This window comes from Lactuca serriola, chromosome 3 (genome assembly GCF_051521515.1).
Source record: "Lactuca serriola cultivar US96UC23 chromosome 3, Lser_US96UC23_V15, whole genome shotgun sequence".
NCBI classification, from domain to species: Eukaryota; Viridiplantae; Streptophyta; class Magnoliopsida; order Asterales; family Asteraceae; genus Lactuca; species Lactuca serriola.
In genome coordinates, this window is record NC_136410.1 from 170,850,519 (window position 1) to 170,994,697 (window position 144,179).

The following is a 144,179-nucleotide window of genomic DNA, read 5'->3' on the forward strand; positions in this document are numbered from 1 at the left end:
AGTACATAGCACATATAACACATAACATACAATTGTTCCTATATATTGAACTCACCTTAAAATAATCGGGGGTTAAAATAGTAATTTGAGCAGCATATCGGCTCCAAATATGGCTTTATTTGTTGAAAACCGGGAGAATTAGCTAAAAACCGGACTCTAAAAAGGTAGAGCTTCAAAATCGAAAAGATAAATTTTTCGGGCTTCACGACACTTCGGGGCGTGTTTCGGGTGTTAAAATTGACACCAGGGCTTCGGGGGATGTCAAAATAGTCAAAATATGGAAAAAGGGGCCAAAAATGGCAATTTTCTAAAATTCCTCGGCAAGGCTCGCAGGCCTTGTATTTATAGGGAGGAGATGCGAGGGTTCGGCCGAGAAGGGGTAAGTCAGTGAGGGCAGGTGGCAGCAGGGGGCGAAGGCACGCGGCTCGCATGCGAGGGCTCCAGGTGGCTCGGTTCGAACTCAACAGGCGTTTTCGGATGCGAGGAGTCACCGGGTGACTAAGCTGCTTCGGACGACTCATCGCGACACGCGTCGAATCTGGGCAAGGGCGAGTCACGACATCGGAAACGAGGCGAACACGGCATCGGACCAATCAGAGGGTGCCAGGCGAGGCTGCGGTCCAATCAGAAGATGCCACGTGGATTATCACTCTTCATGCGAAAATTAAATAAAAAATGTGCAAAGTCTTGTAAAATCCATAACTTTTGCATACGAGCTCCGTTTTTGACGTTCTTTATATGCACGCGTATCTAAAATTATGCTCTACAACTTTCGTTTAGACTTCGTCAGCTAATTTTGACTTTAATTTTTATATTATTATTTTTAACAGACTAGGACAGGATAATCCGTTAAAAATTCATAACTGCTTCATCCGATATTTGTTTTCGTCAGACTTTTTACCGTTGTACTACAAATGAGGAGATCTTCAATTCTCGTTTAGGTTGTGTCGGCTAAAAATCATTCGATCTAAAATTCGAGTTTTTAGCTGTCTACTTCTAAGCTGAAACTTCGAAAAATCATAACTTCGTCATACGAAGTCAGATTTTGGCGTGCTTTATATGAAAGTTGATTATTTTCACGAGTTCTACAACTTTCATTTACATCATTAAGGCTAAAAATTAGTTTATCAAAAACTAAATTTTTACGCGACAAAGTATTTTCCGGATTTATCACGGATCTTCGTTTGGTTATAACTTCTTTGTTATAACTCAGATTTCGACTAGGTTTTCACCTAAATGTTTCTAATGATATTTTCTACAACTTTCAATAATAAAATTTTACTTATTTCAAATTTTATATTTTCCTTATATTTCACTATTTGGCTTTTAGTTGGAATCTCATAAGACTTCCAATATTTTATGAGTGATTCTAAACATAGTTTTACTTCATTTCTAGTAAAACTATCCGTTAGAACTCAACACTCAATTTAACATAATATAAATCTCTTTTATAATTTACAATACACGATTTCAAAACGTGTATGTTACACGCAGTCAAGCTCCACACTGCAATCAAGAATTGCATCCGCAGTTGAAGTCATCAACCTTAGTTTTAGTTTTATCTGTTTTATGTCTTTATGCTTCTTTGACAAGTGTGCCTTGCATAGCAACCTTTAGACAAATTTAACTTTGTAATATTCGAGTCTCTATAAATAGAGCTCTTTTATTCTGAATGAACACACCTCTCAATTGATCAGTCTATCTCTATCTTGAAATATCACATTCTCTCTCATTCTCTCATCTTAAAAGATCTTCAGATTCTAATATTAAGATCGTTATCCGTTTTGAGCAAGTTAGCTTGACTTAATCACTAAGCTTGATCTCATTTACTAAATTGGATTGTCTGCAATCCTTTTTAAGAATTAGCTTATAGTGTCTTCTTGATATAGTATTTGTTGTCATTTACATTTCCTTATATTTCCGCACCTATTTATCTAACTATCTAACTCTAACTTATTATTATAGTTGAGCTTTATGATCTACTGAGTTAAACTTCATTCCGCATTATTACTTGTTCTAACGTTTGTTTAAGTGTGTTACTCAAGTTTTTCTCTCAACAACACGAAAGAAGGTTTAAAGCGGCATAAGCATCTGGTTCCTATACATATTTGGTGGTACCTTTGAAGCTCAGGTCGGTGCAGCCGACAGATCAAATTACTATCCCAAACAGAAGATTGTTCACATTTTTTTCCGATTTAGCGGCTTCCATCTTTGATCTTCATGCCTAAATCATTCTGGTTTCTTACAACAAGTATTTTCATATGTTTAATCATCGCTATTATATTGCACAAAACAATGAAGAAATATGTTTTCTTCTCGAGTGTATTTACCTTCAGCATGAAGAAGTATATCTTTGTGTAAATTGGTAATTTGTAAAAAAAAAAACATGTGATTTATTTAGTGATTTGTTCCGCCACCCTAAAGTATCTACCTTCAAGTATTAGAAATGTTTTTTCCTTTACTTTTGTCAGTAACGTGTAATTTAGTAATGTATATTGTTTACTTCTTTCTTGGTATTTTGTCTTTTGTGTTCTTCCTCAGGTTTTGTGTTTCGAGTATGTAGTACAGTGGTTTGTGTTATTGATGTTGTTAACTAGTTATAGAAATGATTTCGGATATCCAAAAATTCGGATATGGATGCGGATATCAAAAATCCACTATCAGATTTTTTGGATATCCGCAATCTTTGAACACAGTTTAAGGCTATAGTTAACCATAAAAATAGTTGGATAATTTGTACAAAAGTCATTATGCTTTTATGAAAATTCGATTTTGACATTGTATTATTTTTTGTTACAATATGGTCATTAAGTTTTTTAACTTTTTTTTTTTTTTTTTTCTATTTTAACCATTTAACCCAAATCCGGTTACTCATTGAGGTGACATGCTAACATGTCATTCTTTGGCTACTTGGAATGTTGATTTGTTGGTATTTGGCGACTTGGCATGCTGGTGTAGCACTATTTGGCTATGTTGGCTATGACATGTCACTACCACAACCAAATAATGTCATATCGGCATGCCATATCACAGAAGAATGACACAGCATCAAGGTAACTGAGTTGACCGGTCAACTCAGGAAAATTAAAAAAACTAAAAATTTAATGACTAAATTATAACAAAAAAATTACACAATTTAAAAACCAGCCATTTCAAATCGGTTGAAACTGGTGTTGTAAACGATGATAAAATTGTGTCCATAGTTTTAAATAATCTTATGATAAAAAAATTATATTCTTGAAGTAATATAAATGATATCCAAATTCAAAATCGAATATTCATTTTAGATTCTCGTTTTCTGTTAAAAATAGTCTCATTTTTAGAAACATCACAAAATTTATTTTGTTGCATTTATAATTTCTTTATGATATTATTAAATATCACAATTTTATAATGCTTATTAAGGGAGTGTTTGGAATTGGTTTGTTTAATTTCATATATGTCTTTGGATAAAAGTGTTTAATGACTTATAATGATAGCATAATAAGCTTTTAAAAAAAGTGTTTGAATTAATTTTTAGACAAAACTATAAAAATGGTTACTGTGGTATGCATTTCTTTTTGGATTTTGGTCTTCTGACTTTTTTAGAATGATGGTTTTTGAGTTAGTTTTATTACATATTTGCTCTCTCTTAATATTGAAATGCGTGTAATACCCTTGTGATATTTATTTTCCAGTTTTCTCTTATTTTTTTGAAGCATAATTTTATTTATTTTACTAATTCAAAAGTAATAGGGTCTCTCTCTCTCTCTCTCTCACTCTCTCTCTCTCTCTCTCATTTTGATCTTGGTCGACCAAACAAATAAACAAACACACACATTCACATGCAATTGAAGCTCTTCAACAACAAATTTTACAAATAGTTACGAGAATGTATGGGTGAAAGTTCGGATTTGGAAGAGTTTGATGTGTCCAATAACCAACTTTAAGGTCCATTTCCGTTAAATATCGACTCCAACTTAAGATTTGATGCAATAAACTGAAGCCTCTGGGTTTATATTTGGTGTGTAATTAAAATGCATAGATGGAGGAAGACATAGAAACTGATCTGTTCCTCTATGTATTGTGTGTATCTGCCATCGATTAAGATAGAAAAAGAAATCGAAAGATTGAAGCTGCAAAAAAAGATGCCCTCTATTCTTCACCATTTTCTTTTTAGCCGAACATTCTTTGTATGTTGGGTTTCCTGCACACACATGTGGGAAGAAGCACGAGATAATTTTGCATTTATGATTTTTTTGGAGGGCTGCAATTTCAAAAGAAAGGGAACTATCCATCTCATGTTCTTCAATATCCTGTAGGGTAAAACACACAACATCATACACACATTTCTTTGTGGAGTTTTTGATTAAAAATAAAAAACAAGCCCCAAAATGTTTCAGGTGAAACCCTAACCCATAGTAAGATCAATCATTCCTGGAAAACCATCCCGTCGTTAAGTGATGTGAGTCGACCATAACATCTATAGCTAGTAAAAGATTTGTTGGTAGAAAGAGAAGAACACTAAGGTTGTCTTATTTTTGGTTGCATTTGGTTGTGAGCGAGAGAGAAACAAAGGAACGGCGGAACCAAAGAACCTTAATGTTTGAACCGCTGGAATCGAGCTCACACTCTCCACCCCTAATGTCGTATTTACATCGTGAATACCCCACTGAATCGAAAAAATATGATGTTCGAACCCTTTAAAATCGAAGAACCCTAATGTTCTCTTGTCAAGAACTTCAAAAAACAAAGAAACCGTTTGATTTCCCTTAAATAAGTCGTTGCCGTTGTCTGGGTCATCTGTTGCCGTTGTTGGGTTATTAGTGAATAGATTATATATTGGTTTTTTGTGGCAACAATTCTATATGTATTAGATGATTATTTCTCTGATGATTCGTTTGTATAAGGTGTGCGTGTTTAAATGGTGGAAAGAACAAATCAAAAAAATATGGAGAGTATGTGCATGAGTGGTCTATGTGTGCTCTTGAGTTTTGAAGAAATAATGTGTGTATGAGAGAGAGAGAGAGAGAGAGAGAGAGAGAGAGAGAGAGAGAGAGAGAGAGAGAGAGAGAGAGAGAGAGAGAGAGAGAGAGAGAGAGAGGCCCCTTCTTACTATTTAATTATTAAAATAAATAAGTATTAGGTTTTAAAAAAACAAAAAAATATGGAAAATAAATACCACAAACGTATTACAGTCATTTAAATATTCAAATGACCAAATACGCAACAAAACTATTTTAAAAAGACCATAAATCAAAAATAATTAGAATTTGGATCAAACCGAAAAAAAATGCATACCACAATGATATTTTTGCAGTTTTGTCTAATTTTTGTGATGAAAAAAAGCTTTATACATGAGAAATTACTAAAAAAACATGAAAAGTAATGAGTGAAGAAAATGAGAATGAGAGACTTCATTAAGGGTGGTATAGTCAATTCCTGCTTAAAAATTCAAAAACTCTTAAAATATCATTGATTCTTTTAATTACTTTTAGAAAATTTCTTTTTAAATAATGCCAAAAAAATACATTTGAAACATTTTTGAAAATCGTATAAATCAAAAAACTATTTTGATAAGAAATCACAAACACCCTCTTAAACACCTTAAATGGTTTTTTTTATCATGCAACTTTCTATTGAACTTATGGAATGGGTTGACAATTATCTTAGCATTTTATCAATTTCGTAATATATTTTCTACGATGAAATAAACTTACCATATTTTACATTTTTATATAAATATCACATAATATTGTATATTTTAATATCTAAATTCATATGAAATATTACAAAATATAGTTTGCTACAACTTACGTTCAATGTTGTAAATATATGTTGCATGGATTAATAGAATGGTGCAAGTATCCCATGTACTGCAATTAATCCTCTAATTTTTAGGCATTTTTTTTTTGTATGTTTTTAATATCATATGAACTTTCGACATTCATAATGGAATACAATAGGTATCACATTACAACACTATCTACTTTTTTCACGTTCCTTTTACGACCTCTCATGTTCATCGTTGCAAATCATGAATATGGGAGTAGGTACATAAATGAGGCTCCCACATATTTTGGCACCCGATGCTTGTATTGTATTTAAGGTGTTTTTTAGGCATTAACTTTATCCTAATGGCCTCCTTTGAGGTCAAAAAGTTATCACAATTTTAGATAGTCGGGTACAACGGTTATATTCAATATTTATCATTTATTCAAGAAAAACAAAGACATGTTAGGTTGGTCAAAATAGCAACGATATTAGATAATAGAATCTTCTTCATGCATAATATAGGGTGGTGTTTGATTGTGAAAGCACATGAACCAATTTTTCTAAGCTTAGGACCGCTACGTATGGATCATTGACATATGGTGTTACTGTTGATGGAAAACGTAGGTTACAACAACAATGCAGTAAACGGAAAAAACATTTAACAGTTAAATGATTAGGGCACATGCAACCTAAAATGATCCATGTCTTTCACATAAAAGCAACATACTATGAACTATCAAACTACAAAAAAAACTAATGAAATCAGAATTCATAAAAGAAGATTACATACCTCTTGATTTGTTATAGAAAACAAATCTAAATCCTTCCTCAAAGCTATTGGAAGCGAGCATCATAAATCTCGTGCCTCTGATGGTTCAGACCCAACCTTAGCAACTAGAAGACTTGAAGAGAGAGAAGAAGGAAGATCAAATTTTCATCCCTTATAATGAGAATGGAGTGGTCGAAAATTGTAGCACATAGGGTTTATTTATAACTGAATTAGGAAAACCTAGATAACTCTAATATGAATAAAATAATATTAATTCAAATTAGTAACTATGTAGTTTTCTATTTATCTGCAAAGAATATTCCAGATGCCGTGAAATATCCTTAGAAACCGTGCACTCATTCTAAGAAAGGTTCTAGAACCTCTTGCTCAACTATTGAACAATTACAATTAGACCATTGCACTTGTAGTTAATCCATTTAATCCAAAAATTAATTATAATTAATTTTTGATTAATTCTTAATTAAATGTTACTATTTCTATATAATATATTATTTTCATAATGTATTAATGAATTCATTTATTGCTATTTATTAATTATATAATAAATCAATAAATAAGTCTCTCTCTCTCTCTCTAAAAGTCATCATATTCAATTACTAGATTTGAGGGCAACCTAAAAGGACTTTGCTAATAATTCAAGTATATAATAATTCAGTTATTGGCTTAGACAGCTAATTCAACAGTCTCCCACTTGGATATGTCTATAACTGCAATTACCAGTAAAACTTCTAAATTAGACAGCAAAGAGTACTTCCATAGCAACTGTAACTCTGAACTAAACATATATTGGTCCTAAGATATGTGATCAAATATTCCTCCATTCTACAAGATATCATACGGACATGACACATGGATTATAATCAATCCCATTGTCCATGTTTTGTTTTCAGATTTCTGATTTGGGATTACAACATAAGACTTCAAATTGAACACATCATTTGAGTCATGGTTGGGGCCCAACACTATAAGTCAACAACAAATCATCGAGGGTCCCAAAGATATCGCTTTTCTTGTTAGAAAAAAATGAATGAATAAACTTTGACTCATATGCTTATATCCTTTACTCATCAAATCATACATGATACTGCATTTTATAACATCATATTACTAATGCGTTTTCGCAATTCCAATGCACAACCAACTTGTAACTTACTATTTATATATCTCTGTTTCAAGAATATAAGATATTACCATCTCAAAATTACTCATGATATGATCCATGAAGTAATTATCTGATCATGGATTTATCCAATACTTAAATCTCAATTTATAAGTACTCATGAATGTTGTAGCAATACAATTGCTATGTCTAACATCCTTAGACAATCTACAATGCAATTCATGACAGTCTTAATTCACTACTTACTTCCCAAAGTATGAGTGACTGTGGAATTTGAATAATTAAATTATTTAAGAAGTAAAACATGCAAAATGAAACACAAGAATAACGAATTGACAAAGGCAGTAAAAAACTCATAAATAATCTCTATTATTTAATCACCAAAAATCAATTACATTTATTTTGTTACATGTATAAAACTAATCATCTAACTACTAAAACTAATATCATCTCTCAATCCAATGCTCCTAGTATACTGATTATGCTTAACCCTACTCAGAGCCTTCGTCAAAGGATCTACAAGATTCTCTTCTGATGATACCCTCTACACAATGATGTGATCTTCTTCTAATCTATGTCTAATGTAATGATACTTTCTGTCGATATGTATTGACTTGCCATGGTCTCTCGGTTCTTTAGTCAAAGCAACAACACCTTCATTATCACAAAAAAGTTCCATTGGTTCCTAAATGGTTGGAACTACTGCATAATCTTCGATGAAGTTCCTCAACCAAGCTGCTTCCTTTCATGCTTCACTTGTCGTTATGTACTCTGATTCGCATGTGGAATCAACCACCATGTCTTGCTTGGAACTTTTCCAAGTAACTGCTTCGCCACTTAAAGTGAACACCCATCTAGACTGAGAGCAAAAGTTGTCTCTGTTTGTCTGAAAGTTGGCGTCAGTATATCCAGTAACTCTCAACATATTACTGCCTCCAAAGACTAGAACCATGTCCTTTATCCTTTGTAGATACTTGAGAGTGTTCTTCACTACTGTCCAATGAGCTCTGCCAAAATTTCCCTAATAGTGACTGACCATGCTTAAGTCAAAGGACACATCAGGGCGAGTACATGCCATAGCGTACATGATCGATCCGACAGCCGAAACATAAGGGACTCAACTCATATCAGCTATCTCCTCATCCTTACTGGGGCTTTGGTTCTTACTCAACTTGGCATTTCTTTGAATAAATAGCTCTCCTTTCTTGGAATTATCCATACTAAATTGTTTTAGTACTCTGTCCAAGTATGTACTTTGACTAAGTCCAATTTGTCTTCTCTTTCAATCTCTCAAAATAATTATCCCAAGAACATAGGCTGAATCTCTTAGATCCTTCATAGCAAAACACTTTCCTAGCCAAGATTTCACTTCTTGTAAGGTTGGAATGTCAAATCCTATAAGTAGTATGTCATCAACATGCAATACTAAAATAGATATTATACTCCCACTATCTTTGACATACACATAGGACTTATCCTCACTTCTAAAAAAACCAAATTCTACGACTTTTTCATGAAAGCAAAGATTCTAGCTGCGAGACGCTTGTTTCAGTCCATAAATAGATTTCTCAAACTTACACACTCTATTGGGAAACTTTGAATCAACAAAACCCTCTGGCCGACTCATGTTAACATCCTCAACCAACTTTCCATCAAAGAAAGCAGTTTTGACATCCATCTGTTAGATTTCATAATCATGAAAGACAGTTATGGCAAACATTATCCTAATATATTTTATCTTAGCCACTGGTGAGAAGGTCTCATCATAGTCAATCCCTCGGGTTTGAGTAAAGTTCTTCACAACCAATCGTGCCTTGAATGTGTGCACATTACTATCCATGTCGATCTTCTTCTTGAAAATCCATTTGCAACCAATTGTATTTCGACCGGTTCTTTATCAACCAAATTCTATACTCAGTTGTCTTACATGGACTTGATCTCGCTATCCATTGTATCTTTCCACTTTGAAGCATTTGGGCCCGCCATTACTTCCTTGTAGTTAATTGGTTCTTCCAAATTCACTAGCATACAATCACTAATAAATGTATCACCATATATAATTATATGGATATCATAGAACTCAGGTGACATGCTAACTCTACTAGAACGACGAAGAGGTAACAAAATGTCAACTGGCTCAACTGGAATTTCTTCCTCTGGTTGAGTGTTAGTTTCTAAGGTTCCTTCATTGGTTGACTCTTGAATCTCTTCGAGGTCAATTGTGCTCCCATTTTCCTCTTTGCATATGAGCTCTCTCTCGCAAAAGACTCTTCTTCGTGTTACAAAGACCATGTTCTCACTAGGCTTGTAGAACAAATATCCAAAAGTCTTTTTAGGGTAGCCAATGAAAATATACTTCTCACTTCTGGCTTCTAGCTTGTCATGAGTCTCTAGTCTAACGAACGCTTCACAATCCCAAACTTTGATATGTTCTAACGAGAGAATCTTCGCCGTCCACATCTCGTGATGTGTTTTGGCAACCTGTTCAGTAGGTAGAAGATTGAGAATATGGATGGCTGTCTTTAAGGCATACCCTCAGAAGGAAATGAAAAGAATGGTGTGACTCATCCTGGAACGAACCATGTCCAAAAAGCTCAATTTTCACCTCTCAGCTACACTATTAAGTTGTGGTATCCTAGAAGGAGTCAATTGTGAACTATTCCACATTCCTTGAGGTAGTCGTGGAACCCGATACTAAGATACTCTCTTGTTCTATCAGATCGAAACATCTTTATCTTGCTGCCTAATTATGTATCACGTTGAATTCAGAAGGCAGGAATAGAGAAGAAAACCTGAAATGAGGAAGTGACTCGTCGAATAGATGGGTGACTCAAAGAGTAGGAGCGCGATTTGGTCGCGGGTTTAGTGACCAACTCGACGAGTTAGAAGACTGACTCGGCTAGTTGGCCACGTTTGGGGAAAACCCTAAATGCGGGCCTTATACCCTATTTAAGGAACATTATAGCCTTCATCAGCCCCCTTGATACTCTCTCAAGTCCCGAACGAAAACCCTAGAGCCTCCCTTGAGTTGTGAGTCATTTTGAGAGTTTTGGAGCATTCTTGAAGCTTGGAGGAACAAGAAGAAGGGTAGAGGTTCAAGGAGGAAGGAGTAGATCCAGAAGATTCACTCCAATTGCTGCTCATTTTGGTAATCAAGTTCCTTCCTTGACTTCTAGTTTGTTAGATCTCTTTATGTCCCTTTTTATGAAGTTTATGGACTAAGGGTGATTTCTTGTGGGATTTGGACGTCCCCAAGCCAGATCCTTCCAGATCTAGGAGTGTCTTGAGTAGTAAATGAATAAAAGTGGAAGCTTTATTCCATTAGAACTCCCCATGCCAAGTTTAAGGAGTTGTTTCGGCCTTTTGAGCAAAAAGGGCCATGTATGGGTGCAAAGGTAGTGGCTTTGTGTGATATCCTGACCCTAGGAGGCTAGATCTGGGTCTTGGATGCCTTGAGCTTGTCTGAAATCGTCTGAATAGAGTTGGACATAGAGAGACTCGGTGAGTCACTTGTGGGAATCGGCGAGTCAGGCCAGTTATTACTCCAAAACCCTTCTGTTAAAGGGTATGAGTTGAGGGGTTAGGGACTCAGCCAGTTTGAGTCCATAGTGGTCATGAATTTCATCGTAGTCAATGAGTTCAAGGAAGAACTTAGCGAGTCTAAGGCAATCTCCTTAGTTTATGAAGATGGACTCGACGAGTTGTTCATACAACTCGGCGAGTAACAGTCTAGATATTCTTATGTGGATGATGAACTCGGCGAGTTGGATAAAGATGGTCCCGATTGTTTGGTTGAAGGAGAACCCGTCGAATTCTTGCTAGAATTGACGAGTGGAGTCGGGGTTGTATGGGGTTGGAGGAGTATGGACTCGACGAGTTGTTAGATCAACTCGGCGAGTAAGTCAACTGGAGGTTGACTTTGACTGTTGACTTTGACCAAGTTTGACTGGGTTGACTTTTGGGAATACTGTGGTCTAAATGTTATTTTGGGTATTGGTAGTTCGGGAAGCCGAAGGGTCAGTGGTTCAGAAGTTGCCGGTTAGCAGTCAGAAGTGTTCAGCGAGTTTTCAGCAGTGCGAGGTGAGTCTCCTCACTGTGTGCATGGGTCTACGGCCACAATGCCACCCCATTATGATTATGTTCATGGTTATGTTTATGTATAAAATGAAGATCTGGGGGTTAGTCCCATACACTTATTGTTATATGTTCTGGGTTACGACCCGATGCCGAGCGAGGCCCGAGGAATGTTAGAAAGCTGGAGGTATTTGTGATTCTTTCATGTGTCGGTACGATAGGCTCTGGCCCGAGGGTCCGATGCCAGGGTAAGCCCGAGGTATGATAGATAATAGAAAGTCTCCGGAATAGGGGTCCAATGACGGGGCAATCTCGAGGAAGATTCTTATGTTGTATGTTTGATTATACTTATGTCTCTATGATACTAGTATGTGCCTGGTAGGGAGGTGAGTGTGGGCGAGGTCCTGTATCTCATCACTAGCTGAGTATGGATGGGGTTCCATGTCTCGATATTAGTAGAGTAGGGGCGAGGCCCGTGATAGGAAGGATGTGAGTGTGGGCGGGGGGCCGTATCTCACTACTAGTAGGAGTATGGACGAGGTTCCACTACTTCAGTATCAGACCAGGGGAGGGACCCAAGTTAGGTGAGAGCTTAGATCAGGGTACAGTTAGAGTATGTTTATGTATGTTCTAGTATGCTATTCGATTGTATGTATGCATGTAGCGGGCGAGGCCCAGAGACAGGCGAGGACTAAAGGAGACAGATCTGTATACTGAGCGGGGCTCGATGCCAGGCGGGGCTCGATGCCAGGTGGTACCTGATGCCATGTGGGGCCCGATGTTGGGCAAGGCCCAATGCAGAGGGCGGGGGCCCAGTATGTGGCTATGTGTTTCTGGTTATGTGTATATGGTATGTGGTAGGTTGGGGAACTCACTAAGCTTCATGCTTACAGTTTTTAGTTTTGGTTTCAGGTACTTCCGCTAGTGGAGGGAAGGGCTCGAGATGATCGCATGACACACACCAAGGAGTTTAGCTTGGGATGTTTATTCTAATAAAATGGACAAGTGTTTTGGAAAGATACTATGATTTATGATAAAACCCTTTTAGTATGATTGAAATGTTTTAATATTTATGGGTTAGTAATGTTTTTAAAAGAAATTTTTGGTCTTGATTTTTGGGATGTTACAAGTTGGTATCAGAGCCTTGGTTTGAGGGATTCGGGCACACTCTCAGGTGTGACTGAACTCAAACTGAGGGCTTGGTAAGGAAATTTTCAAAAGAAAATCATTTTTATAAAAAGAACTTTGAAAACAAAAAGGATTTCGAAAAAATAATAAGAACTTTGAAAAGAGAAACGGGTGTGGTGCATGCAATCAGCCGAGCCCACGTAAGTTCTCCCAAATTACCCATACAAGTTTATGTTATGATATGATTATGTGATTAGCATGCTAGATTTAGGGCTAAGGATCTAGGAGGAAGCCTTATATGCCTGCTATATGTGTTTGTGAATTGCATGCTAATATCGGTTAGACATCGGTAGGATAGCCTATTTAGGTTATGCCTAATTATATGAGCTTATATCGCACACTAGTGAAAATTCTTGTTGTGTGGATATAATTGCTTGAATATGTTTTGGTTAGATTTCCCTTTTTGTCTGAATGCTACTTGCTTTTGTGCATTGTGGGACTCTGAGTGATGAAAGTTAGCCATTAGGTGAATGCGTCAAGTCACATGTGACCAGAGTTGAATAATCTTAAAGTGCTGGATTTGGCCCTATTGCGTAGCTCTTATTTGAGTCCAACCGTTGTAGGGAAGAGTCCTTTACTCAAAGGATTATTTGAGCCTTCTCACATGTAATGGTATTCAGGTAGTGGTTAACTGGCATTGTGACGATGCCTTCAGTAGCTGAGGACTAGGTTCAGGTTGGAGGTTACCCTAGGGCAAGCCTAGGATGAGAGTAGTGCCGGGAGTAGTAGTAGTAGTAAGGGGGCTTGGTGGAGTCGAGGAAACTCTCGAGGAAAGTACGGATAGATGTGGAAGGTAGTATGGGCCCATACTACTAAAAGCAGAGGATTTGTATTCAATTCAAGAGGGGCCGAGATAAAACCCAGGAACTTGTAGTGTGTGTGTGTGTGATCCCTTAGTAGTGTTGTGTATTTTGATGATTGTTATGGCATGTTTTTAGCATGGTGACGTTGCATGAGAGATCAGTGGATGGATCAGGTGTCGGAGAGGGATCAGGCTCGGGTTCAAGAACCGAGCAGCCCGAGGAGCGGATGAGGGAGCTTGTATCAGCTGAGATTACGCACATTATTTTAGACCAGACTCCTATGATCTTTGGCACGGTCAAGGAGGACATACTGGAGATTTTGGATGAGAGGCTTGGAGCCTTCCGTACTGAGATGATGGCCATGATGGGAGCGCATACATTGACATTTTGGAACTTCAGAGCTTGTGGGGTTCTAGATTACCATGGGGCTAGGGACCCCATTGCTAGCGGCAGATGGTTGGCTGATGTCGCTAACGCTTTTCGTTCTAGTCGGTGTCCCGAGGGGGACACGGTTTGCCTCGCCTCTTGTCTTCTGAAGGAAAGAGCTCGGGATTGGTGGGAGGAGGTTGGTCATGCTATCGAGGATGATTCCGCGTTGGACTTGATGACATGGAGCGATTTCTCGGCCAGGTTCAAGGCCGAGTTTGCACCGACAATTGAGGTACAACAGTTAGCCTGAGATTTTCAGGATTTGCGGTAGACTATAGAGACAGTGTCAGAGATCACCGCCAAGTTCAGGGAGAGAGCCCTTATGGTTCCCTAGTATGTGGCAGACGAGGACATGAAGAAGGCTCAGTACCACGAGATAATGAGGAGCGATGTCAGTCAGTTTGTGAGTCGGTCCAGTTGCAAGACGCTGGAAGACATGATCACTCATGCCAGAGAAAGAGAGATTGATCTTGAGACAGAGAAGAATAGGAAGTTGGTCGAGGTTCAGATATCTATGGGATTAGGCAAGAGGCCCAAGACATTAGATTCTAGCTTGAGAGGTCCTCAGGAACGGAGCCGTTATAGCAAGTGCGGAAGGACGCACGAGGGTGTGTGTAGGAGTGGCAGCGTTGGTGACTCTGGCTGCTTTAGGTGCGGCTGGATTGGTCATTTTAGCAGGGATTGTACTACTAGCACCACCCAGGGATTAGACCTGATATGTTTCCATTGCAGTCATAGGGGCCACAAGAATGCCCAATATCCGAATTTGCATTCAACAGGACAGGTGATAGCACCTGCCCTTGCAACCTTGCAGATCACCAACGACCGTTAGGGCCAGGCAGAGGCGCCTTCAGCGAGGAGTAGGGCGTATTAGTTGGTTTTAGAGGAGGCGTGAGCAGCCCGATGTGTCAGGTGCATATCATTCATTCTCTCTATCAGCTTATGTTATGATTTTATTGTTATGTTTCTGCATCGGTAATGATAATGATATGTCAGAATATTGTGGCCTGCTTGTGATTGAGTTATTTGCCATCTGCATACCCTGGATTTTTAAAATGATAGTTAGAGGTCATTCCTTTTGGAGCAGGTTACTCAGGATGCAAAAAGCGTAGCATCCAAGTATGGCACTCGGTAGTGTCTCACTAGTTTTCGGGAAATGTATCGTTGGGAATTGACCGGTTAGGTCACCATCTGTAGTAAGCATGGGTGTTTAGCAGAGTGGTCAGGGGATGGTAGGGAGAATTAGGAATTCTTCCAAGCTGTGAGCTGTGAGGAGCTAGTCATGTTGAAGTGAGGGAGAGCCACCCGAGTGGCTAAGGGCAGTAGTAAGTGCAAGACTAGGATGGTTTCGCAGTCTTGGTGATGAAGAAGGCAGCTTAAGTGGCTGTTTGGATTGAGGAGCATGTAAGTTAGGAGTTGGGGAAACTTTCCAACCTTGAGTTCGTGTATTCGCGCTTAGTTGATGACTGGTTCAGGGAAACCAGGTCGGAGAGCTTCCGACAAGATGCGAGTTTAGTTAGGATATAAGACTGCGGGATAGCTGCAACATTCCCTAGTAGCGATTCAGTGAGAGAAGTGTTTTAAGACTGCGGGTAAGCTGTAGCATTCATTAGCAGCCTAGTTAGAGGAGTGTGGGCAGGGGCCCGTATCTCCTTGTTAGAGGAGTGTGGGTGGGGGCCCGTATCTCCTAGTTAGCAGAGTGTAGGCGGGGTCCCATATCTATTGATTAGCATGATAAGAATCAGGAGGGATAGCTAGATGAGATTAGAGGAGAAGTGGGGCTCCATAGCCCTGGATAGGTGAGATCGGTAGGAGAGGCCGCTCCGAAGTATAGTTTGGGTGCAACCCGTGGGCGAGGCCTGTGTTCTTATGGAAGTATGTGGGACCTAGTAGAGACCTTAAAGCAAGGTAAGGGATCGAGGATCCCAGATCTTCTAGAGCCAGAGTGGCTAGGTTGGAAGAGAAGTTCAGGTAGTCGCAGTATCCTCATAAGTCGCTGAGAGCGGCTGAGTGTTGTTCTTGCTTGCGGTGACCAGTGGGGGACCAGTATTCAGGGTAATGGTAGGTCAGTTGGGACCAGGGTGGCCTCGGTTCCTCCTGAATGCGGATGGGAGTCGGCAGGACTTCAGACAGGAATGATAATAAGGTATTTGGTGCAGAAAGCAGTGAGCTGATCGGGTGATGCTAATTTGCTGACCGTGGAATCAAATAATCTCAGAGTGAATGATTTGGCTCAGTGATGAAACTCTCGTCTGAGCCTCAACCGTAGCCGAGAGGGACTTGCTACTTGAAGGATGGTCTGAATTCACAAGCTGGGTGGAGTTTTCAGTACTGGAGCATCGTATGAGGGTGATATTTTGTGAGTGCTGGTGTGATGGCCGACACTGGTAGTGGCCAGGATTGCAATTTCAGCAGAAGATTTGTTCTTAATGGAGATCAGAAAGACTGTTGCTTATAGGAAGTTGCCATGGAAGCGCCATTCGCAGTGCAAAGAAAAGGGATGAAGCCCTTGTGTATCAGTGTAAGTGTGCTGGGAGTACCGTTAGGCCTACCGGTTAGGTAAAAGTGTGTACTCAAAGGTAGTAGTGATCGGATTATTCTAAGGGTCACGTTTTCAAGGATTGGATCGGATAGACGAAGTGTGTACCTAGTGGTAAAGTGGTAAGTGGATTGTAAGGTAGTGGACTGTGGCGGACTTTGAGGACGAAGTCTAGATTAAGTAGGGGAGAGTTGTAACACCCTGAATTCAAAAGGCCAAAATAGAGAAGAAAACCTCAAATGAGGAAGTGACTCGTCGAATAGATGGGTGACTCGACGAGTAAGAGCACGATTTGGTCGCAGGTTTAGTGACCTACTCGACGAGTCAGAAGACTGACTCGACTAGTTGGCCACGTTTGCGAAAAACCCTAAATGTGGGCCTTATACCCTATTTAAGGAACGTTATAGCCTTCATCAGCCCCTTGATACTCTCTCAAGTCCCAAACGAAAATCCTAGATCCTCCCTTGAGCTGTGAGTTATTTTGAGAGTTTTGGAGCATTCTTGAAGGTTGGAGGAACAAGAAGAAGGTTGGAGGTTCAAGGAGGAAGGAGTAGATCCAGAAGATTCACTCCAATTGCTGCTCATTTTGGTAATCAAGTTCCTTCCTTGACTTCTAGTTTGTTAGATATGTTTATGTCCCTTTTTATGAAGTTTATGGACCAAGGGTGATTTCTTGTGGGATTTGAGCGTCCCCAAGCACGATCCTTCCAGATATAGGAGTGTCTTGAGTAGTAAAAGCATAAAGGTGGAAGCTTTATGCCATTAGAACTCCCCATGCCAAGTTTAAGGAGTTGTTTCGGCTTTTTGAGCAAAAAGGGCCATGTATGGGTGCAAAGGTAGTGGCATTGTGTGATATCCTGACCCTAGGAGGCTAGATCTGGGTCTTGGATGCCTTGAGCTTGTCTGAAGTCGCCTGAATAGAGTTGGACATAGAGAGACTCGGTGAGTAACTTGTGGGACTCGGCGAGTCAGGCCAGTTATTGCCCCCAAACCCTTCTGTTAAAGGGTATGAGTGTTGGATAAGGTGTCTAAGTCCATAACTATATTTGGTATGTACTTGACCCAACCCGACATGGTCCATTTGGGTTGCATGGCATCATGCATTTGGATAAACTAAAATGAGAGAAATAACACTTATGGTTTATTAATATATTATAAGTTCTAATATATTAATAACATTATTTAATTATTATTGATCAAGAATTAATCTAGAATTAATTAAGTGATCAAAAGGAGACTAATTAAATATATGGGTTGACTGTGTAAATCATCCATACTTGTATAGTAGACTAGATGCTCGATGGATTATCAAGTTGGGCTAAGGTCCAAAGGATGCTCCATGGGAATTACAAACCCATGGGTCATGGAAATAAAGATTCATGTCACATTAGGGTTTACATGGTGTAAACCTAGATGTAACACACTATATAAAGGATATGAAGCTTACCGAAATCGGTTACTAGAAGCAACATAGAGGGCAAGCTGATTTCTAAGTGTGAAATTCTCTCTCAAAGTTGATTCCAAGAGCAATTGGTGTTGTGTGAAACATTTGAGGCATCACACTTGGGGTGCTAGGCTCTCAAGGTTTTCAAGGAATCAAATCAACTACAAGGTATGTAATTCTAGCCATCTTTTATGTTAAAAGTTCCCCATGTATGCTAGATAGGATTATAAGCCTTGGAAATCATATTGTGCATGTATTTTAGACAAACATAGATCCAAGGTTTTCTAGGGTTGCATGTACACTTAGGGGTGTTAGAATGCTCATAACCCATCAGTGGTATCAGAGCCTAGGCTTGTTTGTTGATACTTGATGCAAAATAGTGTAAAAGTCGAATTTTTTAAGCTATATGCACAGGGGACTCGCTGACGAATTTTGATTTTCAGTTAATATTCAATCAAATAAGAATCAAATACATCAAACAAACAACCATGTCTCTGATACCACTGATGGGTTTTGAGCAAAACGTCATTCCTATGGTGTACATGCAAATCGTAATAGCTTTTGGATCTAGTTTGTCTAATGAACATGCAATTGAATATCCAAAGCTACAAACCCTAGATCTAGCATACAATTAATCATATTAACATATGAATAGGGTTTAGATCTTACCTTGATTGTTATGTAGCAATAACAATCTCAAATCCTCCTTTGAATTGGCTTTAGAAAGCATAGAGTCACAAGTGCCACTCCTCTAATGGCTCACAAACACCAAGAGCAAAAGGATGAAGAATGATAAGAGAGGAGGCACCCAAAAAACGTGTAGAAACCCTAAGGAAACTCTTCACCACGTTTTTGGTGCTCTAGGGATCCTTAAATAGTGAGGCAACTAGGGTTATCTAATAAGGAAACCCTAATTTGACTGCTTAGGCCCTAAGCAACCCATGGACTCCCTCCTTAGAGGCCTTCGACGATTTCTAATGGGTTTCCCCATAGAATTCGTCCACTCCATCCTCTATGGAGTCCATTAGCCCAATATTCAACTATCACACAATTGACAGTTCTAGTCCCTTTTATTTAATTAATGTCTTTTAGCCATAAAATTAATTCTTATTAATTATTGACTAATATTAATTAAACAATATGATTTCTCCTTTAATATATTATTCTCATAATCTATTAATAAATCATAATTAATCATCTCTCTCCATAATTCATCCTATCAAGTTGCTTTGGTGAAGGCAACCCAAAAGGACCATGCACCATCAGGTCAAGTACATACCAAAAATAGTTATGGACTTAGACACTAGTCCAACAGTCTCCTACTTGGATAAGTCTAATAACTATTTTGCGTATGACTTCAGATCCTGATCTGCAATCTTCGTAGCTTTCAAAAACCGCTGTCAACTTTGATCTTATCAGATACACGTCCTTTACATAAGGGAGCATATATTCCTCCAGTCTAGATATCGTATAGACTGAGACATGGATTTAAATCATTCTCTATGTCTATGTGTTGTTTCCCGATTTCCGATTTATGACGACTGACAACAGACTACAATTGAACACATCAAATTAGTCCTGTCTTGGCCAAGCGCTTATGTGTCATCACTAAATCATCGAGGGGACCACATATAACGTTTTTCATCCCACTTTGGATAAAAGGAACGGATAAACTTTGATTTAATGCTTGCTTGCACTCACTCACCGAATCACACACAACAATATTTTTTATGACACCAAGTTACTGGTGCGTTTACATATAATCAATGTGTAACCGACTCACAAGATACAACACACATATCTTGGTTTCAAGAATATAAGATATTATCATCTCACTAATCACTCATGATAAAATCCATGAAGTGATCCAAGTGAGCGTGGGTTTAATCCAATGCTCAAATCATAATCATAAGCACTCATGAACGTTGCAGCAAACATTTGCTTATGTCTAATACACTTTAGACAATCCACACACCAATTCACGACAGTCTTAATTCATACCTACTTCCAACATATGAACGACTGTGGTCCGTTCGAATAATTTGAATGTTCTGAACCAATTTAATTATTCAGGAAGTCAAAACATGCAAAGTGAAACACAAGAATAATACTAATCCCATATGGCCCCGAACTCTGGGTATAAATCAAACATTTTATTTAATCACCATATTGATTACTCATTTGTTGTTTCGGGTAATCAACTTCTTACTTGAATTATTACTACACTTGTCCCATGCTCTCAGCATGCACACAATGTTTACCTACGGTCCCTACTTTGTGAAATAGATCAAATGAACACATTTCCAATCATACTCATTTCGCAACTCCCAATCCTTATCATAAGTATAAGAATATCAAATTCTTGTTACTTATGCTAGATTCTAACATTTTATGCAATGATTCTTTCATAATGTCATAGCGCAAAATCATCAAGACTTGGCTAATCTCTATCAGAAACAATTCTATAGATATGATGTCTCTCACTCAAACTACATTCCTTTGAACATCCTTCTTGCATAAAAGTTTCTAATCTAGATATAGATTCTCAATATCCAACTCCCAATATGGAAATATTTTCATATTTGCCATATGACAACTCATTCTTAATAGAATCTTATCTATTCATAAATAATGTCCATATGGTCCAACCAATACCATACTTCCAACTACTCACAAGCAACCAATTTTCAGCAAACTTTGGATCGTCCTTTGATAGTTTTTTAATTATTTTAGTCAAAACCAATTCTAGTCCTTTTTCCCTCTTAATGTGCTAGACATTTGTAAAATTTTAGAGTGGTCAAATATAATAGCACTAGCAATCAATCCTATACCCGAAGCGTATGGGATACGATGCATAATGTCTTACATGAAGATCTTATACTTTATCGATCTTGATGCCATAATCATAATCGAAATTTGAGAATACACTATGTATCCTTGACTAAATTTATTAACATTCCACAACCTAAGCCTTTAGATTTGAAATGAAGCATAATATTCTTTTCCTTAATTATAGCAAAACAGCTATTCAACCCTTACGACTTTGCAAAGTATAACTCTTGTTTTCTATAATTAATATTGCTAACTTGAAATACTTGCCTTAATAATCATACAAGCACAACACTTATGCTCCCACAATCATGATGATTATTATCATATAAGCATAACACTTATGCTCCCACTAGCATTGACATGTATTCAGAAAACAACTTAACTTCCAGAAAACAATACATATTGAATTTCTTAAGTTCATATTTCTAATACTTAATGCTTTGATAATCCTTTATCTAAGCTTCTCAAACTTATACACCTTTGCCTTATATAGCTCATATGTGTGCCTTAAACAATTCAGACTAATTGCCAAATCTCACAATTCGAATTATGGAAAGGGATACCGTAACCATAATCAAATTCGAGAATACGATTTTCACAATCACTATCTTCTTAAAATCTCTTTTAGTGAAAGCATTTCCTCACAATCAATTTCATGAAGGAGGGAATCTTATGACACTTAGATTTTAATGGTGTATGTGTTCCTATCCATGCGAATTTGTCAAAACCAAACTTTGCGACAAATCCAAACTCATATGGACAAAACTTGTTCATTCTTAATTACTTGCCATCAAGGGTCCCACCATTGCTTCCAAGTTATCTAGCACCTCACCTATGCCGGTCAATGTACTTTCATTGAACAAGGTGTTTTGCTTATGCAGTTTATTGAGAACTCGTAGAACTCATATGCATAATCACTCAACTAGATTGGCATAGAAATAGAATTTTGTCAACACGATAGGTTACAAACCTCAACTCGTGCGCTAGTGTTTACTCTTGATTAATTCTTGAATCCTTTCAAGATCTTCATACTCCCACTAACCTCTGGACATATTAGATTCTCTTATCAAGAACATTTCTTGATAAACAAATATCCAAGAGTTAGTGTGTGTCTATATCAAGGCAAAACATTACACACATTTGGTCTTAGTTGGTCTTTGGCTTCTTCAAGACATTATTCAAATGTGTAAGAGTAGGAAAACAATTTTCTACTTCACATTTGATGAATGTGTGTCACTCAATTCACAATCTTGGTGTATGATTCTAAGACTTGATTTTGGAACGAAGTATGATTGACTTCTTGATTTAACCATTTCTTCAATTATTGATTCCTCTTCTCAGACATACAATTGCACCAAGACTCACTTAGAGGCTGAATTGAGATATGGTTCTTAATCATTAAGACCTATCAAAAAACATAATAAAAGTACTCTCCCTTCTTCTTAGAATAGATAAACTTTTATCTTTCTGCCTACCTGATTCTTCTTATTCGTTCTGCTATTGATTTAAACTCTTTCAATCAACTCGGGATTACATTTAATCTTATAAGTATAATCATATTTACTAAACCTTTAGTGAATCATGACGAATATCTATGTCACTCTTGTGGTGGACTTGATCAATACACAACCTTGTGTACTTGATCTCCTAGTCCTTCAATTGACACTTTGTTAACGAGTTAGTCTAATTTTCAAATATGAAATTTTTCATTCATCATGCAACCAAGTTGTATGATTCCAAGTTTCTGTCCAATTGAAACTTGGGCAATGAGAAACTTTCCCTATTTGGTAAATTCTTGACCTTTCCACAAATAACATAATTAAGAATCAAATCCATTATTGCTAATAATAGAAACTTACAAACATCAATTTTTCATACACGCCATTGCAAGGATAAATAAATAATATAAAATCAAAATTTATTTTATTGCGGAAAAATTTGTCCTTACAATGTAATTCAATTCATGTTAATACATATTTCTTAGCAATCTTATTCTAACTCCAAGTAGTAGCTCAAGATTTTAATCTTCAAATAATGCGATCGAAATCCATTTCTTCACGATTAGATTTCGCTCACTTCTTCCCTTAAGCTTCCTCTCTTTTCTTTGATCCTACAAAACATAGGAATGTAATCTTATCACATCATGTATTAAGAATCTAGACTAGGAACTTAAAAGAGTTAGTTAATGGATTTTACCTAAAGTAGAGTCATACGTTTGGACTCTCCCATCTCTTAGATCTCTTAGGTAAATAGGGCACCTTCGTCTCCAATGCCCCTTCTCTTGGCAAAAGAAGCAAATGGACTCTTTTGGAATGGCACAAGGAACTATCTCAGAATCTACCTTTTCTGGATCTCCAATGTCACCATTTTCAATATCCATTGAAGTTTGGGAGTTTGATTTACCAGACAAATTTGCTCGACTAGCTTGCCAAATCATTGTTGATTCAGCAGCTATAAGCAAACAAGTCAAATCAATGAGGGTCACGTCATGATCCATCTGTTGGATTAATGTCTAAGTCCATAACTCAAATTGGTAAGACTTGACCCGACACGGCATGGTCCATTTGGGTTGCATGGCATCATGCACTTGGATAGACTATAATGAGAGAAATAAGACTGATAAGTTAAAAACTAACTTGAAGATCGATTAGATCTATAAAACAGGTAAAGAAATAAACAATCAAACAACAAGAAAACAAGAATGGATCAAAGATGTCTAATGATTAATAAACATTCCTCAGAAGAGCTCGATAAAGAACTACTACTGTAGAGGATTAAGTGGTTTACAAGAACGATAAAGAAATCTGTAAACTATTGTAATTGCTATCGTCTTCTAGATCGTTAACATAACATGCATGCAAGCACATTATTATATAGTAAACCCTACAAGCTCACGGTTGGACAGGCCCAAACCGGAGTGCAAAACTTGGACTATAAACCGAGCCCAATGACGCAATACAAAATAAATCTGCTACCCAACAATCTCCCCCTTTGCGTCAAGTGGAGCGAGATCATTACTTCTTGCTTGGGCCAGCAGAGGCAGGAACCTTCTTCTTTACAGTCTGAAACAGACGCGAGATAAGGGCAAGGATCGTTTGTCTGAATCGGATGTACCACTAAATCATGTCGTCAAAGTATTTGATATCATCCGTTGCATTTTCTTTACAGCTGTGGATGATCCCCAGCACATGCTCAAGAAAAGCAGTGGTATAAAGATGTTTATCCGCTAAGGCAAAGAGACATTTCTATCCTTCAGCCCTAGTGAACATGACCGAATTTCGCCTTGGGTCAATCTTTCCCATCTTCATCTGGTTCAGATCACTGGCTGAGCCAACAGGAGATATCTTCGGTTTCTTCTTGAAGACATTGGCAATCTCCTGATCCATCAAGGTGACCTCCATGATATAACATACCAACATTCTCTTGAGATGGTCAATGATCGGAACATATTCAGCTTCATTCGTCAAAAGGATGTTGTGCAGAACAATCCAGTCATGGGGGTTGAGGTTCGGTAGATCTGCTAAAGATATGAGATGTTCGGTTTTTGCAAACCCTCTGATCACCCTGAACCGAACATTGATGAATCTCCCTTCAGAATAAGGCTTCAGAACCCGAACGTTGACTATCTTCTGAGCGCTCTAGGTTTGATACTGTGGTTGAGCAGCTTTCAGATAGAACTCGATTAATTCCCGATCAACCTCCAGATGAGGATGAGGGACTTCGGCAACACAGGCGATGGCGAGAAAGATGAACGCCTTTCGGGTTAATGGCATGTCGAACTGCGAGTCGACAGAGTTGTAGTAGTCGAAGGAGATCACCGGTTCGAGCCATAGGATGCTCGGAGTATCGATAGCCTCCTTAATCATTCTCTCTCGAGTCCAAGCAGGGAAAAGAGTCTTCCTGCTCTCGAGGAGATCGTGGGCTTCTTTTTGTCTGCGTTCAGCTTCTTCAGCTTCTCGCGCCACACGAATATTATCATCATCAACATTGCGGCGACTTTTGCGTTTAAGCAAGTCGGCAATGGTTTCTTGATGATCTTCCTCTTCATCCTCAGCTATCTTCTTTCCTTTATCCTTCACACCCGAACTAGAAGTTTGACCTATAAGAGGAGGTTCGGTTGTGTGAGCAGCTTTTGAGGAAGGAGGTGGTTTCGATCCGAACTTCATTTCTCCCCCTTGTTTCGGAGTGGACACGAAACTAGGTAGCCCTTCAATTTTACTGAGCAGGTCCAGGGCAGGAGCGAGTTTTTCAGCAAGGGTTCGCCTCACCGAATGGTTCAGGATCGGATCGTGCGCTTCCAGGATGTTGGATATGGCTGAGTGTACATCCGAAACACACGTCTTGATGACCTCCCGTTCGGATCGAAGAGCGTCAAGTTGTTGCTGAGAGTTGGAAAGTTGAGCACTCTTGACCTTGAGGGCGGTGGTTTTGCTTGCAAGAACGTCCATCAACGAGTTTTCTGCGGCCAGATCCTCTTGGAGTTTAGAGAGGCGCTCGTCGATGGAGGCGCGAAGGGCCGAGTTGTCGTCATTGATTGATTGGCGAAGGGTGGCAAATGACTTTAACTCCGTGGAGACGAACGTGGCTAACTGTTGAACAATTGGTTCCAACGTTGTCTTTGTAGCATCGGCACTCTCCTATAAGGACTTTAACAGGGTAGAGGCGTCTGAGAATAGTTTATCGACTTTTTCGGTCGCAGCCTCACAAGCTTTCGTCGAGGCATCTATGGCGGCAGTGGCAGAAGCGACTGAATCTTGTTGAGCCCTGGAGAAGGCATCAACAATCTTCTGAAGAGCAGCTTCAGAGAGAGATGACTGAGAATTGGAGGAGGAAGCAATGAGCAAATCGACCTTCTCATGCAACTCCTTAAGGTGCTTCTTTGTTACTGGAGCATCCTCATCATCGTCGCTTTGCACCTGAAACGGACTGAAATAGACCGAATCGAATTGCATGTTCTCCCCGCCAAGGAAAGGGTTACCTCCGTCAGAGGCATGACCTGGAGATGGTGGTGGTGGTGAAGCTGGTGGTGTTGTGGTGTGGGTGGGTTCAGGTTGAGTTTGAGGAGGGGTAGGTTCGGTTGGTGTTTGAGTGGGAGTAGGTTCGGGTGGTTGTTGGGTTTCGGTTGTGTGTATGGGTTCGGTTACTGGTGGTGGTTCGGTTGCATCGGTATGAACCCCCATATCAGATACGTTGGTTGTAACCTTTGCAGTAGTAGTTGTGGTTGTATCAGTGAAAATGGGTGGTGGTATAGGGAAAGAGGTTTTAGGAATGTTGGTAGTGGGGGTTATGGTGGGAATGGAAGTGGGAACTGTTTGAGTGGGAGAGGGAATTGGTGAGTTATGGATTTCCATGTCAGGGGTAGGTGATCTGGGTGGGGTGTTGCCTCTTGGAGGGGTGTTGCCTCTTTGAGAGCCGTCCGAATCCGAACTCTCACCCTCCGACTCTTCGGAAGAGGAAGCGATAATGAGCTTTCGCTTTGGTTGAGTCTTTCGCCTCTTCGGCTGTGGGGATTGAACAGCTTTAGGAGCCTTCCTCTTTTTAGGAGAAGGGCCTTTAGCCCCTTTCGCCACTTGCTTCCCTTTTTCTGCCTTTTTGCCTCTATGAACAGGCTTATCAGCATCGTGAATTGACTTGAGCATCTCCGGTGTGAGATCCCTCGGACCAGACCGTTTGAACTCCTTGTAGGTCCGGATGATCCTGTTGTCACTTGGAACATCACCGTACATGGTCTCCGGGATGGAACCAATGAAAGGGAACTTCGATGCATCTGAGACAATGATCTTCGTGGTATGGAATGTACCAATCGAAGACATCGATGCACCGGCAACAGTGGAGACATCGTTCTTATCCATCGCCCACTTAGTAATGATCGTCCAAAACCTGGCATACAACACCTCAGAATGTCGTGAAGAGGAAGATAAACTCTGGATGAGTTGTTGCCAGAGAACCAACCCATAGTCGACGTTGACGCCGTTGTAAACCCCATACAGAATGGACAGGAAGAGTCGACTGGAGCCGTCTGAACCGGAGCTCCGTTCTGAAAGACCCTTGAAGAGGACAGTGAACATGCCATTCCACTGTGGCGGCAAACACGATTTTTTAAACTTTGCGACGGAGGTAAGCACCTCCGTGTACCCTATATTATAGAACATACTGTAGAGATGACCCAACGGAATTGTCTCCGGATTAACCCTTGAGGGGTCAGCTGCAAACCCTAGCAGTGAGCCAAATCGTTGCTTGGAAATTGAGGCTTTGTTATCAGAAACCTCGAAGAAGATTCTATCGGCTGCTTTGTCATAATGTGCAGTCGCATAGATCTGCAATAAAAGCTCCATGGGCACTGATTCCACCCGTGAAAGTGCAGGTGCTATTGGGGAATACTTCAGGCACTTGATGATTGGGAACATGTAGGAGTCGTACGCCTGAGGAGTTAAATCGATCACCAAACACTGTTGAGGTCGAATGGGAAGGATGTGGGAAGTAGCGTGAACGGAGGATGAATCTGCCATTGTTGAAGTTGGGAAGAAGATGATGAACAGTAAGGAGTTCAGGGAATTTTTGCTCTCTGGAGAATTTTGATGCAGTAAAGAGGTAAAAGGGAGATGATGTCGCCTTTTATACTGGGGTTTAAGGAGAGAGAAATATCTTCCCAAATCTTCTTTCGAAATACGAAAGGTTTTCCCCGGAATTTGACTGATTCGTGACAGTTAAGGAAAGCGATGATCACGCATGAGAGAGAGTGTCAGATTCCTTGGAATACGCCACCCAACAAGCGCCGTTTCAGAAGAAACCATTTCAAATTCACACGCGCCTTGCGGTGCCAGAGAGGAACCGTTTCAAAATCGCACACGCATCCACGACGTCAGTTAAAGAGTGGACGTTTCAAATTCGCATGCATTCCCTTTTTACCGCCGGTTGAAATTCAATCCATAAGACTCCCGCCTGAGTCAGAAACTCTTCATCTTATCCTTGTAACGGCATCTATTGAATGATACGCCCACGTGGATTTATTTTGACCACATCTTTATAATTACTCTCCGATCCAATGAAAAAGCCTGTAATTATTAGAACCAGAATTTTGGAAAATCCAAGATTTTCATGCTAAGGGTGTAAAAAGAAAAGAAATAAAGCAAATCTTTTTAGGAATAAATGTGATGTCAATAATGACACGAAACAAATGATCCCGGGCACGAATCTCTTCCTTCAAAGTCAAGAGAGACCTTAAAGTGTTAATGTAGTTTCCCGTTGAATAACGATCAAACACTTATGAAGAAGTGTTGAAAGGCTTGTTTTAATTAGGCTCCTTAGGGTGGCTTTAGCTTTGATTCAACAATCCTAATCTTGAAATAAGATAGAAAGTGAATAAAGTACTTGTGAGACCGGTGTAGTTTGTTGAACAAGTAGGCATGAGATAATTTTAAAGTGGCTTGGAAAATATAAAATCTCAAAAAAAAAATTAAAACTGGATCCCAAGGGAAGAAATGTTATGGTGTTTAACAATTTCATAGGAATCACACAAAAGAAAAACTTGAGATTTCATGAAGATACGTCCATTAATTCATTAGTGAAAGCTTGAGCAAATTAATTGTTCACCGTCAATTCAGATTTGGTGTTGAATGTTGGGTTTCAGTTAGCTCGTAGTGGCACGAAACTAAGATCATAAACACAGTTTTTGAGTAACCATAAACCTCAGTGGTAATTTCTGAGAGTCTCAAGGGTTACATTGATGAAACGAATTTAATGGAGAAATATAATGGAGATGGGGTAAGAAAGAAAAGTACCTCTGCTATAAAAGTAGGACCAAGCAGAAAACTCTTATCTCATGTGAGAAGAGAGTTAGGTAGCTCTTGATTAGAATAAATGTGATAGCCTAATTGGGAAGACAAGGTTTGTGTATACCAAGTCATTAAGGCTGTTATTCAGAATCTGATGAGGCTTTGGGCACATACAGCAGCATGCTTCTAGGGACACTTAACTAATCCATCAAACATATCCCCATAAACGAACGAACACACATATAAAAATTAAAGACAAAAAGCAAGTGAAGAACAAAATATTTTTGGAGTTTTGATATATAAAAAAATGAGAAAAATAAGACTAAGAAAGAAAATAAAGTAAAAAAAAATAAACTTTGGAAAAGAAAAGAAAAACAAAAGAAACTTTGGAAACGAACCCGAGCGTTCGGTTGGTTTCGGTTGAGAAAAATTTTGAAGAACCGAACCCGAGCGTTCGGTTGGTTTTGGTTTTGAAAAATTTTGAAAAACTGAACCCGACCGTTCGGTTGGTTTCGGTTTTGAAAAATTTTGAAAAACCGAACCCGAGCGTTCGGTTGGTTTCGGTTTTGAAAAATTTTGAAAAACCAAACCCGAACCTTCGGTTGGTTTCGGTTTTGGAAAATTTTGAAAAACCAAGGAATTTAGACTTTCAAAAAGGAAATACTTTTGACAAAAAGATAAACAACTTTGTACATGAAATTTACAACCAAGACAACTACCTTTGGAGTGATGGGTGAGAACAGATGATTCAACCGAACTCGAACGTTCGGTTTATTTCGCTTCTTACGTTTGAGATCGAGAGGTAGTTTGTGGTATTGATTCTGATTCCATCATACCTAGCCCTTGTAGAATTTTGTTGAATGTGGCTTCAGGAAGAGCTTTGGTAAAGACATCAGCCAGTTGATCAGTGGTTCTAACAAAGTGTAGTTCAACATTTCCATCTTCTACATGATCTTTGATGAAGTGATACCTCAGTGCTATGTGCTTCGTCTTGGAGTGTTGCTCTGGGTTATGACAGATCCTAATTGCACTTTCAGAGTCGCAATATAGTGGGATCTTTTTCATATTGAGTCCATAGTCTCGGAGTTGACTCTGGATCCAAATCACTTGAGAGGTACAGGATGCCGCTGCAATGTATTCTGCTTCAGCTGTGGACAAAGACACACACGTTTGTTTCTTGGATTGCCAGCTAACCAACTTCCCTTCAAGGAATTGGCAGCCTCCAGTGGTGCTTTTCCTGTCGAGTCCACAACCTCTAAGGTCTGCATCTGAGTAGGCTTGAACGAAGAAGCCTGAATTGGATGGATACCATAGACCTAAGGAGGTAGTTCGCTTGAGATATTGTAGAATATTCTTCACTGCAAGCATGTGGGGTTCGCGTGGGTTTGCCTGAAATCTAGCACAGTAACAAACATAAAACATTATGTCAGGCCTGCTAGCAGTGAGATACATCAGTGAGCCTATCATCTGACGATAAAGCGTAATGTCAACAGCCGGTTTGTCCAGGGATGGGGTGAGCTTGGTGCCGAACGCCATTGGAACTTTAACTTTGGAATCTCCCATCATGCCAAATTTTGCAAGGAGAGTCTTCGTGTAAGCTTCCTGATTAATAAAGATGCCTTCCGGTCCGTGTCTAATATTTAAACCAAGGAAAAAGTTAATAGGACCCATTGAGCTCATTTCAAATTTAGTCTCCATCAGCTTTCTGAATTCAGCTGTTAGGCTAGGATTCGTTGAGCCAAAGATGATATCATCGACATAAATTTGAACGATCATAAGGTGGTTACCTTCCTTCTTGCGAAAGAAGGTTGGGTCAACCGAACCTTGTTTGAATTTGGACATCTTTAAGAATTTAGTCAGCGTTTCATACCAGGCTCTCGGAGCTTGTTTCAGTCCATACACGGTTTTATCCAAAATATAACAATGATTAGGATACCTTTCATTTACAAAGCCAGGAGGTTGCTCCACATACACAGTTTCTTCGAGTTCACCATTGAGGAATGCACACTTGACGTCCATTTGGTAAACCTCAAAGTTTTTGTGGGCAACATAGGCTAGAAATATTCTTACAGATTCCAGCCTAGCTGCAGGAGCGAAAGTCTCTTCATAATCAATCCCTTCCTCCTGACAGTATCCTTTTACGACCAGACGAGCTTTGTTTCGAATTACGTTTCCTTCCTTGTCCATTTTGTTCCTAAAAACCCATTTAAGACCAACAACCGAGGCATCTCGAGGAGTTGGAATAAGACGCCAGACTTTGTTCCTTTCGAATTCATTCAGTTCGTCTTGCATAGCTGGAACCCAATCGGAGTGATCAAGAGCAGTGTTAACTGTGTTTGGTTCAACTTTTGATAAGAATGAGTTAAACATGCAGAATTCGACTTTTGAAAACAAGGAAGTCTGTTTTGCCTTGAGTTGTGATCGAGTCAGAACCTTTTCAGATACATCACCAACAACTTGAGAGATAGGATGATCCCTGGTCCATTTGGTAAGAGGAGGGTAGTTTGAATCAAAGGTTGGATCTAATTCAGCGTTTATCATTTCTTCTGGTTCGGACTGGCTTTCATAGTCGTAAGACATATCAACATGCTCCCCCTCGATGGATGAACTTACAGGAATGTCTTGAGAATCTTGAGCTTCAGGGGTTTCTTGTGGTGCTAAGCTTTCGGGCGTTGATGCACCTTCGGATGGTGAGGCACTTTCGGTTGGTGTGGTACTTTCGGTTGGCAAAGTGCTTGGCTCCCCCTCAACTTGTGAGCTTGGATGGGATGATGATGGTAGATTCTCCCCCTCGACTGAAGCATTGGGTAATGGAGGCTCATCAGAACTTGATCCTCCTTCATTCATTCTTCTTGCAGCGTCTTCAACAATTTGCTTCATATGATCTACCTTGTTGTCTGCTGCACTGGCTTCAGAGAGAGTAGCCTTCTCTGGTTCGTCGAATAGCTCCATGAACTGATCGAATAGATTAGCGATCGAGGCTGTGACTTGGCCAGTTTGAGGAAAGATTTCCCCAACTGTGTCTTCGTTGGCCTTTAGCTTTTTGACATAGCTATCATCAAAAGTCACGTAGTAAGTTTCTTCTATTCTCCTCGAACGCTTGTTTAATACCCTGTACGCTTTAGAAGTGAGAGAATAGCCCAGAAATATTCCTTCGTCGGCTTTGACATCGAACTTGTTGCGGTGTTCTTTGGAATTGAAAATGAAACACCTTGAACCGAACACATGGAAGAACTTCACATTTGAGTGTGAATCGCTTGTTGAGATATGACCTGTTCTGTGTAAAACAAGCAGCAGAAATAGCATCAGCCCAAAAATAAAGAGGTAAGGAAGCAAAACTTAGCATGGTTCGGGCTGTTTCACACAGAGATCGGTTTCGTCTTTCGACAATCCCGTTTTGTTGAGGTGTGTAGGGAGCTGAAAAGTTGTGACTAATTCCCTTTTCTGCCAGGAATTCTTCGAATTCTCTATTTTCGAACTCCAGACCATTGTCGCTCCTGATGTTGCGAACGACCTTCTTCAGCTGTACTTCAATCTGCTTGATGAACACTTTAAGCTTGTGAGTCGCTTCAGATTTAAGCTTCAGAAAGAACACCCATGTAAAACGTGAAAAGTCATCAACAATAACAAGAATATACTTGCTACCACCGATGCTTTCGATAGATGATGGACCACACAAATCAACATGAAGTAATTCTAGTGGTTCAACAACTTTAGTGTTTATTATAGATGGATGACTTTGACGACTCTGCTTCCCCATTTCACATGCAGCACACAGATGGTCTCTATCGAATTTGAGTAGGGGAAGTCCTCGAACATGACCTCCAGTGACAAGTTTGTTGATGTCCTTAAAGTTAAGATGAGAGAGCCTTCGGTGCCACAGCCAGCTTTCGTCAGATTGCGCTTTTGATAACAAGCAGATAGCTGGGTTTCCTTTGATGGGTTTGAGGTTTAGAGGAAACATTTCACCTTTACGCTCCGATTTGAGAATAACTCTTTTCGTCTTCTTCTCAATTATTTCAGAACCCTCATCGTCGAATGAGACTTTGAGACCGGTACCTCCAACAAGTTGAGATACACTAATGAGGTTGTGTTGTAGCCCTTCCACGTATGCAACCTTCCTTATCGTGAAATCACCGTTTGTAATCATTCCATATCCTTTTATGGTGCCGAAGGAGTTGTTCCCGAATTTGACGTTTCCACCATTTGAAAGAGACCTGTATTCCCTTAGCTCTTCCTTTCTTCCTGTCATGTGACGCGAGCAGCCACTATCAATGTACCATTCTTCGTCAAACTGCTCGTCACTGATAACCTGCAAAAATTAAGCAGATTTAGGAACCCAAAGTTTCTTGGGTCCTCGTGAGCCTTTCATAGGAACAGGAATAGTAAGAGAGATGTCAACTAAATATGTTCTTTTTATTAGAGTTGTTTCATCTTTCTTTTTGATGGTAAAAACTTTAATTTTATTGGGATTCGATGCTTTTGGTTCAAATTCAGGTTTAACTGATGAAACTTTTTGTTTTCCTTTTTGTTCAGCTGATGATTGAGAATTTTGAGAGGAAACAGAATGGGATTTAGAACGAGGTGGAGAGGAATTAGAAGAGTTTGAAGAATTTGGGGAGTTAGAATGAGAGAGCTTAGATTGAGATGACTTTTTGACTGGAGACTCTAGGTGACCCTTTTGCTTTTGATCATTAGTGGGACTGACACTAGAGTTTTGATCTCTTTTGATTTCAGAACCGAACCTTTGCTTTCGGTTGATGTAGTTCTCTGAACCGAACTTCTGCTTTCGGTTGGAATCATTTTCTGAACCGAACCTTTGCTTTCGGTTGATATTTTTCTCCGAACCGAACCTCTGCTTTCGATTGTTGTTGCTCTATTGAGATTCAACAGGACTCTTCTCTGACTTTAAGTTCTTGTCTTGATGCGAGAAATAGGCATTCTGAGATTGCCAAACTGTTTTCTTTCAGAGAGATTCTTCCTGTATCTCTGATTCCTTTGACGTTTTTGATTTCTCATCTGCTTCGGTTGATGATGGATGTTAGCTTTCGGTTTCGGTTTTTCTTTGGTTCGTTCACTCCGAACTTATGAGGTTTCACTTGGGAATTTGACTTCTTTTGCAGGAATTTCTTTTTCTTGAGGAATATCTTTCGTACCACTAGTACTTGGCACATCGAAGTTATCAGGTTTATTCAAAGGTTCTAGCACATATCTGCCTTTGCTTTTCCATGAAGTTCTTTCAGAGAAACCTACAGTTTCATCAGCATTGTCAATGGGAGCTGACCAGAAGAATTCGTCACAAACATCAGCATTGTCTTCGTTTACAATAGCTGTGAGTTCAGCAGTCTGATGTTCGGTTACGCCTGTGACCTTGTATACCTGATTTGGAGTGGTTCTAACCTTTTGATATACTACGACCTTCTCTGCAAGAATCGGGGACTTTTGTTGGGACAAACGAGCGAACTCCACTGAATTTTCTGAAATTAGATTCTTGTGGTTTTCAGGTTCGCTTTTTACAAATTCTGAACAGTCAACCGTGTCCTCTACAGAAATTTCACTCATATTGTCGTCTTCATTAAGCTCAGATGCATTTTCAACATAAATTTTATTTTCTGAGCTCAAGTTGGCGTTTAAAGAGTCAAATTTTTGTATGGTTTTGGTTCTTAGTTTCAGTTTATCATTTTTGTCCAAAAGGTTTTTAAGCATGTCCTTATGGTCCTTGCACTTAATAAAATATTCAATTTTGTCCATTCCATACATGTACGTCGGATTAACATCCTCAAATGAAATAACACTCTCACAATTATACGCTTCAGCATCAATTTCATCCTCCTTAAACTCAAGGAAGGTTAAAATCATACGATGAATCTTTTGTCCTATTTCACAATCCAAATGAAGCTGAGTAATATTAGTGTAAAGACGTTTGGCAATCAAACAAAAAACATTTCGCTGTTTCAAAAGCATTAAATTGTCTCTTTGCAAATAAATGTTTTCGTCTTTTATTTTGATTAATTCCGACTCCTTCAGTTCGATCCACATGCGCCGTTCCTCACTCTTCGAAGTCACCCTACTTAATTGGTCAGTTAGGTTAGAATTGGTGACTCGAGTTTGAGTTAGACTACTATCTAAATGAGATATTCTTGAATTGACACTTTTTAATTTTTTTTCATAAGAGCATTGTGGGACTTTAAAAGAGACAAAGACTGATTGTACCTTCTTGATCAGTTCATCAAGCTCGTTGAACTGCACGCTGAGCGGTTTAGCTGTAAAGCACAAATCCTGTTGCTCCTTTGGTTCATCATTCCCACCATCAGTGTTGTATCCCCTCATCTGAGATACGTCAGACACCATTAAGCATCTTCCTCCACTACTCTCTTCTTTCGCCACATAAGCCTTTCCATGAGTAGGCTGCTCACTTCATCATCTTCAGAGTCGGTTGACCAGACCTCCACGCCACCGAACTCATCATCAGCAACCGAACCCTGCACAATTAGAGCATTCATAGAAGGCTTAGCGGTGGATTTCTTCTTCCTAATTTCATCCAGCTTTTTCTGTAACAAAGCTTCTTCATCCTTTTCCTCATCATTTTTTGCCATCTTTTTGAGGACACAATCCTTTGCATAGTGGTTCTTTCCTCCACAATAGTAGCAGCTTACTCCAGAATCACCTTCAGCCTTCGGTTCCTTCTTTGACTCTTCAGCCTTCGGTTCATCTTTAACCCTTTCAGAACTGTAACTTCCCTGCCAATTTCGGTTTTTGTTGGTGGGAAATCTCTTCTTGATGAACCTTTTGGGGTTTGACACCATCATAGCATAATCCTCAGAAGTGAGGTCATAATCCTCCAAGTTGAGGTCTTCGTCATCCATCACAACTTTACTTTTGGACAGGAGAGCCAACGAACCAAGGCTTGAAACCACATTCTTCTCCTGCAACATGATCTTCTCCTGAGATTTCAAGATGCCCACCAGTTTCGCCAAGGAGTAGGATTTAAATTGCTCGTGCGCTTTAACTGTAGACACAACTGCTCTCCACTCGGATCTGAGATCGTTCAAAAATGTAACCTTCTGCTCAATAAGCTTCCTTTCGATGTCATGTTTGATCATCTTGCTAAGAAGATGATTGAAACGATCGAACGTTTGGGTCACAGTTTCTTCGGCTCCTTGTTTGAATTCTCCAAACTCTGACAAGAGTAAGGTTTGAATGGAGTGTTCAAGATCGTCGTCTGTCGAGTACAGTTCACGTAACCTGTCCCATATCTCTTTTGCCGTCGTGCATGAACTCACCAGCCTGAAAGTATCGGACTGAAGGGCGAATGTGATCAATCTTAACGCTTTGATATTGCACTGAAATTTATCTTTTTCATCTTGCGCAATATCTTTAACATCTTTCAGAAGATCATTATACTCCTTTTGAGTTTTAATAATCCTTGAAGTTGCTGAATGAGAAAATGGTCCAGAGATGATTGCTTCCCAGATGAGGTATCCATTATCCTCAGATCCTATAACGTAATCTTCAAAGTGATGCGCCCAGACTTCATAATCATGGGTGTACAGGATGGGAATCTTCGTTGTTGATCCAATGTTGTTCGAAATATTGATGGGATTCGATTGCGACTCGTCCATAATGATCGAATAACCTGTTCAAAGATCAGACTTGTAATAAATCAAATTAGGGCAAAACAATAAATATCGAGATACGTCAATAATGAGATGACGGCTTCAATAAATATCAGTAATTGTGGAATAACCCTAATCGAAAACCTTTTTCATAGAAAAGAAGTGTATCGATTACACAACCTCCTGCTCTGATACCAATTGATAAGTTAAAAACTAACTTGAAGATCGATTAGATCTATAAAACAGGTAAAGAAATAAAGAATCAAACAGCAAGAAAACAAGAATGGATCAAAGATGTCGAATGATTAATAAACAATCCTCAGAAGAGCTCGATAAAGAACTACTACTGTAGAGGATTAAAGGGTTTACAAGAACGATAAAGAAATCTGTAAACTATTGTAATTGCTATCATCTTCTAGATCGTTAACCTAACATGCATGCAAGCACATTATTATATAGTAAACCCTACAAGCTCACGGTTGGACAGGCCCAAACCGGAGTGCAAAACTTGGACTATAAACCGAGCCCAATGACGCAATACAAAATAAATCTGCTACCCAACAAAGACACTTATGGTTATTAATATACTATAAGTTCAAGTATATTAATAATAAGAATAATAAGATTATTTAATTAGTATTGATCAAGAATTAATCTAGGATTAATTTAGTGATCAAAAGAAGACTAATTAAATATATGGGTTGATTGTGTAAATCATCCATACTTGTATAGTGGGCTAATGCTCCATGGATAATCAAGTTGGGCTAAAGCCCACAGGATGGTCCATGGATGCTCCATGGTGTATTTGAACCCATGGATCCAAGGAAATGGAAAGTCATGACAATTAGGGTTTACCCTAATTGTAACACTATATAAAGATCTTATTCTTGACAAAATCGGCGACTAGTGTGTGAAAATGAAGGGCTAGCCGATTTTTATGAAGTGTAGAATTCTCTCAAGTTATTCCAAGTGTATTTGGTGTTGTGTGAACCATTTGAGGTGTCACACTTAGGGCACTTGGCACTCAAGCTTCATGAAGACTTTCTACATTAAAGAGGTATGTATTATATCTTGTTATATTCATTATTTTATATGCTAGATTAGGATAATACCTTGGATGTTCATATTTGTATGTATAATAGAGAAAACATAGATCCACGGTATTTAGGGTTGCATGTACACTTAGGAGTGTTAGAATGCTCAAAACCCAACAGTGGTATCAGAGACTTGGCTTGTTTTCTTGTTATACTTGCAAAACTGCTTAAAAAATCAAAATTGTTGCTGTCTGATCATCAGACTCGACAAGTCCATCAGGAGACTTGGCGAGTCCATGCCTAAAAAGTGATTAAATCAATCCAACTTGCCGAGTTGGTTCATGCACTCGACGAGTTGAACCCCCAGACAGCATAAATTCGACTTTTTTGGCTGGAATTGGACTAGGAACATTACCCTAAGATGTTTTTGAACTTATAAACTTGTTTTTGATGTGGTAATGTTCATGCTAATCCAATTTCAAAGATAATTTTCAATAGATTCATGTTTTGAATTAGTTTAGTGATTAGGCTAATTACATGAAAAAGTTTGATTTGAATTATCTTGTTCTTATGAGTTGCTTAGATTAATAGAAAAAGTTGAGTGAAATAGTTGTTTTCAATCCAAATTAATCTAAGAGTTGATTCTAAAATGTGTTTTTGTAAATTGTCCTCAAGTTATATGAAAAGTCACATTTAAGTTTCATAAAACTCATAAAAGTTGGCAAAGGTTACAAAAATGAAAAGTCTAGTTCTAATTAATTGGGTTTATGACTTCATAACTTGTCCTCAAGTTATGGAGGACCAAGAGTCTCTTCATTAAATAATAAATTAAAAAAAAAGGTGTAACCTTAATTAATTCCATAAGTTATAAAATAAAGAAAAGTTAATTCTTTTATTAGTTTAAAGTCTTCCATAACTTGTCCTCAAGTTATGGAACTTGAAGAGTTTTTGGATTAAAACTACTTTAAACACATAAGTTATGGAATTAATTAGTTTTGAATAGTTTCAAAAACTTGCCCTCAAGTTTTGGAATTTGTAAAGTTTTCTCTTATGAATACTTTAATTCCATGTGAGCCCTTAGAATTTTAAAGAGTTAAAATTCAACCCTTATACTTTATAATATTATAAGTTAATAATATATATATATATATATATATATATATATATATATATATATATATATATATATATATATATGTATAAGAGTAAAGTCAGTCTTACCGCTAGTACGCCTCATTCACGAAGCCGGTCTATAAGGTGGGTATAAGGTTGTTGCCTACAAAATGGCAACTTAATGGGTGTCCACTCTCACCCACCGCTTGCTTGACTGGTGGAGGGTCATTAGCTGAACGGGTTTGACAGGACTATAATTCTCCCTTCATTAAAAGTATTAATGATAAATACTAAGTAACTAAACTCTTAATAATACCCAATCTTAGTTACTTAGGAAAATGTGAATAAGGTGCTAATCCATGAAATTACACTTTGCACTTTGTTTCAGTCGGTTAGTGGAGCGTGTGTGGTTAACCTGAACACTAACTCGTATTTAACAAGGTAGGCAAAGGGTAACTTAATGTTTATCATAGTATCTATGGAGCGTGTTGTTGGAATAGTGTCTAAGGCTGCAACTATATTAGGCAAGTATTTGACCCGGTTGTGCATGGTCCTTTTGGGTTGCCTTCACCATAGCAACTTGATAGGATGATTTATTAAGAGAGAATAAATATTATTAATATATTATGGGAATATATATAAAGAATAATAATATTGTTATTTCATTAATATAAGTCATAGAATTAATTAGAATGAATATGGTGACTTAAAGAGATTAATTAAATAAGAGGGTATAAACTGTCAATTGTTTGATAGTTAAACTTTAGACTGTAAATCCATATTGGATAGATAGTGGACGGATTCTAGAAGCTAAAGGATAGCTTAAAATCGTCCAAGGCTATCTAAGGAATGGATTTGGATAGCTTTAAGAGAAGATTATCCAATTAGGGTTTAAGCTGTAACCCTTAAGGAGTCTACAAGTATAAATAGACCCTATGGCAAAGGGAAATCGGCACTTGATCTAAAGTAGAGAAACCCTGGGCGAATTCCCTCCCCTCTCCTCTCTCTCAAATCATCCTCCTTTCTATTTGGTGTTTGTAAGCCATTAGAGGAGTGACAATTGTGACTCTAGAGCTCCAAGACAACAAGATCAAACAAGAGATTCAAAGGTATGATTCTAGATCTGATTTAGTGTTGTTCTTATTCCTAATTAGTCATTAGAATGTTTGGATTCAAAGCATGTTTAATTAGAAAGACTAGATCCAAGCATTAGGGTTTTGCATGCGCACATAGGAAAGTTCTTATGGATAAAACCCATCAGTGGTATCAGAGCCGAGCTTGGTTTTCATTTAATTGTTGCTTATTTGTTTGAAACTTAACTGCAAAATCCGATTTTGTGTTTCTGAGTCATGGACTCGGCGAGTTCCATAGTGGACTCGGCGAGTTGGCCTGACTCGGCGAGTCCCTTGGTGCACTCGGCGAGTCCAAGCGTCAGGAATGGCCAGATTCGGGATTTCTTCATAATTATCTTATGAAAACTTACCTTAATCATATTAGATCAACCCTAATTTAATTTTTATATGTATATTGTTGAGCATCAACGCTACCTGTTGATCTAAAACCAATTGGTGTTAGAAAGGGCGCAACCTTACCCATATAGCGCATTCAGCCCTCCAGGACCAGGCATTCTATTGCGGCACTCCAGGCCATCGTGCGAGGACTTGGTCGATGCCATTTCTGACCCCCAACAATATTAGGTTAACGATCTAGGATACGATTTACAGAATTACGATAGCTTTGCAGATTTCTTTATCGTTCTTGTAAACCTTTAATCCTCTACAGTTGCAGTTCTTTATCGAGCTCTTCTGAGGATTGTTTATAATCATTCAACATTGTTCGATCCATTCTTGAGTTGTTTACTGTTTTCGTGTTCTTGCTGTTTGCTCTTTATTTTACCTGTTTAAGATCTAATCGATCTTCAAGTTAACTTTTTAACTTATCAATTGGTATCAGAGCGGGAGGCTGTGTAATCGATACACTTCTTTTCTGTGAAAAAGGTTTCGATTAGGGTTATTCCGCAATTACTGATATTTATTGAGCCGTCATCTCCTTATTGACGTATCTCGATATTTATTGTTTTGCCCTAATTTGATTTATTACAAGTCTGATCTTTGAACAGGTTATTCGATCATTATGGACGAGTCGCAATCGAATCCCATCAATATTTCAAACAACATTGGATCAACAACGAAGATTCCCATTCTGTACACCCATGATTATGAAGTCTGGGCGCATCACTTTGAAGATTATGTTATAGGATCTGAGGATAATGGATACCTCATCTGGGAAGCAATCATTAATGGACCGTTTTCTCATTCTGCAACTTCAAGGATTATTAAAACTCAAAAGGAGTATAATGATCTTCTGAAAGATGTTAAAGATATTGCGCAAGATGAAAAGGATAAATTTCAGTGCAATATCAAGGCGTTAAGATTGATCAGATTCGCCCTTCAGTCCGACACTTTCAGGCTGGTAAGTTCATGCACGACGGCAAAAGAAATATGGGACAGGTTATGTGAACTGTACTCTACAGATGAAGATCTAGAACATTCCATTCAAACATTACTCTTGTCTGAGTTTGGTGAATTGAGGCAAGGAACTGAAGAAACCGTGACCCAAACGTTCGATCGCTTCAATCATCTTCTTAGCAAGATGATCAAACATGACATCGAAAGAAAGCTTATTGAGTAGAAGGTTACATTCTTAAATGGTCTAAGATCAGAGTGGAGGGCAGTCGTGTCCACAGTTAAAGCCCACGAGCAATTTTAATCATATTCCTTTGCGAAACTGGTGGGCATTCTCAAATCTCAGGAGAAGATTGTGTTGCAGGAGAAGAATGTGGTTTCAAGCCTAGGTTCGTTAGCCCTCCTATCCAAAAGTAAAGCTGTGATGGAAGACGAAGACCTCAACTTGGAAGATTATGACCTCACGTCTAAGGATTATGCTATGATGGTGTCTAACCCCAAGAGGTTCATCAAGAATAGATTTCCCTCCAACAAAAACCGAAACTGGCAGGGGAGTTATAGTTCTGAGAAGGTTAAAGATGAACCGAAGGTTGAAGAGTCTAAGAAGGAACCGAAGGCAGAAGGTGATTCTGGAGTAAGCTGTTACTATTGTGGTGGAAAGAACCACTATGCAAAGGATTGTGTCCTTAAAAAGATGGATGAAAAGGATGAGGAAGCTTTGCTACAGAAAAAGCTTGATGAGATAAGGAAGAAGAAATCTACCGCTAACCCTTCTATGAACGCTCTAATTGTGCAGGGTTCGGTTGCTGATGACGAGTTCGGTGGCGTGGAGGTTTGGTCAACCGACTCTGAAGATGATGAAGTGAGGAAGCCTTCTCATGGAAAGGCTTGTGTGGCTAAAGAAGAAAGCAGTGGAGGGAGGTGCTTGGTGGTGTCCGACGTATCTCAGATGAGGGGATACAACACTGATGGTGGGAGTAATGAACCGAAGGAGCAACAGGATATGTGCTTTACAGCTAAGCCACTCAGCGTGCAGTTCAACGAACTTGACAAACTGATCAAGAAGGTACAATCCATCTTTGTCTCATTTAAAGTCCCACAAAGCTCATATGAAAAAGAACTAAAAAGTGTTAATTCAAGGATCTCTCATCTAGATAGTAGTTTAACTCAAACTCGAGTCACCAATTCTAACCTAACTGACCAATTAAGCAGGGTGCCTTCGAAGAGTGAGGAACGGCGCATGTGGATCGAACTAAAGGAGTCGGAATTAATCAAAACAAAAGATGAAAATATTTATTTACAGAGAGACAATTTAAAGTTGTTGAAACAGCGAAATGTTTTTTGTTTAATTGCCTAACGTCTTTACACTAATATTACTCAGCTTCATTTGGATTGTGAAATAGGACAAAAGATTCATCGCATGATTTTACCCTTCCTTGAATTTAAGGAGGATGAAATTGATGCTGAAGCGTATAATTGTGAGAGTGTTATTTCATCTGAGGATGTTAATCCGACGTACATTCATGGATTGGACAAAATAGAATCTTTCATTAAATCCAAGGACCATAAGGACATGCTTAAAAACCTTTTGGATGAAAATGATAAACTGAAACTGAGAACCGAAACTATACAAAAATTTGATTCTTTAAACGCCAACTTGAGCTCAGAAAATAAAATTGATGTTGAAAATGCATTTGAGCTTAATGAGGACGATAATATGAGTGAACCCGAAAACCACAAGAATGCATCTGAGCTTAAAGAGGACACGATTGACTGCTCAGAATTTGTAAAAAGCGAACCCGAAAACCACAAGAATCTAATTTCAGAAAATTCAGTAGAGTTCGCTCGTTTGTCCCAACAAAAGTCCCCGATTCTTGCAGAGAAGGCCGTAGTATATCAAAAGGTTAGAACCACTCCAAATCAGGTATACAAGGTCACAGGCATAACCGAACATCAGACTGCTGAACTCACAGCTATTGTAAACGAAGACAATGCTGATGGTTGCGATGAGTTCTTCTGGTCAGCTCCAATCGATAATGCTGATGAAACAATAGGTTTGTCTGAAAGGACCTCATGGAAAAGCAAAGGGAGATACGTACCAGAACCCTTGAATAAACCTGATAACTTCGATGTGCCAAGCACAAGCGGTACGAAAGACATTCCTCAAGAAAAAGGAATTCCAGCAAAAGAAGTCACAACTTCAAGTGAAACTTCCTCAGTTCAGAGTGAACCAGCCATAGAAAAACCGAAACCGAAAGCTAATATCCATCATCAACCGAAGCAGATGAGAAATCAGAAACATCAAAGGAATCAGAGATACAGGAAGAATCTCTCTGAAAGAAAACAATTCTGGCAATCCCAGAATGCTTATTTCTCTCATCAAGACAAGAACCTAAAGTCTGAGAAAAATCCTATCGAATCGCAAGAGAGACACAACAACCGAAAGCAGAGGTTCGGTTCGGAGAAAAACATCAACCGAAAGCAGAGGTTCGGTTCAGAAAATGATTTCAACCGAAAGCAGAAGTTCGGTTCAGAGAACTACACCAACCGAAAGCAAAGGTTCGGTTCAGAAATCAAAAGAGATCAAAGCTCTAAGGTCAGTCCCACCAATGATCAAAAGCAAAAGGGTCACCTAGAGTCTCCAGCCAAGAAGTCATCTCAATCTAAGCTCTATCATTCTATCTCATCTAATTATGCTAGTTCTTCCAACTCTTCTTCACCTCGTTCTAAATCCCATTCTGCTCTTTCTCAAAAATCTCAATCATCAGCAGAACAAAAGGGAAAACAGAAGGTTTCAACGTCTGAACCAGAGTCAAAACCGAAAGAACCAAATCCTAATAAAATTAAAGTTTTTACCATAAAAAAGAAAGATGAAACAACTGTAATTAAACGAACATATCTTGTTGACATCTCTCTTACTATTCCTGTTCCTGTGAAAGGCTCACGAGGACCCAAGAAACTTTGGGTTCCTAAATCTGCTTAATTTTTGCAGGTTATCAGTGACGAGCAGTTTGACGAAGAATGGTACATTGATAGTGGCTGCTCACGTCATATGACAGGAAGGAAGGAAGAGCTAAGGGAATACATGTCTCTTTCAAATGTTGGAAACGTCAAATTTGGAAACAACTCCTTCGGCACCATAAAAGGATATGGAATGATTACTAACGGTGATTTCACGATAAGAAAGGTTGCATACGTGGAAGGGCTACAACACAACCTTATCAGTGTATCTCAGCTTGTTGGAGGTACCAGTCTCAAAGTCTCATTCGATGATGAGGGTTCTGAAATAATTGAGAAGAAGACGAAAAGAGTTATTCTCAAATCCGAACGTAAAGGTGAAATGTTTCCTCTAAACCTCAAACCCATCAAAGGAAACCCAGCTATCTGCTTGTTATCAAAAGCGCAATCTGACGAAAGCTGGTTGTGGCACCGAAGGCTCTCTCATCTTAACTTTAAGGACATCAACAAACTTGTCACTGGAGGTCACGTTCGAGGTCTTCCACTACTCAAGTTCGATAGAGACCATCTGTGTGCTGCATGTGAAATGGGGAAGCAGAGTCGTCAAAGTCACCCATCTATAATAAACACTAAAGTTGTTGAACCATTTGAATTACTTCATATTGATTTGTGTGGTCCTTCATCTATCGAAAGCATCGGTGGTAGCAATTATATTCTTGTTATTGTTGATAACTTTTCGCGTTTTACATGGGTGTTCTTTCTGAAGCTTAAATCTGAAGCGACTCCTAAGCTAAAGGTGTTCATCAAGCAGATTGAAGTACAGCTGAAAAAGGTCGTTCGCAACATCAGGAGCGACAATGGTCTGGAATTCAAAAATAGAGAATTCGAAGAATTCCTGGCGGAAAAGGGAATTAGTCACAACTTCTGAGCTCCCTACACTCCTCAACAAAACGGGATTGTCGAAAGACGAAACCGATATTTGTGTGAAGCTGCCCGAACCATGCTAAGTTTCGCTTCCTTACCTCTTTATTTCTGGGCTGATGCTATTTCTGCTGCTTGTTTTACACAGAACAGGTCATATCTCGACAAGCGATTCTCGCTCACTCCTTATGAGATTCTCAACAACAGGAAGCCCAATGTGAAGTTTTTCCATGTGTTCGGTTCTAGGTGTTTCATTTTCAATTCCAAAGAACATCGAAACAAGTTCGATGTCAAAGCCGACGAAGGGATATTTCTGGGATATTCTCTCACTTCTAAGGCGTATAGGGTATTAAACAAGCGTTCGAGGAAAATCGAAGAGACTTACTACGTGTCTTTTGATGATAGCTATGTCAAAAAGCTAAAGGCCAATGAAGACACAGCTGGGGAAATCTTTCCTCAAACTGGCCAAGTCACAGTCTCGATCGCTAATCTATTCGAGGAACCAGAGAAAGCCACTCTATCAGAAGCAGGCGCAGCAGACAACAAGGTAGATCACATGAAGCAAGTTATTGAAGACGCTGCAAGAAGAATGAATGAAGGAGAATCAAGTTCTGACGAACCTCCACCACATAATACTTCAGTCGAGGGGGAGGATCAACCATCGTCAACTCAGCCGACCTCACAAGTTGAGGGGGAGCCAAGCACTTTGACAACCGAAAGCACTTCACCAACCGAAAGTGCCACACCATCCGAAGGTGCATCAACGCCTGAAAGCTCCACACCTCAAGAAACCTCTGAAGATCAAAACATTCCTGAAAGCTCATCTATCGAGGGGGAGCATGCTGATATGTCTTACGACTATGAAAGCCAGTCCGAACCAGAAGAAATGATTAACGCTGAATTAGATCCAACCTTTGATCCAAACTATCCTCCTCTCACCAAATGGACCAGAGATCATCCTATCTCTCAAGTTGTTGGTGATGTATCTGAAAAGGTTCTGACTCGATCACAACTCAAGGCAAAACAGACTTCCTTGTTTTCTAAAGTCGAATTCTGCATGTTTAACTCATTCGTATCAAAAGTTGAACCAAAGACAGTTAATACTGCTCTTGATCACTCCGATTGGGTTCAAGCTATGCAAGATGAACTGAACGAATTCGAGAGGATCAAAGTCTGGCGTCTTATTCCAACTCCTCCAGATGCCTCGGTTGTTGGTCTTAAATGGGTCATTAGGAACAAAATGGACAAGGAAGGAAACGTAATTCGTAACAAAGCTCGTCTGGTGGTGAAAGGCTACTGTCAGGAGGAAGGGATTGATTATGAAGAAACGTTCGCTCCCGTAGCTAGGCTGGAATCTGTAAGAATATTTCTAGCCTATGCTGACCACAAAAACTTTGAGGTTTACCAAATGGACGTCAAGTGTGCATTCCTCAATGGTGAACTCGAAGAAACTGTGTATGTGGAGCAACCTCCTGGCTTTGTAAATGAAAGGTATCCTAATCATTGTTATATTTTGGATAAAACCGTGTATGGACTGAAACAAGCTCCGAGAGCCTGGTATGAAACGCTGACTAAATTCTTAAAGATGTCCAAATTCAAACAAGGTTCGATTGACCCAACCTTCTTTCGCTAGAAGGAAGGTAACCACCTTATGATCGTTCAAATTTATGTCGATGATATCATCTTTTGGCTCCACGAATCCTAGCCTAACAGCTGAATTCAGAAAGCTGATGGAGACAAAATTTGAAATGAGCTCAATGGGTCCTATTAATTTTTTCCTTGGTTTAAATATTAGACGGGGACCCAAAGGCATCTTTATCAATCAGGAAGCTTACACGAAAACTCTCCTAGCAAAGTTTGGCATGATGGGAGATTCCAAAGTCAAAGTTCCAATGGTGTTCGGCACCAAGCTCACCCCATCCCTGGACAAACCGGCTGTTGATATTATGCTTTATCGACAGATGATAGGCTCACTAATGTATCTCACTGGTAGCAGGCCTGACATAATGTTTTCTGTTTGTTACTATGCTCGATTTCAGGCAAATCCACGCGAACCTCACATGCTTGCAGTGAAGAACATTCTACGCTATCTCAAGCGAACCACCTCTCTAGGTCTATGGTATTCTTCCAACTCAGGCTTCTTCGTTCAAGCCTATTCAGATGCGGACCTTGGAGGTTGTGGACTCGACAGAAAAAGCACAACTGGTGGCTGCCAATTCCTTGACGGGAAGTTGGTTAGCTGGCAGTCAAAAAAACAAACGTGTGTGTCTTTGTCCACTGCAGAAGTTGAATACATTGCACCTCTCAAGTGATTTGGATCCAGAGTCAACTCAGAGACTATGGACTCAATATGAAAAAGATTCCACTATATTGAGACTCTGAAAGTGCAATTAGGATCTGTCATAACCCAGTGCAACACTCCAAAACCAAACCAATAGCACTGAGGTATCACTTCATCAAAGATCATGTGGAAGATGGAAACGTTGAAGAACACTTTGTTAGAACCACTGATCAACTGGCTGATGTCTTTACCAAGCTCTTCCTGAAGCCTCATTCAACAAAATTCTACAAGGGCTAGGTATGATGGAATCAGAATCAGTACCACAAACTACCTCTCGATCTCAAACGTAAGAAGCGAAATTGACCGAACGTTCGGGTTCGGTTGCATCATCTGCACTCGCTCATCATTTCAAAGGTAGTTTTCTTGGTTGTAAATTTCTTGTACAAAGTTGTTTATCTATTCGTCTAAAGTATTACCTACTTGAATGTCAAAATTCCTTGGTTTCTAAAAATTTTTCAAAACCGAAACCTACCGAAGGTTCGGGTTCGGTTTTTCAAAATTTTTCAAAACCGAAACCTACCGAAGGTTCGGGTTCGGTTTTCCAAAATTTTTCTAAACCGAAACCAACCGAACGCTCGGGTTCGGTTTTCCAAAATTTTTCAAAACCGAAACCAACCGAACGCTCGGGTTCGGTTTTCCAAAATTTTTCTAAACCGAAACCAACCGAACGCTCGGGTTCGGTTTTCCAAATTTTTACAAAGTTTTTTTTAATTCTTTTTACTTTCTTTCTGAGTCTTATTTTTTTACTTTGTTATTTTTAATTTTTTTTTATATATATTCAAAAACTCCAAAAATATTTTTTTTACTTTTTGGTCTTTAATTTTTATATGTGTGTTCGTTCGTTTATGGGGAATGTGTTCGAATAGTTAAGTGTCCCTAGAAGCATGCTGCTGTATGTGACCAAAGTCTCATCAGATTCTGAATAAAAGCCTTAATGACTTGGTATACACAAACCTTGTCTTCCCAATTAGGCTATCACATTTATTCTAATCAAGAGCTACCTAACTCTCTTCTCACATGAGATAAGAGTTTTTTGCTTGGTCCTTCGTTTATAGGAGAGGTAATTTGATTTCTCACACCATCTCCATTACTCTCTCCATTACATTCGTTTCATCAATGTAACCCTTGAGACTCTCAGAAATTCCCACTGAGGTTTATGGTTACTCAAAATCTGTGTTTATGATCTTAGTTTCGTGCCACTACGAGCTGAGTGAAACCCAAAATTCAATACCAAATCTGAATTGACGGTGAACAATTAATTTGATCAAGTTTTCACTAATGAATTGACGGTCGTATCCTCATGAAATCTCAAGTTTTTCTTTTGTGTGATTCCTATGAAATTGTTACACACCATAACATTTCTTCCCTTGGGATCCAGTTTTAATTTTTTTTGTTGAGATTTCTATTTACCAGTCACTTTAACATTATTTCATGCCTACTTGTTCAATACACTACACCGGTCTCACAAGTACTTTGTTCACTTTCTATCTTATTTCAAGATTAGAACTGTTGAATCAAAGCTAAAGCCACCCTAAGGAGCCTAATTAAAAGAAGCCTTTCAACACTTCTTAATAAGTGTTTGATCGTTATTCAACGGGAAATCACACTAACAGTTTAAGGTCTCTCTTGACTTTGAAGGAAGAGATTCGTGCCCGGGATCATTTGTTTCGTGTCATTATTGACATCACATTTATTCCTAAAAAGATTTGCTTTATTTCTTTTCTTTTTACACCCTTAGCACGAAAATCTATGATTTTCCAAATTCTAATACTAATAATTACAGGCTGTTTTACTAAATTGGTGGTTAATTAAAAGACGCGGTCAAAATTAATCCACGTGGGCGTATCATGCAAAAGATGCCGTTACAAGGATAAGATGAAGGGTTGCTAACTCAGGCAGGAGTCTAATGGATTGAATTTCAAACGGCGGTAAATCGGGGACGCATGCGAAATTGAAACGTCCATTCTTTAACTGACACTGTGGACGCGTGTGCGAATTTGAAGCGATTCCTCTCTGGCACATAAAGGCGCGTGTGGATTTGAAACGGTTTCTTCAGAAACGGCGCTTGTTGGGCGGCGTGTTACAAGGAATCTGACATTCTCTCTCATGCATGATCATCGCATTCCTTAACTGTCACGCATCAGTCAAATTTCGGAGAAAACCTTTCGTATTTCGATAGAAGATTTGAACAGATTTTTCTCTCTCCTGCAAACCACTATAAAAGGCGACCTCATCTCCCTTTTACCTCTTTACCGCATCCAAATTTCCAAGAGAGCAATAATTCCCTGAAAACCTAACTGTTCATCATCTTTTTCCCCACTTCAACATTGGCAGAATCATCGTCAGTTCACGCTACTTCCCACATCCTTCCCATTCGCCCTCAACAGTGTTTGGTGATTGACTTAACCCCTCAGGCGTACGATTCCTACATGTTCCCGATTATCGAGTGCCTGTAGTATTCTCCTATCGCTCCTGCACTTTCACGGGTGGAAACAGTGCCCATGGAGATATTATCGCAGATCTATGCGACTGCACATTATGACAAAGCAGTCGATAGAATCTTCTTCGAGGTTGCTGATCACAAAGCCTCGATTTCCAGGCAACGATTTGGCTGATTGCTTGGGTTTGCTGCTGACCCTTCTAGTGTTAATCCGGAGACGATTCTGATTGGGCACCTCTACAATATGTTCTACAATATGGGGTACACGGAGGTGCTCACCTCCGTCGCGAAGTTTAAAAAGTCATGTTTGCCGCCACAGTGGAACGGCATGTTCACTGTCCTCTTCAAGGGTCTCTCAGAACGGAGCTCAGGTTCAGACGGCTCCAGTCGGCTCTTTCTCTCGATCATGTACGGGGTTTACAACGGAGTCAATCTTGATTATGGGTTGGTTCTCTGGCAACAACTCATCCAGAGTTTATCCTCCTCTTCACGACATTCTGAGGTGTCGTATGCCAGGTTTTGGACCATCGTTACTAAATGGGCGATGGATAAGCACGATGTTCCCACTGCTGCCGGTGCATCGATGTCTTCGATTGGTACATTCCATACCACAAAGATTGTCGTCTCAGATGCATCGAGGTTTTCTTTCATTGGCTCCATCTCGGAGACCATGTACGGCGATGTTCCATCTGACAGCAGGATCATCCGGACTATCAAGGAGTTCAAGCAGTCTGGACCGAGGGAGCTCACACAGGAGATGCTCAAGTCTATACATGATGCCGATAAGCCTGTTTCAAGAGGCAAAAAGGTAGAAAAAGGAAAGCAAGTGGCGAAAGGGGCTAAAGGCCCTTCTCCCAAAAAGAGGAAGGCTACTAAACCTGCTCAGTCCCCCCAGCAGAAGAGGCGCAAAACTCAACCAAAGCGAAAGCTGATAATCGCCTCCTCTTCCAGTGAGTCGGAAGGTGAGAGTTCGGATTCGGACGGCTCTCAAAGAGGCGAAACCCCTCCAAGAGGCAATACCCCACCCAGATCACCTACCCCTGACATGGAAATCCATAACTCACCAATTCCCTCTCCCACTCAAACAATTCCCACTTCCATTCCCACCATAACCCCCACTACCACCATTCCTCCAACCTCTTTCCCTATACCACCACCCATTTTCACTAATACAACAACAACAACCACTGCAAAGGTTACAACCAACGTATCTGATACGGGGGTTCATACCGATGCAACCGAACCACCACCAATAACCGAAACCAGAAACACAACCGAAACTCAACAACCACCTGAAACTACCCACACTAAAACTCAACCTGAACCTACCCATACCACAACACCACCAGCTTCACCACCACCCCCATCTCCTGGTCACGCCTCTGATGGAGATAACCCTTTTCTGGGAGGGGAAAATATGACCTTCGATTCGGTCTACAACAGTCCGTTTCAGGTCCAAAGTGACGATGATGAGGAAGCTCCAGTAACGAAGAAACATCTTAAGGAGCTGCATGAGAAGGTTGACCTGCTTATTGCTTCATCCTCCAATTCTCAATCCTCTCTCTCTCTGAAGCTGTTCTTCAGAAGATTGTTGATGCCTTCTCCAGGGCTCAGCAAGATTCAGTCGCTTCAGCCACTGCCGCCATTGACGCCTCGACAAAAGCTTGTGAGGCTGCGACCGAAAAAGTCGATAAACTATTCTCTGACGCCTCTTCCCTGTTAAAGTCCATACAGGAGAGCGCCGATGCCACAAAGACAACGTTGGAACCAATCGTTCAACAATTGGCCACGTTCATCTCCACGGAGTTGAAGTCGTTCGCTACCCTTCGCCAATCAATCAGTGACGACAACTCGGCCCTTCGTGCCTCCATTGACGAGTGCCTCTCTAAACTCCAAGAGGATCTCGCTGCAGAAAACTCATTGATGAACGTCCTTGCAAGCAAAACCACCGCCCTCAAGGTCAAGAGCGCTCAGCTTTCCAACTCTCAGCAACAAATTGACGCTCTTCGATCCGAACGGAAGGTTATCAAAACATGTGTTTCGGATGTACACTCTGCCCTATCCAACATCCTGGAAGCACACGATCCGATTCTCAATCATTCGGTGAGGCGAACACTTGCTGGAAAACTTGCTCCTGCCCTGGACCTCCTCAGTAAAATAGAAGGGCTACCTAGTTTCGTGTCCACTCCGAAACAAGGGGGAGAAGTGAAGTCCGGATCGAAACCACCTCCTTCCTCAAAAGCTGCTCACACAACCGAACCTCCTCCTACTGGTCAGACTTCAGGTTCGGGTGTGAAGATGATCAAGAAACCATTGCTGACTTGCTGAAACACAAAAATAGTCGTAATGTTGATAATGACAACATTCGTGTGGCGCGAGAAGCTGAAGAAGCTGAACGTAAGAAGAAAGAAGCCCATGATCTCCTCGAGAGCAGGAAGACTCTTTTCCCTGCTTGGACTCGAGAGAGAATGATTAAGGAGGCTATCGATACTCCGAGCATCCTATGGCTCAAACCGGTGATCTCCTTCGACTGCTACAATTCTGTCGACTCGCAGTTCGACATGCCCTTAACCCAAAAGGCGTTTATCTTCCACGCCTTTGCCAACGTTTTTGAAGTCCCTCATCCTCATCCGGAGGTTGATCGAGAATTAATCGAGTTCTATCTGAAGGCCGCTCAACCACAGTATCAAACATGGAGCGCTCAGAAGATCGTTAACGTTCGGGTTTTGAAGCCATATACCGAAGGTAGATTCATCAACGTTCGGTTCAGGGTGATCCTAGGGTCTGCAAGAACCGAACATCTCATATCTTTAGCAGATCTACTGAACCTCAACCCCCATGACTGGATCGTTCTGCACAACATTCTCTTGACGAATGAAGTCGAATATGGTCCGATCATAGACCATCTCAAAAGGATGTTGGTGTGCTATATCATGGAGGTAGCACTGATGGATCAGGAGATTGCCACTGTCTTCAAGAAGAAACCGAAGATCTCTCCTGTTGGCTCGGCCAGTGATCAGAACCAGATGAAGATGGGAAAGATTGACCCAAGGCGTAATTCGGTCATGTTCACTAGGGCTGAAGGACAGAAATGTCTCTTTTCCTTAGCGAATAAACATCTTTATATCACTGCTTGTCTAGATCATGTGCTGGAGATCATCCATCGGTGTAAAGAGAATACAGCGGATGATATCAAATACTTCAATGATATGATTCAGTGGTACATCCGATTCAGACAAACGATACTTGCTCTTATCTCTCGTCTGTTTCAGACTGTAAAGAAGAAGGTTCCTGCTGCTGCTGGCCCAAGCAAGAAGTAATGATCTCGCTCCAATTGACGCAAAGGGGGAGATTGTTGGGTAGCGTAGAAATTATTTTGTATTGCATCATTGGGCTCGGTTTATAGTCCAATTTTGCACTCCGTTTTGGGCCTGTCCAACCGTGAGCTTGTAGGGTTTACTATATAATAATGTGCTTGCTTGCATATTAGGTTAACGATCTAGAATACGATTTACAGAATTATGATAGCTTTGCAGATTTCTTTATCGTTCTTGTAAACCTTTAATCCTCTACAGTTGCAGTTCTTTATCGAGCTCTTCTGAGGATTGTTTATAATCATTCGACATTGTTCGATCCATTCTTGAGTTGTTTACTGTTTTCATGTTCTTGCTGTTTGCTCTTTATTTTACCTGTTTAAGATCTAATCGATCTTCAGGTTATGTTTTTAACTTATCAAATATGCATGCAAGCACATTATTATATAGTAAACCCTACAAGCTCACGGTTGGACAGGCCCAAACCGGAGTGCAAAACTGGACTATAAACCGAGCCCAATGACGCAATACAAAATAATTCCTACGCTACCCAACATATATGACTATAATCTTGAATAAATCAAATATAGATAATTAGGAAATTAATTGTTAATTAAAATTATTTGTTATTTGATCCTCCATGTTTTAAATGTTTAAGACTTGTCCTCAAATTTTGAAATTTATATTTTGTGATTAAAAGTTTGATTTAGACAATTTAAATTTCAAACCCTAGATTTTAAAAGGTTTTAAATACAACCCTATACTAATATAATATTACAAGAATAATATGTATATATGTATAACTAAAATGCTAGTCTTACCGTTAGTAGGCCTCATTCACGAAGCCGATCTATAAGGTGGGTATAAGGTTGCGGCCTATAAAATGGCGCTTAATGGGTGTACACTCACACCCACCGCTTGCTTGATCGGTGGAGGGTCGTTAGACGAACGGGTAGGATAGGGCAACCTCATCCTCTCATTAAAAGTATAATAAGTAATACAAAGTAACTACACATATTTTAAAATTTCCCTATCATAGTTACTTTAGGAAAAGTGAATTGATGTAATCCCATGAAATTACACTTTGCACCCTTGCTAAGAAGTTAGTGGAGCGTGTGTGATTTACCAGCACACTAATTGGTTCTAAGCAAAGGTGGCAAAGGGTGATTCATTATTTATCATAGTTCGATCGAGCGTGTGTGGTTTACCGGCACATCGAATAGGTGATCGTTACAATGAAGGCACCATGTGAATTTCCATGGTAATTCACACCCGATTTGTGATCCTCGGTATCCCAGTTACAAACTAGAGGGGCATATCGAGATTTAAACATGCCATTGAATAGTTTTCAATGAATCTCATCCGAACCTAGGAATTCTCAATACATTTAGGACTAATAGTTAGGTTTTATGGTGGAGAATTAGTGAATCGTCATTCACTTACCTTCAATTTATTTGCATGTTAGATTACGGCATCCCTTTTCTAATATGTAAATGTTGTTGTTGGATCCTAGCCCTAATTTTTCTTATTGGGTGATAATTAGGGATTCACATTCTAATCTATCTTTGTCCTTTTTCTAATTGTAGATATCGAACGCAAACAACGTTGCTGCTAGTTCTTTCACGTTGATGAGCCTTTGCCAAAAGGTCACCTTCGATGGAATGAACTTTAGCGAATGGATAAGATACATTCACACCATTGCTCCCTATGAGTATGTCCTCGATGAGAAGCTCGGGAAGATCAACCCTGAAATCGCTACTCCGGCTGAAATTACCGCTTTTGAAACTCATGAGCATGATGCAACGAAAGTACATTGCATCATGATAGCCACCATGAACTCCGAATTCCAAAAGTCCTACGAGGACATGTAACCGTACGAGATGCATCAAGACTTATTGGAGAGATACCACCAAAACGCAAAACAAGAGCGTTATGAGATTTTCACTAACATGATTTCCACTAAGATGGGTCATGGAGAGTCTCTTACCGTGCACCTGCAAAAGATGCAAAGGTATGTTGACCGCCTTCGCAAGTTAAATGTTGACTTTGGGGAAGACTTGGCGATCAACATGGTGCTTCACTCTTTTCCTCCGATGTACAATCAATTTAGGATGACCTACCACATGAACAAAGAAGAGGTCACCCTAAGCAAACTCCAAGGTATCTTGAGAGTCGCTGAGAGCAACTTCAAAGACAAGTCTATTGCACCAACTCCCAATCCACCCGCTGCTCCTGTCTTGGCTATTGGTCAAGGAAAGGGAAAGAAGAGGAAGGCTTCATCTAAGAACTATCGCAAGGTTAAAGCCCGAGATGGTGCCTCTTCTAGTGGGACCAAAGTTGATCCCGCTAAGCCATGCCCTAACCCTAAGGAGGCAGAGTGCCACCACTGCCACAAGATAGGACATTGGAAGAGAAGCTGCCCAGAGTACCTGCAAGCCATCAAGGAAGGAAAGATCAAGCCATCTTTCGCAGGTATATACACTACTAAATCTAACGATTCTAATCATGCTATTTCTTGGGTTCTTGATACCAGTTGTGGTTATCACATTTGTTCTAATGTGCAGTGACTAAGAAGAAGTAGGGATGTGAAGCAAGGAAGGATCAATCTAATCATGGAGAACAGAAGATCGTCGCCTGTAACCAAGATTGGAGTGTATTCATTAGTGCTTAGGAATAATTTGTGTTTAGATTTGAACAATTGTTGCTATTCGCCAGAAATGGCTAGAAACATCATTTCATTTCATGGTTTGTTTAGACAAGGTTTTAGATTTTCTTTTAATAATGAGAATGGTTCTATTTTAGCTTATCTAAATGGTGTCTTTTATTTTGAAGTTATACCATGTAATGGAATATATGAAACTGTTATGATTGTTGATAACTTAGGAAATGATGTTTTGAACATAGATTCTTCCAATAGTATGGATAAAGCATCCTTGTGGCATTGTCGTCTTGGACATGTCAATATGAAACGCATTGCCAAACTCCAAAAGGATGGAGTGTTGGAGTCATTCGACCTTAGGGAAGATGACACGTGCGAGTCTTGTTTTCTTGGAAAGATGACTAAATCACCCTTCACGAGTACGTGTGAAAGGGGTGAGGGTCTATTGGACCTAATACATACCGATGTAAGTGGACCATTTAGATCAACCACGAAGGATGGGAACCGCTTCTACATGACTTTTACCGATGACTATAGTAGATATGGGTATATCTATTTAATCAAGCAAAAGTCAGAAACCTTTGAAAAGTTCAAAGAGTTCAAGAATGAAGTGGAGAATCAATTGGGCAGGAAAATCAAGATGCTTCGATCCGATCGAGGAGGAGAGTACCTAAGTCTTGAATTCCACGATTATCTCAAGGAGTGTGGAATAGTTTCACAGTTGACGCCTCCTAGGAATCCGCAGTTGAATGGTGTGGCAGAAAGGCGTAATCGAACCTTATTGGATATGGTTCGCTCTATGATGAGTTGTGCTTCACTATCAATCTCTTTTTGGGGGTATGCCTTAGAGATTGCTGCCCATATCCTTAACCGAGTCCCTACAAAGAAGGTTGCCAAAACACCTCACGAGATGTGGACAGGGAAAGCTCCCTCGTTGGCACATATCAAGGTTTGGGGTTGCGAGGCTTTCGTAAGACGAGATACTCACGACAAGCTTGAACCTCGTAGTGAGCGATGTATTTTCATCGGCTACCCGCAGAAATCCTTTGGATATCTCTTCTATAGACCGAAGGACAATGTTGTCTTCGTTGCAAGGAGAGGAGTTTTCCAAGAGCGAGAACTCATAAGCCAAGGAGACAGTGGGAGGAAAATCGTACTTGAAGAGATTCAAGAGTCAATAGATGAAGGAACCTCTACCGCTGGCACTCAACCCGAGGAGGAAACTCCGGTTGAACCGATTGACGAATCCTTACCTCTTAGACATTCCGATAGAGTTAGAGTTCATCCGAATAGAGTGTGTAAGCTTGAGAAGTCCATTTATGGACTTAAGCAAGCGTCTCGCAGATGGAATCTTTGCTTCGATGAGAAAGTCAAAGAGTTTGGATTTGTACGAAGCGAAGATGAATCTTGTGTATATGTCAAAGCCAGTGGGAGTATAGTAAGCTTCCTCGTTCTATATGTCGATGACATATTACTCATAGGAAACGACATCCCGACTCTGCAGGAAGTTAAGTCCTGGCTCGGGAAGTGCTTCGCTATGAAGGACCTCGGAGAGGCTTCTTACATTTTGGGAATAAGGATAGTAAGAGAAAGAAGTAACAGACTAATTGGACTTAGTCAGAACACTTACTTAGAGAAGGTACTAAAACGTTTTAGTATGGAAAACTCGAAGAAGGGAGAATTACCGATACAAAGTAATGCCAAATTGAGTAAGACTCAAAGTCTGAGTACCGAAGATGAAATAGCAGAAATGAGCCGAGTACCATACGCTTCCGCAGTTGGCTCAATCATGTACGCTATGACTTGTACTCGCCCTGATGTAGCCTTCGCCTTGAGCATGGTTAGTAGATATCAAGGGTACCCTGGCAGAGCCCATTGGATTGCGGTGAAGAATATCCTTAAGTATCTTCGGAGGAAGAAGGAATGGTTCTTAGTCCTCGGAGGGAGTGATGACTTGAAGGTGCGAGGGTATAGTGACGCCAGCTTTCAGACCGACAGGGACAACTACCGTTCGTAGTCGGGCTGGGTCTTTACCCTGAATGGAGGAGCAGTGACATGGAAGAGTTCCAAGCAAGAAACCGTAGCTGATTCAACATGCGAATCAGAGTACATTGCAGCAAGCGAAGCGTCGAAGGAGGCAATATGGCTGAAGAACTTCATTGGTGATCTTGGAGTTGTACCTGCTATAAAGGAGACCATGGAGATTTTCTGTGATAACGAAGGAGCGATTGCCTTGACCAAGGAACCGAGGGATCATGGTAGATCACGACATATCGACAGAAAAAATCACTTTATTAGACATCGTGTAGAAGAAGGACAACTTGTAGTGAAGAGGATATCATCGGAGGATAACCCAGCAGATCCGCTTACGAAGGAACTGAGTTGGGTTAAGCACTTGCAGCATGCTAGGAGTATTGGGTTGAAGGATGATATTAGCGTAGATTACATAGTATTAGAAACGTGTAATAAATAAATGTAATTAACATTTGATGATTAAATAAAGGAGTTTTATTTATAAGTAATGTTACTGTCTTATGTTAATTGTTTAACTATTGTTTCATTTTGCATGTTTTGACTTCCAGAATAATTGAGTTTATTAGAAATAATCGAATTATTCAAATTGTCCACAATCGTTCATGTGTTGGAAGTAGATATGAATGAAGATTGTCGTGAATTGGTGTGTAGATTGTCTAAATGGTATTAGGCATAGCAAAAGGTTGCTGCAACGTTCATGAGTGCTTATGAACTAGGTTTGAGCATTGGAACAAACCCGCGCTTGCTGGAATCACCTTGTGGAATACGATATAAAAGGGTGATCGCAAGACGATAATATCATATAGTCTTAAAATCTCGATATACGGTTTGTTATTTGTTAATTGATTGTACATTGATAATGCGAAAACGCATCAGTAACTCGGTGTTATAAAACACATTGTTGTGTATAATTGGTTAATGAATAAGTAAATGCATATAAGTCGAAGTTTATCTGTAACTTTTATCCCAAGAGGGTAAAAGCGATATCTCGGCCGCTCGATGATTTGATTTGACTTATGTGTCGGGCCCGGTCAGAACTGAATTGATGTGTTCGATTAAGTTCTATGTCGAATAAATCAGAGATCGAGAAACCTAAATGCTTGACTAACCATTCCATAGGATTGTCAGCATGATATCTAACAGAGGACTGTACGATCCCTTATCTAAAGGACAATATTGATTAGATTAGAGTTTGACAGCGTCTTTGAGAGCTACGATTGCAAATCGAATTGTACTTGTGCATATAGTTACTAGACTTATCCAAGTGGGAGACTGTTGGAATAGTGTCTAAGGCTGCAACTATATTAGGCAAGTATTTGACCCGGTTGTGCATGGTCCTTTTGGGTTGCCTTCACCATAACAACTTGATAGGATGATTTATTAAGAGAGAATAAATATTATTAATATATTATGGGAATATATATAAAGAATAATAATATTGTTATTTGATTAATATAAGTCATAGAATTAATTAGAATTAATTTGGTGACTTAAAGAGATTAATTAAATAAGAGGGTATAAACTATCAATTGTTTGATAGTTAAACTTTAGACTGTAAATCCATATTGGATAGATAGTGGACGGATTCTAGAAGCTAAAGGATAGCTTAAAATCGTCCAAGGCTATCTAAGGAATGGATTTGGATAGCTTTAAGAGAAGATTATCCAATTAGGGTTTAAGCTGTAACCCTTAAGGAGTCTACAAGTATAAATAGACCCTATGGCAAAGGGAAATCGGCACTTGATCTAAAGTAGAGAAACCTTGGCCGAATTCCCTCCCCTCTCCTCTCTCTCAAATCATCCTCCTTGCTATTCGGTGTTTGTAAGCCATTAGAGGAGTGACAATTGTGACTCTAGAGCTCCAAGACAACAAGATCAAACAAGAGATTCAAAGGTATGATTCTAGATCTGATTTAGTATTGTTCTTATTCCTAATTAGTCATTAGAAGTCTTGGATTCAAAGCATGTTTAATTAGAAAGACTAGATCCAAGCATTAGGGTTTTGCATGCGCACATAGGAAACTACCTTCAAATATTTTATAGTTTGGATTACGGCATCCCTCTTCTAAGTTATAAAATAGTTTTTAGGGTCCTAGCCTTAATATTTCATATTGGGTGTTATATTAAGGACTTTAGATCAACTATCTTGAATATCTCCCAAAATATGTCTGGTTTAGACATCTATGATCTTCCCAAATCTCTTGAAACAAGCTTTCCTAAATGAAGATGACGTCCCATGGAAATCATTCTTCTTCCACCTCCTCCAATTATTCTCCCTAACCCACAAGTTCAAGGTCACTCAATCCCTATTGGCCAGGCAAGGTCTAGGTGTGATCACATCTTGGAGATGTAGTCACATATTGACAAGCCGGGAGAGTTGGGTGTCAAAGTCTTGAGAAAGTTGGTGGTTCAATCACTTTCTAAGTCACATAATGAGTTCCTTTGGGACACCTATGAAACAGACTATGACAAGACTCTTAATGATCTTATCTATTTGTTAAGATCAACTTCCTTAAAACTTGATGGACATTGACGATAGTGACATAGGAAATCCAGGAAAGCATTCTCTTCCCAATGGAAAGGGATCGGCCATAGTCAACTCGGTTGACCAAATGTTAAAGAGAAAAGCTAAGTCTGTTATAGTCTCGTGTAGCATTATCAAAGCGTCCATATGTTTATATTGCCAAAGAAAGGGGCATTGGTTGCGAAGCTGCCAAATTTACCTAAGGATGTTAAAGTCAATAAGTTTGACTCTACTTCAGGTAAAGTCCACTATCTAACTCTGTTAAGTTCTATTCTGAGATTCCTGATACATGATGTGACTGGGTCCATGGTGATGTTTTAAGAATCAAAGAAAAGTAAAGGAACTTAAAGAAAGAATATGCTGAATCTGATCGCGTAGATGGATTTCTATCGCATAGCTTGAAGATCGGATTCTCATCACCCAAGTTTCAATTGGACCGGAACTTGGAATCATGCAAGTTGTATAGCATGATGAATGAGAACTTTCAAGTATTGAAAAATTAATACTAACTACTTATTCACATGGATGTGTGAGTCAAGTAACAGACTAAGGGATCAAGTACACAATCTTGTGCACTGATTAAGTCCACCACAAAAGATCGATAAGATCATTCGTCATAATTTACTAAATCTTAGTAAATATCATTATACTTATAGGCTAAAGTATAATTCTGAGACATTGGAAAAGTTTCAATGTAAGGTAGAGCGAATAAGAAGAATCAACTTAGGCAGATGGATAAAAGTCTCTCAAATCTGAAAAGATGGGAGAGTACTTTAGTATCAGTTTTTGTGATCATCTTAATGATTAAGAAACCATATCAAAGTTAGTTCTCTAAGGAAATCTTAGTGTATTCTTATGACTAAGAAGAGGAACTTGAATTGTTGAAATGGTTAAATCAAGAAGATGAGTTATACTTCGTTCCAATACAAGTCTTAGAGTCATACTCCAAGATTGTAACTTGAGTGACATGTCTTAAAGAAGGTTTAAAACACTTGTCAAATGTAAGAGTAAAAGTTTTCTACTCTTGTACATTTGAAATTGGAACGTTGTGATGTTTTGGATAAAACAAAGACCAAATTAGGCCAATTTTGTGAAGTGTGTGTCTTGATTAGAATCCACACTATCTCTTGAATAACTGACAAGAAAGTCTTATATGTCAAGAGGACAGTGGGAGTCTTAAAGGTCTTGAAAGTCTCAAGAACTAATCAAGAATAAAACCTGAAGTTCTTCACTAGCACATGACTTGAGGTTTATAACCTATCATGTTGACATATTCTGTGCCCATTCCAGTTAAAGTTGGCTTTGCATATGAGTTCTTAGAGTTCTCAATTGGTTGCACAACAACTTGGAAGCAATGGCAGGCCCTTGAGCTGCCAGGTGGCAAGAAATTAAGATTGAGTTCAGTCCATATGAGTTTGGATTTGTCATTATCCTTGTCTTTTGACTATGGTTTTGAAAATTCACATGGATAAGAACACATACACCATTAAATCTAAGTGTCATAAGGTTTCTCTCCGATTCATGAAAATGATGGTGAGGAAACACTTTCACTAAGTAGATTTTAGCTAGATAGAAATTGTGATATTTGCATTCTCAAAGTCGTTAGTGGAGCGTGTGTGGTTTACTGGCACACTAACCTGGACTTGTGAGATGTGGCAAAAAGGTCTAACCTTTATGATTACGGCATCCCTCTTCATAATTGTTTAGACACACAAGTGTGCTATCTAAGGGAAGGTGTATGATTTTGGTAAGAAAGTCAGCTGATTTCTGAGTACATGTCAAAGCTAATGGGAGCATAAGTGTTATGCTAATAATCATCATGTTAGTGGGAGCATGATAATTATGATAAGTATTGCAAGTTAGTAATGTTAATTATAGAAAACAAAAGTTCCAATTGGGAAAAAGTTGTTTTGCTATAATTAAGGGAGAGGAAATTATACTTCATCTCAAATCTATAAGCTTAGAGCGTGAGGTTTTAATCATTTAGTCAAGGATATATATGAATTTCATGTTGGAATGAGTCAACATAAGGAAATTTTGTATATGAGTCCATTATTTGCATTCTAAAATTCGATTATGATTACGGAAACCCTTTTCATAATCTGAATTATGAGAACTTGGCAAATTGAAATGGAAATGTTATAGCAAAAGACTGGTTTAGTCTTTATGTGAGACATCATGAATCGATTCCCATATGTTTCAGATATAGGATCGATTACATGTGCTATATTCATGCTTTCTAAAATTTTCCAAATGCCTGGGGCATTAAGAAGAGGAAAAGGTTTAGAACTGGATATGACTAAAAGGATTAAACAATTGTCGAGGACAATCTAAGTTTTACCAAAGATTGGTTGCTCAAGGATAGTTAGAAGTATAGTGCTAATTTTGGAAGGACCATATTGACATAATCTGTAAGGAGGCAACTCTTGTTCAGAAGTGATAGTCAAAAATGGAATCTGGAAATGTTTCAAAGTTAGAATTATTCAATCTGTGTAAGATTAGGAAACTTAATGCAAGAAGGATGTTTCTAAGGAGCTAATCTCCTTTGGAATGATCTGTAATGGTTGTTGTCAAGTCTTTCTGACTTTGTGCATAATCATTACAAGAGGATCAATGCATATAAGTTTAGAATCTAACAGATTTCAGTAAATGGCATGAATTTGGAATTCTTGCATTTCCAGTAGGGATTTGGGAGTGTGAAAAGAGAATCATTGAAGTTATGTTCAATTGATCTAGTTCACAAAGTAAAGATCATAGACAAACATAGTATGCATACTTGGTGTGTGGCATGACTAGTGTTTAGAAAACATAGTGTACATGCTTGGAGCATGGGACAACTATTGTTTTAAATTCAAGAATAAAGTTGATAGTTGAAACAGTATACAATGAATAATGTGTAATCATATGGTGATAAATAAAAGGTGTTTTATTTATGTTCATAGGTTTTAATACCATATTGGATTCAATTATTATTGTGTTTCACTTTGCATGTTTTGACTTCATGAATAAACTAGGTTATTTTTCCGGAATGACTAAGTTATTCAAACCATCCACAGTCGGTCATATGTTGGAAGTAGATATGAATTAAGACTGTCATGGGTTGGCGTGTAGAGGTCTAAGGTGTTGGACAAAGGGCTACAACACTCATGAGTGCTCATAAGTTCTGAGTATTGGATTCAACCCGCGCTCATTGGAATCACTTCATGGATTTTATCACGAGTGATCATGAGATGATAATATCTTATATTCTTCAAACCTAGAGATATGAGTTGTTCCTATGAGTTGGTTGTACATTGATTACACGAAAACGCATTTGGTAACTCGGTGCTATAAAATGTGTCTTTGTGTATGATTCAACAAGTAGTAGAACAAGCCATATGAGTTGAAGTTTATCCATTCCTTTTACCTTCGGGATAAAAGCGATATCTATGGGCCCCTCGATGATTTGATGATGACAAATGGAAGTGCTCGGCCGGGCCAGGACTGATTTGAATTGTTCAATTAGTCAGTCGTCATAAATCGGAAATCGGGAAACAACAAATGGACAGAGAGAATGATTATAATCCATGTCTCAGTCCATATGATATCTAGAATGGAGGAATATATGATCCCTTATCTAATGGACAAGTCATTGACAAAGGTCAGAGTTCATCGACAAGGTCAGAGATCGACAGAAGCTTTTGAGAGCTACGATTGCCAGTTGGTTCCTGAAGTCATACGCAATAATAGTTTTAGACTTATCCAAGTGGGAGACTGTTGGATTATTGTCTAAGTCCATAACTCTAATTGGTAAGACTTGACCCGACACGACATGGTCCATTTGGGTTGCATGGCATCATGCACATGGATAGACTATAATGAGAGAAATAAGACACTTATGGTTATTAATATATTATAAGTTCTAGTATATTAATAATAAGAATAATAAGATTATTTAATTAGTATTGATCAAGAATTAATATAGGATTAATTAAGTGATCAAAAGAAGACTAAGTAAATATATGGGTTGATTGTGTAAATCATCCATACTTCTATAGTGGGCTAATGCTCCATGGATAATCAAGTTGGGCTAAAACCCATAGGATGGTCCATGGATGCTCCATGGTGTATTTGAACCCATGGATCCAAGGAAATGGAAAGTCATGACAATTAGGGTTTACCCTAATTGTAACAATATATAAAGATCTTATTCTTGACAAAATCGGCGACTAGTGTGTGAAAATGAAGGGCTAGCCGATTTTTATGAAGTGTAGAATTCTCTCAAGTTATTCCAAGTGTATTTGGTCTTGTGTGAACCATTTGAGGTGTCAGACTTGGGGCACTTGGCACTCAAGCTTCATGAAGACTTTCTACATGAAAGAGGTATGTATTCTATCTTGTTATATTCATTATTTTATATGCTAGATTAGGATAATACCTTGGATGTTCATATTTGTATGTATGATAGAGAAAACATAGATCCAAGGTATTTAGGGTTGCATGTATACTTAGGAGTGTTAGAATGCTCAAAACCCAACACCATCATATAGTACTCTCTAACGAACTCACTATATGATTCAGGAAGTGACTGAAGAACCCAGTCAACAGCCAGCTCCTCACAGACAACGGATCCCAACATTCTTAACCTATCAATGTGTGACTTCATCTCTAGGATGTGGGCGCACACTGACTTTCCTTCTTCATGTCTACTTGCCAAAAGGGCTTGAGTGAGCTTGAACTTTTCAAGCCTTCGAACTTGTGGGTTAAGGAGAATAATTGGAGGAGGTGGAGGAAGTGAAGCACGATCTCTTATTCCCCGATTGAATCGTGGAATATCATCTTCATGCGGAAAGCTTGTTCCACAGGATTTGGGAGGACCATAATTGTCATACTTTGACATCTACAAAACGGGAGAAAATTCTAGTTAAGTTGATTAGGATCCTCGATGTGACACCCAAATGAAACATCGAGGCTAGGATCCAACACAATATTCTACAACCTAGAAAAGGGATGCCGTAATCTAGTTGCAGAATATTTGAAGGTAGGTAAATGACGATTTACCAATTTCCACCAAAAAAAAACGAAAAAGAAATTTAAGTTTTAAATCTATTGAAAATTCCTAGATCTTTTGAGATTCATTAAACATTTCAATGGCATGTTTAAATCTCGATATGACCCTCGATTTATGACTGAGATGTCGAGGATCACAAAACAGGGTGTGAATAACCATGCAAACTTACATGTTGCCCCGACATGTTACAGTCACCTATTCGATGTGTCGGTTAACCACACACGCTCCACCGAACTATGACAAACATTGAGTCACCCTTTGCTACCTTTGCTTAGAACCATTTAGTGTGTCGGTTAACCACACACGCTCCACTAATGTCTTCGCAAGGGCACAAAGTGTAATTTCTTGGAATTACATCAATTCAGTTTTGCCTAAAGTAACTAAGATTGGGAATTTTTATGAAAGCGTTTAGTTACTTGTGTACTTCATTATACTTATAATGGAAGGTTTCTGTCCTATCCTACCCATTCGGCTAACGACCCTCTACTAGTCAAGAGTGTGGTGGGTAAGAGTGGAAACCCATTCAAATCGCCATTTTATAGGCAATTTCCTTAAACACTCTTTATAGACTAGCTTCGTGAATGAGGCCTACTAACGGTAAGATTGACTGTTTACTCATACGTATATAATACTAGACTTATAATGTTATATATAGTATAGGGTGTATTTTATACTTTTAAAATACTAGGTGTTCTAATTTAATAAATTATACTTTTAATTTAATTAAATGTAAACCAAAACTTTATGGGTTTATTAAATCTCTTTTAATAATACATCTTAATTAATTAATAAAACCATAAGGGTGTGATTTGAACTTTTCAAAATAATACTAGGGTTTTAGAATTTAACATTTCTAAATTAAACTTTTAATCAACTTTTAAATTCCAAAACTTGAGGGCAAGTTTTGAAACATTTCAAAACATTAGGGTTTAACATATTTAAATTTTGAAAACAAAACTTTTAAGTTCAAATTTAAACTATAAAACCTAAAGGGGGAAATTGAAACTTTATCACAAGATAATTCAAATCTAAATTACAAATAATCAAACTTTACCTAATAAAACAAATGATTATCTAAATTTTTACAATTATCTTCAGTTTTGGTAAGTATAATCACCAAATATTGATAAAAATCGAATTTTACTACAAAAACACGTTTATGGTAATTATCCAAAGCCAAAACAGGAAGAAAATCGCGAATACGAGCTGCCAGACCCTTTGACTCGTCGAGTCTGGACCTGGAGTCGTCGAGTATAGCCGACTCGGCGAGTTCACCAAGTGACTCAGCGAGTCAAACACTCAGAAGCCAAAAATTTCGATTTTCAGTTAATATTCAATCAATTAAGCATCAAATACATCAAACAAACAGCCATGTCTCTAATACCACTGATGGGTTTTGAGCAAAACATCATTCCTATGGTGTACATGCAAACCCTAATAGCTTTTGGATCTATTTTGTCTAATGAACATGCAATTGAATATCCAAAGCTACAAACCCTAGATCTAGCATACAATTAATCATATTAACATATGAATAGGGTTTAGATCTTACCTTGATTGTTATGTAGCAATAACAATCTCAAATCCTCCTTTGAATTGGCTTTAGAAAGCTTAGAGTCATAAGTATCACTCCTCTAATGGCTCACAAACACCAAGAGAAAAAGGATGAAGAATGATAAGAGAGGAGGCACCCAAAAAATTAAGGAAACTCTTCACCACGGTTTTGGTGCTCTAGGGATCCTTAAATAGCGAGGCTATTAGGGTTATCTAACAAGAAAACCCTAATTTGACTACTTAGGCCCTAAGCAACCCATGGACTCCCTCCTTAGAGGCCTTGGACGATTTCTAATGGGTTTCCCCATAGAATTCATCCACTCCATCCTCTATGGAGTCCATTAGCCCAATATTCAACTATCACACAATTGACAGTTCTAGTCCCTTTTATTTAATTAATGTCTTTTAGCCACAAAACTAATTCTTATTAATTCTTGACTAATATTAATTAAACAATATGATTTCTCCTTTAATACATTATTCTCATAATATATTAATAAATCATAATTAATCATCTATCTCCATAATTCATCATATCAAGTTGCTTTGGTGAAGGCAACCCAAACAGACCATGCACCATCGGGTCAAGTACATACCAGAAATAGTTATGGACTTAGACTGTAATCCAACAAAACATGCCTTGTCTAAACCATTAGACGAATCAATGTGAAATACACTATTGCCTAAGCTGTCAACACAAATCACTGTTTCATATACACCATTACAAGGTAAAGCTTCAAATATAAAAACACCATTTTTATAAACTAAAATTGAACCATTCATATCATTAAATGAATAACGAAAACCTTGTCAGAACAATGCATTAAATGAAATAATGTTTCGTATTATTTCTGAGAAATAACAACAATCAATCAAGCTAATCCTAACATTAGTATTATGCACAAGCAAATAAGTCCCAATCTTGGTAAAAGAAGAAGATCAATTATTTCCCGTGATCAAATTCATCATCCTATGCTGCACCTCCTTACTTTCTTTTAGCCCCTACAATTCTGAATAAATATGAAAACCACATCCTATATCAAGGACCCAAGAACAAGTAGATTGTGAGTTATTAGTTTGAATAGTGTATGTACCTGCTAAGATGGCTTCGCCTTGCCATCCTTGATATCTTGCAAGTACTTGGGGAATCTCCTTTCCCATGGCCCTTGTCATTGCAATATTAAAAAATGACCTATTTGGGGGTCACTAGCAACTGGAATGTTTGAATTGGGCCTTGCCTTTGGCCGATTGCTAGATGACCCAGCTTAGGCCTTGTTCTTCCAGTTAGCTTTGGGAGAACCGTTCCTCTTCTTCCCTTTGCTTTTCCCAATGTTGAGAATGGGGGCACTAGTAGTCGTGGTAGGGGCTTGATTCTTTCCCTCCAATTCGGGGATCATTGTGTTGACCATGATGCAAACTACTTTTGTTGCATCATTATAGTGTTTCTTGTAAGAGGTGTGACAACCCGAAATTTCCATTTTGTACAAACATTAGCTATTCAATAGAAGCTAGTCCAGTTTCAATGAATTTCAGACTTTTCCGAATAAGTTTGTGTACATTAGGGTTTATGTTTAAGGAGATATCAGGAGAGTGGATGCTCATGGGTTTGTGAAACTTGAGTATTTCAAAACTTCTTAATTTAGAGTTCAATTCCGGAATAAAAATATTTTCTGCCAAAATATTTCAGGACTATAAATAGATTTCTGAACTAAATTTATTCATTATTCACATTTCCAACTGGAGAAAAGCCATTTTCTCTCTCATGGGTCTTCGGGTTTTCATCCCAAATCGTGAGTACACTTCTCTAGTTGTTTTATAATGCTTGTTATATGCTTAATAACATAGATTACATGTCAAATATGTGAGATCCGGGAGTTTACCGCCCAAGAATGTTCTTGGGGAGTAAACTCCAAAATGAAGCTTAAAGGATATCTAGTCCCATTTCCTTGTTAGGTAACTAGCTTAGGATAATATGTATGATCATTTGAGACTAGAAAACAATCAAGAACACATAGCTTAGGGTGTTCACGGCCCAAGAACTTCTTGGACCGTGAACTCCAAATTCAAGGGCCAAATGTGCCCTAATCTCTCCTAAAGGCTTTAGACTTTAACCCTCAATTACTTGTACCTAATTTGGGGACTTTAACACATCAAAAGCACCCCTTAAAGGGAGTTTACGGCCAAGAGAATGCTCATAGGCCGTAAACACCAAATAAGGGCACCGAAGTGTGCCTAGGGTCCTCCTTAGCCTTAAACAAATGCCTAGAATTTATCCTACTTGTGTTTGGGACTTGAAAGAATTAAAACACCCATCCCATGAGAGATATATGGTCGTAAACTCTAAGGGATATGGTCTTTTGGCCGTAAACTCCTCAAAGGAGTATTTTCTATGCCCTAAACTACCCAAAGGATTAAACCACCAAGTTAGGCTTATTCTAGAAAGCAAATAACACTTCAAAACACCAATTACCACCAAGATCGGAGTTCACGGCCGTAAACTCAAGGGTTTACGATCGTAAACTCCTTGTGTGGGGTTTATTGAGTAGTAAACACTTATATAAGGCCCTTTGGTACATTAAACCCTTTTAGCCTTGTCCCATAACAACCTAGAAGCAACCCTTAGGACCTATAACACTTATACAAAGTGTTTACATGTTCCTGAGTGTCCCAACTTTTCACACCCCAAAACCAAGAACGGCGGAAACGTTCTGGGGCGGAGGACGTCATGTATAGTATCACAACACAGTAAATGTAAATAAGCAAACAACATCATCCATTGCATTAAATATATAATTTTAGTACAAGTGTGTTATGTACAGTTATAGACACCAAAAATAATGTAACACAAAATAATATGAGATGAGTCTTGAATACGCTCCATCTTCTCAAAATCTGGCCTCAGTACCTGTCTACTGATGACCTGAGAATACAAGTTATTTTGAAAGAGTTTATCAGAATTAAGCTGGTGAGTTCATAAGTATTTTAGTGTCAATGTTTGTTGTCAAAAACGTTTGAACCTGTCTCAATGTATAAGTTTGTAAAAATGTAAGTAACTGTTTGAACGTGTTTGTAAAAGTTTGAATCTCTCAGAAAAACCTATATTTTCTACTAAAGTAACCTTCTACCAAGGCTTAACTGTTGTGTATACTCGTTTGTTGTAAAAGTGTGTAATTTCCCAAGTGTAACTATCATTTTAATAAAATATAGTTTGTACATTAATGTTTAAGTGAGGTTATCACTAAAATATGTAATGGGCAAATCATTGTTGTACTGTAGTTTTGTATAATAGTAACTACTGCTGTACTAACTACCTTAAACTGGATTTATATTAAGGTATAATGTGATAAATTGCACCATGCTATCGACTGGTAACAACGACATAATGAATGGTCGAAATAAAGAAATGACGTTTGGCACCCGCAGACCTGTAGGTCCGGCTGTAGCTAGCAGCAAGGTGTAGGATAGTCAATCCAGTATGGATCTATACGCAAACTCACGCTCTCCCTCCAAGAGAATTCTGGCTACAACTCGGGCCATGACATTTAAGGCATGTTCCGACACAGTGGATCACAATTGTTAACGTATTCATGTATGTGTAATGTTTCTCGTTCTAGTATAATTGTATATGTTCTCCTTCTAGTATAGATGTATATGTTCATGTTTCTAGTATGGCTGTATATGTTCATGTTTCTAGTATAGCTGTATATGTTCATGTTTCTAGTATAGCTGTATATGTTCCTGTTTCTAGTATAGCTGTATATGTATGATCCTGTGTTACCCCGATGGTAACTAACTAATGATGTACTGATAAGTGTGAATATGGAAGTACTTTCATGTCTATATATGTATATATGATATATAACTAATATTGAAACGACCTTCGGATGGTCACCCGAAATCCCACCAGACCACATCCAAATCGAGAAAAATGAAACAGGGCGGATGGCCTTCCTAAGTCCTTTAAACATTATTTATACATCTATACATATATGGGCATGCAATTGATAATATAAAGGCATAAATAAGTTTTCATAAGACATTTGAAACATAAATATAATTTCAAGAAAAGATCGACTTGGTGTCAATTTATAAAACAATTTGAAGGCATAAGTTGAAAAGCAGTTTAAGTATAAGGACATATGTTTGAATCACAGTTTGTAAATCAGTTTGGAAACTAAAAGAGTCTGTAAAACGTTTCAAAGTAAAGCAGTTTGATAAACCGTTTGAACAGTGGTAAAAATCATTGTTTCCTAGTTATTAATCACATGTGATTAAATGCAATCACATGTGATTGAAGCAATAACTATAGGTGTTTGACTTGTATTCCCCCCCCCCATAAAGTATTTAAAACATTTAAAATCATTTCAAAGGTTGATTAAAGGGGTATGAACTCACTTGTGGTGAGCTGTTTGAATTGCAGTGTCAGATACCGTGCTAGGTGGCAAACGGAGACTTGTTTACACGCACGATCCTAGTTATCATATAATAAGCATATATATAACCAATTAGCCAAATAATAACTTAACAAATAAGTTAAGACACTTAGGAACATGTAAAAAACTTTGCATAAGTGTTAAAGATCCTAATGGTTGCATCTAAGTTGATACGGGACAAGGCAAAAGGGTTTGGAAGCACCAAAGACCTTGTATAAGAGTTCACCACCCAACAAACCCCACCTTTCGAGTTTACGGCTATAAAATCATGGGTTTATGGCCGTGAACTCCTCACTTGGTGGTTTTGGGTGTTTTAAGGTGCTAACTTGATCCTAGAATACTCCTAGCTTTGTTGGAATAATACTTGAAGTATTTTAAGGCCCTAGAATGCTCCATAGGGGAGTTTACAGCCTAATGACCATATCCCATAGAGTTTACAGCCATAAACTCCTATGGGGTGTTGGTTTTTAATTTATTTGAGGCACTTGCACATGTAGGATAGCTTTCATGTTTTTATCTAAGGCTAATGGGGACAAGAGGTAAACATTTGTGCCTTCACTTGGAGTTTACAGCGCAAGTAATGTTCCTTGGCCATAAACTCCCTTTAAGGGATGGTTTTGTTGTCTTTTAATCCCCATTCAAGTCCTATGTATTCAAGGGTAATTGTCTTAAGGCCTTAGGGGTGTTTGTGGTGCATTTTACCCTTGGAAAAGGGGTTTACGACCCAAGAGATATTCTTGGCCGTAAACTCCTATAAATCTATGATTTTGAAGTGTTTTGATGTCTAAAATGGCCACAAGCATTAGAGGGTAATTGTCCTTAGGCCTTAGGGGTGGTTTAGGGCAATTTAGCCCTTAAAAAGGGGTTTACGGCCCAAGATATATCCTTGGCCGTAAACTCCAATAACTTGTGTTTCTTAATTGATTTCAAGCCTCTAATGATCATACACTAAGTCCTTAACAAGTTGTCTATCAAGGAAATGGGACTAGGAAGCCTTAAAGCTCCATTTTGGAGTTTACTCCCCAAGAACGTTCTTGGGCGGTAAACTCCCGGATCTTGCAGTTTAGACATGTAATTGATGTTATAAAGCATATAACAAGTAATGAAACACATCTAGGAAAGTAGACTCACAATCTGGGATGAAAACCCGAAGATCCGTCAGAGAGAAAATGGCTTTTCTCTAATTGGAATTGTGAATAATGAATTAATTAAATTCAGAAATCTATTTATAGTCTTGAAATATTTTGGCAGAAAATATTTTTATTCTGGAAATAGGACTGCAACATTATGAAACTTGAAATGCTCAAATTTCACAAAACCATGAGCATCCACTCTCCTGATATCTCCTTAAACGTAAACCCTAATGTACACAAACTTGTTCAGAAAAGTATGAAAATCACTGAAACTGGACTAGCTTCTATTGAATAGATAATATTCGTACAAATGGAAATTTCGGGTTGTCACATCATCCCCCCGTTAGAAGGAATTTCGTCCCGAAATTAGAATTTAAGCAAATACGAAGTTACAAATAATTAAGCGAAAAGATGAGGGTATTTCTATTTCATCTGATCCTCGCGTTCCCAAGTGAATTCCGGTCCTCGCTTGGCGTTCCAGCGAACCTTCACGATAGGGATACGGCTTTGCTTTGTCTGCTTGACCTCACGGTCCATGATCTCTACTGGTTCTTCCACGAAGTTGAGGCCCTCGTTGATCTCGATCTCGTCGAGTGGGATTACGAGAGTCTCGTCGGGCAAACACTTTTTCAAGTTAGATACGTGGAATGTAGAATGTACGTTACGAAGTGTGTCGGGTAAGTCGAGTTTGTAAGCTACGGGGCTGACTCTGGCAAGAATCTCGAAAGGCCCTATGTACCTCGGATTAAGCTTCCCACGCTTGCCGAAGCGTATCAAGCCTTTCCAGGGTGAGACTTTGAGAAGGACTCGGTCTCCCACCTGGAATTCCAAAGGTTTTCTTCGTTTATCGGCGTAGCTCTTCTGTCGGTCTCTGGAGGCTTTCAATCGTTCACGGATCTGAACGATTTTCTCTGTCGTTTCCCGAATGATTTCCGGACCGGTGAGAGTACTGTCGGAAGCTTGCCCCTAGCTAATTGGGTATCACCCACCTCAGCCCAGCACAGAGGGGATCTGCACTTTCGGTCGTAGAGAGCTTCGAATGGAGCAGCCTTGATGCTCGTGTGGTAACTGTTATTATAGGAAAACTCGACAAGGGGTAAATAAGTATCCCATGCTTTCCCAAAGTCAATCACAAAGGCTCTCAACATATCTTCCAGTGTTTGGATGGTCCTCTCACTCTGTCCGTCGGTCTGTGGATGGTAGGTTGTGCTCATGTCCAGCCTTGTTCCTAGGGAATGTTGTAGTGATTGCCAAAATCTTAAGGTGAACCTACTATCTCTATCGGAGATAATGGACATAGGTACACCATGTAGCCGTACGATTTCCCTAATGTATGTTCTCGTAAGTTTTTCCATCTTGTTGGTTTCTTTGATAGGCAGGAAGTGTGCAGACTTGGTCAATCTATCAACGATGACCCATATGGTGTCAAGTCCACCCGTTTTCTTGGGCAACTTGGTTATGAAATCCATAGTGATCCGCTCCCACTTCCATTCCGGGATCTCTGGTTGTTGCAATAAACCAGAGGGCTTCTGGTACTCGACCTTAACCTTTGCACAAGTAAGGCATTTACTTACGAAGGTAGCAATCTCTGCTTTCATATTAGGCCACCAGTATAGCTTTTTAAGATCCAGATACATCTTATCTGAACCTGGGTGGATGGAATATCGAGTGTTGTGCGCCTCGGTCATGACCAAGTCTCGGAAACCACCGTGTTTCGGGGTCCAGATCCGGTTCATGAAATATAATGCTCCGTCACCCTTGGCTTCTAAATTCTTGTCCATTCCCCTAAGGGATTCACTCGTCACATTTTCGGGCTTCATGGCTTCAAGTTGAGCCGCCTGAATTTGCTTAGACAAATGTGAATGGATGGTTATGGATAATGACTTGACTTTGCGACCAGAATATTCCTTCCGACTTAGGGCGTCTGCTACTACGTTGGCTTTACCCGGATGATAACGAATATCGCATTCGTAATCGCTAAGTGGCTCGACCCACCGTCGTTGTCTCATGTTGAGCTCCTTCTGATCGAAAATATGTTGTAAACTCTTGTGGTCGGTAAAGATAGTGCTATTCGTTCCATACAAGTAATGTCTCCAGACCTTCAGAGCAAACACTACTGCTCCTAGTTCAAGATCGTGGGTCGTGTAGTTAACCTCATGTGTCTTCAACTGTCTCGAGGCGTAGGCGATGACCTTACCTCGCTGCATCAGAACACATCCGAGTCCTTGATTTGATGCATCACAATAGACTACGAAGTCTTCTATCCCTTCGGGAAGGGATAGTATTGGCGCTGTGCACAAGGCTCGTTTGAGCGTTTGGAATGCTCTTTCTTGTTTCTCTTCCCAGTCAAAGGCCACGCCTTTCTGGGTCAGGGTCGTAAGAGGTTTCGCTATTCGGGAGAAGTTCTGAATGAACCTACGGTAGTAGCCAGCGAGACCTAGAAATTGACGAATTTCTGTAGGCGTTTTGGGTGCTGACCAGTTCTCAATGGCTTTTATTTTGGATGGGTCCATGTGGATTCCCTCTTCGCTTACCACGTGTCCTAAGAATTCGACTCTTCGGATCCAAAATTCACATTTCGAGAACTTCGCATAAAGTTTCTCTTTTCGTAAAGTTTCTAGGACTTGTCGCAGATGATCGCCGTGCTCTTTCTTACTTCGGGAGTAGATCAGGATGTCGTCAATGAAAACGATGACGAACTGATCTATGTAAGGTCGGCATACTCTATTCATCAAATCCATGAAGACTGCGGGCGCATTGGTCAATCCGAATGGCGTCACCACGAACTCGAAGTGTCCGTAACGAGTTCGAAAGGCTGTCTTCGGCACATCCTCTTCTAGCACTCGTAACTGGTGATATCCGGATCTCAGATCAATCTTGGAAAAATAGTTCGCCCCTTGCAGTTGGTCGAATAGATCATCTATGCGAGGCAGAGGGTAACGATTCTTGAATGTCAGTTTGTTGAGTTCTCTGTAGTCAATACACATACGGAATGATCCATCTTTCTTCTTAACGAACAAGACCGGTGATCCCCAAGGTGAGAAACTCGGTCTTATAAAGCCCTTGCTGAGCAGTTCGTTAAGTTGACCAGAGAGTTCCTGCATCTCAGCTGGTGCTAAACGGTAGGGCGACTTGGCTACTGGGGTAGCTCCTGGGACTAAGTCGATTCTGAACTCGACTTGTCGTTGCGGAGGTAATCCAGGTACTTCTTCTGGGAAAATGTCGGGGAAGTCGCTCACTACTGGGATGTTCTTTAGTTCTTTCGTTTCTAGGTTCGTGTCGACAACGTGAGCAAGGAATGCGTGGTATTCTTTGCGCAGATATTTCTGTGCTTGAATACTTGATATAATGCGAAGACTCGCACCAGGTTTGTCGCCGTAGACTATAAGAGTTTCATTAGACGGGAGGTTTAGACGGACTGCTTTCTCGTAGCACATGATGTCGGCGCGATGAAGACTTAACCAATCCATGTCGATAATAATGTCGAAGCTTTTTATTGAGACCGGCATAAGGTCGATTGGGAATGAATGGTTATCTAAAGTTAGGGTACAACCTAAGTATATGCTATTTGTACTTTCAGTTTTCCCATTGGCCATTTCTACTGTGAATTGTCCATTAAGTGCGTGTGGTTGTTGCTTAAGCATGCGAGCAAATTTGTGGTTTACGAAGCTTCGCTCCGCTCCACTATCGAATAGAATGCATGCATAGGAGTTATCAAGGAGGAACGTACCAGTCACCACTGTCGGGTCAACAACTGCTTCCCCATGGCCTATAGCTAGTACCCTCCCTGCTCCTCCAGTATTCCTCGCATTGGGGAAGTCCCTTTTAAAGTGGCCTGTTTCGCCACATCCATAGCACGTTGGGCTCGCGCCTGAGCCAGGAACTTGGGAGATCGTTTGTGCCGGGAACTTACAGAAACGGACGGTGTGTCCTTTTCTGTTGCAGTTAGAACACTGCATTTCACGGCAGGCGCCGTTGTGGTGGAAGTTGCATTTGTTGCACTTCGGCAAACTTCCAGCATACTGCTTCCCCATAGCAGTAACAGCAGCAGGGGTTACCGCGACATGCACTGCCACGATTTGCTGCCTCTTGGCAGCTCGCTGTTTCTTCTTCTCATCCCAGAATTTCCACTTAGTGTCAGCGAGTTTGGAGGGTTCTGGGATGGCTAGGGTGGTTGTGGTTGCAGGGGTTTTGACTCCATGGTCAATGAGTCTTTGTGCCAAACGCTTGGCACTGTCGAAGGTAGTGGGGTTCGATGCTAAGACATTCCCCTGATACGGAGGCATTAGCCCCCATACGTACCGTTCGATGTTTTTCCCCTCCGTGGGAACCATATTGGGGCAGAGGGCCACCAGTTCGCTAAATCTAGCAGTGTAAGCGATCACATTGGTGCCCTTCATGGTCAGGTTCCAGAGTTCATGTTCCAACTTCTGGACTTCGCCCCTCGTGCAGTATTCCTCAGTCATGAGGTCCTTCATCGTTTCCCAGCCAATGTCGTTAGCCACGACGAGTGTTAGGGCTTTAACGTGGCCGTTCCACCACGTTAGGGCTTTCCCCTCAAAGGTGCATGTGGCATATTTCACTTTGCACGCAGCAGGGCATGAACAGATTTCGAAGACTGATTCAGTCTTCTTGAACCATTGCGAGAGGGCAATGACTCCGCCGGTGCCATAGAAAGGCTTCGGCTTGCAGTTTGTGAAATCCTTGTAGGAGCACTCTCTCGAGCGCACAGGGATTTCGACCGGAATAGATTCCACAGGGGTTCCACCTCTGCTGGCATCGGATGAGTGATACTGAGCCATGGCAGTTGCAACTGCTGCAGCTACGACAGCATTCAGAGCTGCAGTATCGATGACCGGAGGCGGTGGAGGCGGTGGAGGTGCAGGATTATTCCTATTCCTGGGAGATTTGCGAGGAGGCATCTTTCATATATAAGTTTATAAAGATAAGAAAGATGGTAAGAATCAATTTGTAAGCAACGTGAGAGTGACACATGGACTAACTAACCATAGCCCAACAGTTGAATGAGTGTTTGAAATCACAATAAGAAATATTAGTAGGAATACACAAGTGTACAAATTTTTCCCACATATTAGATAGATTTCAATAGTACGGGTATTACTGATGTAATAAGTTCAAGGAAAATCGACCTAACAGTAGGTCTTACATCATACCAAAAGGATAAGTTTGACAGTTCTTAGATTCCTAATTAGAGTACTGAAAGTTAGGAATATTTTACAGAAAAGCACTACTTAGAGCACAGATGTTTAAAGGCTAATCCCTAGTCAAAAGACAGAGATGTACTAGACATCATCTAACGGTGATGGGAATTCCTCGGGCGAGCCCTGAGGTCGGACACTTGACGAAACACCTCTTGAAGGTGTCGATCCTGAGCTCTCTGACGAGCTTGAAGTTCTAAGACCTCAGCTCGGGAGGCAGCACACTGTTGCTGCAGGGTTTCGTTGGTTCTCCGGGTCCGTTCCATGTCTGCTTCAAGACGGTGGATGCGGACTGTGTTGACACCTGAGTTAGCATCAATCTCCATGACCCGGTCGATGGTTGCTCGACCTTGCTCGACATTACGAGCTATTCTGCGGATAATGACAGGTAGAGCTCGGTCAGCAGAGCCACCATTGTTGATGTTGTAAAAGGTTCGGTCCCCAAAGTACGGTAAAGGTTGACCCTGCTCATCACTCCAGCGATTCAAGTTGGTTGCCCACATGGGAGTAGGACCTGGAAAAGCTGGTCGAGGGTTGTTGTTCGGGGCTTGACCTACAAGCAGTAGGTTGTTGACTTCCGGCTCGGAGTCGGATCCATCAGAAAAGCCTTTTGCGAGGTGATCATCCAAAGGGATTGGATGCTCATCTTCGGGCTCTTCATCGATCCACCTGGCATTGCCTTCATTTGGAAAGTACGGGTCGCCGTGATGGAATCCAGCCATTTAAATCTACGCGAGAAGAGAGGTATATGGATATAGCATACGTGTAACTAGTAGTACAAAAATACACCTATTGTATTTTAAGTTTAAGTTCTACTGATCTTCTTGTGGTATTGTTGCTAAGTTTTTAGACTTGTTAACATATCACAACCATTCTAGGGCATATGCTAATCACTCCTAGGACCAGCATAGACCAGCATAGTTGATCAGGCTATGCCATTCCCACGACTGACCATACATCCCCGAGCTCACGTGTGATATTTAACAATCGTAATACTTTTGTTCTTGTCATTGTGACACTGATTTTAGTATGAATGCAGACTAGTATACTTAATTAAATATTTTAGTATTTAAAGTATAGACTCTTGGTCAGAGTGTTTTAATCCCTTTTTAGGTTTATAGTTTAGTATATCTTTTATGGGTTGATATACTTGATTCACTATAAACAATGCTCTGATACCAATCTGTCACACCCCAAAACCAAGAACGGCGGAAACATTCTGGGGCGGAGGGCGTCATGTATAGTATCACAACACAGTAAATGTAAATAAGCAAACAACATCATCCATTGCATTAAATATATAATTTTAATACAAGTGTGTTCTGTACAGTTATAGACACCAAAAATAATGTAACACAAAATAATATGAGATGAGTCTTGACTACGCTCCATCTTCTCAAAAGCTGGCCTCGGTACCTGTCTACTGATGACCTGAGAATACAAGTTATTTTGAAAGAGTTTATCAGCAATAAGTTGGTGAGTTCATAAGTATTTTAGTGTCAATGTTTGTTGTCAAAAACGTTTGAACCTGTCTCACTCTATAAGTTTGTAAAAATGTAAGTAAGTGTTTGAACGTGTTTGTAAAAGTTTGAATCTCTCAGAAAAACCTATATTTTCTATTAAAGTAACCTTCTACCAAGGCTTAACTGTTTTGTATACTCGTTTGTTGTAAAAGTGTGTAATTTCCCAAGTGTAACTATCATTTTAATAAAATATAGTTTGTACATTAATGCTTAAGTGAGGTTATCACTAAAATATGTAATGGGTAAATCATTGTAGTACTGTAGTTTTGTATAATAGGAACTACTGCTGTACTAACTACCTTAAACCGGATTTATATTAAGGTATAATGTGATAAATTGCACCATGCTATCGACTGGTAACAACGACATAATGAATGGTCGATATAAAGAAATGACGTTTGGCGCCCGCAGACCTGCAGGTCCGGCTGTAGCTGGCAGCAAGGTGTAGGATAGTCAATCCAGTATTGATCTATACGCAAACTCACGCTCTCCCTCCAAGAGAATTCTGGCTACAACTTGGGCCATGACATTTAAGGCATGTTCCGACACAGTGGATCACAATTGTTAACGTATTCATGTATATGTAATGTTTCTCGTTCTAGTATAATTGTATATGTTCTCCTTCTAGTATAGATGTATATGTCCTGTTTCTAGTATAGATGTATATGTTCATGTTTCTAGTATAGCTGTATATGTTCATGTTTCTAGTATAGTTGTATATGTTCATGTTTCTAGTATAGCTGTATATGTTCCTGTTTCTAGTATAACTGTATATGTATGATCCTGTGTTACCCCGATGGTAACTAACTAATGATGTACTGATAAGTGTGAATATGGAAGTACTTTTATGTCTATATATGGATATATGATATATAACTAATATTGAAACGACCTTCGGATGGTCACCCGAAATCCCACCAGACCACATCCAAATCGAGAAAAAGGAAATAGGGCGGATGGCCTTCCTAAGTCCTGTAAACATTATTTATACATCTATACATATATGGGCATGAAATTGATAATATAAAGGCATAAATAACTTTTCATAAGACATTTGAAACATAAATATAATTTCAAGAAAAGATCGACTTGGTGTCAATTTATAAAACAATTTGAAGGCATAAGTTGAAAAACAGTTTAAGTATAAGGACATATGTTTGAATCACAGTTTGTAAATAAGTTTGGAAAGTAAAAGAGTTTGTAAAACGTTTCAAAGTAAAGCAGTTTGATAAACCGTTTGAATAGTGGTAAAAATCGTTGTTTTCCTAGTTATTAATCACATGTGATTAAATGCAATCACATGTGATTGAAGCAATAACTATAGGTTTTGACTTGTATTCCCCCCCCCCCCATAAAGTATTTAAAACATTTAAAATCATTTCAAAGGTTGATTAAAGGGGTATGAACTCACTTGTGGTGAGCTGTTTGAATTGCAGTGTCAGATATCGTGCTAGGTGGCAAACGGAGACTTGTTTACACGCACGAGCCTAGTTATCATATAATAAGCATATATATAACCAATTAGCCAAATAATAACTTAACAAATAAGTTAAGACACTTAGGAACATGTAAAACACTTTGCATAAGTGTTAAAGGTCCTAATGGTTGCATCTAAGTTGATACGGGACAAGGCAAAAGGGTTTGGAAGCACCAAAGACCTTGTATAAGAGTTCACCACCCAACAAACCCCACCTTTGGAGTTTATGGCCGTAAGCTCATGGGTTGATGGCCGTGAACTCCTCACTTGGTGGTTTTGGGTGTTTTAAGGTGCTAACTTGATCCTAGAATACTCCTAGCTTTGTTGGAATAATACTTGAAGTAGTTTAAGGCCCTAGAATGCTCCATAGGGGAGTTTACGGCCTAATGACCATATCCCATAGAGTTTACGGCCGTAAACTCCTATGGGGTGTTAGTTTTTAATTTATTTGAGGCACTTGCACATGTAGGATAGCTTCCATGTTTTTATCTAAGGCTAATGGGGACAAGAGGCACACATTTGTGCCTTCACTTGGAGTTTACAGCCCAAGTAATGTTCCTTGGCCGTAAACTCCCTTTAAGGGATGGTTTTGTTGTGTTTTAATCCCCATTCAAGTCCTATGTATTCAAGGGTAATTGTCTTAAGGCCTTAGGGGTGTTTGTGGTGCATTTTACCCTTGCAAAAGGGGTTTACGGCCCAAGAGATATTCTTGGCCGTAAACTCCTATAAATCTATGATTTTGAAGTGTTTTGATGTCTAAAATGGCCACAAGCATTGGAGGGTAATTGTCCTTAGGCTTTAGGGGTGGTTTAGGGCACATTTAGCCGTTAAAAAGGGGTTTACGGCCCAAGATATATCCTTGGCCGTAAACTCCAATAACTTGTGTGTCTTAATTGATTTCAAGCCTCTAGTGATCATACACTAAGTCCTTAACAAGTTGTCTATCAAGGAAATGGGACTAGGAAGCCTTAAAGCCCCATTTTGGAGTTTACTCCCCAAGAACGTTCTTGGGCGGTAAACTCCCGGATCTTGCAGTTTAGACATGTAATTGATGTTATAAAGCATATAACAAGTAATGAAACACATCTAGGAAAGTAGACTCACAATCTGGGATGAAAACCCGAAGATCCGTCAGAGAGAAAATGGCTTTTCTCTAATTGGAATTGTGAATAATGAATTAATTAAATTCAAAAATCTATTTATAGTCCTGAAATATTTTGGCAGAAAATATTTTTAGTCTGGAAATAGGACTGCAACATTATGAAACTTGAAATGCTCAAATTTCACAAAACCATGAGCATCCACTCTCCTGATATCTCCTTAAACGTAAACCCTAATGTACACAAACTTGTTCAGAAAAGTATGAAAATCACTGAAACTGGACTAGCTTCTATTGAATAGATAATGTTCATACAAATGGAAATTTCGGGTTGTCACACAACTTATTTCATTAAGTTATTATTTGGCTAATTAGTTATATATATGCTCATATATGATAACTAGGCTCGTGCGTGTGAACAAGTCTCCGTTTGCCACCTAGCACGGTATCCGATACTTCAATCCAATCCACTCACCGCAGGTGAGTTCATACCCCTTTAATTAACCTTTGAAATTCTTTTAAATGTTTTAAATACTTTATGGGGGGGGGATACAAGCTAAATACTTATAGTTATTACATCAATCACATGTGATTAATAACTAGAAAACCAATGATTTTATCACTGTTCAAACTGTTTATCAAACTGTTTTACTTCACAGTGTTTTACAAACTCTTTTCTTATCAAATAATTTTATTTAAACTTTATTATACTTCTTATAAATTGCATGCCCATATATGTATAGATATATAAGAAATGTTTAAAGGACTTAGGAAGGCCATCCGCCCTATTTCGTTTTCGCGCTTGAGATGTGGTCTGGTGGGATTTCGGGGAGCCCTCCGAAAGTCGTTTCAATATTAATTATATATCAAATGTACATATATAGACATAAAAGTACTCCTTTATTCATGCGTATCAGTACATCATTAGTAAGTTACCATCGGGGTAACACATGATCATACTACTACAATATCTAGATCAATGAGTCAGTTCATTCATGAGTCAATACTTATTACTACAAGTACATATACAACTATAATAGAAAGAGAACATATACAACTATACTAGAGAGAGAACATATACAACTATACTAGAAAGAGAACATATACAACTATACTAGAGAGAGAACATATACAACTATACTAGAGGGAGAACATATACAACTGTACTAGAACAGTTCATTACAATACATATACAAGAATACGTTCATTATTGTGATATGAATCGGAGCATGAATTAAATGCCATGGCCCGAGTTGTAGCCAGAGTCTCTTGAAGGGAGAGCGTGACTTTGCGTATAGATCTATACTGGATTGACTATCCTACACCTTGCTGCTAGCTACAGCCGGACCTGCAGGTCTGCGGGTGCCAAACGTCATTCCGTTATTACGACCATTCATATGTCGTTGTTACCAGTCGATAGTATGGTGCAATTAGTCACATGATACCTTAATATAAATCCAGTTTAAGGTAGTTAGTACAGCAGTAGTTGCTATAATACAACACTACAGTACTACAATGATTTACCCATTACATATATTTAGTGATTATTTCACTTAAACTTTAATGTACAAATTATATTTTGTTAAATGATAGTTACACTTGGGAAATTACACACTTTTACAACAAACGAGTATACAAAACAGTTAAGTCTTGGTAGAAGGCTACTTTAATAGAAAATATAGGTTTTTCTGAGAGATTCAAACTTTTACAAACACTTACAAACCTTTACTTACATTTTACAAACTTACACTTGAGACATGTTCAAACGTTTTGATAACAAACACTGACACTAAAATACTTATGAACTCACCAGCTTAATGCTGATAAACTCTTTCAAAATAACTTGTATTGTCAGGTCATCAGTAGACAGGTACCGATGCCAGCTTTTGAGAAGATGGAGCGCATCCAAGACTCATCTTATTATTTTGATTTACATTATTTTTGGTGTCTATAACTGTTCAGAACACGCTTGTATTAAAAATTATATATTTAATGCAATGGATGATGTTGTTTGCTTATTTACATTTACTGTGTTGTGATACTTTACATGACGTCCTCCGCCCCAGAACGTTTCCGCCGTTCTTGGTTTTGGGGTGTGACAGGAGGCTAGTTGTTCAGGAGTGGCAGTGGCTTCTTCGATCCTAACAAGTTGTTCTTCATGGTCATACTCGTTGCCTTTAAATTGAACAACCATCTTGATGTTGCATATCCAATCATTTCAATTGGTGCCATCAAAGGTCACCTTGGACATGATCAAGAGTATGGAGAAACCCAAGTGGTGGGGTAGATGACGATGGAGTAGAAGCATCACCAAAAGTAGACATCCATAGAGAAAAAGAATAGTTTTAGTTAGATGACAATAATCCTTAACATTTTAACCCATAATAAGCAATTAAGGCTAAGATCCAAAATAACAATTAACAACTAAGAAAAAGGGATGTTGTAATCTTATTGCGAATTTATGAAGATAGTAAAAGCAATTTACCAATTTCGAACTATGAAATTCCTAGATCTTTTTAGATTCATTGAATCTATCAATGATATGTTTAATCTTATATTATGCTCCTCTATTTGTGACTGCGATACCAAGGATCACAAACAAGATGTGAATGACCATACAAATATGCTTGACACTCTCGATGTCATTTATCTTATAATTTTAATGTGTCGGTCAACCACACACACTACAATAATCAATGATAATTTTTTAGATGCTCATTATTACTCTTTATAGTCACTATTAGTGTGTCGGTTACCACACACACTCCACTAACTATTATACAGTACACTGTGATATTTTATGGATTAGCATATTTTTTATATTTTTGCTAAACTAACTAAGAGTGAGATTTTGTATAAAAAGGTTTAGTTACTTTTATAGCATTATACTTAATAATGAGAATATGTCCTATCAAATCCATTCGACTAACGACCCTCCACCATACAAGAAAGCAGTGAGTGAGAATAGATACCTGATGAAGATCATTTTATTGGTCGCTTCTTTAAACTCCCCTTATAGTATGGGTTTGTGAATGAGGCGTACTAGCGATTTGACTAACTTATTCTTATATATATATATATATATATATATATATATATATATATATATTACACAATTAATCATATTTATAGTAGAAGGTGTATTTTAAACATTTTAAACACTAGGTATTTGACATTAATTATTCAAATTAATTAATATCTAAATTAATCATTACTCATAATTTTTTTAGGCTTTTATTTAATTATCGTATATATAGGTACATTTGGATTTGACAGATATAAAGCAGATACTTACCAAATATAAGAATGCAAAAGAGATTAGGCATATAAACTTGAAAAAGATCAAATTTTCAAATCTCACTTCAAGAAATGCAAAACCGAAAAATTTCATTTGTAAAATTCACTAATGTGCAATTAGATGAAAGACAACCATAGGCTCTGATACCACTGATGGAAAACGTAGGTTACAACAGCAATGCACTAAGCGGAAAAACATTTAACATTTGAATGATTAGGGCACATGCAACCTAAAGGGATCTATGTCTTTCACATAAAGGCAACATGCTATGAACTATCAAACTATAAAAAAACTAATGAACTGGAATTCATAAAGGAAGATGACATACCTTTTGATTTGTTACAACAAACAAATCTAAATCCTTATTCAAAGCTAATGGAAGCAAGCACTAGAAATCTCGTGCTCTGATGGTTCACACCCAACCCTAGCAACTAGAAGAATTTAAGAGAGAGGAGAGGGAAGACCAGATTTTCGATCCTAGCTCATAGGAAACCCTAGATAACACTAATCTGAACAAACTAATATTAATTCAAATTGGTAATTATCCAGCTTCATATTTATCTGCAAGGAATATTTTAGATAACCTGGATATCCTTAGAAACCATCCACCCCTTCTAAGGAAGGTTCTGGACACTCTTGTTCAACTATTGAACAACTACAACTAGACCGTTGCACTTTTAATTAATCCAATTAATTCTAATTAATTTCTGATTAATTCTTAATTAAATATTACTATTACTAATTAGTATATTATTTTCAAAGTATAATAATAAATTCATTTATTGTTATTTATTAAATATATTAGAAAAAAATAACTTAGTCTCTCTCTCTCTCTCTCTCTCTAAAATTCATCCTATTTAATTACTAGTTTTGATGGCAACTCAAAAGGTCTTTGCTAATAATGAAAGTATATACTAACTTAGTTATTGGCTTAGACACCTAATGCAACAACTATGTCAATGATGATTTATACTTTGTATTGCAATGTTGTACGTTTGGTTATTCAAGAGTGATGTTACGTTGAACCGTGGTTCTTTGACTAGTTGTTAGTGATCCTTCGGGCCATATTAATTAACCTTATCACCTATGGAGACAACAACAAGGGCCATGGGTATTTCGGGATGGTCCCAAAAATATTTTCGATAATATAAGTTAGATCTTGGTAGCGATAAATGCAAGTGGAAGAGTGTGTAAGTGCATTAATATATGGATGGTTGTGTAATAGTTTGATGATGTTCTTGCACAATCAATATGGTTGGCGATGGTCTTCATATATGGGATGGAATGAGGTTAATCTTTATAAAAGGTTGGTAGTCGCTCTCATATTTGGCATGATATGAGCTTAATGTTTATAAAAGGTTAATTTTTATCCTTTATCTAGATTTGGGCAATCAAACCAAGCTGCCAACTCCATTGTTCTTATATATGGATTTGGGGTCAGGTCCCCCATTAAGCCCATTAAGCCCCAATCTGAATGGTAATACAAAGTTAATGATCTTTAGTACTCGGAATTATAAAGTTATAATCATTTGACTATGGTTTACAATTTAATATTTCGATAAAAACACGCAAACATGATAATAAAGATGAGAAAAACAATAAGAACACAAGGATTTAACATGGTTCATTTCATCAAAGTAATCAAGCTATGTCCACACACAAACTAGAGAGAGATTTATTTACTAGTAATCTTTGATACACACAATTTTGAAATTAGGGTTATAATCATAAATGGAGATCAAATTATAATAAACATTTAACCTAATTTATTATGGACGGAGGCCCATGGGTCTATCACATCACCAACATAAGTTGGCCCATAATCGTACATGTCAGAATTAGTCCTCAAGTTACCAATTCAATTTGAAGCTTAGAGTTTGGGGTTGCTTCTTATCACTGGACATTGAAGCATGAAGTACATTGAAGGCAAATAATAAGTGTGATTTTGTGCTAGCTTTGTTGCCAAGTCTTTAAAATTGGAAGTGGTTATACGAGTGTTTAATCTTACTTCTATTGATTTTTTTTAAGACTTATAATCCATTTTGCTTTCCTTGTTCATATACAAAATTTCTAAGATTGGGCTTTATGTTAAGTCATAAAAGCCAAGTACTCGAATCTTTGGGGATATCTGTTGTGATATGTTGGAGATGATGGCGTTAGAACTGTAGGAGGGATCTGTGTGAATATATTCTCCTGATATCACAGTACAAAACAGGAGAATGATCGTTAGTCGACGTCCATGAGGGGTTCCCGGGACGAAGCTTCAACGATCAAGTTAGTATGAGATCTGAGAGACGTTGTAGTAGATTACAGAAAAGAGAGAATTTTGTCCCCTTCTTCATGAGGAAGAAGGATCCATTTATACTTGTTTAAGAGGCATATCCCTCAACTGATTATATTGGGAATTCGATCGTGAGGTGCGATGTGGTGGACCCATATTGGAGGGTCTTCGGTCACTTCTTTTGTGGAAGGAGATCTTCCAAGTTTGCGAAGATCATGGTTATCATCTAATGGGCGAGTGAGACTCTCTGATTGGTCCCACGTTTGCTGGGGTATAATTTCTTGTAGAAAGGGTTAAGGCGCGGCTCTGCACCTTAACCGCGATATCAGCGCTCTTCTCTTTGGTGAAGGCCCAGACTTGGCTTTAGACTGTGTTCTAACCAAGCCAAGCCCGGTGTTAGTTTGACTTCTTTTTTGACGTTCCCCTGAGGGATACATTAACAAGTCCCTTAAACTCATATCTGTATGCGTCAGCTTGACAGTGTCGCCGTTTGATTTTATATCTCAACACGTGTATGCCTGGGATTAGTTCTATCATTTGACAGGCCTTAGGCAGCACCGTCAATGTGCATCAATCTCATTGGGAAACGGTTTGTGACGCCAGTTTCGCCTTAAAAATCCCCCTTTCCCCCAGGCCATTCATCCTCATGTCCCCATTTTGACTTTGTTGTATCAATCCGGGTATTCCATTAATTTCCCTTTTGATTATTCATCCTTTTTTTGATAGTGGACCGTTACGGTAGAGTCCCTACTATTGAGGAGTTCTAATTTCTGCAAGATTGCTTCAGCTTCTTACTAGAGCACAGCCTAATGATTTCGACAAAATAGGTGTCAATCCACGATAGCCCTCAAGAGAAGGTCGGGGTTCCGATCCCTCTATTTGAAGCGGGATTACGCTTGCCGACATCTGATTTCTTCGATATGATTGTGGACCACTATGACCTTTCCATCGACGAGTTGACCCCGAACGCTGTTAATAAAATCATCGGTTTTGAAATGATTTGTCGATCTCTGAGTTATGTACCAACTTTCTGGTGTGACAACCTGATATTTCAACTCTTTGTAACGACCAAAATGGGTCAAGTATTGTAACCACTTCCGAATAATAAAAAGTTACTTTCATAATAAAATGTACAAATAAGTTCTACTTAATTTCTTTCTATGATTAAATGTCTTTGAACCATGATCGTACGTGAAAAGAACGCCCAAATCCGACTTCATATAGCGAAGTTATGATTTTTCCAAGTTCGGCTTAGCAACAGACAGCTAAAAACTCGAATCGGAGATCGAGCGACTTTTGGCCGGAATGACCTAAACGAGAATCGAAGGTCTCGACAATGGTATTCCAGCGGTAAAAAGTCTGGCAAAAACCGACATCAGATAAAGAAGTTATGAATTTTCAAAGAAATTCCTTAAACACGATGGATTTTTAATAAATAATAAAAATATAATTTTGGAATTTGCCGACGGAGTCTAAACGAAAGTTGTAGAGCGTAGTCTCACCTACGCGAGGATACAAAGACCATCGAAAACGAATTTCGTATGAAGAAGATATGAATTTTTGAAGTTATTAAATAAATTAATTATTTATTTTAATCAAAATTCGGATATAATCCGAAGGGGAGTCAGCGTCCTCATCCGAGGTACGCGCTGCGTACCCCTGTACGCCCCGCGTAACCGAGAGGATTGGCCTCTGATCGTCCACGTCGCGCTATCCGAAGGAAACCGACCCGTCCGACCCGTCCGAAGCCCCGACCCGTCCGACCCGACGTCCCATCCGACCCGCTGTCCCATCCGACCCGCGTACCCAGCAACCCGTCCCATCCGAACCGAGGCAGTCGAGGCTTCGGTCATGCATGACGTACGCGTACGCGCTGCGTACGAGCGTACGCCCCGCGTAACGAGGCAGACCAGCCTTACTATAAATAGGATGCGAGGGTTTCCAAAGAAAGGGTTCATTTCTCTCCTCTCTCTCTCAACTTTGCCTCGTTTTCCGTGTCCGTTCAAACCCGAAGCTCTGGTCTTTTTGGCTCAAGTCCCGAAGGTCGATTTTACTCCCGAGATTCCCGAGAATCCCGAGGAAAATCCGTTTCCCGAGGTGAAACTCTGCCCGGTTTTCCATCTCGCTATCTCCAAAACTTTCAAGTGAGTTTCATACCCCTTAATCAACCTTTTTAATTATTCTAAATACTTTTATATGCTTTCAAGGGGGGGGATTACAAGTAAAACACACGAGTATTATCGTGTGTTACATAAAGAAACTCTTTTATATACTGTTATGTATTCAAATCACATGCGATTTATAAACATTTAAAGGAACTTATATATATATATATATATATATATATATATATATATATATATATATATATATATATATAACATATGTCACAATAGCATTTTACCTTTTAAAATATAATGTTGTTGTAATGCATGTATAAACTAAACTGTTCTTAGATTTTTCTTGTCTATCCTAGACTCTACACCAAAAATCTATACTTTCATAAACAAGTGATTCCTTTTCTCAATATTTCTAAACAAACAAGACACGCTTTTTGGAAACTATAATAGGTATAGTTTTACGAACAGATTTCTAACTCTTATGTACTAGAAACACATATTTCAAGAAGTTTACTTTCGTATGCAAGAACAAACGTAACATTTTAACAAGTAGATCTGTTTTTATACCACGGATTTGTGAGACACTAACTTCATGTACGTTCGAGTACACATTTCAAGTCCTGTATTATATACCAGAATCCCTTGGAAGGGGAGCATGGTGTTTGTGTATAGATCTATACGGGCTTGACAACCCGCGCCTTGACTGTTAGCTGCAGTCCACCGTTTGGGGTGACAAACGTCATAACATTCCAACGCCTGAAGAACGTTGTGTATAGGCATTCAGAGTCAATAGTATGGTTATAAAACTCACAAGGGGTATTAAAAATGCATTGATTTACAAGGTTTTCAAACTCATTGGTTATTTTACATTTACATACATTTTGGAAACAAACATTGGTCTTGAGTGAAGGCTACTTTTATACTAGTAGAAAATATAGGATTTTCTAAACACAAGCAAACAAGATAAAACATTTCATTTCATTCAAACATTGTCACTTAAATACTTATGAAATTCACCAGCTTAAATGCTGATCTACTCTTTCAAAATTACTTGTATGTCCCAGGGATTCAGTAATTTCAGGTACTTATATGCTTTTGAAGAAGAGATGCTGCGGCGCCAGTTTAATCTCGTATTTTGACATCATATTGTAATTGAGTTTTGAACATGTAACTTTTGACAAATGTAAACTTTCAATTATATATATGATGGTTGTATTGCTTTCTTTACTATGTATTCATTTGTTACGTTACCACATGAAGTCATCCGCCCCCGAACGTTTCCGCCGTTCAGGTTTGGGGGTGTGACAGATTGGTATCAGAGCATTGTTTATAGTGAACTAAGTATATCGAACCACATAAGATATACAAACTATAAATGCTTAAGGGACTAATACTCTCTGACAAAACAAATTTTCTTTTTACACTTAAGCAGCATTTCGTTCAACTTAAATTGGTAGTTCATTTAAGTACAATTACATGCATACCACAAACTATTTTCATGTTATACAACTATACAAGTATTTAGACAAGTTGACACTACGATTAAGACTCTATATTTGTAATCAGATTTTGGACAAATATAGCGTGATCAACTATATTTGCCCAATATTGGACCAACGTATATCGAGGAATGATCGTAGTAAGCAACAAGTCAAAACCTTACCAAACCATTACAAGAATCAAGCACGATAACTTAAATACTATAGGAGTATTTGCTATCTAAACTAGTTTAACTTACATGTTTTACATGTTCCGACTTTACTCAATTCTTATAACCCTATTTCTCGTACAGTCAAATGGTTGGATTTCACCACCCTGGCGACCCCTACTTTCCCAACCAAGGCAACGGAGGATGGATCGAAGATGATCCCGAAGAGGACGAGGAACCCATAGAAGTGGGTGATGACTCCGGTACCGACTCAGAGCCGGAAGTTATCGATCCACCACCCATTCAACCTCCCGTCTTCGTAAGGAACTTTCAAGGACCGACTCCCATCTGGGGAAGTCACCTCCACCATTGGAGCCAACAGCAAAACCTACGCCCTCCCTACGGCATGTGCCGGGACTTCTATGATGTCCGCGGCGGAGGTTCGGCTGATCGAGCACTCCCGGTAATGGTGGGTAAGTTAGCCAATCAGTCCTATCAGTCTGGAGTACAAGCTAGTCGACTCCGGGATATCAACGTGGAAGTGCAGGTTCCCACTTCTGACATCCGTAGGCTGGACAAGATGCAAGACAACGCTCAATTCCAAACCGAAGCGTTTCAAGCGCAAATGATTGCAGCCCTCGCCGAACTAAGGGAACAACAAGCCGCTTTCGATAGGCGTCTAATGGAGTCAAAGCAATCAGATGCGGAGTCAAGCTCCAAGCGCAACCTCCGACGCAAGTAGTGCCTGTCAAGGACTCAAATTTTGTTATAACTTAGGACCTCGGCTAAAAGTCTTTAAATTTCTCGAACTTTGTAATTGGAGACCCTTATAGGGGTCAAATTTTCATGATCGTTGTAACAACTTTTATATTAATATAAGTGGCACTATTACTACTATGTTAAGTATTTCGTTCGAACCTTGAATGGTCTTTGTGAACCCAAATACTTGTTTCATACCTTCAGTCTTACAAATAACTTTCAATCTGCTATTTTAAGACTCATACTATCATCTGTTGTTGAACTATAGCGATTTAGTTCATGAGACACATACATTTTCCATTCTATGAAATTCTTATCCTTGTCTTTTCAATCTATAGTTGAAGGATGCCTCCGCGTAGGAATCCAAGGCGAAACAATGGTGAGGAAGCACCTATACCACCACCTCCACCACCCCACTTTGATGCTGTTATGTTTCAAGCAGCAGTCACCGCAGCGGTAGCAGCTGCCATGTCACAGATCAATAACTCGAGTACTAATGGCTCGGGATCTGGCACACACCTATCCAACCATGGCGAGAGTCATGGACCACCTCGAGAATGCACCTATAAGGACTTCACTAATGCCAAGCCCCGAATGTTTTATGGTACTGGTGGTGTGATGGCCCTGAGGCAGTGGATTGAAAGGACGGAGGAAGTCTTTGAAATATGCTCCTGCCCCGAGCACAGCAAGGTCAAATTTGCAACTTTCACCCTTCTCGATAAAGCTTTAACTTGGTGGAATGGCCACGTTAAAGTACTTACCCTAATCGTGGCAAACTCCATAAGCTGGGAGAGCTTGAAGGCCATGATGATGAGAGAATACTGCCCACGGGGAGAGATTCAAAAGCTTGAACACGAGCTATGGACTCTCGGAATGGTGGGTACCGATATCGCTACTTATACCAACAGATTCTGCGAACTGGCAATCCTTTGTCCAGATATGATTGCTCCCGAGAGCAAGAAGATAGAAAGGTACATCTGGGGACTGACGCCCCAAATGCGATCAAGCGTGTTAGCTTCTAAACCTGACACCTTTGAAAGTGCTAAGGAACTGGCACAATCTTTGATCGACTATGGAGGTCATCAGAACTCAACCACTTCTGCACCAGCACCACAGAAAGGAAACAACAACAACAACAACAACTACAACAACAACAACAACAACAACAACAATGACAGGAAGAGAGCGTGGATTAAAGGGAAGGGTGGGTCTTCCCAAGAATCCGCAAAGAAACAACTGGTGTCAGTAAATGCTGCCACCGTACCTGCTACAGCCCCTACAAATACCTACCCAACAAAGCCTTATATAGGTAACCTCCCAAAATGCACCAAATGCAATTACCACCACCATGGACCTTGTCGAGATATGCAGTGCGCCAACTGCAGCAGGAAAGGACACACAGCCCGTTTCTGCAAGGAACCCGCAAAGCCGATCACTCAAGTTCCCGGTGCGGTTGTAGGTCAGGCTTGCTACGGATGTGGCGAGGTGGGCCACTACAAGAGAAACTGTCCTAAGGCAGCAGGCACCGGAGGTGTGGGACGAGTTTTGGCAATAGGCCACGACGAAGCTGTAGCTGACCCAACTATAGTTGCTGGTACGTTCCTTCTCGATAATTCATACGCATGCATATTATTCGATAGTGGAGCGGAGAGAAGCTTCGTGAGTCAAAACTTTATTCATTTACTTAAACCTAAACCTAGCAAGTTAGAAAAATCATTCACTATAGAGATGGCCAATGGAAAAACCGAAAACACAAATTGCATTTACATGGGCTGTACGTTAACATTAGACGGCCATTCTTTCCCAATCAATCTCATGCCGGTTCAAATTAAAAGTTTCGACGTCATAGTCGGCATGGATTGGTTGAGTCTTCTTCGCGCCGACATCATGTGCTTTGAGAAAGCAGTCCGTCTTAACCTCCCTAACAACGAAACATTAGTTGTCTACGGCGACAAATCTAGTACAAACCTTCGCATCATTTCGTGCATCCAAGCTCGAAAGTGCTTGCGGAAGGATTGTCGAGCATTCCTAGTGCACATCGTCGATACAAGTCAAGAACTGAAGGACATCAAGAGCATCTCGGTAGTACGCGACTTTCTCGATATCTTTCCAGAAGAACTACCAGGATTACCACCGCAACGCCAAGTCGAGTTCAGAATCGACTTAATTCCAGGAGCTACCCCAGTAGCGAAGTCGCCTTATCGTCTTGCACCAGCAGAGATGCAGGAACTTTCCAATCAACTTAATGAACTCCTTCACAAAGGATTCGTAAGACCAAGTTTCTCACCTTGGGGAGCACCGGTCTTGTTTGTAAAGAAGAAAGATGGATCGTTCCGTATGTGCATCGACTACAGAGAGCTGAACAAACTTACTGTCAAGAACCGCTATCCTCTACCCCGTATTGACGACCTATTCGATCAACTTCAAGGGGCGAACTACTTCTCCAAAATAGACCTGCGATCCGGATATCACCAATTACGAGTTCAAGAGGGGGACATTCCAAAGACAGCCTTCCGAAATCGTTATGGACACTACGAATTCGTGGTGATGCCGTTCAGATTAACCAATGCACCAGCAGTATTTATGGACCTAATGAATAGGGTATGCCGCCCTTACTTGGATCAGTTCGTCATCGTCTTTATCGATGATATACTTATCTACTCTCGAAGTGAGGAAGAGCATAGTCAACACCTACGAAAAGTCCTAGAAACACTGCGAACGGAGAAACTCTATGCGAAGTTCTCTAAATGCGAATTTTGGATTCGAAGAGTCGAATTTTTAGGTCACGTTGTTAGCGAGAAAGGTATACACGTGGACCCCTCCAAAATTAAGGCTATTGAGAACTGGTCGGCGCCAAAGACACCTACAGAAATTCGTCAATTTCTAGGTCTAGCTGGCTACTATCGCAAATTCATAAAGAACTTTTCGAGCATTGTGAAACCTCTTACTTCATTAACCCAGAAAGGAGTGGCCTTTGACTGGGAAGCGAAACAAGAGAAGGCATTACAGACACTAAAGCAGGCCTTGTGCACCGCACCGATACTATCCCTCCCCGAAGGGATAAAAGACTTTGTAGTGTATTGCGACGCTTCAAATCAAGGACTTGGTTGTGTTCTTATGCAGAGAGGGAAGGTTATCGCTTATGCCTCCCGACAGCTTAAGACACACGAAGTGAACTATACGACACACGACCTTGAGTTAGGAGCAGTGGTATTTGCTCTGAAGATCTGGAGGCACTACTTATACGGAACAAAGAGTACTATTTTCACCGATCACAAGAGCCTTCAACACATTTTCGATCAGAAGGAACTCAACATGCGACAACGACGATGGGTTGAGTTACTGAATGACTACGAATGCGAAATTCGTTATCATCCTGGCAAGGCCAACGTAGTAGCCGACGCCCTCAGTCGAAAGGAATACACTGGTCGGAGGGTCAAATCTCTGACCATGACTATCCATTCCCACCTATCCACACAAATTAAGGAAGCACAAATGGAAGCTTTGCAACCTGAAAATGTGGCGGGTGAATCCCTGCGAGGAATGGAAAAGAATTTAGAAGTCAAGGGTGGCGGAGCCTACTATCTCATGGACCGAATCTGGACCCCAAATCATGGTGGTTTCAGAGACATAGTCATGACCGAGGCTCACAACTCAAGATATTCCGTTCACCCGGGTTCAGATAAAATGTATCTGGATCTTATGAAACTGTACTGGTGGCCTAACATGAAAGCAGAAATTGCTACCTTCGTGAGTAAATGTCTTACTTGCGCTAAGGTTAAGGTCGAGTATCAGAAACCGTCAGGACTACTACAACAACCAGAGATACCAGAATGGAAATGGGAGTGGATTACTATGTACTTCATAACCAAGTTACCCAAGACGACAAGTGGACTCGATACCATATGGGTCATTGTCGACAGATTGACCAAATCCGCACATTTCCTACCCATCAAGGAGACTGACAAAATGGAGAAGCTTACAAGAACTTACTTAAGGGAAGTAGTGCGACTGCATGGTGTTCCGATATCCATTATCTCTGATCGAGATAGTAGATTCACTTCAAGATTCTGGCAGTCACTACAAAGTTCCCTAGGAACTAGGCTAGACATGAGTACAGCCTACCACCCACAGACAGACGGACAAAGTGAGAGAACAATACAAACTTTAGAAGACATGCTGAGAGCCTGCGTGATTGACTTTGGAAAGGCATGGGATATTCATTTACCCCTTGTCGAATTTTCATACAACAATAGTTATCATACAAGCATAAAGGCTGCTCCGTTTGAAGCCCTCTATGGTCGAAAGTGCAGATCCCCTCTGTGCTGGACTGAAGTTGGCGATACCCAGTTAGCTAGAGGAAGAGTTCCTGAAAGCACTCTCACAGGTCCGGAGATCATACGTGAAACAACAGAGAAGATCGTTCAGATTCGTGAACGATTGAAAGCCTCAAGAGACCGATAGAAAAGCTACGCTGACCAAAGGAGGAAACCTTTGGAATTCCAGGTAGGAGACCACGTCTTATTAAAGGTCTCACCGTGGAAGGGTTTAATACGATTTGGAAAGCGTGGGAAACTAAATCCAAGATACATAGGGCCTTTCGAGATTCTTGCCAGAATCGGCCCTGTGGCTTACAAGCTTAACCTACCACGCGAACTTAGTAACGTCCATCCAACCTTCCACGTCTCAAACTTGAAAAAGTGTCTGTCCGACGAGACTCTTGTTATTCCACTCGACGAGATCGAGATCAATGAGAGCCTCAACTTTGTGGAAGAACCAGTAGAAATCATGGACCGAGAGGTCAAGCAAACAAAACAAAGTCGCATACCCATCGTGAAGGTTCGCTGGAACGCCAAGCGGGGACCCGAATTCACATGGGAACGCGAAGATCAGATGAAACAAAAGTACCCTCATCTCTTTCATGTTCACTAGTATCTTTACTACTTTAAATTTCGGGACGAAATTCTCTCTAACGTGGGATGATGTGACAACCTGATATTTCAACTCTTTCTAACGACCAAAATGGGTCAAGTATTGTAACCACTTCCGAATAATAAAAAGTTACTTTCATAATAAAATGTACAAATAAGTTCTACTTAATTTCCTTCTATGATTAAATGTCTTTGAACCATGATCGTACGTGAAAAGAACGCCCAAATCCGACTTCATATAGCGAAGTTATGATTTTTCCAAGTTCAGCTTAGCAACAGACAGCTAAAAACTCGAATCGGAGATCGAGCGACTTTTGGCCGGAATGACCTAAACGAGAATCGAAGGTCTCGACAATGGTATTCCAGCGGTAAAAAGTCTGGCAAAAACCGACATCAGATAAAGAAGTTATGAATTTTCAAAGAAATTCCTTAAACACGATGGATTTTTAATAAATAATAAAAATATAATTTTGGAATTTGCCGACGGAGTCTAAACGAAAGTTGTAGAGCGTAGTCTCACCTACGCGAGGATATAAAGACCATCGAAAACAAATTTCGTATGAAGAAGATATGAATTTTTGAAGTTATTAAATAAATTAATTATTTATTTTAATCAAAATTCGGATATAATCCGAAGGGGAGTCAGCGTCCTCATCCGAGGTACGCGCTGCGTACCCCTGTACGCCCCGCGTAACCGAGAGGATTGGCCTCTGATCGTCCACGTCGCGCTATCCGAAGGAAACCGACCTGTCCGACCCGTCCGAAGCCCCGACCCGTCCGACCCGACGTCCCATCCGACCCGCCGTCCCATCCGACCCGCGTACCCAGCAACCCGTCCCATCCGAACCGAGGCAGTCGAGGCTTCGGTCATGCATGACGTACGCGTACGCGCTGCGTACGAGCGTACGCCCCGCGTACCGAGGCAGACCAGCCTTACTATAAATAGGATGCGAGGGTTTCCAAAGAAAGGGTTCATTTCTCTCCTCTCTCTCTCTCAACTTTGCCTCGTTTTCCATGTCCGTTCAAACCCGAAGCTCTGGTCTTTTTGGCTCAAGTCCCGAAGGTCGATTTTACTCCCGAGATTCCCGAGAATCCCGAGGAAAATCCGTTTCCCGAGGCGAAACTCTGCCCGGTTTTCCATCTCGCTATCTCCAAAACTTTCAAGTGAGTTTCATACCCCGTAATCAACCTTTTTAATTATTCTAAATACTTTTATATGCTTTCAAGGGGGGATTACAAGTAAAACACACGAGTATTATCGTGTGTTACATAAAGAAACTCTTTTATATACTGTTATATATTCAAATCACATGCGATTTATAAACATTTAAAGGAACTTATATATATATATATATATATATATATATATATATATATATATATATATATAACATATGTCACAATAGCATTTTACCTTTTAAAATATAATGTTGTTGTAATGCATGTATAAACTAAACTGTTCTTAGATTTTTCTTGTCTATCCTAGACTCTACACCAAAAATCTATACTTTCATAAACAAGTGATTCCTTTTCTCAATATTTCTAAACAAACAAGACACGCTTTTTGGAAACTATAATAGGTATAGTTTTACGAACAGATTTCTAACTCTTATGTACTAGAAACACATATTTCAAGAAGTTTACTTTCGTATACAAGAACAAACGTAACATTTTAACAAGTAGATCTGTTTTTATACCACGGATTTGTGAGACACTAACTTCATGTACGTTCGAGTACACATTTCAAGTCCTATATTATATACCAGAATCCCTTGGAAGGGGAGCATGGTGTTTGTGTATAGATCTATACGGGCTTGACAACCCGCGCCCTGACTGTTAGCTGCAGTCCACCGTTTGGGGTGACAAACGTCATAACATTCCAACGCCTGAAGAACGTTGTGTATAGGCATTCAGAGTCAATAGTATGGTTATAAAACTCACAAGGGGTATTAAAAATGCATTGATTTACAAGATTTTCAAACTCATTGGTTATTTTACATTTACATACATTTTGGAAACAAACATTGGTCTTGAGTGAAGGCTACTTTTATACTAGTAGAAAATATAGGATTTTCTAAACACAAGCAAACAAAGATAAAACATTTCATTTCATTCAAACATTGTCACTTAAATACTTATGAAATTCACCAGCTTAAATGCTGATCTACTCTTTCAAAATTACTTGTATGTCCCAGGGATTCAGTAATTTCAGGTACTTATATGCTTTTGAAGAAGAGATGTTGCGGCGCCAGTTTAATCTCGTATTTTGACATCATATTGTAATTGAGTTTTGAACATGTAACTTTTGAAAAATGTAAACTTTCAATTATATATATGATGGTTGTATTGCTTTCTTTACTATGTATTCATTTGTTACGTTACCACATGAAGTCATCCGCCCCCGAACGTTTCCGCCGTTCAGGTTTGGGGGTGTGACATCTGGGTTTTCAATTACTTCTTTTGTTCGACAACGAATTCTGGGGTCCGCACTTTGGTGAAGAGAAAAGGCATTCATCAGTTGATTTCTAAACAAGACTCTCCGAGGAAAAATTGGCAACGTTAATGGCTTTGGGTTAACCAAATCCTTATAGGGCACGGATCTCGTAGAACCCGAGACTTTTCTGACCGTCTCCCCAAGTTGTTTGGGATTAATCTGACTTTTGGCAAGCGTCTGGAATCATCCCTATTGCTGGGAGGAACTAGGAGGATTTCATTCTTGCAGCGGCCGGTATGAGTACCATCTCCCCATTTTTTTATGAAAAAAGAGTGAGGATAAGATATCTTGTTGGCTTGTGAGATCTTAGTTTCGGCGTTTGTTTTCATAGGTGTTGAGGTCGAGATTTCTTTGGAGATGGCCCTGCGTGGTCACTATCAGGGTAAGATTTTCCATTGGGAGATCGATCTTGTAGAATTTCTTCTTCCTCCTGTGTCTGAAAGACGCATGTGAGAGCTTGTTGGACTGCTCTTGGTGGAATGGGGAAATGTAGTTTTTGTTCCTTCTGATTTGCCTGTGGGGGTACAAGCAGGAAGAGGTAGTGTGCCTACTTGGGAAAGGCTAGGTTTGCATGTGGTGCCGTCTTCAGATGAAGAGACAGAATCCGACGATGCGGTTCTTCGTCCTCGTAAAGCCCGTAGGTCTATGTCTGTGGTCTGGCTTCTTGGCGGTATTGGGGGTATTCTCGGCGGTCAATTTTATGTGCCTGAGCAGAAAGAGGTAGTGGTGGTTCCTAGTTCTATGAAGGCATCACCCTTACCATCCATTGGTTCACCCTTGGTTAATCCTGGTTCCGGCTCTATGTCTGGGGGTGCATCGAGTTCACCTGGAGGTTCTCTTCAGTGCGAGAAGCATTCCCTGATCAATGAAACTGGAACTTCATCTCACTCCCTATCTTTCGAGGCCTACGCTCTGGGTTGTGCAATTACTAGAGATTTCTTACTGTCGGAATACACTACCGCCCAAGATTCGAGTAGATGCACTCATCCTATGGCCACGATGAGTTCGCTTGTGGGTCAATCAAGTGCTCGTATGGCTGGTGACCTTTGTTACACCGCGACCTAGACCTCTACCCTTATGGTTGTTGTCGCTGACTGGGTTCGTCATGTTGATGTGAATCAGGGGCAGTTGAAAGTATTGCAGGGTGCCTTGGCAGGCATGAAGGAGGAGGTTTGTGATTCAAAGTCCGGGCACCAAGTTCTTGTTGAGCAGAACAACATTGTGGCCTGCGTGAAGGCCACTTTAGAGGATCAAGTGGCCACTTTGGAGGATTGGTCAGAGCGACTTGAGGACCAAGTGAGCTCTCTCACTCGAAAGAAGGATGTGCTGGTGAACAGACTGGCAAGGTGTCAACGTCAATTGGTTCGAGCCCGTGTAAAAGGTGTCGTCGTTCGAGGTAGTTTCTAATGGATGTTAGAGAAGGGGGTGGTTCGTGTGATTGAAAGAGTTATCGGTAGCGTTGATTTCTCTAAAGGGGTCCAGGGTGTTCGCAAGGCTTGTGAAGCCCTTAGGTTTGAGAAGGGGAGGCAATTGAGTGGTTGCTCCACATCTTCCGATAAATTCAAAGCCTCGGGTGCTAGCCAAGGGGCAAGCAGGGCCAAGGAGGTCGACACTACCATTATATCCTTTGTTGAGATGGATTTTGTTGGCCTCTTCCATTTAGGCGAGTTATATTATGATAGCTTCCGCCAGTTTTGTGGCAAGTTGAGTCCGGGAGGTTCTTCCTCAAACTCTGTGGGCTGATTTGTGTTTGCCCCTTTTGTTCGTTCTATAATATAGTTGTTTTTCTATGTAATATATGCATAGTGTAAAACATTAGTTGTTAATAACCATAAACTGTGTTTTCTGTTTTGTATTTAGCATGGAATTGTTCTCTTCCCCTCTTTTCTTTTTGTATGTATGCACATGTTTTGAATTGTCATATGGTATCTCTAAGGACGAGTTATTATACCATAATTCATTTTTGCACATTCCCTTGTTCTAGGTTTTGCGTTAATTTGGTAACTTGTGCTTTAGATGTATCATAGCTGCTACTACTGAGCTATGTTCCTCTGACTTGTTCGTTTAAATAGGCTTATGGTGTTAAGTCGTGCAATAGTAGTCAATGTTGTCGACTGTATGGTTTAGCTACCAATACATTAGCTGAGATCGTCATCTCAAGACCTTTGTTGTTCGATTCTCAGGGGAAGGCTTATGAATCTTTTACAACTCCTCATTTTGTGCCATGTTCAAATTCTCGGCTCTGAGATGTCATTAGCATAATGTAGGTAGAGATTATGACTCTTTTGAGACCTACGACTGCATTCTTGCATAGATTTTGCTCAAGTAGCGTAGGTGATTAGCCGTTGTTGCTACTTGGAAAATATGCACAACCTCTATACTTTGAGTTTTTGCAATACAGAATTCTGGAAAGTTTTTTTCAAAATGCAAATTATATTATTTCTGGAAGGAAAAAAGAAATACATGAGACACTAGACTTTGAATGTCTAAGTGTCAGGGCATATGCCCGGTCTTCGCTTTGGTGATTGAAGTATGGCTATCATGTGCGGAGTTGGGCCATACTTCTTGTTAGGCGGTGACATCTTTTCTAAACCTTATGTACGTGAGTCTTTATAGGTTGGAGCTTCCTCTCATTTCCCCTAGCGAGGCCCAGTGTGAGGGAGTTACATTTCGTTTTTTGTACCCTAGGGGTGCTCTCGCCTGTCTTTATTTGCCACCCAATGCGAATTGCGACCATGGGAAGCGCCTCCCATTAGTCGAGTGAGAATATCACATGTGCATTTCTGCACACCTATCCTCCTTGCATTTCATGCTGTCACGGGAGTTGTTGTTTGCTTACCGGGGGCCCTTGCTGGTGCTCTTCTTTTGGAAAACCTACGCGTTAAAAAGAATGACATTCCACCTCCATTGTTGTTGTTTCTTGTGCTTGCGCCCTCTGTTCTGAAGAGCTTCGGTTCATGTCTAACATTGACTAAGATTTGCTCTGGAGCCCAAATTGTTCTTTTGTTGGGCATTAATTGGCTGTCAATTATTGGCTAAGCATTCCTTGGGTCGGAGTTAGCTCCCTCCTATGGGGGAGATGTTATGAACTGACTGAACACATCTCGCCGTCTCTTCCTGGTCTCGTAGGCTAGCACTTGTGCTATGGCAAATCTCCTTTGTGGGCGTTCTATTTTTTGACGACCTTCATTTTGACGTGATTGGGTTTCTTACCTTGCTCCTCGTTGGGAATCTCGTCCAATTGCCGGCTTGGTGGCCACTACCGTTGTCAACCCGTCACTTGTGCTGAATTTGAGAACACCGTGGAGAGTAGATGGAATTGCTTGCAACTAGAAAAGGGCAGACCGGCGTAAGAGAATGTTGTGCTCTGTCGGGCGATCAACAACCAAGAATTTGAGCACCCTTGTTATCTCCTTTTCCTCGTTATGACTAACTGATGTGAACGGGAGTCTGATTGTTCCTGTTGGCCAAATGCGGTGACTAGTGAAGCCAACTAATGGGCCATGGCGGGGTGGCTGGAGGTACTCTTTCCATTCAATTGGAAATTGACAGAGGCAGTGTTCCTAGACCACGTTGACTCTACTTTTGCTATCGATGTAAACTTGTTCTACAAGGTGTTGACTAACAAATTCGGTGATGTGCAATGGATCATTGAGGTCCTAATGTTCTGGCCTAGGGTCATTTACTGAGAATATTATGTTGAGGATGTTTTGGTGATATGATCATGTATCTGTATATCGGCTTTGGTGGTTGCTACATGGGCAGGGCTCGGTGATGGTAAGTATCTCCGCCCTTTTTTCATGTTATTTTCCTCCATCCCTGAGGTCTTTTGCTATATCAACTATGTTTCCAACTGGTTGTTTCTCATCAATCTCCCTCTTCAGCATCGTACACTCATTAGTATCGTGAGTTTTGATTTTATGATACTCACAGAACTTGGGCTTGTCTTTTTTCTCATTTGCTGGAGTCCTGTTGATTGCATGAAAATCGGTATGACCACTTCTACCATCGTCCCTGTTGAATGGTCTATACCTTCTAGACATGTGATGGGAGTGACGATTGTGTCGTTGCTGGTTACCATCTTTCCTCTCTTGGTCGGCTGATATTGGCCGCGACGCTACCTCCTCCTGCCTAGCATATGCATTGGCTACAACTTTGATATTGGCCTCCTTTCTCTCTTCCCCTTCGATTTGCCTCAGATATTATTCCACACGAAACTTGAGTTCGTCCCGAGATCTTGGTATAGTTGATGGGTTTTAGTCCTAAGAACATCCTATGTGCTTATACAAAACCTAATGCTTGGATCTAGGTTTCTCTATTGTACATGCAAGTTATCCAAGACTATAAACCCTAATTCTAGCATTCAAGTAAACATATTAACATGAGAATAGGTTTAAGATGTTACCTTGATTGTTATGTAGCAATAACAATCCCAAATCTCCTTGTATTGACTTTAGAAAACTTAGAGTCACAATTGTCACTCCTCTAATGGTTCGCAAACACCATAAGCAAGAGGATGAAGAGGAGAGAGGATGGAGGCTGCCCAAAACGTGTTCTAACCCTAGAATAAAGCTTTTCACCACGTTTTTGGGTCATAAGGGTCTTATATATAGGAAGGCTATTAGGGTTATCTAACAAGGAAACCCTAATTTGGATGCTTAAGCCCTAAGCAACCCATAGACTCCTTTAATTAAAGCCTTGGACGATTTCCTTATGGGCTTCCCCATAGAATTCGTCCACCCCTTATTACAAGGAAATCCATGGCCCAAATTGCAATTATCTTATAATTACAATTCCAGTCCCTTAAGTTTAATTAATCTCTTTTAGTCACAAAACTAATTACCAATTAATTATTGACTAATATTAATTAAACAATATGATTTCTCCTTTAATATATTATTCTCATAATATATTAATAAATCATATTTAATCCTTTCTCTCCATAATTCATCCTATCAAGTTGCTTTGGTGAAGGCAACCCAAAAAGGACCATGCACCATCGGGTCAAGTACGTACCAAAATAGTTATGGACTTAGACACTAATCCAACAGTCTCCCACTTGGATAAGTCTAATAACTATTATGCATATGACTTCAGATCCTGATCTGCAATCGTAGCTTTCCAAAGCCGCTGTCAACTCTGATTCTATCAGATACGCGTGTCCTTAGATAAGGGATCATATATTCCTCCATTCTAGATATCATATGAGATATGATTTCAAAGCATTCTCTTTGTACTATATCTCGATTCCCGATTTATGACGACTGACTAATTGAACAAATCAAATTAGCCCTAGCCCGGACGAGCATTTACGTTTGTCATCACTAAATCATCTAGGGGCCCAAAGATATCGCTTTTATCCTACTTTGGATAAAAGAAACGGATAAACTTTGATACAATGCTTGCTTGCACTTACTCACCGAATCACACAGAATAATATGTTTTATAACACCAAGTTACTAGTGCGTTTACATATTATCAATGTGCAACCGATTCGCAAGATACAACTCACACATCTCGGTTTCAAGAATATAAGATGTTATCATCTCACCAATCACTCGTGACACAATCCATGGAGTGATCCAAGTGAGCGTGGGTTTAATCCAATGCTCAAATCATATTCATAAGCACTCATGAATGTTGCAGCAAACATTTGCTTATGTCTAATACTCTTTTAGACAATCCACACACCAATTGACGACAGTCTTCTTTCATATCTACTTCCAACATATGAACGACTGTGGCCCGTTCGAATAATTCGATTATTCTTAATAAATTCAATTATTCTGGAAGTCAAAACATGCAAATGTGAAACACAAGAATAATACTAATCCGATATGGCCTCAAACCTTTGAGTATAAATAAAACTCCTTTTATTTATCACCATATCGATTACTCATTATTTGTCGTTTCGGGTAATCAACTTCTTACTTGAATTATTACACTTGTCCCATGCTCTTATCATGCACACAATGTTTACCTATTGTTCTTACTTTTGTGAAATAGATCAAATTGAACACATTTCCAATCATTCTCATTTCACAACTCCAAATCCTTTTTCATAAGTGTGAGAATATCTAATTCTTGTTACTTATAAAATATGCTAGATTCTAGTATTCTATGCAATGATCCTTTCGTAATGTCACTGCACCAAATTCACAAAGACTATTGCGAATGATATTACAAAGTCCTCTATCGGGCATTGTTACGAGACAATTCCTTAGATATGATGTCTCTCTCTCTCAAAGTACATTCCTTTGATCATCCTTTTGCATAAAAGTTTCTAATCTAGACATAGATTTTCAATATCCAATTCTCAATATGGACATGTTTCCATATTTTCCATATGATAACTCATTCTTAATAGAATCTTATCTATTCGTAATGATGTCGATATGATCCATCCAATATGGAAACATTTCCATATTTTCCAATACTATACTTCCAACTACTCACAAGTGACTAATCCTCGGTGAACTTTGGATTGTCCTTTGATGGTTGTTTAATTATTTTAGTCAAAACCAATTCTTGTCCTTTTCCCTCTAAGTGCGCTAGACATTTGGAAAATTTTAGAATAGTCAAATATTAAAGCATTTGCAATCGATCCTATACCCGAAGCGTATGGGACACGACGCATAATGTTTTATTTGCTATGTTCTCAAAATTCGAATTGTGAAGAGGAATACCGTAATCATAATCGAAATTTTAAGAACACACTATGTACCCTTGACTAAATTTATTAACATTTCTCAACCTAATCCTTTAGATTTGAAATGAAGCATAATATTCTCTCCCTTAATTATAGCAAAACAACTTTTCAACTATTGCGACTTTGCAAACTATGACTCTTGTTTTCTATAATTAATATTGCTAACCTTGCAATACTTTCCTTAATAATCATACAATCATAACATTTATGCTCCCACTATCATGATGATTTTTATAAACATAACGCTTATGCTCCCACTGGCTTTGACATGTATTTAGAAACAACTTAACTTTTAGAAAAACAATGCTTATTGAATTTCTTAAGTTCATGTTTCTAATACTTAGTGCTTTGATAATCTTTTATCAAGGCTTCTTGAACTTATACACCTTTGCCTTAGATATTTTATTTGTTCGTCTAAACAATTAAGACTAATTGCCAAACCTCACAACTCAAATTATGGAAAGGGATACCGTTATCATAATCGAATTCGAGAATGCAATTTTACAATCACTATCTTCTTAAAATCTTTCTTAGTGAAAGCATTTCCTCACAATCATTTTCATGAAGGAGGGAATCTTATGACACTTAGATTTTAATGGTGTACGTGTTCCTATCCATGTGAATTTGTCAAAACCAAGGTTTACGACAAATTCAAACTCATATGGATCGAAATTTCTTAATCTTGATTTCTTGCCCTATGGTAGCACAGCTGCCCACCATGACTTCCAAGTAGTTAAGCAGCTCACCTTTTCCTATCAATGTACTTTTCATTGATCAAGGTCCTTGCTTTTTATACATTCAAATGAGAACTCATAGGACTCACATGCATAATTAAGTCAATTGGAACAATGCATAAACATTATAATGTCAACACGATAGGTTGTAAACCTCAACTCGTATGCTAGTGATGATCAATAAGGTTTATTTGATTTGTTCTTGAAACCTTTCAAGACCATTAAGACTCCCACTGACTCCTTGACATATAAGATTCTCTGGTCAATAACCATTTCTTGACAAACAAATATTCAAGAGTTAGTGCAGCTTTTATCAGAACACTTCATAAATTGGTCCTAGTTGGTCTTTGTCTTATCTAAGGCACCACAACTTTCCACATTTGATGAATGTTATAAACCTTCTTAATACTTATCACTCAATTTCACAATTTTAACTCTAAAACTTGTTTTGGAACGAAGTATGATTGACTTCTTGATTTAACAATTTCTTCAATTCTTGATTCCTCTTCTTAGACATACAATTGTACTAAGAATCACTTAAAGGATCAATTGAGATATGGTTATTAATCATTAAGACCTATCATAATGCATAAAAGGTACTCTCCCTTCTTTTTAGAATGGAGGAACTTTTATCTTTCTGCCTACTTGATTCTTCTTATTCGTTCTGCTATTGATTTAAACTTTTTCAATCAGAATTACACTTAATCTTATAAGTATAATCATATTTACTAAACCTTTGTAAATCATGACGAATATTTTTTTTTCTTATGGTGGACTTGATCAACACGCAACTTTGTGTACTCGATCTCCTAGTCCTTCACTTGACACTTTGTCAATGAATTAGTCTAATTTCCAAATATGAAATTTCTCATTCATCGTGCAACCAAGTTGCATGATTCCAAGTTTCTATCCAATTGAAACTTGGGTGATGAGAAACTTTCCTTATTCGGTAAATTCTTCGAGATTTCCACAAATAACTTAATAAGAACCAAATCCATTATTGCTAATAATAGAAACATTCAAACATCAATTTTTCATATATGGCATTGCAAGGATAAATAAATAATATAAAATCAAAATTTATTTTATTGCGGAAAAATTTGTCCTTACAATGCAATTCACTGAAAAACTATGCTAATACATCTTTCTTAGCAATCTAATTCTAACTCTAAGTAGTATCTCAAGAATCTAATTTTCAAGAAATGCGATCGAAATCCATTCCTTCATGGTTAGATTATGCTCACTTCTTCCCTTAAGCTTCCTTTCTTTTCTCTGATCCTACAAAACATCAATTGTAATCTTATCACATTATGTATTAATAATCTAGAATAGAAGCTTAAAAGAGTTAGCTAATGGATTTTACCTATATTAGAGCCATACGTTTTGACTCTCCCATCTCTTAGATCTCTTAGGTAAATGGGGCAGCTTCGTCTCCAATGCCCTTTCTCTTGGCAATAAAAGCAAATTGACTCTTTTGGAAGATGACATGGAACTACTTCAGACATTGCCTTTCTCTTATGATCAAACTTTTCGATCATAGCATGTCTTTCGTTGCCATTGTCTATATCCATAGAGGTCTTAAAGGCAGATTCACCAATCAACTTTGCTTTACCATTGCGCCAAAACATTTCTGATTTAGCAGCAATAAGCATATAGGTGAGATCTATAAGGGTCACGTCGCGGTTCATCATATAGTACTCTCTTACGAACTCACTATATGAATTAGGAAGTGACTGAAGAACCCAATCAACAACCATTTTCTCACAGACAACGGATCCCAACATTCTTAACCTATCAGTTTGCTGACTTCATCCCTAGGACGTGTGCATACACCGACTTTCCTTCTTTATGCTTAGTTGCCAAAAGGGCTTGAGTGATTTTGAACTTTTCAAGCCATTGAACTTGTGGGTTAGGGAGAACAATCGGAGGAGGTGGAGGAAGTGAAGTATGATCTCTTGTTCCTCGATCGAATCGTGGAATATCATCTTCATGTGGAATGCTTGTTCCACGGGATTTGAGAAGACCATAGTTGTCAAACTTTGACATCTACAAAACGGGAGAAAATAAATTCAAGTTAGTTGATTGATTGAGTCCTTAGTAAATCACCAAAATGAGATACTAAGGCTAGGACCCAAGACAATATTCTACAACTCGGGAGAGGGATGTCGTAACCCAAATTGCAGAACATTTGAAGGTAAGTGAATGACGATTCACTAATTTCCACCATGATAAACGAAAAAGAAATTTAAGTTTTAAATCTATGAAAACTCCTAGATCCTGTGAGATTCATTGAACAATTCAATGGCATGTTTAAATCTCGATACGCCCCTCTAGTTTGTGACTAGGATGCCGAGAATCACAAAGCGGGTGTGAATAACCATGCAAACTTACATGGTGCCATCACATGTTACAATCACCTATTCGATGTGCCGGTAAACCACACACGCTCCACCGAACTATGACAAACATTGAGTCACCCTTTGCTACCTTTGCTTAGAACCATTTAGTGTGCCGGTAAACCACACACGCTCCACTAACGTCTTCGCAAGGGTACAAAGTGTAATTTCATGGAATTGCATCAATTCACTTTGCCTAAGTAACTAAGATATTGGGAATTTGTAAAACATTTAGTTACTTTAGTAATTCGTTATACTTATAATAGAAGGTTTCGTCCTATCCTACCCGTTCGGCTAACGACCCTCTGTCACACCCCAAAACCAAGAACGGCGGAAACGTTCTGGGGCGGAGGACGTCATGTAAACTATCACAACACAGTAAAAGTAAACAAGCAAACAACATCATCCATTGCATTAAATATATAATTTTAATACAAGCGTGTTCTGAACAGTTATAGACACCAAAAATAATGTAAATCAAAATAATAAGATGAGTCTTGGATGCGCTCCATCTTCTCAAATGATGGCCTCGGTACCTGTCTACTGTCGACCTGAGAATACAAGTTATTTTGAAAGAGTTTATCAACATTAAGCTGGTGAGTTCATAAGTATTTTAGTGTCTGTGTTTGTTATCAAAACATTTAAACATGTCTCAAGTGTAAGTTTGTAAAATTTATGTAAATGTTTGTAAGTGTTTGTAAAACTTTGAATCTCTCAGAAAAACCTATATTTTCTATCAAAATAGCCTTCTACCAAGGCTTAACTGTTTTGTATGTTCGTTTGTTGTAAAAGTGTGTAATTTCCCAAGTGTAACTATCATTAACAAAATATAGTTTGTATATTAATGTTTAAGTGACATAATCACTAAATATATGTAATGGGTAAATTATTGAAGTACTGTAGTGTTGTATTATAGGAACTACTGCTGTACAAACTACCTTAAACCGGATTTATATTAAGGTATCATGTGATTAATTGTACCATACTATTGACTGGTAACAACGACTTACGAATGGTCGTAAAACGGAATGACGTTTGGCACCGGCAGAACTGCAGGTCCGGCTGTAGCTAGCAGCAAGGTGTAGGATGGTCAATCCAGTATACATCTATACGCAAACTCATGCTCTCCCTTCAAGAGACTCTGGCTACAACTCGGGCCATGACATTTAAGTCATGCTCCGATTCATATCACAATAATTAACGTATTCTTCTATATGTAATGTAATGAACTGTTCTAGTAATAGTTGTATATGTTCTTTCTCTAGTATAGTTGTATATGTTCTTTCTCTAGTATAGTTGTATATGTTCTCTATCTAGTATAGTTGTATATGTTCTCTGTCTAGTATAGTTGTATATGTTCTTTCTCTAGTCTAGTTGTATATGTTCTCTATCTAGTATAGTTGTATATGTTCTCATAGTAATGTAATGTATATGTTCTCATAGTAATAAGTATTGACTCATGAATGAACTTACTCATTGATCTAGAAATAGTTTAAGTATGATTCTGTGCTACCCCGATGGTAGCCTATTAATGATGTAACTAGTACGCATGAATTTGGAAGCAGTTTTATGTCTATATATGTACACATGATATGTAATCAATATTTAAACGACCTTCGGACGAGTACCTGATATCCTATCAGACCACATCCAAATCGAGGAAAAGGAAACAAGGTGGATAGCCTTCTTAAGTCTTTTAAACATTACTTATATAACTATACATATACGGGCATGCAATTTATAATAAGTGTAACAAAGTTTAAGTAAAAGTATTTGATATGTAAAAGAGTTTGTAAAACAGTTTGAAGTAAAATAGTTTGATAAACAGTGTGAATAGTATGAAAATCATTGGTTTTATAGTTACTAATCACATGTGATTGATGTAATAACTATAAATATTCAACTTGTATTCCCCCCCACCCCTAAAAGCATTTAAAACATTTTAAAGTATTTCAAAGGTTAATTAAAGGGGTATGAACTCACTTGTGGTGAGTGGATTGGATGGAGTATCGGATACTGTTTTAGGTGGAAAACGGAGACTTGTACACACGCACGAGCCTAGTTATCATATAATGAACATGTATATAACTAATTAGCCAAATAATAACTAATAAATTTAGTTGGGACACTCTAGAACATGTAAACACTTTGTATAAGTGTTATCAGTCCTAATGGTTGCATCTAAGTTATTGTGGGACAAGGCTAAAGGGGTTTAAAGTTCCAAAGGGGCCTTATATATGTGTTTACCACTCAGTAAACTCCACACAAGGAGTTTACGTTCGTAAACCCTTGAGTTTACGGCCGTGAACTCCCAACTTGGTGGTACTTGGTGTTTTCAAGTGTTATTTGATTTCTAGAATAAGTCTTACTTGGTGGTTTAATCCTTTGGGTAGTTTAGGGCATTAATACACTCCTTTTAGGAGTTTTCGGCCCAAAGACCAATTCTTTTGTAGTTTACAACCGTAAACTTGATGGGTTTTTACCCATAAGAACTTTCCTATGTGCGCATGCAAAACCCTAATGCTTGGATCTAGGCTTTCTAATTAAACATGCTTTGAATCCAAGACTTCTAATGAATAATTAGGAATAAGAACAATACTAAATCGGATCTAGAATCATACCTTTGAATATCTTGTTTGACCTTGTTGTCTTGGAGCTCTAGAGTCACAATTGTCACTCCTCTAATGGCTTACAAACACCAAATAGCAAGGAGGATGATTTGGGAGAGAGGAGAGGGGAGGGAATTCGGCCAGGGGTTCTCTACTTTAGTTCAAGTGTCGATTTCCTTTGCCATAGGGTCTATTTATACTTGTAAACTCCTTAAGGGTTACAGCTTAAACCCTAATTGGATAATCTTCTCTTAAAGCTATCCAAATCCATTCCTTAGATAACCGTTTGGACGATTTGAAGCTATCCATAGCTTCTAGAATACGTCCACCATCTATCCAATATGGATTTACAGTCTAAAGTTTAACTATCAAACAATTGACAGTTTATACCCTCTTATTTAATTAATCTCTTTAAGTCACCAAATTAATTCTAATTAATTTATGACTTATATTAATCAAATAACAATATTATTATTCTTTATATTATTCTCATAATATATTAATAACATTTATTCTCTCTTAATAAATCATCCTATCAAGTTGCTATGGTGAAGGCAACCCAAAAGGACTATGCACAACCGGGTCAAATACTTGCCTAATATAGTTGCAGCCTTAGACACTATTCCAACAGTCTCCCACTTGGATAAGTCTAGTAACTATATTCCCAAGTATAATTCGATTTGCAATCGTAGCTCTCAAAGACGCTGTTAAACTCTGATCTAATCAATCTTGTCCTTTAGATAAGGGATCGTACAATCCTCTGTTAGATATTATGCTGACAATCCTATGGAATGGTTAGTCAAGCATTTAGGTTTCTCGATCTCTGATTTATTTGACATAGAACTCAATCGAACACATCAATTCAGTTCTGACCGAGCCCAGCACATAAGTCAAATCAAATCATCGAGCGGCCGAGATATCGCTTTTACCTTCTTAGGATAAAAGTTACATATAAACTTCGACTTATATGCATTTACTTATTCATTAATCAACTATACACAACAATGCATTTTATAACATCGAGTTACCAATGCGTTTTCACATTATCAATGTACAATCAATTAACAAACAACAAACCATATATCTAGGTTTTAAGACCATATGATATTATCGTCTTGCGATCAACCTTTTATATCATATTCCATAAGGTGATTCCAGCAAGCGCGGGTTTGTTCCAATGCTCAAAACTAGTTCATAAGCACTCATGAATGTCGCATCAATCTTTTGCCATGTCTAATACCATTTAGACAATCTACGCACCAATTCACAACAATCTTCATTCATATCTACTTCCAACATATAAACGATTGTGGACAATTTGAATAATTCTATTATTCTTAATAAAATCAATTATTCAGGAAGTCAAAACATGCAAAATGAAACAATAGTTAAACAATTAACATAAGATAGTAACACTACTCATAAATAAAACTCCTTTATTTAATCATCAAATGTTAATTACATTTATCTATTACATGTTTCTAATACTATCTAATCTATGCTAATATCATCCTTCAGCCCAATACTCCTAGCATGCTGCAAGTGCTTAACCTTACTCAGTCCCTTCGTAATCGGATCTGTTGGGTTATCTTCTGATGATATCCTCTTCACTATGAGTTGTCCTTCTTCTACACGATGTCTGATAAAGTGATATTTTATGTCAATATGTCGTGATCTACCATGATCCCTCGGTTCCTTAGTCAAGGCAACCGCTCCTTCGTTATCACAGAAAATCTAAATGGGCTCCTTTATGGCAGGTACAACTCCAAGGTCACCGATGAAGTTCTTCAGCCATATTGCCTCCTTCGACGCTTCGCTCGCTGCAATGTACTCTGATTCGCACGTTGAATCAGCTATGGTTTCCTGCTTGGAACTCTTACACGTCACTGCTCCTCCATTCAGGGTAAAGACCCAGCCTGACTGCGAACGGTAGTTGTCCCTGTCGGTCTGAAAGCTGGCGTCACTATACCCTCGCACCTTCAAGTCATCACTCCCTCCGAGGACTAAGAACCATTCCTTCGTCCTCCGAAGGTACTTAAGGATATTCTTCACCTCAATCCAATGGGCTCTGCCAGGATTCCCTTGATATCTGCTAACCATGCTCAAAGCAAAGGCTATATCAGGCCGAGTACAAGTCATAGCGTACATGATTGAGCCAACTACGGATGCGTATGGTACTCGGCTCATTTTTGCTATTTCAGCTTCGGTACTCGGACTTTGAGTCTTACTCAACTTGGCATTACTTTGTATCGGTAATTCTCCCTTCTTTGAGTATTCCATACTAAAACGTTTTAGTACCTTCTCTAAGTAAGTGTTCTGACTAAGTCCAATTAGTCTCTTACTTCTTTCTCTTACTATCCTTATTCCCAAAATGTAAGAAGCCTCTCCGAGGTCCTTCATAGCGAAGCACTTCCCGATCCAGGACTTAACCTCCTGCAGAGTCGGGATGTCGTTTCCTATGAGTAATATGTCATCGACATATAGAATGAGGAAGCTTACTATACTCCCACTGGCTTTGACATATACACAAGATTCATCTTCGCTTCGTACAAATCCAAACTCTTTGACTTTCTCATCGAAGCAAAGATTCCATCTGCGAGACGCTTGCTTAAGTCCATAAATGGACTTCTCAAGCTTACACACTCTATTCGGATGCTTCGGATCCACAAACCCCTCTGGCTGAGCCATGTAAACATCCTCAGCCAACTTTCCATTAAGGAAAGCGGTCTTGACATCCATTTGCCAAATCTCAAAATCATGAAGTGCGGCAATTGCTAGCATCACTCTAATAGATTTTATCTTCGCAACTGGTGAGAAGGTCTCATCATAGTCAACTCCGGGAGTTTGAGTAATGCCCTTCGCGACCAATCGTGCTTTATATGTGTGTACTTTTCCATCCACGTCGGTCTTCTTCTTGAAGATCCATTTGCACCCAACGGTCTTACATCCGGCCACATTGTCAACCGAATTCCAGACTTGGTTATCATACATGGATTGGATATCGCTATCCATTGCCTCTTTCCATTTCGCAGACTCCGGGCCTGCCATGGCTTCCTTATAGCTATTAGGTTCATCAAGGTTTATTAGTGTACCTTCACTGATATACGTGTCCCCTTCGTTAGTAATATGAAAACCATAAAACTGGGGTAGAACTCTAACTCTATCGGAACGTCTAAGAGGTAAGGACTTGTCAATCGGTTCAACCGGAGTTTCCTCATCGGGTTGAGTGCCAGCGGTAGAGGTTCCTTCATCTATCGACTCTTGAATCTCTTCAAGCTCGATTTGCCTCCCACTGTCTCCTTGGTTTATGAGTTCTCGCTCTCGGAAAACTCCTCTCCTCGCAGCAAAGACAACATTGTCCTTCGGTCTATAGAAGAGATATCCAAAGGATTTCTGTGGGTAGCCGATGAAAATACATCGCTAACTTTGAGGTTCGAGCTTGTCGTGAGTATCTCGTCTTACAAAAGCCTCGCAACCCCAAACCTTGATATGTGCTAACGAGGGAGCTTTCCCTGTCCACATCTCGTGAGGTGTTTTGGCAACCTTCTTAGTAGGGACTCGGTTAAGGATATGGGCGAAAGTCTCTAAGGCATACCACCAAAAAGAGATTGATAGTGAAGCGCGACTCATCATAGAGCGAACCATATCCAATAAGGTTCGATTACGCCTTTCTGCCACACCATTCAACTGCGGTGTCCTAGGAGGCGTCAATTGTGAAACTATTCCACACTCCTTGAGATAATCGTGGAATTCAAGACTTAGGTACTCTCCTCCTCGATCGGATCGAAGCATCTTGATTTTCCTACCCAATTGATTCTCCACTTCATTCTTGAACACTTTGAACTTTTCAAAGGTTTCTGACTTTTGCTTGATTAAATAGATATACCCATATCTACTATAATCATCGGTAAAGGTTACGTAGAAGCGGTTCCCATCCTTCGTGGTTGATCTAAATGGTCCACATGCATCGGTATGTATTAGGTCCAATAGACCCTCACCCCTTTCACACGTACTCATGAAGGGTGATTTAGTCATCTTTCCAAGTAAACAAGACTCGCACGTGTCATCTTCCATAAGGTCGAATGACTCCAACACTCCATCCTTTTGGAGTTAGGCTATGCGTTTCTTGTTGACATGTCCAAGACGACAATGCCACAAGGATGCTTTATCCATACTAGTGGAAGACTCTATGTTCAAAACATCATTTCCTAAGTTATCAACAATCATAACAGTTTCATATATTCCATTACATGGTATAGCTTCAAAGTAAAAGACACCATTTAGATAACCCAAAATAGAACCATTCTCATTATTAAAAGAAAATCTAAAACCTTGTCTAAACAAACCATGAAATGAAATGATGTTTCTAGCCATTTCTGGCGAATAGCAACAATTGTTCAAATCTAAACACAAATTATTCCTAAGCACTAAAGAATACACTCCAATCTTGGTCACAGGCGACGATCTTCTGTTCCCCATGATTAGATTGATCCTTCCTTGCTCCACATCCCTACTTCTTCTTGGTCCTTGCACATTAGAGCAAATGTGATAACCACAACCGGTATCAAGAACCCAAGAAATAGCATGATTAGAATCGTTAAATTTAATTGTGTATATACCTGTGAAGGATGGCTTGATCTTTCCTTCCTTGATCGCTTGCAGGTACTCTGGGCAGCTTCTCTTCCAATATCCTATCTTGCGGCAGCGGTGGCACTCTGCCTCCTTAGGGTTAGGGCAGGGCTTATTGGGATAAACTTTGGTCCCACTAGAAGAGGCACCATCTCGGGCTTTAACCTTGCGATAGTTCTTAGAAGAAGCCTTCCTCTTCTTTCCCTTTCCTTGACCAATAGCCAAGACAGGAGCAGCGGGTGGATTGGGAGTTGGTGCAACAGACTTGTCTTTGAAGTTTCTCTCAGCGACCCTCAAGAGACCTTGGAGTTTGCTTAGGGTGACCTCCTCTTTGTTCATGTGGTAGGTCATCCTAAATTGAATGTACATCAGAGGCAAAGAGTGAAGCACCATGTCGATCACCAAGTCCTCCGCAAAGTCAACATTTAACTTGCGAAGGCGGTCGACATACCTTTGCATCTTTTGTAGGTGCACGGTAAGAGACTCTCCATGACCCATCTTAGCGGAAATCATGTTAGTGAAAATCTCATAACGCTCTTGTCTCACGTTTTGGTGGTATCTCTCCAATAAGTCTTGATGCATCTCGTACGGGTACATGTCCTCATAGGACTTTTGGAATTCGGAGTTCATGGTGGCTATCATGATGCAATGTACCTTCGTTGCATCGCGCTCATGAGTTTCAAAAGCGGTAATTTCAGTCGGAGTAGCGATTTCAGGGTTGATCTTCTCGAGCTTCTCATCGAGGACATACTCCTTATCCTCATAGCGAGCAATGGTGCGAATGTATCTTATCCATTCGCTAAAGTTCGTTCCATCGAAGGTCACCTTTTGGCAAAGGCTCATCAACGTGAAAGAACTAGCAGCAGCGTTGTTTGCGTTCGACATCTACAAATAGAAAGGACAAAGATAGATTAGATTATGAATCCCTAATAATCACCCAATAAGAAAAAATTAGGTCTAGGATCCAACAACAACATTTACATATTGGAAAAGGGATGCTGTAATCTAACATGCAAATAAATTGAAGGTAAGTCAATCACAATTCACTAATTCTCCACCATAAAAGCATAACTTTAAGTTCTAAATGTATTGAGAATTCCTAGGTTCGGAAGAGATTCAGTGAAACTATTCAATGGCATGTTTAAATCTCGATATGCCCCTCTTGTTTGTGACTGGGATACCGAGGATCACAAAGCGGATGTGAATTACCATGCAAATTCACATGGTGCCTTCATTGTAACGATCACCTATTCGATGTGCCGGTAAACCAAACACACTCCATCGAACTATGATAAACAATGAATCACCCTTTGCCACCTTTGCTTAGAACCAATTAGTGTGCCGGTAAACCACACACGCTCCACTAACTTCTTAGCAAGGGTGCAAAGTGTAATTTCATGGGATTGCATCAATTCACTTTTCCTAAAGTAACTAAGATTGGGAAATTATTAAAAAAAATCTGTAGTTACTTTGTATTACTTATTATACTTTTAATGAGAGGATGAGGTTGCCCTATCCTACCCGTTCGGCTAACGACCCTCCACCGATCAAGCAAGCGGTAGGTGTGAGTGTACACCCATTAAGTGACATTTTATAGGCCGCAACCTTATACCCACCTTATCGATCGACTTCGTGAATGAGGCCTACTAACGGTAAGACTAGCATTTTAGTTATACATATATATATATATATATATATATATATATATATTAATCTTGTAATATTATATTAGTATAGGGATGTATTTTAAACATTTTAAAATCTAGGGTTTGAAATTTAAATTGTCTAAATTAAAAACCTTTAATCACAAAATATAAATTTCAAAACTTTAGGACAAGTTTTAAACATTTAAAACATGGAGGATCAAATAACAAATAATTTCAATTAACAATTAATTTCCTAATTATCTATATTTGATTTATTCAAGATTTCTTGCAAGATAATTACCAAATTAATCAAAATAATTAATTAATTATCATATAAGGAAATTAATTATTTTATTAGTTGATAAATATCTTTAATTAGATCAAGATAATAGTCATATATATCAAAAAAATGGATTAGGTTGATCTAATATGATTAAGGTAAGTTTCCATAAGATAAATATGAAAAAATCCTGAATCTGGCCGTTCCTAACGCTCGAACTCGTCGAGTTCCCAACTGGACTCGTCGAGTTAGGCCAACTCGTCGAGTCCACCATGGGACTCGTCGAGTTTACGACTCAGAAACACAAAATTCGAATTTTGCAGTTAAGTTTCAAACAAATAATCAACAATTTAATGAAAACCAAACCTGTCTCTGATACCACTGATGGGTTTTAGCCATAAGAACTTTCGTATGTGCGCATGCAAAACTCTAATGCTTGGATCTAGGCTTTCTAATTAAACATGCTTTGAATCCAAGACTTCTAATGACTAATTAGGAATAACAACAATACTAAATCGGATCTAGAATCATACCTTTGAATCTCTTGTTTGACCTTGTTGTCTTGGAGCTCTAGAGTCACAATTGTCACTCCTCTAATGACTTACAAACACCAAATAGCAAGGAGGATGATTTGGGAGAGAGGAGAGGGGAGGGAATGCGGCCAGGGGTTCTCTACTTTAGATCAAGTGTCGATTTCCTTTGCCATAGGGTCTATTTATACTTGTAGACTCCTTAAGGGTTACAGCTTAAACCCTAATTGGATAATCTTCTCTTAAAGCTATCCAAATCCATTCCTTAGATAACCCTTTGGACGATTTGAAGCTATCCATAGCTTCTAGAATCCGTCCACCATCTATCCAATATGGATTTACAATCTAAAGTTTAACTATCAAACAATTGACAGTTTATACCCTCTTATTTAATTAATCTCTTTAAGTCACCAAATTAATTCTAATTAATTTATGACTTATATTAATCAAATAACAATATTATTATTCGTTATATTATTCTCATAATATATTAATAATATTTATTCTCTCTTAATAAATCATCCTATCAAGTTGCTATGGTGAAGGCAACCCAAAAGGACTATGCACAACCGGGTCAAATACTTGCCTAATATAGTTGCAGCCTTAGACACTATTCCAACAAAACTCTCATGAGATGGGTATTTTTGTGCTTTCAAGTCTCTTACTCACATAGGATATGTTCTAGGTAATTGTTTTAAGCTAATGATGGTCCTAGGCACACTTTTGTGCCCTTGATTTATGTTCACGGCCCAAGCACAATAATAGGGTCGTAAACTCCCTATTGAAGGTGTCTTTGATGTTTTAAAGTCCACAAATTAGCTAGGATTAAATGGGGGTTAAAGTCCAAGGCCTTAGGAGTGATTAGGGCACCTTTTGGCCCATGAATTTGGAGTTCACGGTCCAAGAAGTTCTTGGGCCGTGAACACCTAAAGCTTGGTGTTTTTGATTGTTTTCTAGTCTCAAATATACATACATACAAGCCTAAGCTAGTTACCTAACAAGGAAATGGGACTAGGTAGCATTTAAGCCTCATTTTGGAGTTTACTCTCCAAGAACGTTCTTGGGCGGTAAACTCCCAAATCTCACAGATTTGTTATGTAATCTATGTTATTAAGCACATAATAATCATTATAAGACAACTAGAGAAGTGTACTCACGATTTGGGACGAAGACCCAAAGATCCGCGAGAGAGAAAATGGCTTTTCTCTAGTTGGAAATGCGAATAATGAATGAATTTGGTTCAGAATATTATTTATAGTCCTGAGATATTTTTGGCAGAAAATATTTTTATTCTTGAAATGCTTTCTAATGTAACAGAGCGTTGGAATAACAGTGTTTCACAAAACCCTAGTGCATCCACTCTCCTGATATATCCTAAAATGTAAACCCTGAAATACTCAAACTTACTCGGAAAAGTCAGAAATTCACTGTAGCTGGTCTAGCTTCTATTGAATTGATAATGTTCGTAAAAAATGGAAATTTCGGGTTGTCACATCATCCCCCCGTTGGAAGGAATTTCGTCCCGAAATTAGAATTTAAGAAATTAAGAAGTTACAAATAACTAAGCGAAAAGATGAGGGTATTTCAGTTTCATCTGATCCTCGCATTCCCAAGTGAATTCTGGTCCTCGCTTGGCGTTCTAGCGAACCTTCACGATCGGGATACGGCTTTGCTTCGTCTGCTTGACCTCACGGTCCATGATCTCTACCGGTTCTTCCACGAAGTTGAGGCTCCCGTTGATCTCGATTTCATCAAGTGGGATTACAAGAGTCTCATCGGACAGACACTTTTTCAAGTTAGACACGTGGAATGTAGAATGTACGTTACGAAGTTCGTCGGGTAGGTTGAGTTTGTAAGCTACTGGGCCGATTCTTGTGAGAATCTCGAAAGTCCCTATGTACCTCGGATTTAGCTTCCCACGCTTACCGAAGCATATCAAGCCTTTCCAGGCTGAGACTTTGAGAAGGACTCGGTCTCCCACCTGAAATTCCAAAGGTTTTCTTCGCTTATCAGCGTAGCTCTTCTGTCGGTCTTTAGAGGCTTTCAATCGTTCACGAATCTGAACGATTTTCTCTATCGTTTCCCAAATGATCTCCGGACCGGTGAGAGTACTGTCAGAAGCTTGCCCCCTAGCTAATTCGGTATCACCTACCTCAGCCCAGCACATAGGGGATCTGCACTTTCGCCCATAGAGGGCCTCGAATGGTGCTGCCTTTATGCTCGTGTGATAACTGTTGTTGTAGGAAAATTCGACGAGGGGTAAATGGGTATCCCATGACTTTCCAAAGTCGATCACACAGGCTCTCAGCATATCTTCCAGTGTTTGGATGGTCCTCTCACTCTGTCCGTCGGTCTATGGATGGTAGGTTGTGCTCATGTCCAGCCTTGTTCCCAGGGAGTGTTGTAGCGATTGCCAGAATCTTGATGTGAACCTACTATCTCTATCGGAGATAATGGATATAGGTACACCATGTAGTCGTACGATCTCCCTAATGTATGTTCTCGTAAGTTTCTCCATGTTGTCAGTTTCCTTGATAGGCAGGAAGTGTGCAGACTTGGTCAATCTATCGACGATGACCCATATGGTATCAAGTCCACCCGTTGTTTTGGGCAACTTGGTTATGAAATCCATAGTGATCTGCTCCCACTTCCATTCTGGAATCTCTGGTTGTTGTAGTAAACCGGAGGGCTTTTGGTACTCGACCTTAACCTTTGCGCAAGTAAGGCATCTACTTACGAAGGTAGCAATCTGTGCTTTCATATTAAGCCACCAGTATAACTTTTTAAGATCCAGATACATCTTATCTGAACCTGGGTGGACGGAATACCGAGTGTTGTGCGCCTCGGTCATGACCAAGTCTCGGAAACCACCGCGTTTCGGTGTCCAGATCCGGTCATGAAATATAAAGCTCCGCCACCCTTGGCTTCTAGGTTTTTATCCATTCCTCTAAGTGATTCACTCATCACGTTTTCAGGTTGCATAGCTTCAAGCCTGGGCCGTCTGAATTTGCTTAGACAAGTGCGAATGGATAGTCATTGTCAATGACTTGACTCTTCGACCATAATATTCTTTCCGACTAAGGGCGTCTGCCACTACGTTGGCTTTACCCGGATGATAACGAATTTTGCATTCGTAGTCACTCAGTAGCTCGACCCACCGTCGTTGTCTCATGCTGAGCTCTTTCTGATCGAATATGTGTTGTAAACTCTTGTGGTCGGTAAAGATAGTGCTTTTCTTCCCGTACAAGTAATGTCTCCGGATCTTCAGAGCAAACACAACTGCCCCTAGTTCAAAATCATGGGTCGTGTAGTTAACTTCGTGTGTCTTCAACTGTCTCGAGGCGTAGGCGATGACCTTACCTCACTGCATCAGAACACACCCGACCCTTGATTCGATGCATCGCAATAGACTACGAAGTCTTCTATCCCTTCGGGGAGGGATAGTATTGGTGCGGTGCATAAGGCTCGCTTGAGCGTTTGTAATGCACTCTCCTGTTTCTCTTCCCAGTCGAAGGCCACGCCTTTCTGGGTCAGTGTTGTAAGAGGTTTCGCAATTCGGGAGAAGTTCTGTATGAACCTACGGTAGTAGCCAACGAGACCTAGAATTCGACTCTTCGGATCCAAAATTCATATTTAGATGTAAACCCTGAAATACTCCTTAAATGTAAACCCTGAAATACTCAAACAGAGTGTTGGAATAACAGTGTTGCACAAAACCCTAGTGCATCCACTCTCCTGATATCTCTTTAAATGTAAACCCTGAAATACTCAAACTTACTCGGAAAAGTCATAAATTCACTGTAACTGGTCTAGCTTCTATTGAATTGATAATGTTCGTAAAAAATGGAAATTTCGGGTTGTCACACCCTCCACTAGTCAAGAGTGCGGTGGGTAAGAGTGGATACCCATTCAATTGCCATTTTATAGGCAATTTCCTTAAACACCCCTTATAGACCAGCTTCGTGAATGAGGCCTACTAACGGTAAGATTGACTTTTACTCATACATATATATAATGTTAGACTTTTAATGTTATATATATATATATATATATATATATACATATATATATATATATATATATATATATATATATATATATATATATATATATAGTATAGGGTGTATTTTACACTTTTAAAATATTAGGTGGTAAAATTTAACAATTATACTTTTAATTCAATTAAATTTTAAACCAAAAACTTTATGGATTTATTAAACCTCTTTTAATTATACACCTTAATTAATTAATAAAACCATAAGGGTGTGATTTGAACTTTTCAAACAATACTAGGGTTTTAGAATTTAACATTCCTAATTAAACTTTTAATCAACTTTTAAATTCCAAAACTTGAGGGCAAGTTTTGAAACATTTCAAAAGATTAGGGTTTAGAATTTAAATATACATCAAAATTAAAAAATTAATCAAAATTTAAATTCCAAAACTTGAGGGCATGTTTTGAAACCTTTGTCAAAACATTAGGGTTTCAACTATTTAAATTTCAAAACAACAAAACCTTTGAGGTCAAATTTAAACTAAAGGGGAAAATATGAAACATTTCATAATGCAAGGATCAAATAACAAATAATCTTAACTAACATTTAATCACATAATTATCCATATTTGATTTATTTAATGATTTCTTGCAAAACAATTTACCAATTTAATCAAAATAATTAATCAATGATCACATAAGGAAACAAATATTTTATTAATTGATAAATATCTTCAATTAGATCAAGAATATAGTCATATATATCATAAAATCAGATTTATATTGATCTAATATGATAAAGGCAAGTATCTCAAAGATAAACAGCAAGAAATCCCGAAAACAGCTCCATCTGACGCTCGAACTCGCCGAGTACCACACTGTACTCGCCGAGTTGAGGCCTACTTGCCGAGTACACTGTGGTACTCGCCGAGTTCATCAGCCAGATGGCTCAAAAAACGATTTGCAACTTGAATAAACACATAATGCATCAATACAATAGAAACCAATCAAGGCTCTGATACCACTGATGGGTTTTGGTCCTAAGAACATCCTATGTGCTCATACAAACCCTAATGCTTGGATCTAGGTTTCTCTATTGTACATGCAAGTTATCCAAGACTAAAAACCCTAATTCTAGCATTCAAGTAATCATATTAACATGAGAATAGGTTTAAGATGTTATCTTGATTGTTATGTAGCAATAACAATCCCAAATCTTATTGTATGGAATTTAGAAAGCTTAGAGTCACAATTGTCACTCCTCTAATGGTTCACAAACACCATAAGCAAGAGGATGAAGAGGAGAGAGGATGGAGGCTGCCCAAAACGTGTTCTAACCCTAGAATAAAGCTTTTCACCACGTTTTTGGGTCATAAGGGTCTTATATATAGTAAGGCTATTAGGGTTATCTAACAAGGAAACCCTAATTTGGATGCTTAAGCCCTAAGCAACCCATAGACTCCTTTAATTAAAGCCTTGGACGATTTCCTTATGGGCTTCCCCATAGAATTCGTCCACCCCTTAATACAAGGAAATCCATGGCCCAAATTGCAATTATCTTATAATTATAATTCCAGTCCCTTAAGTTTAATTAATCTCTTTTAGTCACAAAACTAATTACCAATTAATTATTGAATAATATTAACTAAACAATATGATTTCTCCTTTAATATATTATTCTCATAATATATTAATAAATCATATTTAATCCTTTCTCTCCATAATTCATCCTATCAAGTTGCTTTGGTGAAGGCAACCCAAAAGGACCATGCACCATCGGGTCAAGTACATACCAAAATAGTTATCGACTTAGACACTAATCCAACAATAGTTCCCTGCATCTTCTTCGATAAGGGCCCTAGGAGCAAGCCTTAGGCGAAAGCGCCTCTTACCAGGAACTCTTTGTGTCTTGGAACATTCATGGTGGCCAGCGTGAATCGATCATAATACTCATGAATCAATTCCCCCTCTTTTTGATTGCATGTCATTCCAGAATTAGTTTCCCTCTTGCCTTTCCTCAACTGCATGAAATTGTTGAGGAAAAGGTATTTCAACTGCTCCAAACTGGAGATGTTGCCCGACCTCAGAGACTTGAAACACTGGTCTGGATTTTCGGTTAGGGTGCAAGGAAAATAAGTGCAGCTGAAGCGACGATCCATAATACGGGATGTCATCGTCCATTCATAATTGTCAATGTGGTCGTCTAGGTCTGTAGTATTGTCGTATTTGGGCATGTTTGGGATCATCACCGTGTGCAAAATCTCATACTGCAGTATCTCGTGGCTGAAATTAGAGTTGGCGCTACGCATGGGGTTATCTATGTATGAGTATGACATTCCGCCATCAGCCATGTGTTGCTGCATACTTCTGGTTATGCATAGCCGCATGGGATATGTACGGTTTATACTGCGGTAGATTTGGCACCGGTCCAACTTTCTGGATTACGTATTGATCTGCCGGAGGAGCCATATACGGGCTTGCTCCTGTATAATGTTGCACGTATGGATTAAATGGTTGAGTCACTGCCACGAAGGGATTGAACTTGGATTGTACTGGGAACTGAACGTTGCGTCCATAAGATTCGAATCCCTGGATTTGTCGAGATCTGGCTGCCTGTGGTTTGCGGGTTGGAAAGTGCAGGGATTGGACCAAGGGTGTGTTGTACAAACGTGTTGAGGATGGGTGGTTACTTTTCGTGGGTTCGGGTCCAACAGATGGCGCCAAATGTTGTGATATATTGGAGAGTATGGAGTCTGAACTGCAGGATGGATCCATGTGTATATCTTCTCCTAATATCATAGTACAAAACAGGAAAGGGATCGCTAGTCGACATTCGGAAGGGGTTCATAGGACGAAGCTCCGACGATCAAGTTAGTATGAGATCTGAGAAAGGTTGTAGTAGATTACAGAAAAGAGAGATTACATCCCCTTCTTTGTGAGGAAGAAGGATCCTTTTATACCTATTTAAGAGACGTGTCCCTCAACTGATTCTGTTGGGGATTCCCTTGTGAGGTGCGACATGGTGGACCCATATTGGAGGGTCCTTCGTCACATCTTTTTCCTTATTCTCACATTGGGTGGAAGGAGATCTTTCAAACGTTTATGAAGATTGTGGCTATCGTCTGATGGTTGAGTGGGACTCTTCAATTGGTCCCACGTTTTTCATGGTATAATTTCCTAAAGAAGGGGTGAAGGTACGACTATGCTCCTTAACCACCATATCAACGCTCTTCGCGTTGGCGAAGGACATGACTTGGCTTTGGATTGGGTTCTAACCAGGTCAACCCCGATGTTAGTTTGACTTCTTTTTTGACATTCCGCTGAGGGATATGTTAACAGTATCATTATCTATTACCGTATTTATTCGGTTTCGTTAAAAACATACATTATATCTAGAGTAATTAGCTTTGAGTTGTTTTGTTGTGCTTTAGACGTTCCTCTTGAAGTCCATATTTTTGTCGTTATTACCGTAGTACTAGTCGTAGCGACAACTGGCATACTTTTCCACAAAAAACTGGAAGTAGCAGTTCTTATAAGTAAATGTAAACAATTTTTCGTTTTGTGATGCAAATACATAATACGGCCAAGAATGTTCGTGATCTACCCTTGTAACTTTTATTCATGCAAGGAGATGGATTATTAAAATGAAAGGATGTTCTATCAAATTTCATGTCATTCCTAAAGGTATTCTTGTTGCTACTTCTATGAGCATTGTCAAGAGACATAATAACTAGAGTAACAGTTGGAATATTGGCACCGAAGGTATACACTCCTTAGCTTTCTCTTTCATAATTTTTTTCCCACTCTTTAGAAATTCCTCAAGCTCGTTTTGACCTTCTTTATTGATATATTTATTCATAGACGGAGATCACATGCCATAGACCTAGTTATTGGAAGGTGGATATGTTATCATAGAATTAAGTAGAATATCTTTGATGTGACTTTGTTATTTTAAGGTAGCCATGTGGTTTTTTAACTCTCACATAACATATAAGGTCAAAATGATGATGTGGAAATTAATGTCGAGCACAAAAATGAGATTGTATAGCATAGGATTGGTATATAGATTTAGTGTGGTGACTTTGGGGAATCAAGATGGCTCTTGAGGAGGGTACAAATAGGTGTGCAAGGTAGTATTGGGCCCGTACTACTGGAAGCAAAGGATATGTACTCGAGAGAAGGACGAACATGAGGAATCTAAGGACACCTATATAGTGAAGGTTTCCTCAAGTTTTTATGTTGATCGTTTATATCTTTATATTTAAGTTTGAGTATGGTGGTGATCACTCGAGGATGAGGTTCTGGCTCTGGCTTTGGATTTGGTTCTGGTCCTGGCTCGGGCACATAACCGATTGATGAGAGGTTGTGCGAGTTTATTGTGGTCGATGTCATTCGCGGTATCATGGATGCTACTCTTGTGATGTTTGGTACCATCAAGGAGGGGATTATGAAGCTTATGGATGAGTGCCTTAAGGCCTATCGAGTCGAGATTGTTGTGGGTCAGTTGGGAGCGCAAACTCCCTCATTTCGGGAGTTCAAGGCTTGTGGAACTCCATAGTTTTTCGGGGCTAAGGACGCCATCGCTAGCCGACGTTGGATCGCGGACATGGAGAATGCTCAGCGTACGATCTTTTGCCTAGAGGGGGTAAAGGTAGGGTTTGCATCCTGCTTGCTGAGGAACCGAGCACGCGACTAGTGGGATAAGTTCGGCCGAGTTGTGGGAACTATGGCAGTGTTAGCCATGACTTGGAGGAGTTTGTTACTAGATTCCAGAGGGAGTTTTGCATCAGCGATTGAGGTGCAGCAGCTAGAAAGGGAGTTCTAATACCTTTGCTAGACTACTGAGACTGTGGCAGAGATCATCTCCAAGTTCCAAGAGAGGGGTCTTTTGGTTGTGCAGTAGACTGCGAATGAGGAGATGAAGAAGATGAGATATGATGGCATGTTGAGGGACGACATCAGGGATTTTGTGAGCTTTTCAGGGTGCAAGATCATGAACGATATGATAGAGAACGCCCACGAGTGGGAGATTAAGCTGGAGCTTCGGACGAAGCGCAAACAGGAGCATGTGCAAACTATCGTGGTCCAGGCTAAGAGGCCCAATGTAACATTTCGAAATTGAAGGCCAAAAATTTAATTTTTAAATAAGTTATTATATAACCAACAGTATAAGAAAACATCCATAAAAACATATCATCTCAAAACCAATACGTCAATAATCAAAGCAGCTCATCAGAAAACAATATCAAAGTAAAATCCCCAAAGATAGAATAATACTAGAGTGTAATCCCAAAGATCTCATGTGCGGAAAACTTAGTTTGACGCGTTGCGATCGAGCTGGCTCCTTTCCTTTGAACTTGTGGTACCTGAAACCAAAAAAGAAAACCGTAAGCACAAAGATTAGTGAGTTCCCCCATTGGGTGCTGGCATCCCCTTCAGTCTCTTTCAACCAGATAACTGTTTAGCATATGTAGGTGCTGGCCTCCCCTTTGGTATGTTTCAACTGGATAACTGCCTAGCATATATGGGTGTTGGCCTCCCCTTGGGTCTGTTTAAACTGGATAACAGGGACTATTTTACCCCTGCCACTACCACATAATATCATAGCACATATATCATAATCTTTCTATCATAACTGGGTACTAACTACCCCTTCAGTCCTTTCGACCGGTACTGGGGTCTATCCTACTCCTCCTACCACATATCACATAACATCATCGCACACTAGAACATAATAATAATACATAGCAACATACTAGATAATTATCACAAATACAATAATCTCTACCATAACTCTTACTAGTAGGCTGGCCTTGGTGCCCTAGACCTACTTCTACTGGAAGGTAACTCACCTCACACTGCTGAAGTCCCGCAGACACAACCCCAACTGCTGGATGACAGATGCCCGAACTGTCAACATCAAAATAACACCCAATTAATAATTGGGTTCGATTACATAACCATAAGTCCATGCTTGGGGTAAAAGACTGCTTTACCCCAGTCTTAGCTCGATCCAAGCCCAAGGACCAATCTATAGGCCCAACAGTCAACTATGAGTCAAAGCCCAACATATAGCCGAAATTTCAAATTGGGCCCAAACCTTTACATGGTCTTAATCAAAGGCCCACCCATTTAGTCTAGTCCAACCGTTTTGCATTTCTAATGGCCCAGTGTCTCATAATCATAAAGGCACAAACTATGGCTCATTTATGCTCCAGTTTTCTAAATTAGGCCCAAACCTTCATATAGGCCTTACCCTAAAGCCCATCAACATATTCTATTCCATATGGTTACTTTTGGATGGCCCATTAATAATCCAATTACCAAAGCCAAATGGAAAGGCCCAACTCAAGGCCCAAGTAAAAATAGGGTTTTCACATAAAATGATGATTAGGGTTAGGTTTTCCTACTTAACCCGTTAAGGACTTAATACATTAAGTCGAATATTGACTTAGGTTGATTGAAAATGATTATTAATTAATATATTGAGTTTAGAGACTAATTCAAGTGTAGGTCCCAATCAAATTTCCAAAGTTAGGGTTTCACATAAAATGACAATTAAAGTTAAGTGTTTCCCACTTATCCCATTAAGGAGTTAATCCATTAAGTCCATCACTCTACTAGATCAATCATATAGTGCGAATGGGTGTAATTCACAACTCCATTCCAATGGCCTAAATGTGGGTCCCGATAAGTCCAAGGCCCATATATCCAAAATTAGGGTTTTCTAAACCCTAATTAGGGTTTCCAACCCAATCATAGCCCAATAGGCCCAATAGCTAGGTCTTTGATCAATTATTGTTTGTTAGGCCCATTAGGGTTTCATTGGGCCTAACAGGGTTTCATTAGGGCCATTTTGTACAACCATCCCAAACGAGTCAAACACAACAAGCACACCACCACCCGACACGGCGGCTGGTGGTGGCAGCCACCACCTCACAGTGGTGGTTAGGGTTTCTTTTCACTATTCTCATTTCTAATTACATTTTACAAGGCTAAATCTCAAATAACCACACACAGACACACACAATGGTACATGGTGGCAGTGTGACAACCCGAAATTTCCATTCCGTACAAACCATTTCAAGTCAATAGAAGTTAGAACAGTAACAGTGAAGTTCCAGACTTTTGGGTATCAGTTTGACAGTTTTTCGGGATTTACACTTAAGGAGATATCAGGAGAGTGGATGCACTAGGGTTTTCTGCAACGCTATTATTCCAAAACTCTATGATATTAGAGTTCATTTCGGGAATAAAATATTTTCTGCCAAAAATCCCAGGACTATATATAGGATTCTGAACCATATTTATTCATTAGTAACATTTCCAACTGGAGAAAAGCCGAATTCTCTCTCACGGATCTTCGGGTTTTCATCCCAAATCGTGAGTACTTCCATCTAGTTGTATTATATAGCTTAGATTATGCTTAATAACATCAAAATCAGATCAAAACCCCAAGATTTGAGAGTTTACCGCCCAAGAACACTTGGAGAGTAAACTCTTTTATAAGGGCCAAAGTGTGCCCAATGTCCCTCCAAGCCTTGGAACTCAACCTAGCAACTACCATGACATGTTTAGACCACAAAATCATTAAGAAACAAAGGCTAGAAGTGATTTCACGGCCATGGATGTTCTTGGGTCGTGAACTCCATTTTAAGGTGTCAAAATGCCCTAAAAGCCATCCTTAAGCCAAGAGACTAGTTTAGACATGTACCCTAATGTGTTTAGGACTAGCAAACACCATTATAACACCAAGAGTAAGGTGTTCACGGCCCAAGAGGTTCCAGGGCCGTGAACTCCAAACAATAGGGCCAAATGGTGCCACAAACTCTTCTAAAGCCTTGTACACTAGCCTAGTTTTGTTCCTAGTTGAGTTAGGAACTTGAAAACACCTAAAACACCCATCCAAGGGAGATTACGGCCGTAATATCCATGGGATTTGGTCCCATACCGGGCCGTAAACTCTTAAAAGGAGTTATATAACGCCCTAAACTCTTCCTTAGACCAAGCCATTAAGTAGAAATGCTTCTTAGGGTCTTGTAGAGCATCAAACACAAAATGGACGTATAGGTGTGAGCTTTAATGGGGGGGGGTAATGTACGTAGAAAACAACATGTTATTAAATCAATCATATGTATTTATAATTGTGTTTTGATTCAGCAGATTTCACATACTACAAAATGTGATGCATGAAATGGTTTTATATCTTAAAAATACCTTGATAGCAAAAGTATTACGTTTGAAATGCTTATTAAAATGACATCAAGTCATTGTTAATTATTGTTCAAAACTCTTAGATGTCTTACAAAACCATTTTTTTACCTTCTCGAACAAAACTATATCTCTACACTTATGTTCTTTTATATGTATTGATGTTATAGTTTTCATCCTTCATTCAGTTTCCCACACTCTTGTGTTGCAAGGGTGTATAAACCTATTTGGACAATCAATTACCTTCCAGTTAACTATTATAGGGATAGTTAGGAGATACATAACATTATTTCCTATTACAAGGAATTACATCAGAGTCAGTTCATTCATGAGTCTATACTATACATTACATGTTACATGAATACGCTTACATGAATATGCTTACATGAATATGCTTACATAGATATGCTTACATGAATATGCTTACATGAATACACTTACATAGATACGCTTACATGAATGCCATACATGAGTACCTTTACGTAGATACATTTTCCTATACACATTTACATGGATACTTGTACCTCGATTCACTAGGATGATTTATTAGTACCTTCTGTGTAAATTGTCCTGCCTATCCCAATTCAACGGGATATCTAGACGGGACTAACCATTCCGAAGCCCAACTGTTAGCACCAGTGGTTGATGAACATCTAAGGTTGCCTACGGTTATTACTTATATTAGGAATACTTTTACAGGACTAACCATTCCTCGGGCCTACTGTTCGCTACATAGGTTGATGAACATCTACGGATGCCTTCAGTTAATACTTATATTAGGAATACTTTTACGGGACTAACCCTTCCTCCCACCTGCGGTAGCTACAGAGGAATATTGAACAATCTACGGATGTTCATAGGTTATACATTTCGCAAATCACCATGTCGTGTTAATCCTAATACAAAAGGATAACACTTACATGATTATATTTTTCCTATTACTCTATTTGTGATACATTCACATAAACGATGAGTTAGACTAAGTACTGTTTGTAATAGTCAAAAAGAAGGAAAAACTATCATTATCATAGGAAAACATTCGGGTCTTGGTAGAAGACTATTATATTCTTTTCCTATTTACTTTATTTTGTGATACATTCACATAAACGTTGAGTTAGACTAAGTATTGTGTGTAATAGTCAAAAAGAAGGAAAAACTATCATTATCATAGCAAAACATTGGGTATTGGTAGAAGACTATTATATTCTTTTCCTATTTACTTTATTTTGTGATACATTCACATAAACGATGAGTTAGACTAAGTACTGTATGTAATAGTCAAAAAGAAGGAAAACCTATCATTATCATAGCAAAACATTCGGGTCTTGGTAGAAGACTATTATATTATTTTCATATTTACTTTATTTTGTGATACATTCACATAAACAATGAGTTAGACTAAGTACTGTTTGTAATAGTCAAAAAGAAGGAAAAACTATCATTATCATAGCAAAACATTCAGGTCTTGATGGAAGACTATTATATTCTTTTCCTATTTACTTTATTTTGTGATACATTCACATAAACGATGAGTTAGACTAAGTACTGTTTGTAATAGTCAAAAAGAAGGAAAAACTATCATTTTCATAACAAAATATTCGGGTCTTGGTAGAAGACTACATTTCATACTAGTAGGAAACATGGGATTTTCTAGGGTTTTTCATACTTATATCAACTGTTTCATTTAAAGATTTACATGACATTCATAACAGCTTTCCAAAACAAGACAATGACACTTAAATACTTATGAATTCACCAGCTTTAGGCTGATACTCGCTTTAAAAATAACTTGTATTCACAGGTCACCAGTTAGACAGGTACGATGGCCTGGTTTTGAGAAGACGGAGCACAGACAAGACTCATCTTATTTTTATTATTCATTTTATTGTTGTACATTATGAAAGAACACACATGTATTAAAACATTACTTTTAATGCAATGGATGATGTTGTTGCTTGTTTACTACTTCACACTGTTATGATACTTCACATGACGTCCTCCACCCCGGAACGTTTCCGCCGTTCTTGGTTTTGGGGTGTGACAGATTGGTATCAGAGCACTGTTTATAGTGAATTAAGTATATCAACCCATAAAAGATATACTAACTATAAATATATTGGGATTAAAACACTCTGTCTAAGAGTTTATACTTTAAATAGTAAAATAGTTAATTTAGTATACATGCCTGCATTCATACTAAAATCAGTGTCACAATGACAAGAACAAAAGTATTACAATTGTTGAACATCACAAGTAGGCCTGGGGATGTATGGTCAGTCTTGGGAGTAGCATAGCCTGATCAACTATGCTGGTCCGAGGAGTGATTAGCATATGCCCAAGAATGGTTGTGATATGGCAACAAGTCTAAAAACTTACCAACATTACCACAATGAGAACATTATAACAGAACCTAAGTCTAAAGTACCATAGGGTGTTTTGTGTTACTATAATTACTTACTTGAGAACTAAAACGGGTCTTCATTACCAAGTTGATAGTTGCTAAGTGGATACACTAAGGCTATACGTAACTAGGATGTTACAGACTTAGAATCGGTGAAATTTTTTGCTTTACCCCTATTCCTTGTGAAGATGGAGTCAAGGTCACTTATTTGAAGGCCTATCCTATGTTGATTACATATAACTGGTATGAACTTTACAAATAGCAATATAACTAATGAATATTTTCTAATAATTATCTAGAAAGTTCGTCTAATAATTATTTTCTTACCCTAATTCTCGCGTAGATAACATGGCTGGACTCCATCCCCACGGCAACTCGTACCTTCCGAACGAGGTCATTGTTGGATGGTTTGAAGAAGAGCCAGAGAATGATCATCCTATCCCTGCGAATGATCACCATGATGAAGACCTCTCGGACGGTGTTAACTCCGAACCCGAGGTTGAGAACCTACCCCAGGCAGCTCCCTTTCTAATTCCTAATCCTCGTCCGGCTTTTCATGGCCCGACGCCTGAGTGGGTGGAATGCTTGGAAACATGGAGCCAAGGACAAGATCAGCCCATGCCATTTAATAGTGACCGAAGCTTCTATGACCTGAGCAATGGGGGCTCAGCAGACAGAATCTTTCCAATCTTGGTCTGCAGAGTGGCCCGAAAAGAGATTCAAGGTAGGACAACCCTACATCAGATCACTGAAGTTGTCGCCGATGCGAGAATGCATACCTTCCGTACCATTCGTCTAGAAGATACTCGTGAGAGATCTGAGAGAAACCATGAAAACCTGCTGCAAGCACTGGCTGAATCACGAGCCGAAGTCATAGAACTTCGAGTACGCCAGAGGCTGTACGAAAGACACCTACTTGATGTGGAACGCCAACTGGCTGAACTAAGAGTTCACCAGAGGGATGACCGTCGCAAGTAGTAGATGCCTTACTTTATTTTCCTTGTTAGAAAGGAATTGTTTTTCTGTCTATGCCCGATGTGGCATTTTCTATGAAACTATCTTGTACTGTAAGTACTTTCGGTTAGGTCTTTATGTTGTCAAGAACTATCTTCTCTGGATATGATGTAGGACCTTTTTACAAGGTCATTTTCCCGAACTTGTACGTCGTGAATATCAAGGATATTGACAGTCGGCTAACTTCTGTGTCATTCTTTATTCAAATACTCTTATCATAGTTTCATTAGAATCTATTTGAAACATGCTATAGTCAAGTCATTAGACTATAGCAATTTGACTCCGGAGACATCTCCAAGTCTCTTTTAATGGTTGGATCATGTTATTCACCAACCAACGATACCTCAGCTAGAACGACAAACATCTTGAGACCATTGTACGAACTTACTTCCGATCTTTGTTAGGACTGCATCATAGGGATGTAGGTCAAACCTTCGTGAACATACTTCCATTCCGTACTAGGACTGCATCATAGGGATGTAGGTCAAACCTTACAGAGCACACTTCTATACTTTACATAAGCGATCGAACTACCATTAGGTTCAACCATTCTCGCTCACAAATTCATTTTCTTTCTGTTTAACAGAATCATGTCACCAAAGAAAAACGATCAGCCCATCAACCAAACACCAACTCTTCAGATTGATGCAGCTACCTTACAAGCTACAGTCTCAGCTGCTGTGTCAGCTATTCTAACCCACCTTAACGCTAACAACGCAAATGTTGGTGGGATTGTTAACATAAGTTCCAATCCGAGTAACAATCAAGCACCTCAACGAGCAGAAAACTATCACGACACCTCGAGTCCCAAGACCAAGTGTAACAAATGGAAAGCTTGGGCTAAATCTTTGGACAAATCGCTTCGAAGGGCGAACAGGAAACAACCACCAGTAACAACCTTCACAGCCATGACATCAGTAACTCCTACTACCATCCCTTCGGGTATCCCAATTGTCCCTAACCCAGCCAGACAATATGCTGGAAATCTCCCAAAATGCATCCAATGCAGTTATCACCACCATGGACCTTGTGGGGAGATGCAGTGCTCAAACTGCAACAGAAAGGGGCACACCAAGCGTTACTGCAAGAGCCTAACAAGGCCAAACAACCAAGTGCCCAACATCAGTGTAAACCAGGCTTGCTACGGTTGTGGCAAGGTAGGTCACTACAGAAGGAACTGCCCAGAGGCAGCAAATGCTGGCACAGACGGAAGTATCCTACCGACCACCGCCGCAAGAGAGACTACTCCGGATCCACGTTTAAGTAATTAAGCCGTTCTGTTGTATCAGACTTATAAACTATCCAAAACTAGTGCAACCAGAGTCTTATCTTTTGTGAGATCCCGTCCATTTAGGGATGCTCGTGCTGCGTATACTTGTCTTTTGTAGTATACCTTGTTCGCAACAATAGTCTTGTAGTAAATCTAAAAGTACCGTAACTCTGTTAGAGATTGCACTGTTGTGTTTTGTCTGTAACACCTTATGTTCAAATCTAATGTCTTTAGTTTCCATATTATTCCGACTTTATCATATGACTCGAGTAAATTCGATCCTCGCAATACCAGCTTCATACGTACATCTCTTTCTCAGGAAACGTCTTTCCCAATGAAACCGTCATATCAGAACACCGAAGTAGTCATGCATGGAGTACTGCATAGTTCTTTTCCTTTCCGAAGGAATCCCCGCAGTATCACTCGTGCAGTACATCAAGTTCAATCCAAAGATTCATACGGTTGATCTATCACTGAAGAATGTATACATAAGAGTGATACATAATCAATGTTCTACAGGTTTAGAATTGATGATTCCACTTTAACTTCTTTTCCCTCGATGGGATGTGAGCTTAAAGAAGAATCAGTTATTCGACTACCTTTTCAATCTTAATTATATACGACTCATATACACGAGATTGTGATTGTTGAACCATGTATGAATTCCAATATGAACTTCAAGACGGAGACTGCCCAAGAGTACGAGTATTTGCATTGGCATAGGAACAAACTTAGAACCCAGTATGACTCTTATAACCAGATCACCTTACAGTCTAAACACCTACAGAGATACAAGAACAGCCCGCACAACTCAGCAAACTACTCAGCAATAGAATTAGAAGACCAGGCTTCTCACCCTTGAGAGCTCTGGTCTTATTCTTCCAGAAGTCGACGGATTGCATCATATGTACCTCGATGATCGGGGACTCCGTTATGATTTCCTTTAGAAATCGTTATCTCCGCCTCGCATAGATGAATTGATTTAGCAAACGCAGGGAAAGAATTACTTTCAGAAATGGACCTGAGATCCGAATATCACTAGTTCAAGTGTAAAGGAAGGATGTCCTGAAGACTACCCTCCAAACTCGATGCGGCCACTTCGAGTCCGTAGTGATACCCCTCAAATAGGACCAATACGCCCATAGTATTCATGAGCTAAATGCGTAGGGTACGTCTTTCTTACTAGGATCAGTTCGTCATTCTCCTTGTAATGACCTACTTCTCTACCCTCGTAGTAAGAAAAAACCCATAGAAACTTTACCTTCAGAGGAACTTTCGTGAAGTTCTCTAAACATGAGTTTTGAAATTGAAGAGTCAGATTCCTAAGATACACTGTTAGGGATGTGGGAATTTTTTAGTACTCTTTCAATTTGTCAAAACCGTTGAGAATTGGTCAACACCAGAGACGCCAACAGAAATTCGCCAAATTCAAGGTCGTGTAGACCTATTATCGTAGTCCATTCAGAACTCCTCGCAAATTACAGAAACCATTTTTGACTTTGATCCAGCAAGGGGTGGCCCTTGACTGGGAAGTTAAGCGAGAGAAAGAACCTTTGGACTTCCAAGTGAGAGACCAAATTCTTTAGGAAGTCTCACTCTGGGAATGGCTTAATACGCTTCGTAAAGCGAGGAAAGCTAAATCCAATATAGTTAGGACCTCCGAGATTCTTACCAGAATCGGTCCTGTATCTCACAAACTAGACCTACTCCGCGAACTTAGTAACGTACATTTTACTCTTCACGTCTCGAACTTGAAACAGTACCTTTCCGTTAGGACTCTCGTAAGCCCGCTCGACGAGATCGAGCTTAACAAGATCCTCGCCTTCGTATTTAAAACCTTAGTGACCCACGACCGAGAGGTCAAGGGTACGAAGCCACGCCATCGCCCGTTAGTGAATGTTCATTGGAATACCAACCGAGGACCCGATTTCACTTAGGTGCGCGAGAACCAATCGATTAGGAAGTTTCCACCTCATGACTCGGTCATTCAAACCTACTTCCTTACCTAAATTCTAATTTCGGGACGAAATTCCCTTTAACAGGGGGATGATGTCACAACCCGAATTTTCCATTCCGTAAAAACCATATCAAGTCAATAGAAGTTAGAACAGTAACAGTGAAGTTCCAGACTTTTGGGTACAAGTTTGATAGTTTTCAGGATTTACACTTAAGGAGATATCAGGAGAGTGGATGCACTAGGGTTTTGTGCAACACTGTTATTCCAAAACTCTATGATATTAGAGTTCATTTCGGGAATAAAATATTTTCTGCCAAAAATCCTAGGACTATATATAGGATTCTGAACCATATTTATTCATTAGTTACATTTCCAACTAGAGAAAAGCCGAATTCTCTCTCACGGATCTTCAGGTTTTCATCCCAAATCGGTAGTACTTCCATCTAGTTGTATTATATAGCTTAGATTGTGCTTAATAACATCAAAATCGGATCAAAACCCCATGATTTGAGAGTTTACCGCCCAAGAACACTTGGAGAGTAAACTTTTTTATAAGGGCCAAAGTGTGCCCAATGTCCCTCCAAGCCTTGGAACTCAACCTAGAAACTACCATGACATGTTAACACCACAAAATCATTAAGAAACAAAGGCTAGAAGGGAGTTCACGGCCAAGGATGTTCTTGGGCCGTGAACTCCATTTTAAGGTGTCAAAATGCCCTAAAAGCCATCCTTAAGCCAAGAGAATGGTTTACACATGTATCCTAATGTTTTTAGGACTAGAAAACACCATTAGATCACCAAGAGTAAGGTGTTCACGGCCCAAGAGGTTCCAGGGCTGTGAACTCCAAATAATAGGGCCAAATGGTGCTATAAACTCTTCTAAAGCCTTGTACACTAGCCTAGTTTAGTTCCTAGTTGAATTAGGAACTTGAAAACACCAAAAACAACCATCCAAGGGAGATTATGGCCGTAATCTCCATGGGATTTGGTCCCATGCCGGGCCGTAAACTCCTAAAAGGAGTTATATAATGCCCTAAACTCTTTCATAGACCAATCCATTAAGTAGAAATGCTTCTTAGGGTCAATTAGAGCATCAAAGACAAAATGGACATATAGGTGTGAGCTTATGGCTGTAAACTCATGAGTTTACAAGCATAAACTCCTTTGGTAGTGTCATTAGGTCCGTGAACTTCATGGTGGAGTTTTCCTTGAGCCCTACACACAGTAGCTTCCCCTACAAACACTTAGATGCAATCCTAGAGGCTAATAACACTTGATAAAGGTGTTTAGCATGTCCTAGGGTGTCTTTAATTATTTATTAGTTGTTTATAGACTAATTTGTTACATATATGTTATATTATATGTTAACTAGGATCATAGAGTGTGTTCAAGACTTCACTTGACACCTAGCAATCCTACCTCTTCAGTTCATTCGTATCACCCACAACAGGTGAGTTCATACCCCTTAATCAATGTTTTAAATGATTTTAAATGCTTTAATGGGGGGTAATATAGGTAGAAAACAACATGTTATTAAATCAATCATATGTATTTATAACTGTGTTTTCATTCAGTAGATTTCACATACTACAAAATTTGATGCATGAAATGGTTTTATATCTTAAAAATACCTTGATAGACAAAGTATTACGTTTGAAATGTTTATTAAAATGACATCAAGTCATTGTTAATTATTGTTCAAAACTCTTAAATGTCTTACAAAACCACTTTTTTACCTTCTCGAACAAAACTATATCTATACACTTATGTTCTTTTATATGTATTGATGTTATAGTTTTCATCCTTCATTTAGTTTCCCACACTCTTGTGTAGCAAGGGTGTATAAACCTGTTTGGACAATCAATTACCTTCCAGTTAACTATTATAGGGATAGTTAGGAGATACATAACATTATTCCTATTACAAGGAATTACATCAGAGTCAGTTCATTCATGAGTCTATACTATACATTACATGTTACATGAATACGCTTACATGAATACGCTTACATAGATACGCTTACATGAATACGCTTACATGAATATGCTTACATAGATACGCTTACATGAATGTCATACATGAGTACCTTTACGTAGATACATTTTCCTGTATACATTTACATGGATAATTGTACCTCGATTCACGAGGATGATTTATTAGTACCTTCTGTGTTAATTGTCCTGCCTATCCCAGTTCAACGAGATATCTAGACGGGACTAACCATTCTGAAGTCCAGCTGTTAGCACCAGTGGTTGATGAACATCTATGGATGCCTACGGTTATTACTTATATTTGGAGTGCTTTTACGTGACTAACCATTCCTCGGGCCTACTGTTCGCTACATAGGTTGATGAACATCTACGGATGCCTACGGTTAATACTTATCTTAGGTATACTTTTACGGGACTAACCCTTCCTCCCACCTGTTGTAGCTACAGAGGACAATTGAACATTCTACGGAAGTTCAAAGGTTATACATTTCACAAATCACGATGTCGTGTTAATCCTAATACAAAAGGATAACACTTACATGATTATATTTTTCCTATTACTTTATTTTGTGAAACATTCACATAAACGATGGGTTAGACTAAGTACCGTTTGTAATAGTCAAAAAGAAGAAAAAACTATCATTATCATAGCAAAACATTTGGGTCTTGGTAGAAGACTATTATATTCTTTTCCTATTTACTTTATTTTGTGATACATTCACATAAACGATGAGTTAGACTAAGTACTGTGTGTAATAGTCAAAAAGAAGGAAAAACTATCATTATCATAGCAAAACATTCGGGTCTTGGTAGAAGACTATTATATTCTTTTCCTATTTGCTTTATTTTGTGATACATTCAAATAAACGATGAGTTAGACTAAGTACTGTTTGTAATAGTCAAAGAGAAGGAAAAACTATCATTATCATAGCAAAACATTCGGGTCTAGGTAGAAGACTATTATATTCTTTTCCTATTTACTTTATTTTGTGATACATTCACATAAATGATGAGTTAGACTAAGTACTTTTGTAATAGTCAAAAAGAAGGACAAACTATCATTATCCTAGAAAAACATTCGGGTCTTGGTAGAAGACTATTATATTCTTTTCCTATTTCCTTTATTTTGTGATATATCCACATAAACGATGAGTTAGACTAAGTACTGTTTTTAATAGTCAAAAAGAAGGAAAAACTATCATTGTCATAACAAAGTATTCTGGTCTTGGTAGAAGACTACATTTCATACTAGTAGGAAACATGGGATTTTCTAGGGTTTTTCATACTTATATCAACTGTTTCATTTAAAGATTTACATGGCATTCATAACAGCTTTCCAAAACAAGACAATGACACTTAAATACTTATGAATTTACCAGATTTAGGCTGATACTCGCTTTCAAAATAACTTGTATTCTCAGGTCACCAGTTAGACAGGTACGATGGCTAGGTTTTGAGAAGACGGAGCACAGACAAGACTCATCTTATTTTGATTATTCATTTTATTAGTGTACGTTATGAAAGAACGCACATGTATTAAAACATTACTTTTAATGCAATGGATGACGTTGTTGCTTGTTTACTACTTCACATTGTTATGATACTTCACATGACGTCCTCAAGCCCGGAACGTTTCCACCGTTCTTGGTTTTGGGGTGTGACATGCACCCACCACTTTACGGTGGTGGTGGTGCCTTTTCCGACCAAATAAATACCACACACCTCTCCACTGAATTAAAGACACAGATATACATTCTTATGACTTGCGAGATGCACCCCAGCCACCCTTTTGGTGGCTCACGACGGCGACAACAACAGTTTTGGGACGGCAGTGGTGGCGGCGATTTTTTTTGGTTCCCAGTTAAACAGCTACACACCACACAAACTTGAAGCAGAATCGCACATTAAAACAAACTCACAACCACCTCCCATGGTCGCTTGTGGTGACGAGATACGGCAGCAACGACAGGCAGAATAAGAAGAAGAAGATACGGAGGGACATTGGAACTTCAATGAACTGAGGGAGAAGATAAGATGGAGTGAAGCAGCAACGACGGAGACTGTGAGCCCCCCCCCCCCTAATGATGTCACTAGCAGCGGCTGCGACGTTTGGATGGCGAAGCAGCGGCGACCGTCAACTGTGAAATAGTACCAGTGGATGGTTTCCCGAAAGTAGTGGTTCGCCGGCCATGTTGATTCTTCGGTGGCTTGGTCGGTCGGAGAAGCAAGAGGGAATAGGGTGGCGGCTGGTGGTGGGAGGCATAAGGGGGGGGAGGGGGAGGTGACGGCTGCTAACTCATTTAGGGCTAGGGTTAAGAGGGTAACAGTTATATAACCTGTCCCTGGTCACATATTTTCCATAATGATGGTTCCAGCCCCTCCTCCTTAAAATCTTTCCGAATGAAGTCTATAAATTACCATTTAAACCCTGCCCCTTGAATTCCTTTACAGATTAAGTCCGGATTTTACTTAACAACTCCTCCCTTAACAAATCCTTTTCAAATTGGTTCAAATTTTTCTCTTTAGCCCCTTCTTCCATAAATCCTTCCATATTAGGTCCAAATGATACCAAAGATCCTCTGTCTTCTAAAAATATTTACAAAAAAATCCCGAAACCTACACATTTAACCCCCAACTTCTAAAACTGTGACAATTAGCTCATCGGGATCAACACCCTGCTATATAATTATTGATTTTTTGGCTACTACTCGTTCATTAATTTGTTTATTTATTTATTAAATAAACGAGGTGTTACAACTCTCCCTCACTTAAATTAGATTTCGTCCTCTAAATCATTCCTTACCATTTCTTATGCGCCAAACCACTCAAGTAACATGGTCACCATCATGGGCACACCCTAGCCTTCCTAGGGTAGTCGTGACTAATCTTTGCAAAACCCTAAAATCCGTGGGCGAACGAAATCCTCGCAACAAGATCACATCTATTTTGTCTAAAATTTGTTGTCCCGAGATGGTTTGAATCCCTGATAGACTGCCCCTATAAAATCATTATAGTTGGATCCCTATGTGGGTGACTTAGCATTACTCGACAATTTGTTACTCTAACCATGCATGAAATCCTAAAATACCATTACTGACTGCCCCTATAAAATCATTATAGCTGGATCCCTCTGTGGCTGACTTAGCATTACTCGACAATTTGCTACTCTAACCACGCACGAAATCCTAAAATACCATTACTGCTTAAGACCTGAAACTGTCTGAAGCACTAATCTACCTGAAACATTGAACTACCCGAAACCGTATGCAGCCATATGGCTGTTTTCCAAAATCTACCGAGACCTGCCTGGTCTCAATTCGTTTGCCAATCATCTGAAATATCAGGTTCCGGTCCGACTACGGAGCCAAAGGAATCCCACTTAGTCGTCTCCCACAACTTCTGAACGAAATCCTTCTTTGGAACTAGTTGCCACTAGTTATCATGTCAATGTAGCTCTACCAACCTTCTAATCTAACTGATTGGGTCCATACGTCGAATCCGGACGTTATCAAATCCGAGGCTAAAACTGACTGCTACCTAACTAATGGTAGCCTTATATTACGAGTAACCTTAAGCAATCCATTGCTTCCTTGATCTCATAACTGTAATGGCGCTCCTATAGTCTTATCACTGGCTTAACCCGGGCTAATCCCTCTGGGGAAATCCATAAGCCAATCCGTGGATTTTCCACACCCTCACTGCTACACCCGACTGTGGGTACCACTGTTCCTTCCGCATCCTAATAACATACTCATTCTATCTATCAACCTAGTGAATGCAATGACTACACCCGCAGACTTACAACACTATATCACTATCCGCCAACCCCATGAATGATATGGCTACACCCGTAGACTTACAACACTCTAGCACTATTTGACCACTAGTGAATGCTACACCTACTCCCGCAGTATTACAATACTTTCCATGCTAACTGACTTTTAGTGAATGCTACGGCTACCCCCGTAGTCTTACAACACTTTCCATACTATCTGACCATTTGTGAATGCTATGGAAACCCTCGTAGTCTTACAACATTGTCCATATTGGGTCGAATACGCACTCGACCTAACACTCAACTGAACTTGAGTCCTAACTGGAGCTCTAACCTGGTTCCCGAAACCTGTTATCTGAGAATCTTGAAGGATTCTTGTTGCTCAGGCCCCCAGTAGAAGGCCACCGACTTCTTAGTCAGCCGGGTAAGAGGAGCCGCAATCTCGGAGAAGTCCCGTATAAATCTCCGGTAATATCCCGCTAGACCCAGGAAACCCCGAATCTCAGTTGGAGACCTCGGAATATCTCACTGCATCACGACCTCTATCTTGGCCGGATCGACCAGAATACCCTTCTAGTTGACAAGGTGCCCAAGAGATTTCAACTCATGCAACCAGAACTCACATTTGGAGAACTTTACAAAAAGTCTCACCCCACTTAGATTCGACTAAGTCCTCACGGTATGTGAGAATTGAAGGATTTCCAATCCTACTTACTTCCTAATAGTCGAATGCCAACAATCTGAGTTTACTAATGTTAACGATTAATTACCAGTCAAACCTTAAGATCGCCTATCATCTAAAATCTTGAAGAGTACTCTTCAAATCTGGTCCAGTCTGACACATATAT